This window comes from Salvelinus fontinalis, unplaced genomic scaffold, assembly GCF_029448725.1.
Source record: "Salvelinus fontinalis isolate EN_2023a unplaced genomic scaffold, ASM2944872v1 scaffold_0477, whole genome shotgun sequence".
Taxonomy (NCBI): Eukaryota; Metazoa; Chordata; class Actinopteri; order Salmoniformes; family Salmonidae; genus Salvelinus; species Salvelinus fontinalis.
Window position 1 is genome coordinate 27,642 of NW_026600686.1, and position 122,428 is coordinate 150,069.

Sequence of the window (122,428 nt, forward strand, 5' to 3'; positions counted from 1 at the left end):
ATCAGAAAACATTCATAGTGAAAGTTAGAAAAGAACAAGCCACAGAAAGCAAGAGCAAGTGACACAATTCTGTCGGATAAAATTAGTAGGCTTCTCTCAGGTATGTATGTGATCAATAATTGGACATTGACAGTTACGGTAACTGTAGGCTGTTTTATGAGCATTCTCCTTTCTGTTTGAATGAAAAGTTAACCTCTTCAGAGTTTTAACAGCAGATTTATTTGCTTATCTGGCAGTTCTTTCTTATTGATCATAATTTGATTGTTTCCAAATATGTTTCAGTTAATCAAAATAGAAACATGTCAGATAACATACTGTATGTTTGTGACTATTACTACCATTTCTTAGTAATGTTATAGTTTATAATAGGTGTGTCGGTATCATGTCCTGTCTCTTAGTAATGTTATAGTTTATAATAGGTGTGTCTGTATCATGTCTCTTAGTAATGTTATAGTGTATAATAGGTGTGTCTGTATCATGTCTCTTAGTAATGTTATTGTTTATAATAGGTGTGTCTGTATCATGTCTCTTAGTAATGTTATAGTGTATAATAGGTGTGTCTGTATCATGTCTCTTAGTAATGTTATAGTGTTAAATAGGTGTGTCTGTATCATGTCTCTTAGTAATGGTATAGTGTATAATAGGTGTGTCTGTATCATGTCTCTTAGTAATGTTATAGTGTATAATAGGTGTGTCTGTATCGTGTCTCTTAGTAATGTTATAGTGTATAATAGGTGTGTCTGTATCATGTCTCTTAGTAATGTTATAGTGTATAATAGGTGTGTCGGTATCATGTCCTGTCTCTTAGTAATGTTATAGTGTATAATAGGTGTGTCTGTATCATGTCTCTTAGTAATGTTATAGTGTATAATAGGTGTGTCTGTATCATGTCTCTTAGTAATGTTATAGTTTATAATAGGTGTGTCGGTATCATGTCCTGTCTCTTAGTAATGTTATAGTTTATAATAGGTGTGTCTGTATCCTGTCTCTTAGTAATGTTATAGTTTATAATAGGTGTGTCTGTATCATGTCTCTTAGTAATGTTATAGTGTATAATAGGTGTGTCTGTATCATGTCTCTTAGTAATGTTATAGTTTATAATAGGTGTGTCTGTATCATGTCTCTTAGTAATGTTATAGTTTATAATAGGTGTGTCTGTATCATGTCTCTTAGTAATGTTATAGTTTATAATTGGTGTGTCTGTATCATGTCTCTTAGTAATGTTATAGTTTATAATAGGTGTGTCTGTATCATGTCTCTTAGTAATGTTATAGTTTATAATAGGTGTGTCTGTATCCTGTCTCTTAGTAATGTTATAGTGTATAATAGGTGTGTCGGTATCATGTCCTGTCTCTTAGTAATGTTATAGTGTATAATAGGTGTGTCTGTATCATGTTTCTTAGTAATGTTATAGTGTATAATAGATGTGTCTGTATCATGTCCTGTCTCTTAGTAATGTTATAGTGTATAATAGGTGTGTCTGTATCATGTCTCTTAGTAATGTTATAGTGTATAATAGGTGTGTCTGTATCATGTCCTAGGAGGCTGGTGCTGCAGTGACTCAATCTTTGTTCTTGCTCTGGTGTTATCTACATTCACAGGGTCTAAAGGTTTCACATTGTTATATGGTCTATGGCAGTTACAAATAATTGTATTATTATGCAGTCAATTTCTTCAAATTGGTCCCAATAGCCCATTCTCAAATCTACATTCAGTTAGATGTATTGAAGAAGGGTTTTATTTATCTATTATCTACTTATTCTTTAGTCTGTGTATATTTGTTCACCTTTCAACCCTTATGGTGGGTCACAACTCAACAGACACCTCAGTTGGTGGGTCACAACTCAACAGACACCTCAGTTGGTGGGTCACAACTCAACAGACACCTCAATTGGTGGGTCACAACTCAACAGACACCTCAGTTGGTGGGTCACGACTCAACAGACACCTCAGTTGGTGGGTCACAACTCAACAGACACCTCAGTTGGTGGGTCACAACTCAACAGACACCTCAGTTGGTGGGTCACGACTCAACAGACACCTCAGTTGGTGGGTCACAACTCAACAGACACCTCAGTTGGTGGGTCACAACTCAACAGACACCTCAGTTGGTGGGTCACAACTCAACAGACACCTCAGTTGGTGGGTCACAACTCAACAGACACCTCAGTTGGTGGGTCGCGACTCAACAGACACCTCAGTTGGTGGGTCACAACTCAACAGACACCTCAGTTGGTGGGTCGCGACTCAACAGACACCTCAGTTGGTGGGTCGCGACTCAACAGACACCTCAGCTGGTGGGTCGCGACTCAACAGACACCTCAGCTGGTGGGTCACGACTCAACAGACACCTCAGCTGGTGGGTCGCGACTCAACAGACACCTCAGTTGGTGGGTCACAACTCAACAGACACCTCAGCTGGTGGGTCACAACTCAACAGACACCTCAGCTGGTGGGTCGCGACTCAACAGACATCTCAGCTGGTGGGTCACAACTCAACAGACACCTCAGCTGGTGGGTCGCGACTCAACAGACACCTCAGTTGGTGGGTCGCGACTCAACAGACACCTTAGTTGGTGGGTCGCGACTCAACAGACACCTTAGTTGGTGGGTCGCAACTCAACAGACACCTCAGTTGGTGGACCATATAGACCACATAACAATCTGAAACCTTTAGGTGGTTCATTACGCATCTTTTACTGTCTCTCTGTATTGTTATAGGACTATAATACGTGTCAGTGTACTGTCTCTCTGTATTGTTATACAACTATAATACGTGTCAGTGTACTGTCTCTCTGTATTGTTATACAACTATAATACGTGTCTGTGTACTGTCTCTGTATTGTTATAGGACTATAATACGTGTCTGTGTACTGTCTCTGTATTGTTATAGGACTATAATACGTGTCTGTGTAATGTCTCTCTGTATTGTTATAGGACTATAATACGTGTCTGTGTACTGTCTCTCTGTATTGTTATACAACTATAATACGTGTCTGTGTACTGTCTCTCTGTATTGTTATAGGACTATAATACGTGTCTGTGTACTGTCTCTCTGTATTGTTATAGGACTATAATACGTGTCTGTGTACTGTCTCTCTGTATTGTTATACAACTATAATACGTGTCTGTGTACTGTCTCTGTATTGTTATAGGACTATAATACGTGTCTGTGTACTGTCTCTCTGTATTGTTATAGGACTATAATACGTGTCTGTGTAATGTCTCTCTGTATTGTTATAGGACTATAATACGTGTCTGTGTAATGTCTCTCTGTATTGTTATAGGACTATAATACGTGTCTGTGTACTGTCTCTCTGTATTGTTATACAACTATAATACGTGTCTGTGTACTGTCTCTCTGTATTGTTATAGGACTATAATACGTGTCTGTGTACTGTCTCTCTGTATTGTTATAGGACTATAATACGTGTCTGTGTACTGTCTCTCTGTATTGTTATAGGACTATAATACGTGTCTGTGTACTGTCTCTCTGTATTGTTATAGGACTATAATACGTGTCAGTGTACTGTCTCTCTGTATTGTTATAGGACTATAATACGTGTCTGTGTACTGTCTCTCTGTATTGTTATACAACTATAATACGTGTCTGTGTACTGTCTCTGTATTGTTATAGGACTATAATACGTGTCTGTGTACTGTCTCTCTGTATTGTTATAGGACTATAATACGTGTCTGTGTAATGTCTCTCTGTATTGTTATAGGACTATAATACGTGTCTGTGTACTGTCTCTCTGTATTGTTATACAACTATAATACGTGTCTGTGTACTGTCTCTCTGTATTGTTATAGGACTATAATACGTGTCTGTGTACTGTCTCTCTGTATTGTTATAGGACTATAATACGTGTCTGTGTACTGTCTCTCTGTATTGTTATACAACTATAATACGTGTCTGTGTACTGTCTCTCTGTATTGTTATAGGACTATAATACGTGTCTGTGTACTGTCTCTCTGTATTGTTATACAACTATAATACGTGTCTGTGTACTGTCTCTCTGTATTGTTATACAACTATAATACGTGTCAGTGTACTGTCTCTCTGTATTGTTATACAACTATAATACGTGTCTGTGTACTGTCTCTCTGTATTGTTATACAACTATAATACGTGTCAGTGTACTGTCTCTGTATTGTTATACAACTATAATACGTGTCAGTGTACTGTCTCTGTATTGTTATACAACTATAATACGTGTCAGTGTACTGTCTCTCTGTATTGTTATACAACTATAATACGTGTCTGTGTACTGTCTCTCTGTATTGTTATACAACTATAATACGTGTCTGTGTACTGTCTCTCTGTATTGTTATAGGACTATAATACGTGTCTGTGTACTGTCTCTCTGTATTGTTATAGGACTATAATACGTGTCTGTGTACTGTCTCTCTGTATTGTTATAGGACTATAATACGTGTCAGTGTACTGTCTCTGTATTGTTATACAACTATAATACGTGTCAGTGTACTGTCTCTGTATTGTTATACAACTATAATACGTGTCTGTGTACTGTCTCTCTGTATTGTTATAGGACTATAATACGTGTCAGTGTACTGTCTCTCTGTATTGTTATAGGACTATAATACGTGTCTGTGTACTGTCTCTCTGTATTGTTATACAACTATAATACGTGTCTGTGTACTGTCTCTCTGTATTGTTATAGGACTATAATACGTGTCTGTGTACTGTCTCTGTATTGTTATAGGACTATAATACGTGTCTGTGTACTGTCTCTCTGTAGTGTTATACAACTATAATACGCGTCTCTGTCATGTACTTGCAGGCTGATTTTTAAATTAATTTAACTAGGTATGTCAGTTAAGAACAAATTCTTATTTACAGTGATGCATCTCTGATGCTGAGAGTTTCTCTCTTCTGGTTTTCTGTTCCCTCCAGTTGTATGTCAGTAACATCAATGAAAAGTGACCGTTCAATGGATTCCCTTCGTTATTTCAAAGAGAGGGAAAAGGTCTCTCAGCCAAAAGCAGGGTAAGATCCTCTATTCTACCTTCTAAAACAGAGAACCTCCAAGGATGCTACTGCTTTACCAGTCTATAATAAACTATGAAAGGATGCTACTGCTTTACCTCATCATAATAAACTATTAAAGGATGCTACTGCTTTACCTCCATATGATAAACTATTAAAGGATGCTAATGCTTTACCTCACGATATAATAAACTATTAAAGGATGCTACTGCTTTACCTCATCATAATAAACTATTAAAGAATGCTACTGCTTTACCTCATCATAATAAAATATTAAAGGATGCTACTGCTTTACCAGTCTATAATAAACTATTAAAGGATGCTACTGCTTTACCTCCATATAATAAAATATTAAAGGATGCTACTGCTTTACCTCCATATAATAAACTATTAAAGGATGCTACTGCTTTACCTCCATATAATAAAATATTAAAGGATGCTACTGCTTTACCTCCATATAATAAAATGTTAAAGGATGCTACTGCTTTACCTCCATATAATAAAATATTAAAGGATGCTACTGCTTTACCTCCATATAATAAAATATTAAAGGATGCTACTGCTTTACAACCATATAATAAACTATTAAAGGATGCTACTGCTTTACCTCCATATAATAAAATATTAAAGGATGCTACTGCTTTACCTCCATATAATAAACTATTAAAGGATGCTACTGCTTTACCTCCATATAATAAAATATTAAAGGATGCTACTGCTTTACCTCCATATAATAAAATATTAAAGGATGCTACTGCTTTACCAGTCTATAATAAACTATTAAAGGATGCTACTGCTTTACCTCCATATAATAAAATATTAAAGGATGCTACTGCTTTACCTCCATATAATGAAATATTAAAGGATGCTACTGCTTTACCTCATCATAATAAAATATTAAAGGATGCTACTGCTTTACCTCATCATAATAAAATTTTAAAGGATGCTACTGCTTTACCTCATTATAATAAAATATTAAAGGATGCTACTGCTTTACCTCATTATAATGAAATATTAAAGGATGCTACTGCTTTACCTCATCATAATAAAATATTAAAGGATGCTACTGCTTTACCTCCATATAATAAAATATTAAAGGATGCTACTGCTCTACCTCCATATAATAAAATATTAAAGGATGCTACTGCTTTACCTCATTATAATAAAATATTAAAGGATGCTACTGCTTTACCTCATTATAATGAAATATTAAAGGATGCTACTGCTTTACCTCATTATAATGACATATTAAATGATGCTACTGCTTTACCTCATCATAATAAAATATTAAAGGATGCTACTGCTTTACCTCATTATAATACAATATTAAAGGATGCTACTGCTTTACCTCATGATATAATAAAATATTAAAGGATGCTACTGCTTTACCTCATTATAATACAATATTAAAGGATGCTACTGCTTTACCAGCCTATAATACAATATTAAAGGATGCTACTGCTTTACCAGCCTATAATACAATATTAAAGGATGCTACTGCTTTACCTCCATTTAATAAAATATTAAAGGATGCTACTGCTTTACCTCATTATAATAAAATATTAAATGAGCATTGAAGTCTTGCATCGTCTCAATGGACGATTTTGGGTGGACCACTTTTGTCAAGTCTTTCAAAGTGTTTTCCGTTCTGGGGATAAAAATTGTCTGACTAAATGTTGAATGCATGAACTTTAGAAAAAAATCATGTGATCAAAGGTCATGAAGTGTCGACTGCAAGTTTCTGCAGTTTCTCTTCACCAACTTCATCCTGCAGCATCAGCTGCATTGTGGGAGGATCATGTATTTGGTAGAATGTGTAGTAAATCTAACATATGTTTTATTGATCCATGTATGTGATTAGTAGGTCATTCCTCTTTTCTTTTCCCGATCAATAACCAGACCAGGAGAACCATGTGACATCTGCTCCGAGCGCAAAGCCATGAAGCTTTGTCTGACCTGCTCTGTCTACTACTGTGAGAAACACGTTAGGAAGCACTATATAATACAAGCACTGAGGAGACACGTCATGGTGGATGTCACTGAAGAAGTCGTACTACAGAGAAACACCTTGGAGAAGAAGAGGAGAGAGGAGCAGGAGGAAGAGGGAAGGAGACAGGGACAGGAGGAGGGGCTGAGGTGGCAGACGAGGAAGGAGGACATTAGAGAAGAGGAGAGGGGGCACCAGGAAGAGGGAAGGAGACAGGGACAGGAGGAGGGGCTGAGGTGGCAGACGAGGAAGGAGGACATTAGAGAAGAGGAGAGGGGGCACCAGGAAGAGGGAAGGAGACAGGGACAGGAGGAGGGGCTGAGGTGGCAGACGAGGAAGGAGGACATTAGGGAAGAGGAGAGGGGGCACCAGGAAGAGGGAAGGAGACAGGGACAGGAGGAGGGGCTGAGGTGGCAGACGAGGAAGGAGGACATTAGAGAAGAGGAGAGGGGGCACCAGGAAGAGGGAAGGAGACAGGGACAGGAGGAGGGGCTGAGGTGGCAGACGAGGAAGGAGGACATTAGGGAAGAGGAGAGAGGGCACCAGGAGGCTGCGGAACAACAATGCAGAGAGAAGGAGAGGGAGAGAGAGAGGGAGAAGCAGCAGCAATCGATGGGGGACTCCTATGGCTATACCGGCAAGGTCCAGCCCGAGACATCCATGGCAGACAGGGAAGAGTCCAAATCCATTCCTGAGCTGGACCATGTGGAGAAACCAGAGATCAAAGTGACTAGCAGTGACGGGCTGGGTGAGGCATCGTGGATAAAGGGCCAGCGGAACCTGCCCAAGGCGCAGCTGGAGAAGGAGCAGAACCTGCCCAAGGCGCAGCTGGAGAAGCAGCAGAACCTGCCCAAAGCGCAGCTGGAGAAGCAGCAGATCCTGCCTAAGGCGCAGCTGGAGAAGCAGCAGACCCTGCCCAAGGCGCAGCTGGAGAAGCAGCAGGACCTGCCCAAGGCGCAGCTGGAGAAGCAGCAGAACCTGCCCAAGGCGCAGCTAGAGAAGCAGCAGATCCTGCCCAAGGCGCAGCTGGAGAAGCAGCAGGTCCTGCCCAAGGCGCAGCTGGAGAAGCTGCAGATCCTGCCCAAGGCGCAGCTGGAGAAGCAGCAGACCCTGCCCAAGGCGCAGCTGGAGAAGCAGCAGGACCTGCCCAAGGCGCAGCTGGAGAAGCAGCAGACCCTGCCCAAGGCGCAGCTGGAGAAGCAGCAGATCCTGCCCAAGGCGCAGCTGGAGAAGAAGCAGGTCCTGCCCAAGGCGCAGCTGGAGAAGCAGCAGATCCTGCCCAAGGCGCAGCTGGAGAAGCAGCAGAACCTCCCCAAAGCGCAGCTGGAGAAGCAGCAGATCCTGCCCAAGGCGCAGCTGGAGAAGCAGCAGATCCTGCCCAAGGCGCAGCTGGAGAAGCAGCAGATCCCGCAGGGGATGAAAAAAAAAGTCAGACTACGCAACGACAACAGCTGGATCCGCCAGTGCTCCAGCAGCAAGCACCCTGCCGCCGGACCCATCAGGAAAGGCAAGTCTCTCGACAACCTGGACATCTGCTCTTCCTGGCGCTCGTCGTGGACACCGGAAAGCACCTCCTCCATTCTCAACTACAGTTGGCCTCACTCTGCCCTCAACACCTACATCGGCGGGGTCGGAGGTTATTCCGGCTCAGCCACGATGTCCTCTCTCTCCATGAGCTCCCTCAGAGGAGCCGGGGTTGGAAGCAACCAGTCTTCATGGTCCCAGCGCTCTCCCTCCCCCTCCTCCTCCTCCCCCTCCCCTGGCCCCAAGTCCCAGTCACTCCTATCCGGGCAGGAAAGCAGCAGGACAGTGAGTGGCAAGAAAATCTGTACGTTCTGTGACACGGCACTCGTCAAGGGAGACGCCATGGTCATCGAGTCCCTGGGGCTCGTTTATCATTTGACCTGTTTCAAGTGCATCATCTGTAAGTCCGAGCTGCTGGGCGCATCGGAGGTCGGAGCTGAGGTCAGAATACGGAACCGACAGCTCTTCTGTGACTCCTGCTACGTCAACCTCCGTATGGTCAACCTCCGGACGGTCAACCTCCGGACGGGAACCTCCGGACGGTCAACCTCCGGACGGGAACCTCCGGACGGTCAACCCCCGGACGGTCAACCCCCGGACGGTCAACCTCCGGACGGTCAACCTCCGGACGGTCAACCTCCGGACGGCCAACCTCCGGATGGACGGTCAACCTCCGGACGGTCAACCTCCGGACGGACGGTCAACCTCCGGACGGTCAACCTCCGGACGGTCAACCCCCGGACGGTCAACCTCCGTGAGAAATCAGTCAAAAGATTTTTATAAGTAAAGCAAGATACACCAGCAGTGTTGTTTCCAAAGGGATCAAATGAAACATTGTGGGCAGAGCAAGGAGTTTCAAGTTAAGTTTTATTGTCACATGCACAGGATGATGCAGGTCTAAAACAGTACAGTGAAACGTTAACTTGTGAGCTCTTTCCCAACAATGCACAATGAAGCAAGTGAGATAGAAATAAAACAGGACATGAGAGGGAAGAAACATGAGGATGCTGTTAAATACAGGTCTGATATACAGGTCTGATATACAGGTGTAATATACAGGTCTGATATACAGGTGTAATATACAGGTCTGATATACAGGTGTAATATACAGGTCTGATATACAGGTGTAATATACAGGTCTGATATACAGGTGTAATATACAGGTGTAATATACAGGTCTGATATACAGGTCTGATATACAGGTGTAATATACAGGTGTAATATACAGGTGTAATATACAGGTCTGATATACAGGTCTGATATACAGGTGTAATATACAGGTGTAATATACAGGTGTAATATACAGGTCTGATATACAGGTCTGATATACAGGTGTAATATACAGGTGTAATATACAGGTGTAATATACAGGTCTGATATACAGGTCTGATATACAGGTGTAATATACAGGTGTAATATACAGGTCTGATATACAGGTGTAATATACAGGTCTGATATACAGGTCTGATATACAGGTGTAATATACAGGTGTAATATACAGGTCTGATATACAGGTGTAATATACAGGTCTGATATACAGGTCTGATATACAGGTGTAATATACAGGTGTAATATACAGGTCTGATATACAGGTGTAATATACAGGTCTGATATACAGGTCTGATATACCGGTCTGATATACAGGTCTGATATACAGGTCTGATATACAGGTGTAATATACAGGTCTGATATACAGGTGTAATATACAGGTCTGATATACCGGTCTGATATACAGGTCTGATATACAGGTGTAATATACAGGTCTGATATACAGGTGTAATATACAGGTCTGATATACAGGTCTGATATACCGGTCTGATATACAGGTCTGATATACAGGTGTAATATACAGGTGTAATATACAGGTGTAATATACAGGTCTGATATACAGGTCTGATATACAGGTGTAATATACAGGTGTAATATACAGGTGTAATATACAGGTCTGATATACAGGTCTGATATACAGGTGTAATATACAGGTGTAATATACAGGTGTAATATACAGGTCTGATATACAGGCGTAATATACAGGTCTGATATACAGGTGTAATATACAGGTGTAATATACAGGTCTGATATACAGGTCTAATATACAGGTGTAATATACAGGTGTGATATACAGGTCTGATATACAGGTGTAATATACAGGTCTGATATACAGGTGTAATATACAGGTCTGATATACAGGTGTAATATACAGGTGTAATATACAGGTGTAATATACAGGTCTGATATACAGGTGTAATATACAGGTCTGATATACAGGTGTAATATACAGGTCTGATATACAGGTGTAATATACAGGTGTAATATACAGGTCTGATATACAGGTGTAATATACAGGTCTGATATACAGGTGTAATATACAGGTGTAATATACAGGTCTGATATACAGGTCTGATATACAGGTCTGATATACAGGTCTGATATACAGGTCTGATATACAGGTGTAATATACAGGTGTAATATACAGGTCTGATATACAGGTCTGATATACAGGTCTAATATAAAGGTGTAATATACAGGTGTAATATACAGGTCTGATATACAGGTCTGATATACAGGTCTAATATACAGGTGTAATATACAGGTGTGATATACAGGTCTGATATACAGGTGTAATATACAGGTCTGATATACAGGTGTAATATACAGGTCTGATATACAGGTCTGATATACAGGTGTGATATACAGGTCTGATATACAGGTCTGATATACAGGTGTAATATACAGGTGTAATATACAGGTGTGATATACAGGTCTGATATACAGGTCTGATATACAGGTCTAATATACAGGTGTAATATACAGGTGTGATATACAGGTCTGATATACAGGTGTAATATACAGGTCTGATATACAGGTGTAATATACAGGTGTAATATACAGGTCTGATATACAGGTCTGATATACAGGTGTAATATACAGGTGTAATATACAGGTGTAATATACAGGTCTGATATACAGGTGTAATATACAGGTGTAATATACAGGTGTAATATACAGGTCTGATATACAGGTGTAATATACAGGTGTAATATACAGGTGTAATATACAGGTCTGATATACAGGTGTAATATACAGGTGTAATATACAGGTGTAATATACAGGTCTGATATACAGGTGTAATATACAGGTCTGATATACAGGTGTAATATACAGGTCTGATATACAGGTCTGATATACAGTTCTGATATACAGGTCTGATATACAGGTGTAATATACAGGTCTGATATACAGGTCTGATATACAGGTGTAATATACAGGTGTAATATACAGGTCTGATATACAGGTGTAATATACAGGTGTAATATACAGGTCTGATATACAGTTCTGATATACAGGTCTGATATACAGGTGTAATATACAGGTCTGATATACAGGTGTAATATACAGGTGTAATATACAGGTGTAATATACAGGTCTGATATTCAGGTCTGATATACAGGTGTAATATACAGGTGTAATATACAGGTCTGATATACAGGTCTGATATACAGTTCTGATATACAGGTCTGATATACAGGTGTAATATACAGGTCTGATATACAGGTGTAATATACAGGTGTAATATACAGGTCTGATATACAGGTGTAATATACAGGTCTGATATACAGGTGTAATATACAGGTGTAATATACAGGTGTAATATACAGGTCTGATATACAGGTCTGATATACAGTTCTGATATACAGGTCTGATATACAGGTGTAATATACAGGTCTGATATACAGGTCTGATATACAGGTCTGATATACAGGTGTAATATACAGGTCTGATATACAGGTGTAATATACAGGTGTAATATACAGGTCTGATATACAGGTCTGATATACAGGTCTGATATACAGGTCTGATATACAGGTGTAATATACAGGTCTGATATACAGGTCTGATATACAGGTCTGATATACAGGTGTAATATACAGGTGTAATATACAGGTGTAATATACAGGTGTAATATACAAGTCTGATATTCAGGTGTAATATACAGGTCTGATATACAGGTGTAATATACAGGTCTGATATACAGTTCTGATATACAGGTGTAATATACAGGTGTAATATACAGGTGTAATATACAGGTCTGATATACAGGTCTGATATACAGGTCTGATATACAGGTCTGATATACAGGTGTAATATACAGGTCTGATATACAGGTCTGATATACAGTTCTGATATACAGGTGTAATATACAGGTGTAATATACAGGTGTAATATACAGGTCTGATATACAGGTCTGATATACAGGTCTGATATACAGGTCTGATATACAGGTGTAATATACAGGTCTGATATACAGGTCTGATATACAGGTCTTATATACAGGTGTAATATACAGATCTGATATACAGGTGTAATATACAGGTGTAATATACAAGTCTGATATACAGGTGTAATATACAGGTCTGATATACAGGTGTAATATACAGGTCTGATACACAGTTCTGATATACAGGTGTAATATACAGGTGTAATATACAGGTGTAATATACAGGTCTGATATACAGGTCTGATATACAGGTCTGATATACAGGTCTGATATACAGGTGTAATATACAGGTCTGATATACAGGTCTGATATACAGGTCTGATATACAGTTCTGATATACAGGTCTGATATACAGGTGTAATATACAGGTGTAATATACAGGTCTGATATACAGGTCTGATATACAGGTCTAATATACAGGTGTAATATACAGGTGTAATATACAGGTCTGATATACAGGTGTAATATACAGGTGTAATATACAGGTGTAATATACAGGTCTGATATACAGGTGTAATATACAGGTCTGATATACAGGTGTAATATACAGGTGTAATATACAGGTCTGATATACAGGTGTAATATACAGGTCTGATATACAGGTGTAATATACAGGTCTGATATACAGGTGTAATATACAGGTGTAATATACAGGTCTGATATACAGGTGTAATATACAGGTGTAATATACAGGTGTAATATACAGGTCTGATATACAGGTGTAATATACAGGTGTAATATACAGGTCTGATATACAGGTGTAATATACAGGTCTGATATACAGGTGTAATATACAGGTCTGATATACAGGTCTGATATACAGGTGTAATATACAGGTCTGATATATAGGTGTAATATACAGGTCTGATATACAGGTGTAATATACAGGTCTGATATACAGGTCTGATATACAGGTGTAATATACAGGTGTAATATACAGGTCTGATATACAGGTGTAATATACAGGTGTAATATACAGGTCTGATATACAGGTCTGATATACAGGTCTGATATACATGTCTGATATACAGGTCTGATATACAGGTGTAATATACAGGTGTAATATACAGGTGTAATATACAAGTCTGATATACAGGTGTAATATACAGGTGTAATATACAGGTCTGATATACAGGTGTGATATACAGGTGTAATATACAGGTGTAATATACAGGTCTGATATACAGGTGTAATATACAGGTGTAATATACAGGTCTGATATACAGGTGTAATATACAGGTGTAATATACAGGTCTGATATACAGGTGTAATATACAGGTCTGATATACAGGTGTAATATACAGGTGTAATATACAGGTGTAATATACAGGTCTGATATACAGGTGTAATTTACAGGTGTAATATACAAGTCTGATATACAGGTGTAATATACAGGTCTGATATACAGGTGTAATATACAGGTGTAATATACAGGTCTGATATACAGGTGTGATATACAGGTCTGATATACAGGTCTGATATACAGGTGTAATATACAGGTGTAATATACAGGTCTGATATACAGGTGTAATATACAGGTCTGATATACAGGTGTAATATACAGGTCTGATATACAGGTCTGATATACAGGTCTGATATACAGGTGTAATATACAGGTCTGATATACAGGTCTGATATACAGGTGTAATATACAGGTCTGATATACAGGTCTGATATACAGGTCTGATATACAGGTGTAATATACAGGTCTGATATACAGGTGTAATATACAGGTGTAATATACAGGTCTGATATACAGGTGTAATATACAGGTCTGATATACAGGTCTGATATACAGGTGTAATATACAGGTGTAATATACAGGTCAGATATACAGGTGTAATATACAGGTCTGATATACAGGTCTGATATACAGGTCTGATATACAGGTGTAATATACAGGTCTGATATACAGGTCTGATATACAGGTGTAATATACAGGTCTGATATACAGGTGTAATATACAGGTCTGATATACAGGTCTGATATACAGGTCTGATATACAGGTGTAATATACAGGTCTGATATACAGGTCTGATATACAGGTGTAATATACAGGTCTGATATACAGGTCTGATATACAGGTCTGTTATACAGGTCTGATATACAGGTGTAATATACAGGTGTAATATACAGCTCAGATATACAGGTCAGATATACAGGTCTGATATACAGGTCTGATATACAGGTGTAATATACAGGTGTAATATACAGGTCTGATATACAGGTGTAATATACAGGTCTGATATACAGGTCTGATATACAGGTCTGATATACAGGTCTGATATACAGGTGTAATATACAGGTCTGATATACAGGTCTGATATACAGGTCTGATATACAGGTCTGATATACAGGTCTGATATACAGGTCTGATATACAGGTCTGATATACAGGTGTAATATACAGGTCTGATATACAGGTCTGATATACAGGTCTGATATACAGGTCTGATATACAGGTCTGATATACAGGTGTAATATACAGGTGTAATATACAGGTCTGATATACAGGTCTGATATACAGGTCTGATATACAGGTCTGATATACAGGTGTAATATACAGGTCTGATATACAGGTCTGATATACAGGTCTGATATACAGGTCTGATATACAGGTCTGATATACAGGTGTAATATACAGGTGTAATATACAGGTCTGATATACAGGTCTGATATACAGGTCTGATATACAGGTCTGATATACAGGTCTGATATACAGGTGTAATATACAGGTGTAATATACAGGTCTGATATACAGGTCTGATATACAGGTCTGATATACAGGTGTAATATACAGGTGTAATATACAGGTCTGATATACAGGTCTGATATACAGGTGTAATATACAGGTCTGATATACAGGTGTAATATACAGGTGTAAAATACAGGTGTAATATACATCAAAATCTTATTTTCCTGAGCCGTGTTCAACATTAAACAGCAATACACCTACTGCCGTGAGCTCAGGAAACACATGGCAATGGAGGAGACCTTGATCCATGTGGACTTTTCAGACAACTATGTCTGCAGATACACATGGGAGATCCAAGCTGTTGACTTTGGGGCCCCACACCAGCAGCCCACTCTACATACTGAGGTACTGTACGTTGACCAACAGGAGCCGATACGCTTCACAACCATCTCCCCCTCTAGGCACAAAGGCCCTCCTGCTATATGGAAACACCTCCATCCAGTGCTGGACTCCCTTGGTGAGCTGATGTCTCGTGATGTCAACTGTTTTTGTTCAACACGTGGTCCCGTGTGGCTCAGTTGGTAGAGCATGGCGCTTGCAACGCCAGGGTTGTGGGTTCATTCCCCACGGGGGAACCAGGATGAATATGTATGAACTTTCCAATTTGTAAGTCGCTCTGGATAAGAGCGTCTGCTAAATGACTTAAATGTAAATGTAACAAATAAGGAGCTAAACTGTACATTCTTTAACACACAGCGCTTCAGTTTCAGGCAGAAGGTCCTGACTGCTCCAGAACAGCCAATGAGGAAAATCCACAAGCTGTGGACGAAATTCAGTGGGTAAATCCAGGTCTTCTTGGTCAGTGGTGTGTAGTGGAATATGATCACCTTTATCCAGGCATCATCCTCGACACGGATGAAATGAGTGTACAAGTGAAATGTATGCATCGTGTAGGACCAAACTGATTCTTTCTGGCCTTCTCGAGACGACACCCACTGGTCTCAGTTTGATGAAGTCCTTGAGATGATTCCACACCCCCACAGTGTGTGACAACCCGCCACGTAGAGGTTGAGAGAGATGTGTGGGCCAGACTCTCAGGAAGAAAACCACTAATGAATGAATGAATATGGTGCTCCTGAGAAGAAGGATCGTCATGCCGACACTGGTGCTGTAGCTACAGCTGTTCTAACATTCTAAATGCCCTTGGAACATGTTCCTACAGTTTGAGGACACGCTCAACTTTTCTGATTAAACCTGTTGAATGTTATTAACTACCCTGATGCCTGATGTGTTTTTATTTGTTTCCATATTTACTGCAGTTTGGTTCATAAAACCCAGATTATTCTAAATATATGTCCTTATTACATGGTTGCATACAACGAAATGTAATGTTTTGGGGTAACTCTTGGAGGGATTTTGATAGTAAACTAAACTAGATTATATGGAAACCGAGGTCTCTTCAACCCCGTAACAGTATTCAACCCTGTCGCGCTAGTCTCAACCCCGTCACATGACAATATTTGTTAAATAACATTGCAAAGATGAACAAATATGAATTGAATGTTTTCTGAGCTCAGACTGAAATGTTAAGGACAAACCCAAGAAGATTAGATTTATGTTAAAATGATTAATTGAAACTTGTTTTTAATTTAAATGATGAACCCGCTGATACATAATGTGTCTATCTCAGGGTTTAATAAAGCAACATTCAGAGATTTTACATTTTAAATTTATAATAATTGAATTGGTTTGGGGGACACATGAGCATTAGGTAAATGTATATTTTTATCACAAATATCTTTTATAATCATATTCAGACAACGTCCATATGTCTGTGACGGGGTTGAAGATAAATGGTCCATATCAGACAAAAATGGATAATAATAAAAAGGGTTTTAATGCCTGAGGTGGGAGAATATGTTTCCTTGAAGGTTTAATATGTACTTAATGTTGTGAGCTGTTCAGATTTTTTTTTATTCTAGAAAAAGAAATTATATCTAATTTTCAAATATTACCGCAGCCCAAGAATGACCCAAGTACTGTAGTATAAATATGTTGATTTACACTGCTCTCCTGTGGTCAATATGAGTTAAATCCAGGACTATTATCACCCAGACTAACAGTATCTATTGTAGTATGTAGTATTAAACTCAAGCATAATGGCATGTCTTGTCTAGTTTGCCATAGTTACAGTATATTTGTAACATACGTTTTTGTTGCAGATAAATGAAGTACTTCATAATGGAGCCAGTGATTATCCACTCACTGACAGACCATCATCATCATCAACCATCCCTTGTTGCAACACAAATCTTTGCAGTTTTACCATCTCACCACCAGGGAGCGCTGCAGCACCTTCAGCACCAGTTCTTCCCACAGCGATGCCTGGAGGCCAAGGATGATCTCTTCTTCACAGGCTTTAGGAGGTTAACTTGTAGCAATCACACACACCGACACTCACACACACACACTCACACACACACACCGACACACACACACACACAAATGCACAGTTTATGGCCTTGTTTACAGTTGGTCCACAGCAATCTAGTTGGGTGGCCATGCCATGATCATGGCACATTCCTGTAGGATGTGTCAGCTGTCAGAGCTTGGGGAGGAAGTGGTGGTCATTGGTGGCCATCTATTTTTAATGTGTTGAAATGGGCAGGAAGGGACAGGGTAAAGCTCAGAGGTCAAGAGTTACGGAAACGTACGTCTGTCCTGTGATTGGCTGACTGGCAGACAGGGGTGGCAGACAGGGGTGGGGTTGGGTTGGGTGTACGTCTATGTGAAACACGAGAGGGGAGACAGGCCCATTCATTCACCCCCAAGACTTTCCAGAGCAGATAGAACACAGTGAATGAGAAGGAATATGATAGAGGTAGAGGGGGAGAGGGGGAGAGGGGATATGGGTAGAGGGAGAGATTGGGAGATGGGTAGAGGGGGAGAGGGGTAGAGGGAGAGGGGATATGGGGAGAGGGGGATATGGGGAGATATGGGGAGAGGGGGAGATGGAGAGAGATGGGTAGAGGGAGATGGGTAGAGGGATAGAGGGGGAGATGGGAGATGGAGAGAGGGGGAGATGGGGTAGAGGGGAAAAAAAGGGGAGATGGGTAGAGGGAGAGATGGGGAGAGGGAGAGGGGATATGGGGAGAAGGGGATATGGGGAGATGGGTAGAGGGTGAGATGGGTAGAGGGAGAGATGCGGAGAGGGGTAGAGGGAGATGGATAGAGGGGTAGAGGGTGAGATGGGTAGAAGGGGAGAGGGATTGATAAGACTATAGTGACAGACACCTCATTAGACCTGTCATCAGTTTGACCTTACAGGTAGAGTGCTGGGTACCTTCCTCAAGTTTCAAAGGGTCAGTTAACCGATTACCTCATACACAACATAAATGGCCCATTCCCATTTTAGTTCCCAGGCAGGACAGTCTAGCACACAGTAAACAGTTTTATTTTGAATACATGGCAGCTAAAAGCTGAATTGTGAATATAAGTACAAACATTAAACGTCAACAAATCAATAAAATATGAAATTGAACTGGAAGCATGATGTATGATCAGGGAAGCAGATCTGATGGCACTTTTGCAAAGGATGAGATCGATGTCACTTTGCAGTTCCACCACACCTTGCTACTATATAGGGCAGGTAATCAAGGAGGTGATGGAGTCCAGGTGAGTGTGATAATGCAATGATACGCATAAGAAACCCATCGAGCCAACTAAGGCATGGGAATCCGACTAACCGGCTGAGGCCTCCCAGGTAGCTTCAGTTCTGATACATCACCTCCAACACGAAAACAAAAAACTGTCACATCTGCTCCTGCTACGCCCTCTTGTGTTCATCCAGTGTCTTCTTGATCTGCACTTACTCCCCCAGTACACTCTCTCTCTTTCTCTGATTGTTTGGTTGGAGACAGGTGTGCTGGAGTCAAAGCAGATCTCTACCAGCTGCAACTCGTTCCATAATCAAGACCTCTACAAATACTCAGTCCTGCCACTTCCACTCTGCCAGATCGTAATCTCTGCTCATATACCGCTCTGTCTCTGGCTCCTGTCTCCTGTTCCACATCTCACCACCCTACTACGCTGTTCTGGATTTGGCTCACCACCACTACCTTGGATTCCCCTCCGGACCTGTTTACCCAGTTCTACCCAGCTCACTCCAACCTTAGTCTCCACATCTGGTTTTCTGCAACTCATCCAAGCTTCCCCGGATCTGCACTCCATATCTCCCTGTGTTACAATAAATATCTTGCTTCATTCATCCCTGTTTCCTCATCTGAGTCTGCTCTTGGGTTCCCCTGTGTAACTCCACCTAACAAAAACTCCCTGATGCTTCCCTTTGGTGAGGTGTCATTCTGTAACATTCTGCTGTGAGTTGGGAAGCAAGTTCAGGGAGTGAATCATTTAATAAATACATGAAAACATAATACAAAACAAGAAACTCGAAGATTGCAGGAAACAATGACGCCTGGGGAAGGAACCAAAGGGAGTGGCATATATAGGGCAGGTAATCAAGGAGGTGATGGAGTCCAGGTGAGTGTCATTATGCACTGATGCGCGTAACGATGGTGACATGTGTTCCACAATGAGCAGCCTGGTGACCTAAAGGCCTGAGAAGGGAGCACACGTGACAGTGCCTGTTACTATCATATTGTCCGTTGTAGTAACTGACCAGCCTGCCTTCCTCACACCCCCCTCCACAATGCTTCAAACGTCTGTGTAGAAAATAAACTCAGGGTTTTCCAACGGATGACCCCTAATAAACCCATCAGAGAGCTAATCCAAAACCAACTCACAACAGTGGTGTTCAAGTCATGTGGTATCTGAAGGAAGCATCAGAGTATCTGGATTACATGGTGTGCCACGTTGTATGATGATGTTGGGAGCCGCCGCTACTTTAGTAGCGTCTATAGCTTCCTTGATGATGGGATATTGTTTTGAGTAACGTGGGGAAACACCTGTCAAGCACACTGGTTCCATATACAAAGTTCCATACCATTTTCTCTTCGTTTTCTAAATAACAAGGTTCTGAACTGTAGATCCCTGCAGTTGTCTAATTTGCCACGTCACCTTCCCTTCAGAAATGTTCAATGTAGAGTCAAGTTGCATAATAACATCAAGGCCTAAAATAGGTTGTTCAAATGAGCCTATCCACACCCCTGCATCAATCTTCATCAATCATCATGTATTGATTGCAATAGCTGATGAGTGATTGCCCCATTGTTGGAGGAATATTCTTGCAATGACACTCTTGGCATTCTCTCAACCAGGTTCACCTGGAATGCTTTTCCAACAGTCTTGAAGGAGTTCCCACATATGCTGAGCACTTGTTGGCTTTTTATCCTTTGCTTTGTGTTCCAACTCATCCCAAACATCTCAATTGGGTTGAGGTCGGGTGATTGTGGGGGCCAGGTCATCTGATGCAGCACTCCATCACTATGCTTCTTTGTCAAATAGTCCTTACACAGCCTGGAGGTCTATTTTGTTCATTGTCCTGTTGAAAAACAAATGATAGTCCCACTAACGCAAACCAGATGGGATGGCGTCTTGCTGCAGAATGCTGTGTTAGCCGTGCTGGTTAAGTGTGCCTTGAATTCTAAATAAATCACAGACAATGTCACCAACAAAGCACCCCCACACCATCACACCTCCTCATCCATGCTTCACGGTGGGAACCACGCATGCAGAGATCATCAGTTCACCTACAGTACTCTGCGTCTCACAAAGACACGGCGGTTGGAACCAAAAATCGTATATTTGGACAGATTTCAGGACAGACCAAATGACAGATTACCACTGGTCTGATGTCCATTGCTCGTGTTTCTTGGCCCAAGAAAGTCTCTTGTTTTTATTGGTGTCATTTAGTAGTGGTTTCTTTGCAGCAATTCAACCATGAAGACCTGATTCACGCAGTCTCCTCTGAACATTTGATGTTGAGATGTGTCTGTTACTTGAACTCTGTGAAGCATTTATTTGGGCTGCAATTTCTGAGGCTGGCAACTCTAATGAACTTATCCTCTGCAGCAGAGGTAAGTCTGGGTCTTCCTTTCCTGTGGCGGTCCTCATGAGAGCCAGTTTCATCATAGCTGGTTTTCGCGACTGAACTTGAAGAAACTTTCAGAGTTCTTGACTGACCTTCATATGTCTTAAAGTAATGATGGAGTGTCGTTTCTCTTTGCTTATTTGAGCTGTTCTTGCCATAATATGGACTTGTTCTTTACCAAATAGGGCTACCTTCTGTACACCACCCCTACCTTGTCACAACACAACTGATTGGCTCAAATGCATTAAGAAGGAAAGAAATTCCACAAATGAACTTTTAACAAGACACACCAGTTAATTGAAATGCATTCCAGGTGACTACCTAATGAAGCTGGTTGAGATAATGCCAAGAGTGTTCAAAGCTGTCATCAAGCCAAAGGGTGGCTACTTTGAACAATCTCAAATATACAACATATTTTGATTTGTTTAACACCTTTTTGGTTACTACATGATTCCATATGTGTTATTTCATAGTTTTGATGTCTTCACTATTATTCTACACCGTAGAAAATAGTAAAACTAAAGAAAAACCCTGGAATGGGTAGGCGTGTCCAAACTTTTGACTGGTACTGTATGTAGGGTGCGGAGATGAGGTAGTCATTCCAAAATCTTGTTAAACAGCATTATTGCACAGGGAGTGAGTCTATGCAACTTATTATGTGACTTGTTATGCACATTTTTACTCATTAACTTCTTTAGGCTTACCATAAGAAAGGGGTTTAATACTTATTGACTCAAAACATTTCGGCTTTTCATTATTTCTTAGTTAGTAAACATTTCTAACGATGTAGTTCCATGTTGACATTATGGTGTGGAGGCCAGTGCCACAAAATCAAAATGTTATGCATTTTACATTTAGGCTGTAACACAACAAAATATGGAATAATCAAGGGGTATGAATACTTTCTAATGGCACTGTATATAGACTTAATAGATACTTTGATTTAGAAAAGACACAAATCTATACTGACCACACAACACTCATATCTTCCCTGGTCCCCCAACCTAAATTAGCCTTTGTCCAGGCCTTAAAACCCTTTCAGTGGAGATGTTCCATTAAGAATAAAGACTCAAGGACTGGGCTGAATCAAGGACTAGGCTTAATCAAGGACTAGGCTTAATCAAGGACTAGGCTTAATCAAGGACTAGGCTTAATCAAGGACTAGGCTTAATCAAGGACTAGGCTTAATCAAGGACTGGGCTTAATCAAGGACTAGGCTTAATCAAGGACTAGCCTTAATCAAGGACTGGGATTAATCAAGGACTAGGCTTAATCAAGGACTGGGCTTAATCAAGGACTAGGCTTAATCAGGGACTAGGCTTAATCAAGGACTAGCCTTAATCAAGGACTAGGCTTAATCAAGGACTGGGCTTAATCAAGGACTGGGCTTAATCAAGGACTGGGCTTAATCTGGGTCTGGGAAAACAGCACAAAAATATAGGCAGGATCTTATGTCCAGTTCTAAATGATTGCATGTTCCCGAAACAAGCACCCTGTCTGTGGTGAATTCCTCTCGTATGCTGTATTTTACCACAGTATCATTCCATCTCCATACACCGTCCACCTGTCAGTCACAACCTTATCTGTCAGTCACACCCTTACCTGTCAGTCACACCCTTATCTAAACTCAGCAAAAAAAAGAAACATCCCTTTTTCAGGACCCTGTCTTTCAAAGATAATTGGTAAAAATCCAAATAACTTCCCAGATCTTCATTGTAAAGGGTATGAACACTGTTTTCCATGCTTGTTCAATGAACCATAAACAATTAATGAACAAGCACCTGTGGAACGGTCGTTAAGACACTAACAGCTTACAGACGGTAGGCAATTAAGGTCACAGTTATGAAAACTTAGAACACTAAAGATGCCTTTCTACTGACTCTGAAAAACAACAAAAGAAAGATGCCCAGGGTCCCTAATAATCTGCGTGAATGTGCCTCCTTGCCTTGCAAGGAGGCATGAGGACTGCAGATGTGGCTAGGGCAATAAATTGCAATGTCCGTACTGTGAGACGCCTAAGACAGGGAGACAGGATGGACAGCTGATCGTCCTTGCAGTGGCAGACCACATGTAAGAACAGCTGCACAGGATTGGTACATCAGAACATCACACCTGCGGGACAGGTACAGGATGGCAACAACAACTGCCCGAGTTACACCAGGAATGCACAATCCCTCCATCAGTGCTCAGACTGTCCGCAAAAGGCTGAGAGAGGCTAGACTGAGGGCTTGTAGGCCTGTTGTAAGGCAGGTCCTCATCAGACATCACCGGCAACAACGTCGCCTATGGGCACAAACCCACCGTGGCTGGACCAGATAGGACTGGCAAAAAGTGCTCTTCACTGACGAGTCACGGTTTTGTCTCACCAGGGGTTATGGTCGGATTCTCTTCTTTTCATTCGAAAGAATGAGCGTTACACCGAGGCCTGTCCTCTGGAGCGGGATCGATTTTGAGGTGGAGGGTACGTCATGGTCTGGGGCGGTGTGTCACAGCATCATTGGACTGAGCTAGTTGTCATTGCAGGCAATCTCAACACTGTGCGTTACAGGAAAGACATCCTCCTCCCTCATGTGGTACCCCTTATGAGAGCCCATGAGCTGATGTTGCGCAACATTTCTATACGCAATGCAATTGCGCGAGAAAACAGAATGATGGCCTCTACTAAAAAGAGGAGGGTCCCATCAGCTTTCTGTAGACTAGGCCTACTATATTTACTTCTCAACTATCCTAATATTAAGAACATTGCTTCTCTCTGCAACAGGAGTATAGCCTACCTGGCTGGCATGAAAATTAACCACTGGAAAAGCATCCTCCATTCGCTATTTAAGTGCATAGATGACATGTATATTTTTTCCCACTGCCTCTGTTTCTAGACAGCTGCATGATAATGGTCCATTCTAAATCCAAACAAATTTCACACATATAGTATTTATTATATGTAAAGACAAGATTAAATCAAGAATAGTCTGATGGGTGACAATATTAGCCTTTCACTTGTGAATGTTTATGTTTATTTATGTAACCTTTATGTAGGCAAGTCAGTTATGAACAAATTCTTATTTACAACGATGGCCTCCCCCGGCCAAACCCAGACAACGCTGGGCCAATTGTGGGACTCCCAATCACGGACGGATGTGATACAGCCTGGATTCGAACCAGGTACTGTAGTGACGCCTCTTGCACTGAGATGCAGTGTTATGTTTCCATGTGAAATGTTGCAGAGCATGTTATGTTGGCAAACAACTGATTGTAAAGCATTTAATTGAATCAACAATACCTGTTCCAGTAAACGCTGTCAAAATACCTTTTCCCGTAACAATGTCAATAGACTGACATGATTGACATCGCTTACCCGAAAATGTATTTTTACACCACACTGGAACAGGTTCTTCCTTGTGCATCCAAGAATAGAAACTGTTGTGAATTATTGCGGTAAAGCGTGTCATGTTGGCTATGAGCCGATCTAATCGGAAAAGGACTTTTCGGTGACAGAATCACTCATATGTCTGGAATTTGTAGACCTACCTGGGTCGAGTTCATCAGGACAAAGCATTATAACTAAAATATAGGACCACAATGAATACAGGTGTTTTTTATATAATTGTACACATTTAGTACGCCATGATATTAAGAAAGGGACCTTTAGTGATGAAGCTCTCCACCATTTCATTGAGCTTTTGGAGGTCCAGTTCCTGAACAACCTGATCTTATGCGGTTTGTTTCATATCTGTCTTCCCCCCCACTCCTGTTGCTCTCATCTTCTTGCCCGTGTACTGAGGACATATCTGTCTTCCCCCCACTCCTGTTGCTCTCCTCTTCTTGCCCGTGTACTGAGGACATATCTGTCTTCCCCCCACTCCTGTTGCTCTCCTCTTCTTGCCCATGTACTGAGGACATATCTGTCTTCCCCCCAATCCTGTTGCTCTCCTCTTCTTGCCCGTGTACTGAGGACATATCTGTCTTCCCCCCACTCCTGTTGCTCTCCTCTTCTTGCCTGTGTACTGAGGACATATCTGTCTTCCCCCCACTCCTGTTGCTCTCCTCTTCTTGCCCGTGTACTGAGGACATATCTGTCTTCCCCCCACTCCTGTTGCTCTCCTCTTCTTGCCCATGTACTGAGGACATATCTGTCTTCCCCCCACTCCTGTTGCTCTCCTCTTCTTGCCCGTGTACTGAGGACATATCTGTCTTCCCCCCACTCCTGTTGCTCTCCTCTTCTTGCCCATGTACTGAGGACATATCTGTCTTCCCCCCCACTCCTGTTGCTCTCCTCTTCTTGCCCATGTACTGAGGACATATCTGTCTTCCCCCCACTCCTGTTGCTCTCCTCTTCTTGCCCATGTACTGAGGACATATCTGTCTTCCCCCCACTCCTGTTGCTCTCCTCTTCTTGCCCGTGTACTGAGGACATATCTGTCTTCCCCCCACTCCTGTTGCTCTCCTCTTCTTGCCCATGTACTGAGGACATATCTGTCTTCCCCCCCACTCCTGTTGCTCTCCTCTTCTTGCCCATGTACTGAGGACATATCTGTCTTCCCCCCACTCCTGTTGCTCTCCTCTTCTTGCCCGTGTACTGAGGACATATCTGTCTCCCCCCACTCCTGTTGTTCTCATCTTCTTGCCCATGTACTGAGGACATATCTGTCTTCCCCCCACTCCTGTTGCTCTCCTCTTCTTGCCCGTGTACTGAGGACATATCTGTCTTCCCCCCCACTCCTGTTGCTCTCCTCTTCTTGCCCATGTACTGAGGACATATCTGTCTTCCCCCCACTCCTGTTGTTCTCATCTTCTTGCCCATGTACTGAGGACATATCTGTCTTCCCCCCACTCCTGTTGCTCTCCTCTTCTTGCCCGTGTACTGAGGACATATCTGTCTTCCCCCCCACTCCTGTTGCTCTCCTCTTCTTGCCCATGTACTGAGGACATATCTGTCTTCCCCCCAATCCTGTTGCTCTCCTCTTCTTGCCCATGTACTGAGGACATATCTGTCTTCCCCCCACTCCTGTTGCTCTCATCTTCTTGCCCATGTACTGAGGACATATCTGTCTTCCCCCCACTCCTGTTGCTCTCATCTTCTTGCCCGTGTACTGAGGACATATCTGTCTTCCCCCCACTCCTGTTGCTCTCCTCTTCTTGCCCGTGTACTGAGGACATATCTGTCTTCCCCCCACTCCTGTTGCTCTCATCTTCTTGCCCGTGTACTGAGTACATATCTGTCTCCCCCCACTCCTGTTGCTCTCATCTTCTTGCCCGTGTACTGAGGACATATCTGTCTTCCCCCCCACTCCTGTTGCTCTCCTCTTCTTGCCCGTGTACTGAGGACATATCTGTCTTCCCCCCACTCCTGTTGCTCTCCTCTTCTTGCCCGTGTACTGAGGACATATCTGTCTTCCCCCCACTCCTGTTGTTCTCATCTTCTTGCCCATGTACTGAGGACATATCTGTCTTCCCCCCACTCCTGTTGCTCTCCTCTTCTTGCCCGTGTACTGAGGACATATCTGTCTTCCCCCCACTCCTGTTGTTCTCATCTTCTTGCCCATGTACTGAGGACATATCTGTCTTCCCCCCACTCCTGTTGCTCTCATCTTCTTGCCCATGTACTGAGGAAATATATATTTTGCAAATTTACAAACTTATTTTACAAAATGATTTACAAACTTATTTTGATTTACTGGCAGTTTTGTCCTTCGTTTGAGCCCAACGTGTTTTTTAAATCAACAATACAGTTTTCCTGTTTCAAAACCTGTTCATTGTTAATAAAACATCAGTCATTCAGCTTCTGTAGTAACATCATTAGTTATTTTCTCTTGTGTAGTACTGTCTGGTGATGGGGCAGTTTCCGTTGAACAACCCAAAACATCTCTGTAATAATATGTTGTTCACTCTTCCTCTACTCTCTCTGTCCCCCTCTCTCTCTGTTGCTCTCTCGCTCTGTTCCTCTCTCGCTCTGTCCCCCTCTCTCTCTGTCCCCCTCTCTCTCTGTCCCCCTCTCTCTCTGTCCCTCTCTCTCTGTCCCCTCTCTCTGTTCCTCTCTCTCGCTCTGTCCCCCTCTCTCTCTGTCCCTCTCTCGCTCTGTCCCTCTCTCTCTGTCTCTCTCTCTCTCTGTCCCCCTCTCTCTCTGTCCCTCTCTCGCTCTGTCCCCCTCTCTCTCTGTCCCCCTCTCTCTCTGTCCCCCTCTCTCTCTGTCCTTCTCTCTCTCTGTCCCCCTCTCTCTCTGTTCCTCTCTCTCGCTCTGTCCCCCTCTCTCTCTGTCCCTCTCTCGCTCTGTCCCTCTCTCTCTGTCCCTCTCTCTCTCTGTCCCCCTCTCTCTCTGTCCCTCTCTCTCGCTCTGTCCCCCTCTCTCTCTGTCCCTCTCGCTCTGTCCCTCTCTCTCTCACTCTGTCCCTCTCACTCTGTCCCTCTCTCTCTCTGTCCCTCTCTCTCTCTGTCCCTCTCTCTCTCTCTGTTCCTCTCTCTCACTCTGTCCCTCTCTCTCTCTGTCCCTCTCTCTCTCTGTCCCCTTCTCTCTCTGTTTCTCTCTTTCTCTCTCTCTCTCTCTCTCTCTTTCTGTCTCTCTCTTTCTGTCTGGCTCTCTTTCTCTCTCTCCCTCTCTCTCTCTCTCTCTCTCTCTCTCTCTCTCTCTTTCTGTCTCTCTCTCTTCTCTTTCTGTCTCTCTCTCTCCAATAGCCATCACAATACAGACAGTACAATATTATTTATTATTATTTAACAGGTTATTCATTCCTGAACCGTGTTTCATTTGGGGATTTACCTAGCGCAGTTATTAATGTAGTCTTCTTCCCCATTCAATCTCCACCTTGCAGCTCCTGTAATATGGAAGATGAAATCACAACAGACATCAATACTTTGCCAACATCCCTTCCAGCATCACAGTTTCCTAGTCTTCTAGACCAAAAAAACAACACCATGCAAAAACGTTGCTTTCTACAATTATAAATGGCAGAGGAAAAAGACACGGTAAGAAGATGATGATTAAGATAACGGGACAAACATTTCAACCAGTACAAAGACAATACGTTTCTAATGAATATCAACTCATTATTCAGTGCTTCATTGATCAATAATTCAATAGGGGGAAGTTAGGAATCTAGATGATTTTTGGTTATTCATTGACATGTAAGGATGCTGACACGTGTTGGGTTGTTCTGTCACGCTGCTTGGTCCGGTTGTGTTGGGTTGTTCTGTCACGCTGCTTGGTCCGGTTGTGGTGGGTTGTTCTGTCACGCTGCTTGGTCCGGTTGTGGTGGGTTGTTCTGTCACGCTGCTTGGTCCGGTTGTGGTGGGTTGTTCTGTCACGCTGCTTGGTCCGGTTGTGGTGGGTTGTTCTGTCACGCTGCTTGGTCCGGTTGTGGTGGGTTGTTCTGTCACGCTGCTTGGTCCGGTTGTGGTGGGTTGTTCTGTCACGCTACTTGGTCCGGTTGTGGTGGGTTGTTCTGTCACGCTGCTTGGTCCGGTTGTGGTGGGTTGTTCTGTCACGCTGCTTGGTCTGGTTGTGGTGGGTTGTTCTGTCACGCTGCTTGGTCCGGTTGTGGTGGGTTGTTCTGTCACGCTGCTTGGTCCGGTTGTGGTGGGTTGTTCTGTCACGCTGCTTGGTCCGGTTGTGGTGGGTTGTTCTGTCACGCTGCTTGGTCCGGTTGTGGTGGGTTGTTCTGTCACGCTGCTTGGTCCGGTTGTGGTGGGTTGTTCTGTCACGCTGCTTGGTCCGGTTGTGGTGGGTTGTTCTGTCACGCTGCTTGGTCCGGTTGTGGTGGGTTGTTCTGTCACGCTGCTTGGTCCGGTTGTGGTGGGTTGTTCTGTCACGCTGCTTGGTCCGGTTGTGGTGGGTTGTTCTGTCACGCTACTTGGTCCGGTTGTGGTGGGTTGTTCTGTCACGCTGCTTGGTCCGGTTGTGGTGGGTTGTTCTGTCACGCTGCTTGGTCCGGTTGTGGTGGGTTGTTCTGTCACGCTGCTTGGTCCGGTTGTGGTGGGTTGTTCTGTCACGCTGCTTGGTCTGGTTGTGGTGGGTTGTTCTGTCACGCTGCTTGGTCCGGTTGTGGTGGGTTGTTCTGTCACGCTGCTTGGTCCGGTTGTGTTGGGTTGTTCTGTCACGCTGCTTGGTCCGGTTGTGGTGGGTTGTTCTGTCACGCTACTTGGTCCGGTTGTGGTGGGTTGTTCTGTCACGCTGCTTGGTCCGGTTGTGGTGGGTTGTTCTGTCACGCTGCTTGGTCCGGTTGTAGTGGGTTGTTCTGTCACGCTGCTTGGTCCGGTTGTGGTGGGTTGTTCTGTCACGCTGCTTGGTCCGGTTGTGGTGGGTTGTTCTGTCACGCTGCTTGGTCCGGTTGTGGTGGGTTGTTCTGTCACGCTGCTTGGTCTGGTTGTGGTGGGTTGTTCTGTCACGCTGCTTGGTCCGGTTGTGGTGGGTTGTTCTGTCACGCTGCTTGGTCCGGTTGTGGTGGGTTGTTCTGTCACGCTGCTTGGTCCGGTTGTGGTGGGTTGTTCTGTCACGCTGCTTGGTCCGGTTGTGGTGGTCCGTTCCCCCCCACAGACACAATAACCCAAACCAAACACATAATCATAACCTACTCATGAATCAATAAACTCACCATTATCTACAGTGGTAACAACACTAGTTGTGAAATACATGTCACTGAAATGAACCAACATTCTGGTGTGAAATACTTGTATTAACCTTAATCTTTCTTAATCTTGATTATTTAGTCTCATCATTTATTTTAAATACCTTTCATGTGTCATAAGTGCATAGTACTGGTGAAAATGCTTACTAGCCGACCAGGTGAACAATCTGTCGATGTGCCCTTGAGCAAGGCACTTAACCCTAATTGCTCCTGTAAATCTCTCTGGATTAGAGCGTCTGCTAAATGACTAACATGTAAGTCTCTCTGGATAAGAGTGTCTGCTAAATGACTAACATGTAAGTCTCTCTTGATCAGAGCGTCTGCTAAATGACTAACATGTAAATAGAAAATGTAAATCATGCCAATGTAAGAGATTAGCAGAGAAAAGTTCCAGATATGCAGAATTACTATAACACACAACTTTATTTCCCCTTTAGTTTCAGGTTATTATGAAAAGGTATTTTAAACTTTGTTTCCCAGTTCATTAAAACCAGTTACACCTGTCATGAAGAGTGACATTCCTCCTGAATGGATGGTGTGTCTGAGAAGGTATAAAGGTTTGGAGGTTGGATGCTGTGGGTTAGATCAGTAGAGAGTAATCCTCCAGAGAGAACCAGGCATCATGTCCTCCTCCACACCGGTGTTGCTGCATCTGCTGCTACTGGTCTCCCTGGCTTCAGCGGGACACTTCTATGGAGGCTCCATGTCTTTCACCCCCAAAGGGAGGAACGCTGACGGAACATTAAAGGTGAGAGATATTCAGGGGATCATTGGCTGCGTTTACACAGGCAGCCCAATTCTGATCTTTTGCCCAATTATTGACTCTAACCAACCACTCATTGGACTCTAACCAACCACTCATTGGACTCTAACCAACCACTCACTGGACTCTAACCACACACTCACTGGACTCTAACCACACACTCACTGGACTCTAACCACACACTCACTGGACTCTAACCACACACTCACTGGACTCTAACCACACACTCACTGGACTCTAACCACACACTCACACATACTACACTGACACACACACACACACACACACACACACACACACACACACACACACACACACACACACACACACACACACACACACACACACACACACACACACACACACACACACACACACACACACACACACACACACACACACACACACACACACACACACACACATACCGGTTCTCCATGTATATAGCCTCATTATTACCTGGACTACCCCGTACCGCTGCACATTGACTCAGTACCGGTTCTCCATGTACAGTGGGGAGAACAAGTATTTGATACACTGCCGATTTTGCAGGTTTTCCTACTTACAAAGCATGTAGAGGTCTGTAATTTTTATCATAGGTACACTTCAACTATGAGAGACGGAATCTAAAACAAAAATCCAGAAAATCACATTGTATGATTTTTAAATAATTAATTTGCATTTTATTGCATGACATAAGTATTTGATACATCAGAAAAGCAGAACTTAATATTTGGTACAGAAACCTTTGTTTGCAATTACAGAGATCATACGTTTCCTGTAGTTCTTGACTAGGTTTGCACACACTGCAGCAGGGATTTTGGCCCACTCCTCCCTACAGATCTTCTCCAGATCCTTCAGGTTTCGGGGCTGTCGCTGGGCAATACGGACTTTCAGCTCCCTCCAAAGATTTTCTATTGGGTTCAGGTCTGGAGACTGGCTAGGCCACTCCAGGACCTTGAGATGCTTCTTACGGAGCCACTCCTTAGTTGCCATGGCTGTGTGCTTCGTGTCGTTGTCATGCTGGAAGACCCAGCCACGACCCATCTTCAATGCTCTTACTGAGGGAAGGAGGTTGTTGGCCAAGATCTCGCGATACATGGCCCCATCCATCCTCCCCTCAATACGGTGCAGTCGTCCTGTCCCCTTTGCAGAAAAGCATCCCCAAAGAATGATGTTTCCACCTCCATGCTTCACGGTTGGGATGGTGTTCTTGGGGTTGTACTCATACTTCTTCTTCCTCCAAACATGGCGAGTGGAGTTAGACCAAAAAGCTCTATTTTTGTCTCATCAGACCACATGACCTTCTCCCATTCCTCCTCTGGATCATCCAGATGGTCATTGGCAAACTTCAGACAGGCCTGGACATGCACTGGCTTAAGCAGGGGGACCTTGCGTGCGCTGCAGGATTTTAATCCATGACGGCGTAGTGTGTTACTAATGGTTTTCTTTGAGACTGTGGTCCCAGCTCTCTTCAGGTTATTGACCAGGTCCTGCCGTGTAGTTCTGGGCTGATCCCTCACCTTCCTCATGATCATTGATGCCCCACGAGGTGAAATCTTGCATGGAGCCCCAGACCGAGGGTGATTGACTGTCATCTTGAACTTCTTCCATTTTCTAATAATTGTGCCAACAGTTGTTGCCTTCTCACCAAGCTGCTTGCCTATTGTCCTGTAGCCCATCCCAGCCTTGTGCAGGTCTACAATTTTATCCCTGATGTCCTTACACAGCTCTCTGGTCTTGGCCATTGTGGAGAGGTTGGAATCTGTTTGATTGAGTGTGTGGACAGGTGTCTTTTATACAGGTAACGAGATCAAACAGGTGCAGTTAATACAGGTAATGAGTGGAGAACAGGAGGGCTTCTTAAAGAAAAACTAACAGGTCTGTGAGAGCCGGAATTCTTACTGGTTGGTAGGTGATCAAATACTTATGTCATGCAATAAAATGCAAATTAATTATTTAAAAATCATACAATGTGATTTTCTGGATTTTTGTTTTAGATTCCGTCTCTCACAGTTGAAGTGTACCTATGATAAAAATTACAGACCTCTACATGCTTTGTAAGTAGGAAAACCTGCAAAATCGGCAGTGTATCAAATACTTGTTCTCCCCACTGTATATAGCCTCATTATTACCTGGACTACCCCGTACCGCTGCACATTGACTCAGTACCGGTTCTCCATGTATATAGCCTCATTATTACCTGGACTACCCCGTACCGCTGCACATTGACTCAGTACCGGTTCTCCATGTATATAGCCTCATTATTACCTGGACTACCCCGTACCGCTGCACATTGACTCAGTACCGGTTCTCCATGTATATAGCCTCATTATTACCTGGACTACCCCGTACTGCTGCACATTGACTCAGTACCGGTTCTCCATGTATATAGCCTCATTATTACCTGGACTACCCCGTACTGCTGCACATTGACTCAGTACCGGTTCTCCATGTATATAGCCTCATTATTACCTGGACTACCTCGTACCGCTGCACATTGACTCAGTACCGGTTCTCCATGTATATAGCCTCATTATTACCTGGACTACCCCGTACCGCTGCACATTGACTCAGTACCGGTTCTCCATGTATATAGCCTCGTTATTACCTGGACTACCCCGTACCGCTGCACATTGACTCAGTACCGGTTCTCCATGTATATAGCCTTGGTATTACCTGGACTACCCCATACCGCTGCACATTGACTCAGTACCGGTTCTCCATGTATATAGCCTCATTATTACCTGGACTACCCCGTACCGCTGCACATTGACTCAGTACCGGTTCTCCATGTATATAGCCTCATTATTACCTGGACTACCCCGTACCGCTGCACATTGACTCAGTACCGGTTCTCCATGTATATAGCCTCATTATTACCTGGACTACCCCGTACCGCTGCACATTGACTCAGTACCGGTTCTCCATGTATATAGCCTCATTATTACCTGGACTACCCCGTACCGCTGCACATTGACTCAGTACCGGTTCTCCATGTATATAGCCTCGTTATTACCTGGACTACACCGTACCGCTGCACATTGACTCAGTACCGGTTCTCCATGTATATAGCCTCATTATTACCTGGACTACCCCGTACCGCTGCACATTGACTCAGTACCGGTTCTCCATGTATATAGCCTCATTATTACCTGGACTACCCCGTACCGCTGCACATTGACTCAGTACCGGTTCTCCATGTATATAGCCTCATTATTACCTGGACTACCCCGTACCGCTGCACATTGACTCAGTACCGGTTCTCCATGTATATAGCCTCATTATTACCTGGACTACCCCGTACCGCTGCACATTGACTCAGTACCGGTTCTCCATGTATATAGCCTCATTATTACCTGGACTACCCCGTACCGCTGCACATTGACTCAGTACCGGTTCTCCATGTATATAGGCTTGGTATTGTTCTTTTACTGGGTTACTATTTTTCCTTTAGTTAATTTAGCAAATTGTTCTTACTTGTTTAAAACTCTGCGTTGTTGGTTAAGGGCTCGTCAGACAGCATTTCACAGTAAGGACTACTACACCTGTTGCATTCGGCGCACTTGACAAATGTTAAATAACATCACGTCTATTCCAATACAATTCATTGTAATGCGGTATATTAATAAGAGTGATTGCAATAATTGTGACTTTAGATCAATTCTATTCAATCATCATTTATTGTTTTATTTAGCATATGACTATTTATGTTTTAATTAATGGAATGCAAAGTTAAGTTCCTATCAAATTATTGAGACATAAGAGGCTATAGAATAAATACATTTGAGATTTATTAAGCTTTTGCATCAATGCAAAATGAGCACCTGGTATATTTCTTAATGTGTTTGTTTTTCCATTAGTTGTGTTTTATTCAGTCTGAAAATAACAGGTGAACATGTTTCACTGGTCTAAACACTTAACACATATGGTGCATGTGAAGGACAGAGAAAGGAACCGCTGTGCACAGATTCTGTCATTGCAGTAAGTTAGTGGATTTCTGGCGCTCTGTCCATACAGCCACTCAGATCATTTTAGACATGGAATTAGAACAATCTCCAATCCGTTACCTCCTTAATTACATGCCAAATGCTTCGCTTGACTCAGACAAGCTAAGGTTGCTGCTGATAACAATTTCCTACTTTGCAAATAAATGAATTCTTGTATTTTGGGGAAAAAATGACAAACCACCCACTTTTCAATTAAAACAGGTTTAAACAGGTTGCAGACGTTTTGCCATTAGATAAATGAACAGTGGCTTCATACAACCGTGGATCCAAATTTGTGAAGGTTTGGTCCCCCCTGTTGTTCTTTACTGAGACAAACTCTTAAACATTACATTTATTTGTATCCTCAATTGTACACAAGGTCCAACTGAAGAAGTCCCAGCGAGTACTTTTCTTTCACCCGCGTATAATGTTGTCTATGAAAATATATATAATTACATGCCAAGCACTTGGCTGTAAAAACAACCCCACTTCATCCAATATGTAGCTGCTGTTTGGTTTGTGTGAGTCTTTTCTATATAGAGTATGTATTACCCATTCCTATTTTCCTGTTTGTCTTTATCATTAATATCAGAATATTAAAAATGCTAAACATTTATATGGCGCAAAACTCGAACTGCAGTGAGTGAGTGCTAATCTGTTATCTGTCAGTCATCACAGATCAAATGCTGTCACAGTCTCTGTGTTACGGCTGATTTCGTGTAGGGATCGGACCAAGACGCAGAGTGGAAAGTGTCCATGTTTTATTAACAATAAACTGAACACTAAACGAAACAAAATAACAAAAGAGAATCTAACCGACAAACAGTCCCGTGTGGCACAACTACTGACACGGAAAACAAACACCCACAAAACACACGTGAACCCCGGCTGCCTAAGTATGATTCTCAATCAGGGACAACGATTGACAGCTGCCTCTGATTGAGAATCACCAGGCCGAACACACAAAACCCCAACATAGAAAACAACACATAGACAACCCACCCAACTCACGCCCTGACCATACTAAATAAATACAAAACAAGAGAAAACAGGTCAGGAACGTGACACTCTGTTGGAAATATTGACATGATTCTTGGTGAGATTGAAACAATTGTTCTGCCAAAGCTGTTTCAAAACATCAGTTTAATTAGGCTTCATCAGTCTAATGATGTTTTATTGCCCCATTACAATGTGACTTTCCGTTCCCCAGGTGGATTTCCGCTACAAGAATACCCATGATAGGTGTGATTACGAGGGCTGGTATTGTCCCTCAGGGAACTGCGGCTCTTCTGTCAAAGATGTCAGAGGCCCAATTGACAGCAGCAGCAGAGGACGGAGTGGTTACAACAACCAGTGGTGTGAAACTGAAACTGTCGAGACCAGAGATATCCCCAGTGATAAACCTTTTCAATTGGTGTAAGTTTGTTATGAAATACATTCAATTTATTGAACACACATTGTGCACGATGACTCATGTTAAACTCACATCTGGTATAATGGTTTTAGCTATACTGTTAAAACCTACTTCTACAAGGTAGACTCCACTCTGAGTTGTTTTTCAAAGACCGTGACAAAGACACTCGGTAAAGGACATTGCTATGGTGGGTTTGATAACATTCCAGCCCAAGTGACCACTTATCTAAAGATGTTTTGTTGTTGTAACAGACAGAACAGCTGCTGTTGGATCCCCACAGTAAACGGTCTTGGATCTTGGAGCCTGGAAACACAAGTGGATCTGGGATCAAGATCTGATACTGGTGAACCCAACAGATCTCCAGTCACAGCCATTCTTCCTTTCATACGGTAACAACTTTCTGACTCCCTATACATTACCTCTTTGAACCGATCAGTTTTTTATATATACAATATAGGTTATTGAAATCCTAATTAGACATATTCCTAAATGTTTGGTGGTAAGGAGGAGCACGTATCAAACTCAAGTTAGTTGGTAATTTCGTTCTATAAAAAATAGCACAATAGCATTTCCAGCCCTGACGTCAGCAATTGACCTGTTTAACTTCAGCTCATTTGTGTTAAAGTGGGCGGGGTGACATATTTGAGGCGTGTCCAGGGGCAGGCCCCACACCGGTCCGTTCTTATTTTCTCCAGGCCCCGATCATTAGCCAGATATTATCATGTTGCGCAACAACAACAAACCCTCTGGGCTATTTATTATGGAGGCTGTAACTGTATTTAGACATTTAGCCTATTTTTAAACAGGTTGTTGTTTAGTTTTGATTAGAATTTGATTAGAATTATACACTGTCTTTTCAGGCCTTATCAATAGCCTAGTGAAATTGATCTTGCTCACTGACTGCGTTTGACATGTCCATCTTCAGACTGCAATTTACAGTAGGCCTTGCCCCTATGTCAATGCACATGCTATAGCCTATATTCATTTCCATACTGAAGCAATACAATTATAACAATGTGGACTGTAACATGTTCAACATACTGTTTTCTGTAAACATGGATCAGCCTATTTAACTAACTAGGCTGTAACGGACTAACATTCTAACTGGAGTTGATGACATCACAATAAATATATCAAATACCGTAAATACACAACTTGAAGCAACCACATGTTTAGCCATGGAACACATTCTGATTGGCCAGTGAGGGGTCAAGCCTCGACACACCCACAACTGGTTTATTCATCGACTTGCCTAGTTAAATAAAGGTTAAATAAGATACATAAATACAAATCAAGGCCCAGCCCCTTTTGCACCACTGTCAGCAACTGCGGCAAAAATTGTGGTGGTGAAAATATCAAAAATATTTCTGACGTGCCTCCGATCCTGTAGCTCTACTGCCAGCTCTTAAACTGACCGTTGTGTTAGGTTTGTTAAAATAGAGCCCTTAGAGTTTACTCATTTCATATGTCCTATTTCTGACTCCTGTCATTGTAGTGTTCCCCAGAACTGTCCGAGATCCTACAACCTCATGGCCTTTGACCCTGACGGTGATCGTGTCAGATGCAGATACGGATTGGTCAGACCTGAGTGCGATAGGTGTGACCAGCCTTCAGGTTTCCAGCTGGATCAGGTTGGTGTGGGCAGTTATTTTCAACACCTTGAATCTGATGTGATTGTTGATACACACCATGATGTGCTGTCACGTTGAGACCAAAACATTACAACATAAACCACAACTCATTTGTATTCAATCTATATGTGATTACATGATATTGCACATTGTCTTTGGTCTTAACCAGCTATTCCATTTGTGTTCTAACCTCTTCACTGTTAGGGCTCTTGCTCCTTACAATACGGCTACACTTCAACGAGTGGCGTCTACGGGTTTGAGCTAGTTGTAGAGGACTTTCCTAACCAACACATCACCCTGTCCTACACCGATGGCTCTAGTTCCTCCAGGGCACCGCTTCATGCAGGGAGACGCCGACGCTCCAGCTCCCAAACAACCGTCTCCTATCCCACTACCACCACCCCCTGGTCCACTACCACCACCAGGCCCACCAGAACCACCAGGCCCAGGTTCACTACAACCACCAGGCCCACCAGAACCACCAGGCCCAGGTTCACTACAACCACCAGGCCCACCAGAACCACCAGGCCCAGGTTCACTACAACCACCAGGCCCACCAGAACCACCAGGCCCACTACCACCACCACCAGGCCCACTACCACTACCACCGCCCCCACTACAACCACCACCACCTGGCCCACCACCACCACCGTCGCCCCCACCACCACCACCGTCGCCCCCACCACCACCACCGTCGCCCCCACCACCACCACCGTCGCCCCCACCACCACCACCGCCGACCTCACCACCACCACCGTCGCCCCCACCACCACCACCGTCGTCCCCACCACCACCACCGCCGCCCCCATCACCACCACCGCCGCCCCCATCACCACCGCCGCCGCCCCCATCACCACCGCCGTCGTCCCCATCACCACCGCCGCCGCCCCCACCACCACCGCCGCCGCCCCCACCACCACCGCCGCCGCCACCACCACCACCGCCGCCGCCACCACCACCACCGCCGCCCCCATCACCACCACCGCCGCCCCCATCACCACCGCCGCCGCCCCCATCACCACCGCCGCCGCCCCCACCACCACCGCCGCCGCCCCCACCACTACCGCCGCCGCCCCCACCACCACCACCGCCGCCCCCACCACCACCACCGTCGCCCCCACCACCACCACCGCCGCCCCCACCACCACCACCGCCGCCCCCACCACCACCACCGTCGCCCCCACCACCACCACCGTCGCCCCCACCACCACCACCGCCGCCCCCATCACCACCGCCGTCGCCCCCACCACCACCGCCGTCGCCCCCACCACCACCGCCGTCGCCCCCACCACCACCGCCGCCGCCCCCACCACCACCGCCGTCGCCCCCACCACCACCGCCGTCGCCCCCACCAATACCGCCGCCGCCCCCACCACCACCGCCGTCGCCCCCACCACCGCCGCCGCCCCCATCACCACCACCGCCGCCCCCATCACCACCACCGCCGCCCCCATCACCACCACCGTCGCCCCCATCACCACCGTCGCCCCCACCACCACCACCGTCGCCCCCACCACCACCACCGTCGCCCCCACCACCACCACCGCCGCCCCCATAACCACCACCGCCGCCCCCACCACCACCACCGTCGACCCCATCACCACCACCGCCGACCTCACCACCACCACCGCCGCCCCCATCACCTCCACCGCCGCCCCCATCACCTCCACCGCCGCCCCCATCACCTCCACCGCCGCCCCCACCACCACCACCGCCGCCCCCATCACCACCACCGCCGCCCCCACCACCACCGTCGACCCCATCACCACCACCGCCGACCTCACCACCTCCACCGCCGCCCCCACCACCACCACCACCACCACCACCCCCTGGCCCACTACCACCTCCCCTTGGCCCACTACTACCACCACCACCACCACCACCCCCTGGCCCACTACCACCTCCCCTTGGCCCACTACTACCACCACCACCACCCTCCTCTGGCCCACCACCACCACAGGAAGTCTTTATCCCTCCACTGCTCCCCTCAGCAAACTCCCTCTGCATTTCTCTCTTCTGGGTGAGAGACTCCTCTTCTGATGGTTAACAATGCATTGGATTGTTTTATTTATTGAACCTTTATCTAACTAGGCAAATCAGTTAAGAACAAATTCTTATTTAAAAAGACGGCCTACCGGGGAACAGTGGGTTAACTATCTTGTTCAGATGCAGAAAGACAAATGTTTACCTTGTCAGCTCGGGGATTAAACCCAGCAACCTTTTGGTTACTAGCCCAACACTCTAACCACTAGGCTACCTGCTGCCCCCTGGATGGAGGGTTGGACATATTTATTCTTTAAACAACATCAAACATGGCATTTATTTGTGAAGTATTGGCCTTTACTTGTGTACGTTTGTGTTCCTTTCCACTTCAGTGGACTCTGTTGTTCCGTCCTGTGATGAGGGTATGTACCTGCCCAGGTTCGTGCAGCCGACACCACACAACGGAGAACATCTCCACGCCGAGGTCAACAAAGAGCTGGAGTTCAGGGTCAAGGCCGAGGCTACACACTCAACGTAAGAGACAACATCCATGATAGTCTATGATACAGTATTGTACCCAGGATTATATTTCTAGTGTCCTCCTGGTTGTAACAGGTCATCCTGTCTGTAACAGGTCATCCTGTCTGTAACAGGTCATCCTGTCTGTAACAGGTCATGCTGTCTGTAACAGGTCATGCTGTCTGTAACAGTCTGTCCTGTCTGTAACAGTGCAGTCCTGTCTGTAACAGTGCAGTCCTGTCTGTAACAGTGCAGTCCTGTCTGTAACAGTGCAGTCCTGTCTGTAACAGGTCAGTCCTGTATGTAACAGTGCAATCCTGTCTGTAACAGTGCAGTCCTGTCTGTGACAGGTCAGTCCTGTCTGTAACAGTGCAATCCTGTCTGTAACAGTGCAGTCCTGTCTGTAACAGTGCAGTCCTGTCTGTAACAGTGCAGTCCTGTCTGTAACAGTGCAGTCCTGTCTGTAACAGTGCAGTCCTGTCTGTAACAGGTCATCATGTCTGTGACAGTGCAATCCTGTCTGTAACAGTGCGGTCCTGTCTGTAACAGTGCGGTCCTGTCTGTAACAGTGCAGTCCTGGCTAAAACCTTTATCACCTGTGGTACTTTGTAACTATTTCAGTGATGACAAATATTTTCTTCCACAATCAGTGATTTGGCTTAAAGCAGCCTAGTGTATAAATCCACCGTCTAAGAAAACCAAAGGTTTTCCAATTAAGAGTACATTTATTTTCTGTGATTGATTTGGATTGGTGAGGTTGTCTCTCTGCTAAGTGGGAATGCTTGTGACGTCCGACTCTGAGTCACCCCACACAAGTTGCGATTTAAAATGGTTAAGGTAAGGGTTGTGGTTTAAGTTAGGGTAGGGGTTAAGGTTAGGATTCAGGTTTGGGTCGTCCAAGGATCCAACCTAGCATTTACCTTGTACGTTTTGCCTCCTTTCTAGGGTTAATGATGTCATCGTCAGTGGACCTCTGAACATCACCAATCACATGACTACCCAGGGGGAGTTTGTCATCCGGTGGACACCCATCCGGGACAATCTGGGGGAGTATTTCCCCATTTGCTTCATCACTGAGGGGATTTCTGGGTAGGTCTTATGTTTTATAATGCTAGAAACATCACCAGAACTGCTCTTCTACTTCCTGTACGCTCTGCTACTTCCTGTACGTTCTGCTACTTCCTGTACGTTCTACTACTTCCTGTACGTTCTACTACTTCCCTCTGGAGTTTCCTCTTTTTATGATATTTGATTTCCCAACGCACATGAGAGAGAGAGAGACTAATACTACATGTAATGATATTGTGCCGTTGTTCACCCTGATCTTCTCTAATACTTTCAGATCTAGTGTGTATCAGTCTGAGATGAGATGTGTTGTGGTGGAGGTCGGACGCAGAAAGGGTTTGTACATTCTTCCACCATTAATATGCTGTGGTGTGTGATTGGACAATACGCTGTGGTGTGTGATTGGACAATATGCTGTGGTGTGTGATTGGACTATGTGCTGTGGTGTGTGATTGGACAATATGCTGTGGCGTGTGATTGGACAATATGCTGTGGCGTGTGATTGGACAATATACTGTGGCGTTTGATTGGACAATATGGTGTGGCGTGTGATTGTACACTGCTCAAAAAAATAAAGGGAACACTTAAACAACACAATGTAACTCCAAGTCAATCACACTTCTGTGAAATCAAACTGTCCACTTAGGAAGCAACACTGATTGACAATAAATTTCACATGCTGTTGTGCAAATGGATCAGACAAAAGGTGGAAATTATAGGCAATTAGCAAGACACCCCCCAAAACAGGAGTGATTCTGCAGGTGGTGACCACAGACCACTTCTCAGTTCCTATGCTTCCTGGCTGATGTTTTGGTCACTTTTGAATGCTGGCGGTGCTCTCACTCTAGTGGTAGCATGAGACGGAGTCTACAACCCACACAAGTGGCTCAGGTAGTGCAGTTCATCCAGGATGGCACATCAATGCGAACTGTGGCAAAAAGGTTTGCTGTGTCTGTCAGCGTAGTGTCCAGAGCATGCAGGCGCTACCAGGAGACAGGCCAGTACATCAGGAGACGTGGAGGAGGCCGTAGGAGGGCAACAACCCAGCAGCAGGACCGCTACCTCCGCCTTTGTGCAAGGAGGTGCACTGCCAGCGCCCTGCAAAATGACCTCCAGCAGGCCACAAATGTGCATGTGTCTGCTCAAACGGTCAGAAACAGACTCCATGAGGGTGGTATGAGGGCCCGACGTCCACAGGTGGGGGTTGTGCTTACAGCCCAACACCGTGCAGGACGTTTGGCATTTGCCAGAGAACACCAAGATTGGCAAATTCACCACTGGCGCCCTGTGCTCTTCACAGATGAAAGCAGGTTCCCACTGAGCACATGAGCACATGTGACAGAGTCTGGAGACGCCGTGGAGAATGTTCTGCTGCCTGCAACATCCTCCAGCATGACCGGTTTGGCGATGGGTCAGTCATGGTGTGGGGTGGCATTTCTTTGTGAGGCCGCACAGCCCTCCATGTGCTCGCCAGAGGTAGCCTGACTGCCATTAGGTACCAAGATGAGATCCTCAGACCCCTTGTGAGACCATATGCTGACACATGCACATTTGTGGCCTGCTGGAGGTCATTTTGCAGGGCTCTGGCAGTGCACCTCCTTGCACTAAGGCGGAGGTACCGGTCCTGCTGCTGGGTTGTTGCCCTCCTACGGCCTCCTCCACGTCTCCTGATGTACTGGCCTGTCTCCTGGTAGGTCCTCCATGCTCTGGACACTACGCTGACAGACACAGCAAACCTTTTTGCCACAGTTCGCATTGATGTGCCATCCTGGATGAACTGCACTACCTGAGCCACTTGTGTGGGTTGTAGACTCCGTCTCATGCTACCACTAGAGTGAGAGCACCGCCAGCATTCAAAAGTGACCAAAACATCAGCCAGGAAGCATAGGAACTGAGAAGTGGTCTGTGGTCACCACCTGCAGAATCACTCCTGTTTTGGGGGGTGTCTTGCTAATTGCCTATAATTTCCACCTTTTGTCTATTCCATTTGCACAACAGCATGTGAAATTTATTGTCAATTAGTGTTGCTTCCTAAGTTGACAGTTTGATTTCACAGAAGTGTGATTGACTTGGAGTTACATTGTGTTGTTTAAGTGTTCCCTTTATTTTTTTGAGCAGTGTATAATTGTGCTCTTTGATAACAGGTGAAGCTGTGAATACTGTATGATACATACTATACCTAGACAACACATCTGAAATCACCAAACATGAAGGAAAGATAAAAATGAAACTCGAAATGACCCCAACCAACTCAAATCATGGTTCAGTCGGATTGTTTTGATTAAGACATGTCTGCAAAAGATATGAAGAAATACAACAATAACAACATTTCTCCCGTGACAGTCAAAGCCAAGGTGGTGTGTGACGAGACCAAGATGACGGTAGAAGTGGAGAAGTCCTCTGTTACTGAAATTCACGAGGACCACCTCCGCCTCAACGATCCCAGTAACTGTGCCTGCGACCTGCAACGCCTCTCTAACAGCACCCACATCATTGGAGTCATCCCCCTCAATGCCTGTGGCACTCAGATAGAGGTGAGGCCTCCGAGATGTCAAATATTACAGTGGGATGACACATGTACAGTATTCCTCTTTGTGTGACTCCTGGGTGTGTGTCTGCGTTCTCTATATTGAACCTGGTTCGAGGGGATATTCACCCCAAGGCACCAGCTAGGCTGACAGATCTTGAATTGGTTTCCTCAGAGAGACGGTCAAGATGGAGTATTTTGGTGAGGGGGTGGCTTTATGCCGCCTGTGGGAAGATCTGTCCTCAGAACAGTTTTGCATCAAAAGAGAAACCAACATATTCACTCATAACCCCAAGAGGTTCACAGCAATATCAGAACTGAAACGATTGATCTTGGTGATGTGTGTAAAGTTCAGTGCCCACAAATGTAACTGTCTAGATGATTTTCCTCTCCATCTCTCTCAATCCAGGAGGACGACGACAACCTCATCTTCAAGAACCAAATCAGCACATTCGACAACCCCAACGACATCATCACCAGGCAGCACCAGGTGGAGATCCAGTTCTACTGCCAGTACGCCAAACGTGGCAACGTGTCCCTGGGCTTCAGTGCACACAGGGACAACATCACGGTGGTGGAGAAAGGCTTCGGCACGTTCACCTACCAGTTTGAGTTCTACCAGACCAGCCAGTTCAGCGACATGGTGGATCCCCGTGACTACCCGTTAGACGTGGTGGTGAAGCAGATGATCTACATGGACATCGAGGCCGTGTCCACTGTGAACAGCGCTGAGCTCTTTGTGGAGTCCTGCAGAGCGGCGCCGTACGACAACCCCAACTACCACCCCACCTACCCCATCATAGAAAACGGGTGAGACTGATGATTCAGATCAGCTTTATTAGCACGAGTGGCAAGGCTACTGTTGGTAAAGCAGAGTGAGATAAAGACATCAACAATAACATTCAAATAATACTAATAGTAATGGTGATTAGAGAAAGGACACACACATATATATGTTAAAATATAAACACTGAGGCATTCATCAACCTCATGGTGGACACTTGTCAGTAATGTGAGATGACAATAGAAACGACAGGTTCGAGACATTTGTATAAACGCTGGGGAAAATTCTAGACTAAAAGATTGTTTTACTAAACTTACTGTATGTACTTTACATATTTACTGTACTCTAGGTTTTACCTGTCTGTTTTTTTACCAGGTGCATTGTGGACGAGACGGTTCAAATCTTCTCCCCCCGTCACCAGAGGCATTTCCAGTTCGGAATGGAAGCTTTCAAATTCATCGGAATGCATGACCAGGTAAATGGGGACAGATTGCTGGATCATTCAAGGGTGATATCTTCTCAGTTCAGTGACCTTTGAACCCTCTGGATAAAGGTGTACATCAGCTGTTCAGTGACCTTTAAACCCTCTGGCTATAGGTGTACATCAGCTGTTCGGTGACCTTTAAACCCTCTGGCTATAGGTGTACATCAGCTGTTCGGTGACCTTTAAACCCTCTGGCTATAGGTGTACATCAGCTGTTCGGTGACCTTTAAACCCTCTGGCTATAGGTGTACATCAGCTGTTCAGTGACCTTTAAACCCTCTGGCTATAGGTGTACATCAGCTGTTCAGTGACCTTTGAACCCTCTTGCTATAGGTGTACATCAGCTGTTCAGTGACCTTTGAACCCTCTGGCTATAGGTGTACATCAGCTGTTCAGTGATCCTGTGTGAGGCTGGGAACCCCAACACCCGGTGTGCCCAGGGCTGCGTCAACTCCCCCTCCCCCCAGCCTGCTGGTCACCACCACCACAAGAGAGAGGCCGCCATGCAAACGGCCAAACACCACATTTCCCAGGGTCCTTTGCGTCTGAGAAAGAGTTCAGAGAGCTCAGGTAAGCTAACCCTGAGGGAAACGGCTGTAGCTTTAGATAAGATACAAATCAAATGTTGTACTTTGTGTTATTGACGATACAGCATATTGCAGAAGTGGCAAGGCTACATGGTCCTCAGTAGCTCAGTTGGTAAAGTGTGACACTTGTAATGCCAGGGTTGTGGATTCAAATCCCACAGGGGACCATTAAGAAAATACATGAGGATGTATGCACTCACTACTGTAAGTTGCTCTGGATAAGAGAGTGTCTGTTAAATGACTACACATTTAGGAAGGATCTCTACAGTGGATTCTTTCAACAGGAAATAGCATCTCTGCATAAACAGGTGTTTTTCGTTTCACCAAGAGTTTTTGTGTTAAAGGTGTTTTCTTGTCTTTCCAGTGACCAACATGAACATGGGGTTGCTGGTTGGGTGTATCGTAGCAGCCGTTGCCATGCTGTGTGGAGTGATGCTCTACAAGGCCAAAACATCAGCCGTTAAATACCAGCCCCTGACAACATTTGAGACTTAGTCCGATGGCAGCCATCATTTCACATGTAGCCTGCATTATAGAAAGAAGGATGGTGGGAAATATAGAACATTTGAAAAAGTGGTCTCTGACTTTAACGATGAAATGTCTCTTGGGACCAATACAAGAATATGCATTAATCCGTAAACGTACTTAGCGGTAACTCCAATTATACAATGTGTCTTGGCTGACCAGGTCAACATTTCTTAATAGCCACTCGAGCACCAGTAGGATTGCAAGTGTTTATATATCACAGGAAGCTGCTGAGTGGAGCACAGCTCATAATGTCTGGAATGAAGGGAATTGATCTAATGGTTTTTGATACCATTCTACTCATTTCCCTCCAGCCATTACCATGGTCCCGTGGTCCCCAATTAAGGTGCCACCAGCCTCCTGTGAGATATATATGTATTTACTGTAGCCTAGCCTATATGCATGTGACCCATATAGTGCCCTCTAGTGTATAAATGATGTGTAATATACAATGACAGAACAGCTATAAACCACACAACAACCGTTGAGGTTTGGCCAAAATGTCTCATACAACATGTCTGACCAGTTGAACTCCTGCTTCTTATTATGATCTATATTGGAATGTGGGGACAGTCATGTAATACTGGGATGTACTCTGAAATACTGTTGTCACGTTCTGGAAAGCTTTCTATATAGGCCAGGGTCTGTTGAACCAGGGATCAATTACATTTATTTGTTGTGATTGTGTTACATCAAAATGGGACCCTGGTTAAAATAAATGTTTAGTCTATATGATGTAGTGAATTACTGGAAAATTGTCCTTTCAAATAAATGAATGTATTTGTATTAATTTAGCCATTACGTCTTGCACATTAAATATTAAAATACAATGTAAATGGCATCTTTGTGTATCTAAAATAGTGTGTATGATTCTTCCTGGATCCACTGCAAACGAAAGCCGCTTGTGCCTCCTCACATGATCCAACATGGCTGCCCTGTTACATGAGGCCATCAGTGGAGCAGAAGTGCTTTGATTAACATTCTGCATGATCCAACATGGCTGCCCTGTTACATGTGGCCATCAGTGGAGCAGGAGTGTTTTGATTAACATTCTGCATGATCCAAAATGGCTGCCCAGTTACATGTGGCCATCAGTGGAGCAGAAGTGCTTTGATTCACATTCCGTTGAGGAAATGTAGACCTATAGGCCTAATGCAAAGACATTATGTATAGATTTATTTTAAATGAGTGAATTCCTTGTTGTTTACACAATTCATCTTGAAGCTGCCATGTTTACTGGAATAAAACTCAACTCTAAATAAGTTGACACCAGTGGAGGCTGCTGAGGGAAGGACGGCTCATAATAATGGCTGGAACGGAGCGAATGGAATGGCATCAAAGTCAAAGAAACCATGGAAACCATGTGTTTGATGTCACCAATCTCCTGTGGTTGACACAGTTCAGTGTTGAATAAAAGTGGGTTTTTCTTGGGCTGGGTAATATTTCAGTCCCTCTGACTTTTTATAGTATATTTCAAGTATTTTGTCACCGAAATGAAATGTTAAAAGATTTAGTATATACATTGAAATGTCCAGTATAATGAATTGAAATAATATAGCATTAATTTAATATTTCTTATTAAAAAATCTTATTTTTAACTGACATTAAGAATTGTCTGCCAGGCGTTTCATGTCATTTCTACTTGGGAAATTATTATAAAAATGTGCTGGGATGAAAAATCATTTCAAAAGTGATAACAGGGAAGATTGTCAGAAAAGATCAATGACAGAGATTTGCAGAGTGTGCCCTATGCTTTTCAAACAAACGCTGGAGACATCTGGAGAGGCAATGCCTACGTACCTTTGAAAGGAAACACACTAACCGGCACACCGACGCGTTCCAGAGAAAGAAGAAGTCATTATTATTGAGAGATGATGTGAGCCGGATCACATCTGGGAGGAAACAAACTATCACAGTGCAGGAAGTCAAGATGCAGAAAAGGTTCCTGGAGGACACCATGAAAAACCTGCACAGAAGATTTTCATCAGAGAACCCTGAGAATCTCTCTTCTGCTCTGTTTTGTCACCGGATACCTTATTGGGCTGTTCACCCTTCTATGTCTGACCGAGACACGTGCTTATGTAAGCTCCATCTGACCAAACTCCACGTAAAGGTTGAGAGAGATGTGTGGGCCAGACTCTCAGGAAGAAAACCACTAATGAATGAATGAATATGGTGCTCCTGAGAAGAAGGATCGTCATGCCGACACTGGTGCTGTAGCTACAGCTGTTCTAACATTCTAAATGCCCTTGGAACATGTTCCTACAGTTTGAGGACACGCTCAACTTTTCTGATTAAACCTGTTGAATGTTATTAACTACCCTAATGCCTGATGTGTTTTTATTTGTTTCCATATTTACTGCAGTTTGGTTCATAAAACCCAGATTATTCTAAATATATGTCCTTATTACATGGTTGCATACAATGAAATGTAATGTTTTGGGGTAAATCTTGGAGGGATTTCGATAGTAAACTAAACTAGCTTACATGGAAACCGAGGTCTCTTCAACCCCGTAACAGTATTCAACCCTGTCACGCTAGTCTCAACACCGTCACATGACAATATTTGTTAAATAACATTGCAAAGATGAACAAATATGAATTGAATGTTTTCTGAGCTCAGACTGAAATGTTAAGGACAAACCCAAGAAGATTAGATTTATGTTAAAATGATGAATTGAAACTTGTTTTTTATTTAAATGATGAACCCGCTGACACAGAATGTGTCTATCTCAGGGTTTAATAAAGCAACATTCAGAGATTTTACATTTTATATTTATAATAATTGAATTGGTTTAGGGGACACATGAGCATTAGGTAAATGTTTTTTTATTTATTTTATTTCACCTTTATTTAACCAGGTAGGCTAGTTGAGAACAAGTTCTCATTTGCAACTGCGACCTGACCAAGATAAAGATAATATAATGTAAGATATAATGTAAGATAATGTATATTTTTATAACAAATATCTTTTATAATCATATTCAGACAACGTCCATATGTCTGTGACGGGGTTGAAGATAAATGGTCCATATCAGACAAAAATGGACAATAATAAAAAGGGTTTTAATGCCTGAGGTGGGAGAATATGTTTTCTTGAAGGTTTAATAGGTACTTGATGTTCTGGGCTGTTCAGAAAATGCATTTATTCTAGTAAAACAATTATATATATAATCTTCAAATATTACCGCAGCCCAAGAATGACCCAAGTACTGTAGTAGAAGTATGTTGATTTACACTGCTCTCCTGTGGTCAAATATGAGTTAAATCCAGGACTATTATCACCCAGACTAACAGTATCTATTGTAGTATGTAGTATTAAACTCAAGCATAATGGCATGTCTTGTCTAGTTTGCCATAGGTACAGTATATTTGTAACATACGTTTTTGTTGCAGATAAATGAAGTACTTCATAATGGAGCCAATGATAATCCACTCACTGACAGACCATCATCATCATCAACCATCCCTTGTTGCAACACAAATCTTTGCAGTTTTACCATCTCACCACCAGGGAGCGCTGCAGCACCTTCAGCACCAGTACTTCCCACAGCGATGCCTGGAGGTCAATGAGGATCTCTTCTTCACAGGCTTTCGGAGGTTAACTTGTAGCAATCACACACACCGACACACACACACACACACACACACACACACGCACACACGCACACACACACACACACACACACACACACACACACACACACACGCACACACACACACACACACACACACACACACACACACACACACACACACACACACACACACACACACACACACACACACACACACACACACACACACAAATGCACAGTTTATGGCCTTGTTTAGAGTTGGTCCACAGCAATGTAGTTGGGTGGCCATGCCATGATCATGGCACATTCCTGTAGGGTGTGTCAGCTGTCAGAGCTTGGGGAGGAAGTGGTGGTCATTGGTGGCCATCTATTTTTAATGTGTTGAAATGGGCAAGAAGGGACAGGGTAAAGCTCAGAGGTCAAGAGTTACGGAAACGCACGGCTGTCCTGTGATTCGCTGACTGGCAGACAGGGGTGGGGTTGGGTTGGGGTGTAGGTCTATGTGAAACACGAGAGGGGAAACAGGCCCATTAATTCACCCCCAAGACTTTCCAGGGGGGGAGATTGGTAGAGGGAGAGATGGGGAGAGGGGGGGAGGGGATGGGGAGATGGGTAGAGGGAGATGGATAGAGGGGTAGAGGGTGAGATGGGTAGAAGGGCAGAGGGATTGATAAGACTATAGTGACAGACACCTCATTAGAACTGTCATCAGTTTGACTTTAGAGGTAGAGTGCTGGGTACCTTCCTCAAGTTTTAAAGGGTCGGTTAACCAGTTACCTCATACACAACATAAATGGCCCATTCCCATTTTAGTTCACAGGCAGGACAGTCTAGCACACAGTAAACAGTTTTATTTTGCATACATGGCAGCTAAAAGCTGAATTGTGAATATAAGTACAAACATAAAACATCAACAAATCAATAAAATATGAAATTGAACTGGAAACATGATGGATGATCAGGGAAGCAGATCTGATGGCACTTTTGCAAAGGATGAGATCGATGTCACTTTGCAGTTCCACCACACCTTGCTACTATATAGGGCAGGTAATCAAGGAGGTGATGGAGTCCAGGTGAGTGTGATAATGCAATGATACGCATAACGAATGTGACAGGTATGCGCCATTTTGAGCAGCCTGGTGACCTAGAGGCCGGAGAGGGAGCGCACTTGACAGTACCCCCTCCCCGACGCTTGGCTCCAGCCGCAGGACGCCGACCAAAATGACAATCCCGGGGATCAGGAGCGGACTGGTCACTTCTGCTAAGGCGCAGGAACCTGTCAATCCGGCTGAGGTGCAGGAGCATGGCGATCTAGAGCGCCAGAGAGAGAGAGCATACGTGACATTACCCCCTCCGCGGCGCCGGGCTCCTGCCACAGGGCGCCAATAACAGGGACGATCCCGGAGATCAGGAGAGGACCGGTCGCCGCCACTGAGGCGCTGAAACCTGGCGAACCGGCTGAGGAGTGAGATCCTGATGAGCCGGCTGAGACCTCCCTGGTTGCCTCGGTCGAGGCACGGAACCTGTTCACCCAGCTGAGTCATGGGAGCCTATCAATCCCCCTGAGGTATGGAAACCCATTGAGCCAACTAAGGCAGGGGAACCCGTCGAACCTGCCGAGGCATGGGAATCCGACTAACCGGCTGAGGCCTCCCAGGTAGCTTCAGTTCTGATACATCGCTATTTAAGTGCATAGATGACATGTATATTTTTCCCGCTGCCTCTGTTTCTAGACAGGTGCATGATAATGGTCCATTCTAAATCCCCCAAATTTCACACATATAGTATTTATTATATATAAAGACAAGATTAAATCAAGAATAGTTTGATGGGTAACAATATTAGCCTATCACTTGTGAATAATATATTATCACTTGTGAATTTGTTGTATTTCACCTTTTATGTAGGCAATTCAGTTTCCAGTTTGGGGAAGATCATTTTCAAAATAAAAATGCACCTTTATAATAAAAACATTACATGGATAATAGCATTTGCAGTCACTTTTGATAATGGTGTTTTCCTGCTAATGGCACATTCGCGCCTATAGACTACTGCCGTGTGTGCATTGATGCGCTTATAATGTGAAAAAATAGACTAGTCCTTTATCAACATTTTCAGCTCAACGTTCTGATCTGTTGAGTCAGACACTTTGCATATTTCTTATTTTTTATGCTAGTTGTTGTATTAATTTGGGATCTATTGCAACCCACAACTGTCCCAGACTATGTTTGAAATATTGATTTCTTGCACAGAATAGAATAGGTTGACTTTTGTGCTATGGAGGATAGTAGATTGACATAGGCTAGTGCTTTTGCTGTTCGTTAGGCCTGCTCATCTTGTTGGCTGACGAAAAGTACATTTGGATGTTCCCAAGATCTGCATCAGTGGGGGGAAGACAGAGATGCTAAATGTGTTTATGTTCATTAATGGTCAATTATCAGACATTATCAGACCGACAGTTATTTGTCTTGAGTAAATGTCTTGAGTAAATAAGTATTCAAGCCCTTTGTTATGGCCTAAGTACGTTCAGGAGTAAAGATGTGCTGATCAAGTTACATAATACGTTTCATGGTCTCACTCTGTGTACAATAATAGTGTTTAACATGATTTGTGAATGACTACCTCATCTCTGTACCCCACACATACAATTATCTGTAAGGTCCCTCAGTCGAGCAGTGCATTTCAGACACAGATTTAACCACAAAGACCAGGAAGGTTTTCCAATGCCTCACAGAGAAGAAAAAACCATGGCAAGATTTGAAAATAGCTGTCTGGCAATGATCAGCAACCAACTTGACAGAGCTTGTAAAATAATGTAAAATAATAATGTGCCCATATTGTACAATCCAGGTGTGCAAAGCTCTCAAAGACTCACCCAGAAAGACTCCCAGCTGTAATCGCTGCCAAAGGTGCTTCTACAACATATTGACTCAGGGGTGTATACTTACTGTATGTAAATTAGATATTTCTGTATTTAACTTTCAATAGATTTGCAAACAATTCTAAAAACATGTTTTCACTTTGTCATTATGGGGTACTCTGTGTAGATGGGTGAGAGAAATAATATTTTTGTAATCCATTTTGAATTCAGGCTGTAACACAACAAAATGGTGAATAAGTCAAGGAGTATGAATGGTTTCTGAAGGCACTGTAGTATAGTGGCGACTGTCTCATGCTACTGTATCATACACAGGCATTCATATCAGGCTTTACCTGTGTGCTTAGTCACTGTTTGGAGACAGAACACTGTGGAGTGGAGGCTAGAACTCTAGAACTCAACTCTGGACCTCCAAACCACTTCCACTGCATGTTGTCATTGTTCCCCTCTAATCAGGGACTGATGTAGACCTGGGACACCAGGTGGGTGCAATTCATTTTCAGGTAGAACAGAATACCAGTAGGCTCTGGACCTCGTAGGGTAAGAGTTGAGTACCTCTGCTCTATAATATATATATATATACAGTATAATATAATATAGACTATTCTCTGCATTCTTCAGGTGGTCATGTTGACAAGACGTTCTCTATACTGTATATGTCAAAAATACGTTTTGATTTAGGTCTTGACATGCTGCATACAGGCAGCCTATATTCTGTCAAAAATAATGATTATGTGTGTTGTATTTATCTAGGATGTGTGAATTATCAAAGTTGAATTATTTCCCTTTCAATGTGATGCCAAGACCGTGCATTATCAGTCACAAAACTAAAACTTGATCATCAGCAAAACTCAAGAGGGACAGTCTGTCATGGGATTGAAACTCAAAGGCATTGTGTCACGCCCTGACCTTAGAGATCCTTTATGTCTCTATTTAAGTTTGGTCAGGGCGTGAGTTGGGGTGGGCATTCTATGTATTGTGTTCTATGTTTTCTTTTCTGTGTGCAGCTGTCTATCGTTCTCTCTGACTGAGAACCATACTTAGGTAGCCTTTTTCCACCTGTGTGTTGTGGGTAGTTGTTTTCTGTTTTTTCTGTCTGCACCAGACAGAACTATTTCGATCGTTCTCTTTGTTGTTTTTTTGTATTTCAGTGTTCAGTTTTTATTTAATAAATGATGAACACTTACCACGCTGCGCTTTGGTCACCTTCTTCTTCAGACGGCCGTTACACATTGTCAGGTGGAATCCAACCCAAGTCACCATACAGCCATTAGATACTGACGTACTCCGTAGAGATCGACAGCATTGACAGTGTCACGCCCTGGCAATACTTAGTATTATTTGTTTTCTTTATTATTTTAGTTAGGTCAGGGTGTGACATGGGGAATGTTTGTGTTTTATAGGTTTTGGGTGGTTATATGGTAAAGGGGGTGTTGGGTGTAGTGTATGGGTTTGTGTTGAGTGCATGTGTCTAGTTGTGTCTATGTTGGTGTAGTTGTCTAGGAGAGTCTATGGTTACCTGAATGGGATCCCAATTAGAGACAGCTGATTTCTGTTGTCTCTGATTGGGAGCCATATTTAGGGTGGCCATGGGCTTTCATTTGATGTGGGTAATTGTCTATGTTATACGTTTGTAGCCTGTATGTGCACTTCGTTCATAGCTTCACGATCGTTTTCTTGTTTTGTTAGTGTGTAAGTGTTTTTGTTTCGTTTTTTCCTTCGTATTCATTAAAAGGAATATGGCTTATTTTCCTACTGCTGCGTTTTGGTCCGTCAATCCTCCACACGATCGTGACAGAATTACCCACCAATATAGGACCAAGCGGCATGTAAAGCGGCAACAGGACCCAACTACACAGGATTCTTGGACATGGGAGGAGATACTGGATGGTAAGGGGCCGTGGGCACAACCGGGAGAATATCGCCTTCCTCGTGAAGAGCTGGAGGCAGCTAATGCCGAGAGGAGGCGATATGAGGAGGCAGCACGGAGACAAGGCTGGAAGCCCGTGAGTACAACCCAAAAATTTCTTGGGGGGGGCCTTAAAGGGAGTGTGGCGAAGTCAGGTAGGAAACCTGCGCCTACTCCCTGTACTTACTGTGGAGAGCGAGAGTACGGGCAGACACCGTGTTACGCAGTAGAGCGCACGGTGTCTCCTGTACGTGTGCATAGCCCGGTTCGGTACATTTCAGCTCCACGTATCGGCCGGGCTAGACTGAGCGTTGAGCCTTATGTCATGAAGCCGGCCCAACGCATCTGGTCACCAGTGCGTCTCCTCGGGCCGGCGTACATGGCACCAGCCTTACGCATGGTGTCCCCGGTTCGCCTACATAGGCCGGTGCGGGTTATTCCACCTCCCCGCACTGGTCAGGCGACGGGGAGCATACAACCAGGTAAGGTTGGGCAGGCTCGGCGCTCAAGGGAGCCAGTACGCCTGCACGGTCCGGTATTTCCGGCGCCACCTCCCCGCCCCTACCCAGTACCACCAGTGCCTCCTCCACGCACTAGCCCTATGGTGCGTGTCTCCAGCCCTTTACCACCAGTGCATAAACCACGCACCAAGCCTCCTGTGTGTCCCCAGAGTCCTGTGCGTCCTGTTGCTGCCCCCCGCACTAGCACTGAGATGCGTGTCCCCAGTCCGGTACCACCAGTTCCGGCACCACGCACTAGGCCTAATGTGCACTCCCAGGGTCCAGTATGCCCTGTTCCTGCTCCCCGCACTAGCCCTGAGATGCGTGTCCCCAGCCCGGTACCACCAGTCCCGGCACCACGCACCAGGCCTACAGTGTGCCTCAGCCGGCAAGAGTCTGCCGTCTGCACAGCGATGCCTGAACTGCTCGTCTACCCAGCGCCATCTGAGCCATCCGTCTACCCAGCGCCATCTGAGCCATCCGTCTACCCAGCGCCATCTGAGCCATCCGTCTGCCCCGAGCCATTAGAGCCGCCCGTCTGTCCCGAGCCGTCAGAGCCGTTCGTCAGTCAGGAGCCGCTAGAGCCATTCGTCAGACAGGATCTGCCAGAGCCGCCAACCAGACAGGATCTGCCAGAGCCGCCAACCAGACAGGATCTGCCAGAGCCGCCAACCAGACAGGATCTGCCAGAGCCGCCAACCAGACAGGATCTGCCAGAGCCGCCAACCAGCCATGAGCAGCCAGATCCGTCAGCCAGCCATGAGCAGCCAGATCCGTCAGCCAGCCATGAGCAGCCAGATCCGTCAGCCAGCCATGAGCAGCCAGATCCGTCAGCCAGCCATGAGCAGCCAGATCCGTCAGCCAGCCATGAGCAGCCAGATCCGTCAGCCAGCCATGAGCAGCCAGATCCGTCAGCCAGCCATGAGCAGCCAGATCCGTCAGCCAGCCATGAGCAGCCAGATCCGTCAGCCAGCCATGAGCAGCCAGATCCGTCAGCCAGCCATGAGCAGCCAGATCCGTCAGCCAGCCATGAGCAGCCAGATCCGTCAGCCAGCCATGAGCAGCCAGATCTGTCAGCCAGCCATGGGCCGTCCCGCAGTCCGGAGCTGCAGTCCCTCAGTCCGGAGCTGCCGTTCCTCAGTCCGGAGCTGCCCCTTATCCTGGTGCTGCCCCTTATCCTGGTGCTCTCCCTTATCCTGGTGCTCTCCCTTATCCTGGTGCTGCCCCTTACCCTGGTACTGCCCCTTAGTCCGGAGCTGCCCCTTAGTCCGGAGCTGCCCCTTAGTCCGGAGCTGCCCCTTAGTCCGGAACTGCCCCTTAATTCAGTGGGGTTAATGTGGAGGGGGGTCATTTGGAGGAAGCTAAGGAGGCGGTTAGTGACTATGGTGGGGTGGGGACCACGACCAGTGCCGGAGCCGCCACCGTGGAAGGAAGCCCACCCAGACCCTCCCCTAGACTGTGTAATGGTGCGCCCGGAGTTCGCACCTTAAGGGGGGGGGTTATGTCACGCCCTGGCCTTAGTATTATTTGTTTTCTTCATTATTTTAGTTAGGTCAGGGTGTGACATGGGGAATGTTTGTGTTTTATAGGTTTTGGGTGGTTATATGGTAAAGGGGGTGTTGGGTGTAGTGTATGGGTTTGTGTTGAGTGCATGTGTCTAGTTGTGTCTATGTTGGTGTAGTTGTCTAGGAGAGTCTATGGTTACCTGAATGGGTTCCCAATTAGAGACAGCTGATTTCTGTTGTCTCTGATTGGGAGCCATATTTAGGGTGGCCATGGGCTTTCATTTGATGTGGGTAATTGTCTATGTTATACGTTTGTAGCCTGTATGTGCACTTCGTTCATAGCTTCACGATCGTTTTCTTGTTTTGTTAGTGTGTAAGTGTTTTTGTTTCGTTTTTTCCTTCGTATTCATTAAAAGGAATATGGCTTATTTTCCTACTGCTGCGTTTTGGTCCGTCAATCCTCCACACGATCGTGACAGAATTACCCACCAATATAGGACCAAGCGGCATGTAAAGCGGCAACAGGACCCAACTACACAGGATTCTTGGACATGGGAGGAGATACTGGATGGTAAGGGGCCGTGGGCACAACCGGGAGAATATCGCCTTCCTCGTGAAGAGCTGGAGGCAGCTAATGCCGAGAGGAGGCGATATGAGGAGGCAGCACGGAGACAAGGCTGGAAGCCCGTGAGTACAACCCAAAAATTTCTTGGGGGGGGCCTTAAAGGGAGTGTGGCGAAGTCAGGTAGGAAACCTGCGCCTACTCCCTGTACTTACTGTGGAGAGCGAGAGTACGGGCAGACACCGTGTTACGCAGTAGAGCGCACGGTGTCTCCTGTACGTGTGCATAGCCCGGTTCGGTACATTTCAGCTCCACGTATCGGCCGGGCTAGACTGAGCGTTGAGCCTTATGTCATGAAGCCGGCCCAACGCATCTGGTCACCAGTGCGTCTCCTCGGGCCGGCGTACATGGCACCAGCCTTACGCATGGTGTCCCCGGTTCGCCTACATAGGCCGGTGCGGGTTATTCCACCTCCCCGCACTGGTCAGGCGACGGGGAGCATACAACCAGGTAAGGTTGGGCAGGCTCGGCGCTCAAGGGAGCCAGTACGCCTGCACGGTCCGGTATTTCCGGCGCCACCTCCCCGCCCCTACCCAGTACCACCAGTGCCTCCTCCACGCACTAGCCCTATGGTGCGTGTCTCCAGCCCTTTACCACCAGTGCATAAACCACGCACCAAGCCTCCTGTGTGTCCCCAGAGTCCTGTGCGTCCTGTTGCTGCCCCCCGCACTAGCACTGAGATGCGTGTCCCCAGTCCGGTACCACCAGTTCCGGCACCACGCACTAGGCCTAATGTGCACTCCCAGGGTCCAGTATGCCCTGTTCCTGCTCCCCGCACTAGCCCTGAGATGCGTGTCCCCAGCCCGGTACCACCAGTCCCGGCACCACGCACCAGGCCTACAGTGCGCCTCAGCCGGCAAGAGTCTGCCGTCTGCACAGCGATGCCTGAACTGCTCGTCTACCCAGCGCCATCTGAGCCATCCGTCTACCCAGCGCCATCTGAGCCATCCGTCTACCCAGCGCCATCTGAGCCATCCGTCTGCCCCGAGCCATTAGAGCCGCCCGTCTGTCCCGAGCCGTCAGAGCCGTTCGTCAGTCAGGAGCCGCTAGAGCCATTCGTCAGACAGGATCTGCCAGAGCCGCCAACCAGACAGGATCTGCCAGAGCCGCCAACCAGACAGGATCTGCCAGAGCCGCCAACCAGACAGGATCTGCCAGAGCCGCCAACCAGACAGGATCTGCCAGAGCCGCCAACCAGCCATGAGCAGCCAGATCCGTCAGCCAGCCATGAGCAGCCAGATCCGTCAGCCAGCCATGAGCAGCCAGATCCGTCAGCCAGCCATGAGCAGCCAGATCCGTCAGCCAGCCATGAGCAGCCAGATCCGTCAGCCAGCCATGAGCAGCCAGATCCGTCAGCCAGCCATGAGCAGCCAGATCCGTCAGCCAGCCATGAGCAGCCAGATCCGTCAGCCAGCCATGAGCAGCCAGATCCGTCAGCCAGCCATGAGCAGCCAGATCCGTCAGCCAGCCATGAGCAGCCAGATCCGTCAGCCAGCCATGAGCAGCCAGATCCGTCAGCCAGCCATGAGCAGCCAGATCTGTCAGCCAGCCATGGGCCGTCCCGCAGTCCGGAGCTGCAGTCCCTCAGTCCGGAGCTGCCGTTCCTCAGTCCGGAGCTGCCCCTTATCCTGGTGCTGCCCCTTATCCTGGTGCTCTCCCTTATCCTGGTGCTCTCCCTTATCCTGGTGCTGCCCCTTACCCTGGTACTGCCCCTTAGTCCGGAGCTGCCCCTTAGTCCGGAGCTGCCCCTTAGTCCGGAGCTGCCCCTTAGTCCGGAACTGCCCCTTAATTCAGTGGGGTTAATGTGGAGGGGGGTCATTTGGAGGAAGCTAAGGAGGCGGTTAGTGACTATGGTGGGGTGGGGACCACGACCAGTGCCGGAGCCGCCACCGTGGAAGGAAGCCCACCCAGACCCTCCCCTAGACTGTGTAATGGTGCGCCCGGAGTTCGCACCTTAAGGGGGGGGGTTATGTCACGCCCTGGCCTTAGTATTATTTGTTTTCTTCATTATTTTAGTTAGGTCAGGGTGTGACATGGGGAATGTTTGTGTTTTATAGGTTTTGGGTGGTTATATGGTAAAGGGGGTGTTGGGTGTAGTGTATGGGTTTGTGTTGAGTGCATGTGTCTAGTTGTGTCTATGTTGGTGTAGTTGTCTAGGAGAGTCTATGGTTACCTGAATGGGTTCCCAATTAGAGACAGCTGATTTCTGTTGTCTCTGATTGGGAGCCATATTTAGGGTGGCCATGGGCTTTCATTTGATGTGGGTAATTGTCTATGTTATACGTTTGTAGCCTGTATGTGCACTTCGTTCATAGCTTCACGATCGTTTTCTTGTTTTGTTAGTGTGTAAGTGTTTTTGTTTCGTTTTTTCCTTCGTATTCATTAAAAGGAATATGGCTTATTTTCCTACTGCTGCGTTTTGGTCCGTCAATCCTCCACACGATCGTGACAGACAGGAAAGTATTTGGGCAGCCCTGCTGTTGTTTCAGTACCTCTGTACTGGGATTTGGGTCGAGTTCGTTAGGACAAAGCATTATAACTAAAATATAGGACCACAATGAATGCAGGTGTTTTTTATATAATTGTACACATTTAGTACACCATGATATTAAGATAGGGACCTTTAGTGATGAAGCTCTCCACCATTTCATTTAGCTTGTGGAGGTCCAGCTCCTGAACAACCTGATCTCAGGGAAATGCATATGATTTGGGAGGGTTTTCTGTAGCCCCCATTTAGTGTGATATGTAACGATTAGTTACGTTATCATGCAGACACAATCCACTCTCTTTTAATTGGTCATCCATTAATTTTTTTCTCTTTCAGAATCAGTGGTAAAATCCTATGTCCATGTGGGTTGTGTTATGTAGGTAAAACTTCTCGCTGTCTCAAAAAGAGAATTAGTGAACATAAACGTTTTTATCAGGAGAAATGACCAAAATCATGACATTTCCACATTTTAGATTTTGTGGCAAAGAGAAAGTCAAGATATCAGACAGGGGAGGTGAATGTTTTGGGATTTTCACCCTCCAGACATTATTCCCTAAAGGTCTTAATGATGAAATGCAACAAATGATTTATGAAAACAAACTTGATATGTCGATGTCCTCATTGTGGTTATACAGACGTGTTTAATACGTTTTACGTACACACTTTATCAGAGTACTCATGAAATACACATTGATATATTTGGTAACATATGCATATTTTCCCTCAAGCAATTTCTACATCTGTTTTTCATTTTCACCCAATCTCAAAAGCCATAATGAAAACCTTGAGGCAAATACAAAAATCTTAATAGAGAGCGGTGGTACTAGAGAGCGGTGGTACTAGAGAGCGGTGGTACTAGAGAGCGGTGATACTAGAGAGCAATGATACTAGAGAGCAGTGATACTAGAGAGCGGTGAAACTAGAGTGTAATGATACTAGGGAGTAGTGATACTAGGGAGTAGTGATACTAGGGAGTAGTGTTACTAGTGACACTAGAGATTAGTGATACTAGAGAGTAGTGACAGAAGAGAGTAGTGATACTAGAGAGTAGTGACAGTAGAGAGTAGTGATAGTAGAGAGTAGTGATAGTAGAGAGTAGTGACATAAGAGAGTAGTGATACTAGAGAGTAGTGATACTAGAGAGTAGTGATACTAGAGAGTAGTGATACTAGAGAGTAGTGATACTAGAGAGTAGTGATACTAGGGAGTAGTGATACTAGGGAGTAGTGATACTAGTGATACTAGAGAGTAGTGATACTAGGGAGTAGTGATACTAGGGAGTAGTGATACTAGGGAGTAGTGATACTAGTGACACTAGAGATTAGTGATACTAGAGAGTAGTGACAGAAGAGAGTAGTGATACTAGAGAGTAGTGATACTAGAGAGTAGTGACAGTAGAGAGTAGTGATAGTAGAGAGTAGTGATAGTAGAGAGTAGTGATAGTAGAGAGTAGTGATACTAGAGAGTAGTGATACTAGAGAGTAGTGATACTAGAGAGTGGTGATAATAGAGTGGTGATACTAGAGTAGTGATACTAGAGAGTAGTGATACTAGAGAGTAGTGATACTAGGGAGTAGTGATAATAGAGAGTGGTGATAATAGAGTAGTGATACTAGAGAGTAGTGATACTAGAGAGTAGTGATACTAGAGAGTAGTGATACTAGACAATAGTGATACTAGAGAGTAGTGACACTAGAGAGCATTGATACTAGAGAGCGGTGATACTAGACAATACTGATACTAGAGAGTAGTTATAGAGAGCAGTGAACTAGAGAGTAGTGATAATAGAGAGCAGTAATAATAGAGAGCAATGATACTAGACAATACTGATACTAGAGAGTAGTTATAGAGAGCAGTGAACTAGAGAGTAGTGATAATAGAGAGTAGTGATAATAGAGAGCAGTGAAACTAGAGTGTAATGATACTAGAGAGCGGTGATACTAGACAATAGTGATACTAGAGAGTAGTGAACTAGAGAGCAGTGAACTAGAGAGTAGTGATACTAGAGAGTAGTGATAATAGTGAAAGCATTGATACCAGAGAGAAGTGATAATAGTGAAAGCAGTGACACCAGAGTGGTGATAATAGTGAAAGCAGTGTTACTTGAGAGTAGTGATACTAGAGAGAAGTGATACCAGAGAGTAGAGATAATAGTGAAAGCAGTGATACTAGAGAGAAGTGATAATAGTGAAAGCAGGGTTACTAGAGAGCAGTGATACTAGAGAGTAGTGATACCAGAGAGTAGTGATAATAGTGAAAGCAGTGATAATAGATAATAGTGATACTAGAGAGCAGTGAATCTAGGGATTAGTGATTCTCGAGACTACTAATACTAGAGTGTAGTGATACTAGAGAATGGTGATACTTGATAGCAGTGATACTAGAGAGTAGTGATAATAGCAAGAGCAGTGAAACAGAGTGGTGATAACAGAGGGTAGCGATACTAGAGAGTAGTGATAAAAGAGAGTACTAATACTAAAGAGCAGTTATAATAGTGATACTAGAGATGCTAGAGAGTAGTGATATTTGAGAGCATTGGTACTAGAGATGCTAGAGAGTAGTGATATTTGAGAGCATTGGTACTAGAGTAGTGATACTAGATACTGGTTTATGAAAACTAACTGGATATATCTATGTCCTCATTGTGGTTATACAGGTGTAATATACAGGTGTAATATACAGGTCTGATATACAGGTCTGATATACAGGTGTAATATACAGGTCTGATATACAGGTGTAATATACAGGTGTAATATACAGGTGTAATATACAGGTCTGATATACAGGTGTAATATACAGGTCTGATATACAGGTGTAAAATACAGGTGTAATATACAGGTCTGATATACAGGTGTAATATACAGGTGTAATATACAGGTCTGATATACAGGTCTGATATACAGGTGTAATATACAGGTGTAATATACAGGTGTAATATACAGGTCTGATATACAGGTGTAACATACAGGTGTAATATACAGGTCTGATATACAGGTCTGATATACAGGTGTAATATACAGGTGTAATATACAGGTCTGCTATACAGGTGTAATATACAGGTGTAATATACAGGTCTGCTATACAGGTGTAATATACAGGTGTAATATACAGGTCTGATATACAGGTGTAATATACAGGTCTGATATACAGGTGTAATATACAGGTCTGATATACAGGTGTAATATACAGGTGTAATATACAGGTCTGATATATAGGTCTGATATACAGGTCTGATATACAGGTGTAATATACAGGTCTGATATACAGGTGTAATATACAGGTCTGATATACAGGTGTAATATACAGGTCTGATATACAGGTCTGATATACAGGTGTAATATACAGGTCTGATATACAGGTGTAATATACAGGTGTAATATACAGGTCTGATATACAGGTGTAATATACAGGTGTAATATACAGGTGTAATATACAGGTCTGATATACAGGTGTAATATACAGGTCTGATATACAGGTCTGATATACAGGTGTAATATACAGGTCTGATATACAGGTGTAATATACAGGTCTGATATACAGGTGTAATATACAGGTCTGATATACAGGTGTAATATACAGGTCTGATATACAGGTCTGATATACAGGTGTAATATACAGGTCTGATATACAGGTCTGATATACAGGTGTAATATACAGGTCTGATATACAGGTGTAATATACAGGTCTGATATACAGGTGTAATATACAGGTCTGATATACAGGTGTAATATACAGGTCTGATATACAGGTGTAATATACAGGTGTAATATACAGGTCTGATATACAGGTCTGATATACAGGTCTGATATACAGGTGTAATATACAGGTGTAATATACAGGTCTGATATACAGGTCTGATATACAGGTCTGATATACAGGTCTGATATACAGGTGTGATATACAGGTCTGATATACAGGTCTGATATACAGGTGTAATATACAGGTCTGATATACAGGTGTAATATACAGGTCTGATATACAGGTGTAATATACAGGTGTAATATACAGGTCTGATATACAGGTGTAATATACAGGTCTGATATACAGGTCTGATATACAGGTCTGATATACAGGTCTGATATACAGGTGTAATATACAGGTCTGATATACAGGTCTGATATACAGGTGTAATATACAGGTGTAATATACAGGTCTGATATACAGGTGTAATATACAGGTCTGATATACAGGTGTAATATACAGGTCTGATATACAGGTCTGATATACAGGTGTAATATACAGGTCTGATATACAGGTCTGATATACAGGTCTGATATACAGGTCTGATATACAGGTGTAATATACAGGTGTGATATACAGGTGTGATATACAGGTGTAATATACAGGTGTAATATACAGGTCTGATATACAGGTGTAATATACAGGTCTGATATACAGGTGTAATATACAGGTGTAATATACAGGTGTAATATACAGGTCTGATATACAGGTCTGATATACAGGTGTAATATACAGGTGTAATATACAGGTCTGATATACAGGTGTAATATACAGGTCTGATATACAGGTGTAATATACAGGTCTGATATACAGGTCTGATATACAGGTCTGATATACAGGTCTGATATACAGGTGTAATATACAGGTCTGATATACAGGTCTGATATACAGGTCTGATATACAGGTCTGATATACAGGTGTAATATACAGGTGTGATATACAGGTGTGATATACAGGTGTAATATACAGGTGTAATATACAGGTCTGATATACAGGTGTAATATACAGGTCTGATATACAGGTGTAATATACAGGTGTAATATACAGGTGTAATATACAGGTCTGATATACAGGTGTAATATGCAGGTGTAATATACAGGTCTGATATACAGGTGTAATATACAGGTCTGATATACAGCTGTAATATACAGGTGTGATATACAGGTGTAATATACAGGTGTGATATACAGGTGTGATATACAGGTGTAATATACAGGTGTAATATACAGGTGTAATATACAGGTCTGATATACAGGTCTGATATACAGGTGTAATATACAGGTCTGATATACAGGTGTAATATACAGGTCTGATATACAGGTGTAATATACAGGTGTAATATACAGGTCTGATATACAGGTGTAATATACAGGTCTGATATACAGGTCTGATATACAGGTGTAATATACAGGTCTGATATACAGGTGTAATATACAGGTGTAATATACAGGTCTGATATACAGGTGTAATATACAGGTCTGATATACAGGTCTGATATACAGGTCTGATATACAGGTGTAATATACAGGTCTGATATACAGGTGTAATATACAGGTCTGATATACAGGTGTAATATACAGGTCTGATATACAGGTGTAATATACAGGTGTAATATACAGGTCTGATATACAGGTGTAATATACAGGTCTGATATACAGGTCTGATATACAGGTGTAATATACAGGTCTGATATACAGGTGTAATATACAGGTCTGATATACAGGTGTAATATACAGGTCTGATATACAGGTGTAATATACAGGTCTGATATACAGGTCTGATATACAGGTCTGATATACAGGTGTAATATACAGGTCTGATATACAGGTGTAATATACAGGTCTGATATACAGGTCTGATATACAGGTCTGATATACAGGTGTAATATACAGGTCTGATATACAGGTCTGATATGACCTGAGAATAGGCATAGAGTCAGTGCAGGTAGTCAGTGGTAGAGAGGAAGGGCATTGGTAGTTATCTATTCAACTGTTTTATGCTCTCCAACAGTCTTAGGGGAAAGAAGCTACAATGAACAAAAATATAAACGCTACATGCAAAATGTTTCATGAGCTGAAATAAAAGATCCCAGAAATGTTCCACACCATATGCACAAAAAGCTTACTTCTCTCAAATTTGTTTACATCCATGTTAGTGAGCATTTCTCCTTTGCCAAGACAATCCATCCACCTGACAGGTGTGACCTATCAAGAAGCTGATTAAACAGCATGATCATTACATCATTGTGCTGGGGACAATAAAAGGCCACTCTAAAATGTGCAGTTTTGTCACACAACACAATGCCACAGATGTCTCAAGTTGAGGGAGCGTGCAATTGGCATGCTGACTGCAGGGATGTCCACCAGAGCTATTGGCAGAGAGTTTCACGTTCATTTCTCTTCCATAAACTGCCTCCAAAGTCGTTTTGCAGTACGTCCAACCGGCCTCACATCCGCAGACCACGTGTATGGCGTCGTGTGGGAGAGCGGTTTGCTGATGTCAACATTGTGAACAGTGCCCCATGGTGGCGGTGGGGTTATGGTATGGGCAAGCAGACACTACAAACCACGAACACAATTGCATTTTATCGATTGGCAATTTGAATGTTCAAAAATACTGCGACGAGATCCTGAGGCCCATTTTTATCATTAAAAAAAAGTTATCTGTGAGCAACAGATGCATATATGTATTCCCAGTCGTGTGAAATCCATAGATTAGAGCCATATTAATTTATTTAAATTGACCGATTTCCTCATATGAGCTGTAAGTCGGTAAAATGGTTGGAATTGTTGCCTGTTGGTCCACGACTCGATGCTCCGGTACCGCCTGCCGTACAGGAGCAGATAGAACAGTCCTTGGCAGTTTTTCGGGTATAAATGTCTTGGATGGCCGTCTGCACCACCCTCTGTAGGTCCTTGCGGTTGCAGACGAAGTAGTTGCCATACCAGGCGATACAACCAGTCAGGATGCTCTCGACGGTACACCTTTTTTTTTCTTTTCTCAATGGTACACCTGTAAAAGTTCCTGAGGATCTGAGGAATCATGCCAAATCTCTTCAGTCTCCGAAGGGGAAAGAGGCACTGTCACTGTTTTATTGTCATGCAATAAAATGCTAAATAATTACTTAAAAATCATACAATGTGATTTTCTGGATTTTTGTTTTAGATTCCGTCTCTCACAGTTGAAGTGTACCTATGATAAAAATTACAGACCTCTACATGCTTTGTAAGTAGGAAAACCTGCAAAATCGGCAGTGTATCAAATACTTGTTCTCCCCACTGTATATCTACAATGGCCAAAACATTGTAATGTACATCAGAATTGACTATGAATGAATTCAGGGTTGGTGTTTGATGGGATCTAAAGTAGACTCAGTTTAAAACAATACTTGTCTAAGGATTTTAAAAACAGACAGTAATTGTTTGCTTTACTAACCATTTAGAGAAAGAAGAGGGGGACACCTGTATAACTGAAATGTGTCTTCCGGACAATGATACCGGTTAATTTTTTTTATTGCACAGTTCTTTTATATACATACTGCAACAGATACAAACCTGGACACTGGACACATTTTAAAAAGGAACAATAGCTATTCCATGTTAAGTGTTAATATACATTACACTGCATCTTGAAAATCAAATTACATTTGAATAATAAATAAAGACCAGTCACACGAGAACAGGCTCGTTATTATGTGAAATCATGTCAACTTGTCTTTTACAATTGAAGCACCATGCAATGGCTCAGACATTCTTCCTGCTAGGTTTGGAACAGAACTGAAGGTGTCATGAATTGTTCAGTAGGAAGGTTAAGCCCAAACACTAACTACAGGTGTCAAACTGGTACAAAGAACTGAAGAGGAAAAATGATTTTATTTTCCACCATTAAACAATGCAGTTGTTTAATAGAGCAATTCATTTGAAACTCTGTGGATGAAGTTAGACTATTTTAAGCTGTACTGAACAAAATGTTATGACCACACAACTTGCCACTAGATGTACTTTTTAACCGCAGAAAGAGATCTTGATGACAGCTCATTGCAGTTATAAATGATCATCGGTCACTCGTTACTTTCATGTTCACTGGGAAACTCACGAGGGCTTTGAGAAGCGGGCTGCAAACATATGGCTCAAAAATCTACATTTCCTTGACAAATATAATTTCCCCCCAAAAAGTTGACAATGCTGAATCCAAAGCATTGCAAGCGCCAGCTGAGCAACCAGGGGTGTAAAATCCCAGTAACTTTCCTCAAACTCCCAGAAATAAACAAGAAATCCAGAATCCTCCAACCATGATTTCTGGAAAACATGGTACATTTAAGGAAAATTACCAGAATATTTCAACCCTGTGAGCCACAAATGACAATGTTTCTGTATTCTCTTCCTCTTCGTGTGTAATCAAAGTTAGCATTCCCCTCATCAGGACATACAGTGGAGTACAACTACAAGCCCCAACCGAGTCACTGGAAGATGTTTCTAGTCTCAACACCTGCTTTTTAACATGACTGTAAAGGCAAGAGATGCATTAAAAACACAAAGACTTAAGCTTTTTATTGGCAGTGGAAAATAAGTTTCAGTATTTTATTGAAAGTAATCCATAAATAATACTGTGATAAAATAGTTAAGTACTCAGACTGTACATCATTTTGTTACCAGAGCAGGAGAATACAAATAGGGAAAACTGGAGATAAAAAATAAAATAATAATCAGCATTTGCATTGTGCATTATAAAATGACTAAATCACAAAGGGAATAACACAACTAATGTAGGGTGGAAAGGAAGTCTTCGCTTCCGTGACATTATCTGTCTTGAAAAAGTATTGCCACAGCAACCTGTGTTAAAACACTCAGAAACAGCTTGAAAAAATGGCAACTTCTAAAAATCAAACGGAGAAAGCAACAAACACGACGGGGGTGACGAATAAATAAGACAGCCAGCGAAAGGAGGTAAGAAAAACCCCCATCAGGCTTGATTAGAAGTCTCCGTAGTATAAAGAACCCCCATCAGGTTTGATTAGAAGTCTCCGTAGTATAAAGTGTTGGTTAAAGGGTTTGTGGGTGGATCGCTCCGCCTCGGGTGAGTAGCTAGTCGCTGGGATCAGTTTAGGCCACAGTGGACTTGGTCCGTCGATAGTAGAGCCGCCACGCTTTCGGCTCAGGTACACGCGAGTTGATCTTCACACGCGTCTGGCTCACGTTAGCGCGCTCCAGGGGAAGGCAGGGAAAAGAGAGGGATGAGGAGAAGGAGGGAAAGAGGAATGGAGAGTTTGGGCTTGCGAGGTTGACTGGAGAATTGGAGATCCTACACAGTGGAACGGTCTCTTACCAAGCGATGCATCTGAAAACAGCCCTGGTCTTCACTACTGTTTATGGCTTTTGTTTCAGTCTTTCTACAGGTTTGGTTTCACAGGTAAGAACAAAGAGAAAGAGAGTTGTTTCACGTGTCACCTGTCGTCACAGTTACCTAGGGCCTTGTGGCTACGGTCCGCCCGGTGCTTTGCGACCACAGCGTTGTAGCAGTTTGTGAAACAATGTCAGTCAGAACTCCAGCAATATTTCTGATATTCACATATCCTCATTGTCCTAAAAGAGCTGAATTTACAAATAATCACCATGGATACGCTTGAAGATAACAAGAGGCTGGTGGAGAAGGGAAATGGGGTCCAATTCAGTTAGAAAGTCACTTCTTAAAGTCACTTGATCATCAGTTCAATGATTAAAAACAACAGAGGACAGAGAAATAAAAACATACATCTTGTCAATACAAGATCAGGAATATATATATATATATATATATAAAATGATTAGATAATGTCTGTCAATATACAAACTCCAGACCGTGTAAAAACATTCAGTTACATCTGAGAGTTAACCTTGATAAGGACACCGTTGGAACAGTTTTAGAAAAGAGGGATATTTCCATTTAGGTGGGAGAGAGGGCTGAAGTAACAGATAGATACATAACAAACCTAAAACCATTGAAATGTCCCACCAGCTTGCTAACATAAATAGAACAATAAAGATTGATACATCTAGGACATGGGCCCTCTAGTACTGAGATTGGTGACGTGGTTGCTAGTTATTTTATCTCTGCGATAACAATAAAACTCTGTGCGAAGTGTCCTTGCAGAGTCAGCAGCTGCTCCTGATGGGGGGAAACTCACACCCCTCATCCTCCAACCAGCAGTCACCTATAGAAATAATGAGGATCAACTAAGAGAAGAGGAGAGAGAGAGAGAGGTAGAGAGAGGCAGACAGACAGATAGGTAGAGAGAGGCAGACAGAGAGAGAGAGACAGAGAGGCAGACAGAGACAGACAGAAAGAGAGAGAGACAGAGAGAGAGAGACAGAGAAGCAGCAGATGAAGATGACAGAATAGAGGAGGAGAGAAAGAGGAGAGGAGGAGCGTAGACATGCGTTAATATAGCCAAGAAAGCAGAGGCACAAGACGCTGCTTGAACAGAAGAGATCCACTGTGAAGTGTGTGTGTGTGTGTGTGTCAACTTACTGTGTTGTGTTAGCAGGAGTATGTCCTGACTGTGGCAGTGTCCAGCCTCTGTATTGCAGACTGACTCCCTGCATCCCCACAGCAAAACCACATGCAGAAACATGCTGTTAGTCACTCACAATCTCCAGCATAACACACCCACACACACTAAAGCAGGGAAAACACTCAACCATTGTTGAAAGCATATTGTGTAAGGTCTCCTTGACAAGACAGAGATAAAGCCGCAGCAATGCCATGCCTAATAACACACAGACCACTATGAGCCCTCATTCCCCATGGACCCAACCCCTTCTCCTACCGTCCATGGGGCTCCTTTTTGGCTGCATGGAGGGGGACGCTGCGTTGCTATTGGTCAGTCTGAAGTTGGCGGGCAGGGTGTCGGCTGAGCCCGGGGACGTCCCCCGTGCGTCTTTGGGCCGGAACTTCTTCCTCCAGGAGGGGGCGCGCCGGAAGTTGTTATCATCCTCCTGGAAGAGATTCAGAGAGACGAGGAAGCAGGAAGGAGATAAGGATGTGGATATACATGGAGGAGTGCTTTAGAAAGTGTGTGTGAGTGTGAACGCTTTAGAAAGTGTGTGTGAGTGTGAACGCTTTAGAAAGTGTGTGTGAGTGTGAACGCTTTAGAAAGTGTGTGTGAGTGTGAACGCTTTAGAAAGTGTGTGTGAGTGTGAACGCTTTAGAAAGTGTGTGTGAGTGTGAACGCTTTAGAAAGTGTCTGTGTGAGTGTGAACGCTTTAGAAAGTGTCTGTGTGAGTGTGAACGCTTTAGAAAGTGTGTGTGAGCGTGAACGCTTTAGAAAGTGTGTGTGAGCGTGAACGCTTTAGAAAGTGTGTGTGAGCGTGAACGCTTTAGAAAGTGTGTGTGAGCGTGAACGCTTTAGAAAGTGTGTGTGAGCGTGAACGCTTTAGAAAGTGTGTGTGAGTGTGAACGCTTTAGAAAGTGTGTGTGAGTGTGAACGCTTTAGAAAGTGTCTGTGTGAGTGTGAACGCTTTAGAAAGTGTCTGTGTGAGTGTGAACGCTTTAGAAAGTGTCTGTGTGAGTGTGCGTGTGAGTGAGTGAGCTTTAGAAAGTGTGTGTGTGGTCCATCATATGTGTGTGTCTCACCTCATCCAGTCTCCTCTCTGTACCGATGGCCAGTAGACTGTTATACTCACTCTCCAGAGCTGCTCTCGCCTACAACACAGGAAGGAGGGAGAGACAGACAGTAGACGAATGAGTGTGTCTCCTCTCTCTTCAGAGCGGAGGAGACAAGAGCTGACTTGTCAGCTGGGAGCGCTGTTTGACTGCCAGGGTGGTTCACAGCCACCCACCAATGCTGGTAGTGTGTGTGTACCTGTGTGTTCTGGTTGGGGATCTGCAGCAGCAGGGCCAGGGCGTTGTGGTCGAAGGTTTCATCCAGGGCCAGCAGGGCTCCGTGCACGCCGCTCTCCAGCAGGTTGTTACTGTACTCCTTCAGCCCCATGGCCTGTACCCAGCTGATCACACGCTCGTTGCTCCACACCAGCACGTCTGCTCAGGGTACACACATGGTAACCAGTTGGTACAGAAACGTTTGGAGAATGATCAGGGAACACAGAAACGTTTGGGGAATGATCAGGGTACACAAATGGTAACCAGTTGGGACAGAAACGTTTGGGGAATGATCAGGGTACACAAATGGTAACCAGTTGGTACAGAAACGTTTGGGGAATGATCAGGGAACACATCCAAAGAGACAGTCAAAATAATTCCTCTGTGAAAAATAAAGTCAGTAAGGACTGAAATGAAGTTGACATTTTGTTAGCCTGACCCCTCTGTCCCCCAGTGTAGTAGAGCTGGGAATTATTCCTCTATGTATTAGAAAAACGTTGATATGATCAGGAAATAAATCCGGAGGAAAAGTCCAAAGAAATCCACTGTACAAACGAACCTATATTTCTAAATGTGTATATGGACGCAATAGAAGGATAAATACTGCACACTTCAGATTCTCCCATAGCGTTATTAGCTTAGCGTTGCTGACACTTCAGATTCTCCCATAGTGTTATTAGCTTAGCGTTGCTGACACCAGATTCTCCCATAGCGTTATTAGCTTAGCGTTGTTGACACTTCAGATTCTCCCATAGCGTTATTAGCTTAGCGTTGTTGACACTTCAGATTCTCCCATAGCGTTATTAGCTTAGCGTTGCTGACACTTCAGATTCTCCCATAGCGTTATTAGCTTAGCTAACTAAATGATGAGTGAATCTGAACAGTGTGGTCATTTCTCCCTTCGGTTGACTGTCATTTTCTCTCACCGTTATCCCAGCTGTTACCTTGCAGCTCCAGCTGGGTCTCGTCACGCCTTCTCTCCAGCTCCTTCCTGTCGTAATTCAGTCTCCTCAGACACATCACCCCACACTGGAAACTGTTCCTGTTACACAGACACATTGACTGGTTAAACATTTAGACAGAAACAAAATGAACGTCCCTAGTTGTCCATGGCACCATTTTGGCCCTTAATAGTGGAAACTGTCCAACATTTATTTCAGCCCTTACCTATAGAAACTGTAAACCATTTTGGTTCCTAATACCTGTGGAAACGATCCACCATTTTGAGCTTTTTACCTGTGGAAGCTGTCCACCATTTTCAGCCTTTTACCTGTGGAAGCTGTCCACCATTTTGCCTTTTTAGCTGTGGAAACTGTCCACCATTGAGCTTTTTACCTGTGGAAACTGTCCACCATTTTAAGGCTTTTACCTGTGGAAACTGTCCACCATTTTAAGTTGTCCCCTCATGTCCTTCTTGGTGAGGTGGTCCAGCATGCGTGCATCTACCAGGGACTCCATAAAGTAGGACCGGTACTGGGGCAGACCCAGGCTGGGCAGCCACTCGTTACCAATCCACTCATGGTTCATGTCTCCATACGCCAGCGTCTGTGGAGGGAGGGACAGGGGCTAGGTCAGACTGTGTTTGGAGTCTATAGAAGAGTCAAAAGTTAGTGGGGGATGGCTACCATCGCTATGAAAGGCCATCAGGCCATTACAACAAGAAAAAGGCTAGGTGGGAAAGTGATGGAAATCACCACATTAAAATGTTGAGTGCATGTGTCTGTACGTTCATGTTTGTGTGCAAGTTACAGCAGGTTTAAGAGCAGCTACAACCACAGATCAGAACTAGGGCCAATGAGAGAACTAAACTGATTGGTGTTCTGATTGGAGGGAGGTCAGAGAACTAAACTGATGTGTTCTGATAGGTGGGATGTCAGAACTAGAATGATTGGTGTTTTGATAGGTGGGATGTCAGAACTAGATTGATTGGTGTTCTGATTGGTAGGAGGTGAGGATTTGTGTTTTGATAGGAAGTAGCCCAACTGTAAACAACTTCTAAACAGCAGAGGCTTCTAATAAATCTCTCCTGTATTGACTGTGGCTTCTAAAAGGTCAATGTCTGTCTGCCACCACAAGAGTTTGATGGAGAAGCCATATCCTCAGACACAGGATAGCTGCAACATCCTCCGTCTCCGATACCTCCAGATTTGCATTTAGGTTAAATGTGCATCTGACTAAAGTAACGGAGACCAAGAGCCATACTGTTATCAGAGCATCCGTGCAAGGAAACAAAAAAACTATCTGTCCAACTGAAACCATTTAGAAATAGTCAAACTGAAACAACCATCTGTCCAACTGAAACCATTTAGAAATAGTCCAACTGAAACAACCATCTGTCCAACTGAAACCATTTAGAAATAGTCCAACTGAAACAACCATCTGTCCTACTGAAACCATTTAGAAATAGTCCAACTGAAACAACCATCTGTCCTACTGAAACCATTTAGAAATAGTCCAACTGAAACAACCATCTGTCCTACTGAAACCATTTAGAAATAGTCCAACTGAAACAACCATCTGTCCTACTGAAACCATTTAGAAATAGTCCAACTGAAACAACCATCTGTCCTACTGAAACCATTTAGAAATAGTCCAACTGAAACAACCATCTGTCCAACTGAAACCATTTAGAAATAGTCCAACTGAAACAACCATCTGTCCTACTGAAACCATTTAGAAATAGTCCAACTGAAACAACCATCTGTCCTACTGAAACCATTTAGAAATAGTCCAACTGAAACAACCATCTGTCCTACTGAAACCATTTAGAAATAGTCCAACTGAAACAACCATCTGTCCTACTGAAACCATTTAGAAATAGTCAAACAACCATCTGTCCAACTGAAACCATTTAGAAATAGTCAAACAACCATCTGTCCTACTGAAACCATTTAGAAATAGTCAAACAACCATCTGTCCAACTGAAACCATTTAGAAATAGTCAAACAACCATCTGTCCTACTGAAACCATTTAGAAATAGTCAAACAACCATCTGTCCTACTGAAACCATTTAGAAATAGTCAAACAAACATCTGTCCAACTGAAACCATTTAGAAATAGTCAAACAACCATCTGTCCAACTGAAACCATTTAGAAATAGTCAAACAACCATCTGTCCAACTGAAACCATTTAGAAATAGTCAAACAATCATCTGTCCAACGTAAGAGCTAAACTGTCCAACTGAAATAAGGTGACATGTCCTCGTCGTCTACCACAGCCAGAGAAAAGAGACAGACAGGGGTGTGCAAACCTGGGCCCAGCTGCCCTCGTCATCCTCCTGTTGTTAGCATGGTTAGCATGGTGAGAGAAGAGAAGCAGGTTAGAGTTAGTGACTGTGGGGTCGGCAGCTCAACATCAACATGCTACTTAACCAGTGTTAATGTTAAGGCAACTCAACTAGAAACTGGACATGCAACCAACAGCTCATGCTTTAGGCTACATTAGCATCCTGTTCTCAATGAACCTGGGATTGATCTAGAATTCATTTTAATATCTAATACCGCTATTTGACCTGTTGAAGCATCCATTGTACCACATGTATTTGTAAATCCCAGGTTGAAACAGGACTGTAAATATAGCATTGAGCAAAAGTGTTTAAATGAAATACAGTTTTATAACTTGACGTACAGTGGCTTGCGAAAATATTCACCCCTTTGGCATTTTTCCTACTTTGTTGCCTTACAACCTGGAATTAAAATTGATTTTTTGGGGGTTTATATCATTTGATTTACATAACATGCACACCACTTTGAAGATGCAAAATATTTTTTCTTGTGAAACAAACAAGAAATAAGACAAAAAAAAAACCTGAAAACTTGAGCGTGCATAACTATTCACCACCCCAAAGTCAACACTTTGTAGAGCCATCTTTTGCAGCAATTACAGCTGCAAGTCTCATGGGGTATGTCTCTATAAGCTTGGCACATCTAGCCACTGGGATTTTTGCCCATTGTTCAAGGCAAAACTGCTTCATCTCCTTCAAGTTGGATGGGTTCCGCTGGTGTACAGCAATCTTTAAGTCATACAGATCCTCAATTGGATTGAGGTCTGGGCTTTGACTAGGCCATTCCAAGACATTTAAATGTTTCCCCTTAAACCACTTGAGTGTTGCTTTAGCAGTATGCTTAGGGTCATTGTCCTGCTGGAAGGTGAACCTCTGTTCCAGGCTGAAATCTCTGGAAGACAAACAGGTTTCCCTCAAGAATTTCCCTGTATTTAGCGCCATCAATCATTCCTTCCATTCTGACCAGTTTCCCAGTCCCTGCTGATGAAAAACATCCCCACAGCATGCTGCCACCACCATGCTTCACTGTGGGGATGGTGCTCTCGGGGTGATGAGGTGTAGGGTTTGCGCCAGACAGCATTTTCCTTGATGGCCAAAAGGCTAAATTTTAGTCTCATCTGACCAGAGTACCTTCTTCCATATGTTTTGGGAGTCTGCCACTTTTGGCGAACACCAAACATGTTTGCTTATTTTATTCTTTAAGCAATAGCTTTTTTCTGGCCACTCCTCCGTAAAGCCCAGCTCTGTGCAGTGTACGGCTTAAAGTGGTGCTATGGACAGCTACTCCAATCTCCGCTGTGGAGCTTTGCAGCTCCTTCAGGGTTATCTTTGGTCTCTTTGTTGCCTCTCTGATTAATGCCCTCCTTGCCTGGCCTGTGAGTTTTGGTGGGCGGCCCTCTCTTGGCAGGTTTGTTGTGGTGCCATATCCTTTCCATTTTTTTTAATAATGGATTTAATGGTGCTCCGTGGGATGTTCAAAGTTTCTGATATTTTTTTATAGCCGAACCCTGATCTGTACTTCTCCACAACTTTGTCCCTGACCTGTTTGGAGAGCTCCTTGCACCACCGTTTAATTAAACAGAAAAAAAATTGAAACATGTTATTTTTTTCATTTCACTTCACCAATTTGGACTATTTTGTTTATGTCCATTACATGAAAGCCAAATAAAAATCTATTTAAATTACAGGTTGAAATGCAACAAATTTGGAAAAACGCCAAGGGGGATGAATACTTTTGCAAGGCACTGTACATAAAGACAAGACAAATCTAATGTTAACCAGTCATTTCTGTTCAAAAGCTAAGTATGTGCTGAACTTAGCCTTCAACCAAACTGACAGACACACAAAAAACACAAGTACTGACACCAAAAGCCCAAACCAAGATACAGACATGGACAAACAGGACCGTGAGAAAAGTAGACACAGGGAGTAACACCCAACTACCAACCAGATCACTACCAGTCGCCTGCGCCAGTGACTGCCCAATGGCTTGGGGAGACTAACCGTGGAGGGCGTGGCCGCAAGGCACTCCAACTCTTCGTGTGTGACCCACACGTTCCCCGTGGACTGATCATGTGACAACCCCAAGAGTCACCAGTGATGCAAGCGTGTGAGAGAAAAAGTAGGAGGGAGAGGAGAGGGAGGAGGAGGATGAAGAGAGGGAGGAGAAGGGAGAGGGTGTGAGGATTTGTTTATATTAAGAACAGAGGGAGGAGGAGAGTGAAGAGAGGGAGGAGAAGGGAGAGGAGAGGGAGGGAGAGGAAAGGGAGGAGAAGGGAGAGGAGAGGGAGGAGGAGAGTGAAGAGAGGGAGGAGAGGGTGTGAGGATTTGTTTATATTAAGAACAGAGGGAGGAGGAGGGAGAGGAGAGGAGTGAAGAGAGGGAGGAGGGAGAGGAGAGGAGTGAAGAGAGGGAGGAGGGAGGAGGAGAGTGAAGAGAGGCAGGAGGGAGAGGAGAGGGAGGAGGAGAGTGAAGAGAGAGAGGAGAGTGAAGAGAGGGTGTGAGGAAATGTTTATTTTAAGAAGAGGGAGGAGGAGGGGGAGGAGGAGGGAGAGGAGAGGGAGGAGGGAAAATAAGAAGACCAAACAGCATTGTTATTATCACATGATTCAGAGAGAGAGAAAGAGACAGAGAGAGACAGAGAGAGAGAGAGAGAAAGAGACAGAGAGACAGAGACAGAGACAGAGACAGAGACAGAGACAGAGACAGAGAGAGAGAGAGAGAGAGAGAGAGAGAGAGAGAGAGAGAGAGAGAGAGGCCCCAATCAGGGCAGTCCTTGTGAGTGAGTGATGCTCCGTGAACTCTGATTGGTGGAAAGGTTACAGTGAGAAACACTATTAGCTGGTTAGAGGAGTGACAGTAGCATGCTCCAATCAGGTGGTGAAGAGAGGAAGAAGAGGGCAGGGTCCTCCAGGGTCCACGGCTGCACTGGACTTCTTTGGACGGTCTTCATTTTGGAGCTACCAGTATCTTTGGTGTGTGTACGCGTCACGTGTGTTAGTGTGTGTTGTCGTGTGTGTGTGTGTGTGTGTGTGTGTGTGTGTGTGTGTGTGTCTCTCTCTTACGGTTCTGGAGGTCGGGGGGGCAGAGGGGGAGGTGAGAGACATGATCTCCTGGATGGCCAGTCTCAGTTTGAGGCGGTGGAGGGGGTTACTGATGCCAATCTCCCTCTGAATCTCTGTGTCCGACAGGGCAGACATGATGGCACCGCTCTTCACATTGGCACGACACGCCGCCACGTACCAGGCTGGCATACCCACCCACAGCTACAGAGGTGGCAGAGAGAGGACAGAGAGGGAACAGAGGTGGCAGAGAGAGGACAGAGAGGGAACAGAGGTGGCAGAGAGAGGACAGAGAGGGAACAGGGGTGGCAGAGAGAGGACAGAGAGGGAACAGGGGTGGCAGAGAGAGGACAGAGAGGGAACAGAGGTGGCAGAGAGAGGACAGAGAGGGAACAGAGGTGGCAGAGAGAGGACAGAGAGGGAACAGAGGTGGCAGAGAGAGGACAGAGAGGGAACAGAGGTGGTAGAGAGAGGACAGAGAGGGAACAGAGGTGGCAGAGAGAGGACAGAGAGGGAACAGAGGTGGCAGGGGAGGGGACAGAGGATGGCAGGGGAGGGGACAGAGGATGGCAGGGGAGGGGACAGAGGATGGCAGGGGAGGGGACAGAGGATGTCAGGGGGGGGGACAGAGGATGGCAGGGGGGGGGGGGACAGAGGATGGCAGGGGAGGGGACAGAGGATGGCAGGGGAGGGGACAGAGGATGGCAGGGGAGGGGACAGAGGATGGCAGGGGAGGGGACAGAGGATGGCAGGGGAGGGGACAGAGGATGGCAGGGGAGGGGACAGAGGATGGCAGGGAAGGGGACAGAGGATGGCAGGGGAGGGGACAGAGGATGGCAGGGGAGGGGACAGAGGATGGCAGGGGGGGGGACAGAGGATGGCAGGGGAGGGGACAGAGGATGGCAGGGGAGGGGACAGAGGATGGCAGGGGAGGGGACAGAGGATGGCAGGGGAGGGGACAGAGGATGGCAGGGGAGGGGACAGAGGATGGCAGGGGAGGGGACAGAGGATGGCAGGGGAGGGGACAGAGGATGGCAGGGGAGGGGACAGAGGATGGCAGGGGAGGGGACAGAGGATGGCAGGGGAGGGGACAGAGGATGGCAGGGGAGGGGACAGAGGATGGCAGGGGAGGGGACAGAGGATGGCAGGGGAGGGGACAGAGGATGGCAGGGGAGGGGACAGAGGATGGCAGGGGAGGGGACAAAGGTGGCAGAGGATGGCAGGGGAGGGGACAAAGGTGTCAGAGGATGGCAGGGGAGGGGACAGAGGATGGCAGGGGAGGGGACAGAGGATGGCAGAGGATGGCAGGGGAGGGGACAGAGGATGGCAGGGGAGGGGACAGAGGATGGCAGGGGAGGGGACAGAGGATGGCAGGGGAGGGGACAGAGGATGGCAGAGGAGGGGACAAAGGATGGCAGGGGAGGGGACAGAGGATGGCAGGGGAGGGGACAGAGGATGGCAGGGGAGGGGACAGAGAGAGGACAGAGGATGGCAGGGGAGGGGACAGAGGATGGCAGGGGAGGGGACAGAGGATGGCAGGGGAGGGGACAGAGAGAGGACAGAGGATGGCAGGGGAGGGGACAGAGGATGGCAGGGGAGGGGACAGAGGATGGCAGGGGAGGGGACAGAGGATGGCAGGGGAGGGGACAGAGGATGGCAGGGGAGGGGACAGAGGATGGCAGGGGAGGGGACAGAGGATGGCAGGGGAGGGGACAGAGGATGGCAGGGGAGGGGACAGAGGATGGCAGGGGAGGGGACAGAGGATGGCAGGGGAGGGGACAGAGAGAGGACAGAGGATGGCAGGGGAGGGGACAGAGGTGGCAGCGGAGGGCAGAGAGGGGACAGGAGAAAGAGGACAGGATTGGGTTATTTTTGTGTTTTGAATGTATGTGCACATGATTGTTTTTGTTGTGTGTGTGTGTGTACATATGAGAGTGTGTGAGGGTGTCTCACCTCCAGCCAGACCACTACAGTAGGGCCATCCCACTGGGCGAAGGGAAGACTCTGCCTGCGAGCCTCCTCCAGCAACTCATGCCTAAAACAACACACATGGTTAGAGAGAGAGACACACAGAGAGAGAGCCCGTTTCACCATATACACACACACCCCAACCAGCACACCATGAAAACACAGTACCTCTCACACACACACTGTTGTATACATGCCGAGGTAAAACAGAGAGAAAGCTGAGGATTTTAACCCTGCGGCAGGTCAGACCTAGAGAGAGCGAGGGAGAGGGAGAGAGAAAGAGCAACCCCAGATAATTTCCAGAACATTCTGGCCAGGTAAACAGGACAGAAGTTTAAAGGCTGGTGACCACTTCAAAGCTTGGCAGGAGTCCCATTTAAATTAAGACATTTGGTGGAAGACTCCTGTTCCTTGAGTCAAGAAGGAGACCACCTTTATGCCAAGCCACTGTTACATAACCAGTATCTTTGTGGCCAACAGACTAAGGGCATCATGGGAAATGGAGTTCTCACAACGGTTCAATACTAGGGGAAAACGTGTGTTAGTTAGAATGCATCCATAAGACAACAGTCAGTAGAGGACAGAATACATGCAACAAAATATATGGAAAAAACCTTCAGATAGTATGTTGGTCTATTTTTTGGTGTAATATTTTGTTCCACAAGATGGCGCCCTCCACTATTTCATTCTAATAGCAGCATTGCAATAACCTGTTAGCAGTGGAAAGATCCCACTAGTATCTGACCAGAAACCTGGCAAGACTGACTCAGTGTCTTAGTGGTAACTTCCAGGGTTGTTAGTCTACACCTGTTAGTCTCATGTTTACGAAACACGTGACAAAAAAAAATTTGAATTCAGGAAGTACACTGAAATTCCAATTCTCTACCATGCTTTCAAATTAGGACATTTTGGAATTGAGTTTACTTTCTGAATTGACACCAACCCTGATAAGTTCAGGGTTACTTTAGTTAACACCGGAAGAGGCTCAGAGAAAGCTTTGTAAAAACGGCAGGTAGACACATTCCTGTTAGTTGAGATGGTACTGTAGGTATAGCAGTGAGGAAAACACATCAGATCTGAGGAGAGCTGGGGAGGGCAGCATGAAGCCAATTGTTTGGAGGAAAAGAGGGCAAAGCAACAAGCAACATGAGGGAGATGACTCACCCTGTCTTTGGACTACAGATGGAATGAGAGAGGGATGAAATAAGAGTCAGAATCAACTAAATAAAAAGAACTGAAGCCAATTACAAATAACAAACTAGGCATAGGAGAGCTCCTGGTGGCGATGGCCAATGAGAACCAAGCTTGGACTCCTGGTGGCGATGGCCAATGAGAACCAAGCTTGGACTCCTGGTGGCGATGGCCAATGAGAACCAAGCTTGGACTCCTGGTGGCGATGGCCAATGAGAACCAAGCTTGGACTCCTGGTGGCGATGGCCAGTGAGAACCAAGCTTGGACTCCTGGTGGCGATGGCCAATAAGAACCAAGCTTGGACTCCTGGTGGCGATGGCCATTGAGAACCAAGCTTGGACTCCTGGTGGCGATGGCCAATGAGAACCAAGCTTTGACTGTATCAAACTAACGTAGATCGATCAAAAGTGTCATTAAATGATCGCTTAAAAACACAAAACTAATTCAACCGCCTTTATATATTATTTGAAAGTTATACAGCTATGATCAAGTCACTCCTTGATTACTTAAAGAAAAAAGGGGGACATTAGTTCAGAAAAATGAATGAATGTGAAATGGAAGCCTGGCTGACACACTGCATCATATCAACCTGAACTAGAAGCATGAAGCTGTACAAACGCATAGGGCTGGTTTCCCGGACACAGATAGAGTCTACCCCTGGACTAACAAGCATTCATTAATAGGAGTCTGGGAAACTGGCCCTTGGAAAATCACATCCTGGCAGTGTGGCTGAGGAGTTGCAGTGAATTGTATGATGGGAGATCGAGTTTGTGTGGACGGGACGGGCGGGGGCGGGGACTAGATGGAACCAGTCTATCTACTGTTAACTAGACGGAACAAGTCTAGCTACCACTAGTACTATCTACTGTTAACTAGATGGAACCAGTCTAGCTACCACTAGTACTATCTACTGTTAACTTCTCTAGGGTAGGGGGCAGCATTCGGAATTTTGGATGAAAAGCATGCCCAAATTAAACTGCCTGCTACTCGGGCCCAGAAGATATGATATGCATATAACTGGTAGATTTGGATAGAAAACACTCTAAAGTTTCCAAAACTGTTAAAATAGTGTCTGTGAGTATAACAGCGTAGACCTGAGAAAAATCCATTCAGGAAGTAGTTATTTTTGTTGGTTTTGTAGTTTTCTATTCAATGCCATTACAGTATCCATTGACTTAGGACTCAAATTGCAGTTCATATGCCTTCCACTAGATGTCAACAGTCTTTAGAAATTGTTTCAGGCTTGTATTCTGAAAAATGAGGAAGTAAGAGCAGTCTGAATGAGTGGGCCCTAAAGTGTCACAGAGCTTTTTCATGCGCACGACCGAGAGAGTGCCTTTCTTGTTTACCTTTTATATTGACGACGTTATTGTCCGGTTGAAATATTATCGATTATTTAGGCTAAAAACAACCTGAGGATTGAATATAAACATCGTTTGACATGTTTCTATGAACTTTATGGATATAATTTAGATTTTTTACCTGCCTGTTTTGACTGCGTTTGAACCTGTGGAATACTGAAGAAAATGCGCGAACAAAACGGAGGTTTTTGGATATAAAGAGACTTTATCGAACAAAAGGAACATTTATTGAGTAAATGAATGTCTGCGGAGTGCAACCATATGAAGATCATCAAAGGTAAGGGATTAATTCTATCTCTATTTCTGACTTGTGTAACTCTTCTACTTGGCTGGTTACTGTTTGTAATGATTTGTCTGCTGGGCTATGTTCTCAAATAATCGTAAGGTATGCTTTCGCTGTAAAGCATTTTTTAAATCTGACACCGTGGTTGGATTCAAAAGAAGTTAATATTTAAACCAATATAAAATATGTTTTGTTTTCTGAATTGTTATAATGAGTATTTCTGTATTTGAATTTGGCGCCCTGCAGTTTCACTGGCTGTTGAAGAGGTGGAATGCTTCCGTCTCATGTACCCTAGAGAAGATAACTAGATGGAACCAGTCTAGCTACCACTAGTACTATCTACTGTTAACTAGATGGAACCAGTCTAGCTACCACTAGTACTATCTACTGTTAACTAGATGGAACCAGTCTAGCTACCACTAGTACTATCTACTGTTAAGATGGAACCAGTCTAGCTACCACTAGTACTATCTACTGTTAACTAGATGGAACCAGTCTAGCTACCACTAGTACTATCTACTGTTAACTAGATGGAACCAGTCTAGCTACCACTAGTACTGTTAACTAGATGGAACCAGTCTAGCTACCACTAGTACTATCTACTGTTAACTAGATGGAACCAGTCTAGCTACCACTAGTACTATCTACTGTTAAGATGGAACCAGTCTAGCTACCACTAGTACTATCTACTGTTAACTAGATGGAACCAGTCTAGCTACCACTAGTACTATCTACTGTTAACTAGATGGAACCAGTCTAGCTACCACTAGTACTATCTACTGTTAAGATGGAACCAGTCTAGCTACCACTAGTACTATCTACTGTTAACTAGATGGAACCAGTCTAGCTACCACTAGTACTATCTACTGTTAACTAGATGGAACCAGTCTAGCTACCACTAGTACTATCTACTGTTAACTAGATGGAACCAGTCTAGCTGCTACTAGTACTATCTACTGTTAACTAGATGGAACCAGTCTAGCTACCACTAGTACTATCTACTGTTAACTAGATGGAACCAGTCTAGCTGCTACTAGTACTATCTACTGTTAACTAGATCTAACCAGTCTAGCTACCACTAGTACTATCTACTGTTAACTAGATGGAACCAGTCTAGCTACCACTAGTACTGTTAACTAGATGGAACCAGTCTAGCTACCACTAGTACTATGTACTGTTAACTAGATGGAACCAGTCTAGCTACCACTAGTACTATGTACTGTTAACTAGATGGAACCAGTCTAGCTACCACTAGTACTATCTACTGTTAACTAGATGGAACCAGTCTAGCTGCCACTAGTACTATCTACTGTTAACTAGATGGAACCAGTCTAGCTACCACTAGTACTATCTACTGTTAACTAGATGGAACCAGTCTAGCTGCCACTAGTACTATCTACTGTTAACTAGATGGAACCAGTCTAGCTACCACTAGTACAGTTAACTAGATGGGACCAGTCTAGCTACCACTAGTACTATCTACTGTTAACTAGATGGAACCAGTCTAGCTACCACTAGTACTATCTACTGTTAACTAGATGGAACCAGTCTAGCTACCACTAGTACTATCTACTGTTAACTAGATGGAACCAGTCTAGCTACCACTAGTACTATCTACTGTTAACTAGATGGAACCAGTCTAGCTACCACTAGTACTATCTACTGTTAACTAGATGGAACCAGTCTAGCTACCACTAGTACTATCTACTGTTAACTAGATGGAACCAGTCTAGCTACCACTAGTCCTATCTACTGTTAACTAGATGGAACCAGTCTAGCTACCACTAGTACTATCTACTGTTAACTAGATGGAACCAGTCTAGCTACCACTAGTACTGTTAACTAGATGGGACCAGTCTAGCTACCACTAGTACTATCTACTGTTAACTAGATGGAACCAGTCTAGCTGCCACTAGTACTATCTACTGTTAACTAGATGGAACCAGTCTAGCTACCACTCCATTAATATCTACTGTTAACTAGATGGAACCAGTCTAGCTACCACTAGTACTATCCACTGTTAACTAGATGGAACCAGTCTAGCTACCACTAGTACTATCTACTGTTAACTAGATGGAACCAGTCTAGCTAACACTAGTACTATCTACTGTTAACTAGATGGAACCAGTCTAGCTACCACTAGTACTATCAACTGTTAACTAGATGGAACCAGTCTAGCTACTAGTACTATCTACTGTTAACTAGATGGAACCAGTCTAGCTACCACTAGTACTATCTACGGTTAACTAGATGGAACCAGTCTATCTACTGTTAACTAGATGGAACCAGTCTAGCTACCACTAGTACTATCTACTGTTAACTAGATGGAACCAGTCTAGCTACCACTAGTACTATCTACTGTTAACTAGATGGAACCAGTCTAGCTGCCACTAGTACTATCTACTGTTAACTAGATGGAACCAGTCTAGCTACCACTCCATTAATATCTACTGTTAACTAGATGGAACCAGTCTAGCTACCACTAGTACTATCTACTGTTAACTAGATGGAACCAGTCTAGCTGCCACTAGTACTATCTACTGTTAACTAGATGGAACCAGTCTAGCTACCACTCCATTAATATCTACTGTTAACTAGATGGAACCAGTCTAGCTACCACTAGTACTGTTAACTAGATGGGACCAGTCTAGCTACCACTAGTACTATCTACTGTTAACTAGATGGAACCAGTCTAGCTACCACTAGTACTGTTAACTAGATGGAACCAGTCTAGCTGCCACTAGTACTATCTACTGTTAACTAGATGGAACCAGTCTAGCTACCACTAGTACTATCTACTGTTAACTAGATGGAACCAGTCTAGCTACCACTAGTACTATCTACTGTTAACTAGATGGAACCAGTCTAGCTGCCACTAGTACTGTCTACTGTTAACTAGATGGAACCAGTCTAGCTACCACTAGTACTATCTACTGTTAACTAGATGGGACCAGTCTAGCTGCCACTAGTACAATCTACTGTTAACTAGATGGAACCAGTCTAGCTACCACTAGTACTATCTACTGTTAACTAGATGGAACCAGTCTAGCTACCACTCCATTAATATCTACTGTTAACTAGATGGAACCAGTCTAGCTGCCACTAGTACTATCTACTGTTAACTAGATGGAACCAGTCTAGCTACCACTAGTACTATCTACTGTTAACTAGATGGAACCAGTCTAGCTACCACTAGTACTATCTACTGTTTACTAGATGGAACCAGTCTAGCTGCCACTCCATTAATATCTACTGTTAACTAGATGGAACCAGTCTAGCTGCCACTAGTACTATCTACTGTTAACTAGATGGAACCAGTCTAGCTACCACTAGTACTATCTACTGTTAACTAGATGGAACCAGTCTAGCTACCACTCCATTAATATCTACTGTTAACTAGATGGAACCAGTCTAGCTACCACTAGTACTATCTACTGTTAACTAGATGGAACCAGTCTAGCTACCACTAGTACTATCTACTGTTAACTAGATGGAACCAGTCTAGCTGCCACTAGTACTATCTACTGTTAACTAGATGGAACCAGTCTAGCTACCACTAGTACTATCTACTGTTAACTAGATGGAACCAGTCTAGCTACCACTAGTAATGTTAACTAGATGGAACCAGTCTAGCTACCACTAGTACTATGTACTGTTAACTAGATGGAACCAGTCTAGCTACCACTAGTACTATGTACTGTTAACTAGATGGAACCAGTCTAGCTACCACTAGTACTATCTACTGTTAACTAGATGGAACCAGTCTAGCTGCCAGTAGTACTATCTACTGTTAACTAGATGGAACCAGTCTAGCTACCACTAGTACTATCTACTGTTAACTAGATGGAACCAGTCTAGCTGCCACTAGTACTATCTACTGTTAACTAGATGGAACCAGTCTAGCTACCACTAGTACAGTTAACTAGATGGGACCAGTCTAGCTACCACTAGTACTATCTACTGTTAACTAGATGGAACCAGTCTAGCTACCACTAGTACTATCTACTGTTAACTAGATGGAACCAGTCTAGCTACCACTAGTACTATCTACTGTTAACTAGATGGAACCAGTCTAGCTACCACTAGTACTATCTACTGTTAACTAGATGGAACCAGTCTAGCTACCACTAGTACTATCTACTGTTAACTAGATGGAACCAGTCTAGCTACCACTAGTACTATCTACTGTTAACTAGATGGAACCAGTCTAGCTACCACTAGTACTATCTACTGTTAACTAGATGGAACCAGTCTAGCTACCACTAGTACTATCTACTGTTAACTAGATGGAACCAGTCTAGCTACCACTAGTACTATCTACTGTTAACTAGATGGAACCAGTCTAGCTACCACTAGTACTGTTAACTAGATGGGACCAGTCTAGCTACCACTAGTACTATCTACTGTTAACTAGATGGAACCAGTCTAGCTGCCACTAGTACTATCTACTGTTAACTAGATGGAACCAGTCTAGCTACCACTCCATTAATATCTACTGTTAACTAGATGGAACCAGTCTAGCTACCACTAGTACTATCTACTGTTAACTAGATGGAACCAGTCTAGCTGCCACTAGTACTATCTACTGTTAACTAGATGGAACCAGTCTAGCTACCACTCCATTAATATCTACTGTTAACTAGATGGAACCAGTCTAGCTACCACTAGTACTATCTACTGTTAACTAGATGGAACCAGTCTAGCTACCACTAGTACTATCTACTGTTAACTAGATGGAACCAGTCTAGCTGCCACTAGTACTATCTACTGTTAACTAGATGGAACCAGTCTAGCTGCCACTAGTACTATCTACTGTTAACTAGATGGAACCAGTCTAGCTACCACTAGTACTGTTAACTAGATGGAACCAGTGTAGCTACCACTAGTACTATCTACTGTTAACTAGATGGAACCAGTGTAGCTACCACTAGTACTATCTACTGTTAACTAGATGGAACCAGTCTAGCTACCACTAGTACTATCTACTGTTAACTAGATGGAACCAGTCTAGCTACCACTAGTACTATCTACTGTTAACTAGATGGAACCAGTCTAGCTACCACTAGTACTATCTACTGTTAACTAGATGGAACCAGTCTAGCTACCACTAGTACTATCTACTGTTAACTAGATGGAACCAGTCTAGCTACCACTAGTACTATCTACTGTTAACTAGATGGAACCAGTCTAGCTGCCACTAGTACTATCTACTGTTAACTAGATGGAACCAGTCTAGCTACCACTAGTACTATCTACTGTTAACTAGATGGAACCAGTCTAGCTACCACTAGTACTATCTACTGTTAACTAGATGGAACCAGTCTAGCTACCACTAGTACTGTTAACTAGATGGGACCAGTCTAGCTACCACTAGTACTATCTACTGTTAACTAGATGGAACCAGTCTAGCTACCACTAGTACTATCTACTGTTAACTAGATGGAACCAGTCTAGCTGCCACTAGTACTATCTACTGTTAACTAGATGGAACCAGTCTAGCTACCACTAGTACTATCTACTGTTAACTAGATGGAACCAGTCTAGCTGCCACTAGTACTGTCTACTGTTAACTAGATGGAACCAGTCTAGCTACCACTAGTACTATCTACTGTTAACTAGATGGGACCAGTCTAGCTGCCACTAGTACTATCTACTGTTAACTAGATGGAACCAGTCTAGCTACCACTAGTACTATCTACTGTTAACTAGATGGAACCAGTCTAGCTACCACTCCATTAATATCTACTGTTAACTAGATGGAACCAGTCTAGCTGCCACTAGTACTATCTACTGTTAACTAGATGGAACCAGTCTAGCTGCCACTCCATTAATATCTACTGTTAACTAGATGGAACCAGTCTAGCTGCCACTAGTACTATCTACTGTTAACTAGATGGAACCAGTCTAGCTGCCACTCCATTAATATCTACTGTTAACTAGATGGAACCAGTCTAGCTGCCACTAGTACTATCTACTGTTAACTAGATGGAACCAGTCTAGCTACCACTAGTACTGTCTACTGTTAACTAGATGGAACCAGTCTAGCTGCCACTCCATTAATATCTACTGTTAACTAGATGGAACCAGTCTAGCTGCCACTAGTACTATCTACTGTTAACTAGATGGAACCAGTCTAGCTACCACTAGTACTGTCTACTGTTAACTAGATGGAACCAGTCTAGCTGCCACTAGTACTATCTACTGTTAACTAGATGGAACCAGTCTAGCTGCCACTCCATTAATATCTACTGTTAACTAGATGGAACCAGTCTAGCTGCCACTAGTACTATCTACTGTTAACTAGATGGAACCAGTCTAGCTACCACTAGTACTATCTACTGTTAACTAGATGGAACCAGTCTAGCTACCACTAGTACTATCTACTGTTTACTAGATGGAACCAGTCTAGCTGCCACTCCATTAATATCTACTGTTAACTAGATGGAACCAGTCTAGCTGCCACTAGTACTATCTACTGTTAACTAGATGGAACCAGTCTAGCTGCCACTCCATTAATATCTACTGTTAACTAGATGGAACCAGTCTAGCTGCCACTAGTACTATCTACTGTTAACTAGATGGAACCAGTCTAGCTACCAGTAGTACTATCTACTGTTAACTAGATGGAACCAGTCTAGCTACCACTAGTACTATCTACTGTTAACTAGATGGAACCAGTCTAGCTACCACTAGTACTATCTACTGTTAACTAGATGGAACCAGTCTAGCTACCACTAGTACTGTTAACTAGATGGAACCAGTCTAGCTACCACTAGTACTATCTACTGTTAACTAGATGGAACCAGTCTAGCTGCCACTAGTACTATCTACTGTTAACTAGATGGAACCAGTCTAGCTGCCACTAGTACTATCTACTGTTAACTAGATGGAACCAGTGTAGCTACCACTAGTACTATCTACTGTTAACTAGATGGAACCAGTCTAGCTACCACTAGTACTATCTACTGTTAACTAGATGGAACCAGTCTAGCTGCCACTAGTACTATCTACTGTTAACTAGATGGAACCAGTCTAGCTACCACTAGTACTATCTACTGTTAACTAGATGGAACCAGTCTAGCTACCACTAGTACTATCTACTGTTAACTAGATGGAACCAGTCTAGCTACCACTAGTACTATCTACTGTTAACTAGATGGAACCAGTCTAGCTACCACTAGTACTATCTACTGTTAACTAGATGGAACCAGTCTAGCTGCCACTCCATTAATATCTTCTGTTAACTAGATGGAACCAGACTAGCTACCACTAGTACTATCTACTGTTAACTAGATGGAACCAGTCTAGCTGCCACTAGTACTGTCTACTGTTAACTAGATGGAACCAGTCTAGCTACCACTAGTACTATCTACTGTTAACTAGATGGAACCAGTCTAGCTACCACTAGTACTATCTACTGTTAACTAGATGGAACCAGTCTAGCTACCACTATTACTATCTACTGTTAACTAGATGGAACCAGTCTAGCTACCACTAGTACTATCTACTGTTAACTAGATGGAACCAGTCTAGCTGCCACTCCATTAATATCTTCTGGTAACTAGATGGAACCAGACTAGCTACCACTAGTACTATCTACTGTTAACTAGATGGAACCAGTCTAGCTGCCACTAGTACTGTCTACTGTTAACTAGATGGAACCAGTCTAGCTACCACTAGTACTATCTACTGTTAACTAGATGGGACCAGTCTAGCTGCCACTAGTACAATCTACTGTTAACTAGATGGAACCAGTCTAGCTACCACTAGTACTATCTACTGTTAACTAGATGGAACCAGTCTAGCTACCACACCATTAATATATACTGTTAACTAGTTGGAACCAGTCTAGCTACCACTAGTACTATCTACTGTTAACTAGATGGAACCAGTCTAGCTGCCACTAGTACTATCTACTGTTAACTAGATGGAACCAGTCTAGCTACCACTAGTACTATCTACTGTTTACTAGATGGAACCAGTCTAGCTGCCACTCCATTAATATCTACTGTTAACTAGATGGAACCAGTCTAGCTGCCACTAGTACTATCTACTGTTAACTAGATGGAACCAGTCTAGCTACCACTAGTACTATCTACTGTTTACTAGATGGAACCAGTCTAGCTGCCACTCCATTAATATCTACTGTTAACTAGATGGAACCAGTCTAGCTGCCACTAGTACTATCTACTGTTAACTAGATGGAACCAGTCTAGCTGCCACTCCATTAATATCTACTGTTAACTAGATGGAACCAGTCTAGCTGCCACTAGTACTATCTACTGTTAACTAGATGGAACCAGTCTAGCTACCACTAGTACTATCTACTGTTAACTAGATGGAACCAGTCTAGCTACCACTAGTACTATCTACTGTTAACTAGATGGAACCAGTCTAGCTACCACTAGTACTATCTACTGTTAACTAGATGGAACCAGTCTAGCTACCACTAGTACTATCTACTGTTAACTAGATGGAATCAGTCTAGCTACCACTAGTACTATCTACTGTTAACTAGATGGAACCAGTCTAGCTGCCACTAGTACTATCTACTGTTAACTAGATGGAACCAGTCTAGCTACCACTAGTACTATCTACTGTTAACTAGATGGGACCAGTCTAGCTGCCACTAGTACAATCTACTGTTAACTAGATGGAACCAGTCTAGCTACCACTAGTACTATCTACTGTTAACTAGATGGAACCAGTCTAGCTACCACTAGTACTATCTACTGTTAACTAGATGGAACCAGTCTAGCTGCCACTAGTACTGTCTACTGTTAACTAGATGGAACCAGTCTAGCTACCACTAGTACTATCTACTGTTAACTAGATGGGACCAGTCTAGCTGCCACTAGTACAATCTACTGTTAACTAGATGGAACCAGTCTAGCTACCACTAGTACTATCTACTGTTAACTAGATGGAACCAGTCTAGCTACCACTCCATTAATATCTACTGTTAACTAGATGGAACCAGTCTAGCTGCCACTAGTACTATCTACTGTCAACTAGATGGAACCAGTCTAGCTGCCACTAGTACTATCTACTGTTAACTAGATGGAACCAGTCTAGCTACCACTAGTACTATCTACTGTTAACTAGATGGAACCAGTCTAGCTGCCACTAGTACTATCTACTGTTAACTAGATGGAACCAGTCTAGCTACCACTAGTACTATCTACTGTTAACTAGATGGAACCAGTCTAGCTACCACTAGTACTATCTACTGTTAACTAGATGGAACCAGTCTAGCTACCACTAGTACTATCTACTGTTTACTAGATGGAACCAGTCTGCCACTCCATTAATATCTACTGTTAACTAGATGGAACCAGTCTAGCTGCCACTAGTACTATCTACTGTTAACTAGATGGAACCAGTCTAGCTGCCACTCCATTAATATCTACTGTTAACTAGATGGAACCAGTCGAGCTGCCACTAGTACTATCTACTGTTAACTAGATGGAACCAGTCTAGCTACCAGTAGTACTATCTACTGTTAACTAGATGGAACCAGTCTAGCTACCACTAGTACTATCTACTGTTAACTAGATGGAACCAGTCTAGCTACCACTAGTACTATCTACTGTTAACTAGATGGAACCAGTCTAGCTACCACTAGTACTGTTAACTAGATGGAACCAGTCTAGCTACCACTAGTACTATCTACTGTTAACTAGATGGAACCAGTCTAGCTGCAACTAGTACTATCTACTGTTAACTAGATGGAACCAGTCTAGCTGCCACTAGTACTATCTACTGTTAACTAGATGGAACCAGTGTAGCTACCACTAGTACTATCTACTGTTAACTAGATGGAACCAGTCTAGCTACCACTAGTACTATCTACTGTTAACTAGATGGAACCAGTCTAGCTACCACTAGTACTATCTACTGTTAACTAGATGGAACCAGTCTAGCTACCAGTAGTACTATCTACTGTTAACTAGATGGAACCAGTCTAGCTACCACTAGTACTATCTACTGTTAACTAGATGGAACCAGTCTAGCTACCACAGGTACTATCTACTGTTAACTAGATGGAACCAGTCTAGCTACCACTAGTACTATCTACTGTTAACTAGATGGAACCAGTCTAGCTACCACACCATTAATATATACTGTTAACTAGTTGGAACCAGTCTAGCTACCACTAGTACTATCTACTGTTAACTAGATGGAACCAGTCTAGCTGCCACTAGTACTATCTACTGTTAACTAGATGGAACCAGTCTAGCTACCACTAGTACTATCTACTGTTAACTAGATGGAACCAGTCTAGCTACCACTAGTACTATCTACTGTTAACTAGATGGAACCAGTCTAGCTACCACTAGTACTATCTACTGTTAACTAGATGGAACCAGTCTAGCTACCACTAGTACTATCTACTGTTAACTAGATGGAACCAGTCTAGCTGCCACTCCATTAATATCTTCTGGTAACTAGATGGAACCAGACTAGCTACCACTAGTACTATCTACTGTTAACTAGATGGAACCAGTCTAGCTGCCACTAGTACTGTCTACTGTTAACTAGATGGAACCAGTCTAGCTACCACTAGTACTATCTACTGTTAACTAGATGGGACCAGTCTAGCTGCCACTAGTACAATCTACTGTTAACTAGATGGAACCAGTCTAGCTACCACTAGTACTATCTACTGTTAACTAGATGGAACCAGTCTAGCTACCACACCATTAATATATACTGTTAACTAGTTGGAACCAGTCTAGCTACCACTAGTACTATCTACTGTTAACTAGATGGAACCAGTCTAGCTGCCACTAGTACTATCTACTGTTAACTAGATGGAACCAGTCTAGCTACCACTAGTACTATCTACTGTTTACTAGATGGAACCAGTCTAGCTGCCACTCCATTAATATCTACTGTTAACTAGATGGAACCAGTCTAGCTGCCACTAGTACTATCTACTGTTAACTAGATGGAACCAGTCTAGCTACCACTAGTACTATCTACTGTTAACTAGATGGAACCAGTCTAGCTACCACTAGTACTATCTACTGTTTACTAGATGGAACCAGTCTAGCTGCCACTCCATTAATATCTACTGTTAACTAGATGGAACCAGTCTAGCTGCCACTAGTACTATCTACTGTTAACTAGATGGAACCAGTCTAGCTGCCACTCCATTAATATCTACTGTTAACTAGATGGAACCAGTCTAGCTGCCACTAGTACTATCTACTGTTAACTAGATGGAACCAGTCTAGCTACCACTAGTACTATCTACTGTTAACTAGATGGAACCAGTCTAGCTACCACTAGTACTATCTACTGTTTACTAGATGGAACCAGTCTAGCTGCCACTCCATTAATATCTACTGTTAACTAGATGGAACCAGTCTAGCTGCCACTAGTACTATCTACTGTTAACTAGATGGAACCAGTCTAGCTGCCACTCCATTAATATCTACTGTTAACTAGATGGAACCAGTCTAGCTGCCACTAGTACTATCTACTGTTAACTAGATGGAACCAGTCTAGCTACCAGTAGTACTATCTACTGTTAACTAGATGGAACCAGTCTAGCTACCACTAGTACTATCTACTGTTAACTAGATGGAACCAGTCTAGCTACCACTAGTACTATCTACTGTTAACTAGATGGAACCAGTCTAGCTACCACTAGTACTATCTACTGTTAACTAGATGGAACCAGTCTAGCTAACACTAGTACTATCTACTGTTAACTAGATGGAACCAGTCTAGCTACCACTAGTACTGTTAACTAGATGGAACCAGTCTAGCTACCACTAGTACTGTTAACTAAATGGAACCAGTCTAGCTACCACTAGTACTATCTACTGTTAAGATGGAACCAGTCTAGCTACCACTAGTACTATCTACTGTTAACTAGATGGAACCAGTCTAGCTACCACTAGTACTATCTACTGTTAACTAGATGGAACCAGTCTAGCTACTACTAGTACTATCTACTGTTAACTAGATGGAACCAGTCTAGCTACCACTAGTACTATCTACTGTTAACTAGATGGAACCAGTCTAGCTACCACTAGTACTATCTACTGTTAACTAGATGGAACCAGTCTAGCTACCACTAGTACTATCTACTGTTAACTAGATGGAACCAGTCTAGCTACCACTAGTACTATCTACTGTTAACTAGATGGAACCAGTCTAGCTACCACTAGTACTATCTACGGTTAACTAGATGGAACCAGTCTAGCTACCACTAGTACTATCTACTGTTAACTAGATGGAACCAGTCTAGCTACCACTAGTACTATCTACTGTTAACTAGATGGAACCAGTCTAGCTACCACTAGTACTATCTACTGTTAACTAGATGGAACCAGTCTAGCTACCACTAGTACTATCTACTGTTAACTAGATGGAACCAGTCTAGCTACCACTAGTACTATCTACTGTTAAGATGGAACCAGTCTAGCTACCACTAGTACTATCTACTGTTAACTAGATGGAACCAGTCTAGCTACCACTCCATTAATATCGACTGTTAACTAGATGGAACCAGTCTAGCTACCACTAGTACTATCTACTGTTAACTAGATGGAACCAGTCTAGCTACCACTAGTACTGTTAACTAGATGGAACCAGTCTAGCTACCACTAGTACTATCTACGGTTAACTAGATGGAACCAGTCTAGCTACCACTAGTACTATCTACTGTTAACTAGATGGAACCAGTCTAGCTACCACTAGTACTGTCTACTGTTAACTAGATGGAACCAGTCTAGCTACCACTAGTACTATCTACTGTTAACTAGATGGAACCAGTATAGCTACCACTAGTACTATCTACTGTTAACTAGATGGAACCAGTCTAGCTACCACTAGTACTATCTACTGTTAACTAGATGGAACCAGTCTAGCTACCACTAGTACTATCTACTGTTAACTAGATGGAACCAGTCTAGCTACCACTAGTACTATCTACTGTTAACTAGATGGAACCAGTCTAGCTACCACTAGTACTATCTACTGTTAACTAGATGGAACCAGTCTAGCTACCACTAGTACTATCTACTGTTAACTAGATGGAACCAGTCTAGCTACCACTAGTACTGTTAACTAGATGGAACCAGTCTAGCTACCACTAGTACTGTTAACTAGATGGAACCAGTCTAGCTACCACTAGTACTGTTAACTAGATGGAACCAGTCTAGCTACCACTAGTACTGTTAACTAGATGGAACCAGTCTAGCTACCACTAGTACTGTTAACTAGATGGAACCAGTCTAGCTACCACTAGTACTATCTACTGTTAAGATGGAACCAGTCTAGCTACCACTAGTACTATCTACTGTTAACTAGATGGAACCAGTCTAGCTACCACTAGTACTATCTACTGTTAACTAGATGGAACCAGTCTAGCTACCACTAGTACTATCTACTGTTAACTAGATGGAACCAGTCTAGCTACCACTCCATTAATATCTACTGTTAACTAGATGGAACCAGTCTAGCTACCACTCCATTAATATCTACTGTTAACTAGATGGAACCAGTCTAGCTACCACTAGTACTATCTACTGTTAACTAGATGGAACCAGTCTAGCTACCACTAGTACTGTTAACTAGATGGAACCAGTCTAGCTACCACTAGTACTGTTAACTAGATGGAACCAGTCTAGCTACCACTAGTACTGTTAACTAGATGGAACCAGTCTAGCTACCACTAGTACTATCTACTGTTAAGATGGAACCAGTCTAGCTACCACTAGTACTATCTACTGTTAACTAGATGGAACCAGTCTAGCTACCACTCCATTAATATCGACTGTTAACTAGATGGAACCAGTCTAGCTACCACTAGTACTATCTACTGTTAACTAGATGGAACCAGTCTAGCTACCACTAGTACTGTTAACTAGATGGAACCAGTCTAGCTACCACTAGTACTGTTAACTAGATGGAACCAGTCTAGCTACCACTAGTACTGTTAACTAGATGGAACCAGTCTAGCTACCACTAGTACTGTTAACTAGATGGAACCAGTCTAGCTACCACTAGTACTGTTAACTAGATGGAACCAGTCTAGCTACCACTAGTACTATCTACTGTTAACTAGATGGAACCAGTCTAGCTACCACTAGTACTATCTACTGTTAACTAGATGGAACCAGTCTAGCTACCACTAGTACTATCTACTGTTAACTAGATGGAACCAGTCTAGCTACCACTAGTACTATCTACTGTTAACTAGATGGAACCAGTCTAGCTACCACTAGTACTATCTACTGTTAACTAGATGGAACCAGTCTAGCTACCACTAGTACTATCTACTGTTAACTAGATGGAACCAGTCTAGCTACCACTAGTACTGTTAACTAGATGGAACCAGTCTAGCTACCACTAGTACTGTTAACTAGATGGAACCAGTCTAGCTACCACTAGTACTGTTAACTAGATGGAACCAGTCTAGCTACCACTAGTACTATCTACTGTTAACTAGATGGAACCAGTCTAGCTACCACTAGTACTATCTACTGTTAACTAGATGGAACCAGTCTAGCTACCACTAGTACTATCTACTGTTAACTAGATGGAACCAGTCTAGCTACCACTAGTACTATCTACTGTTAACTAGATGGAACCAGTCTAGCTACCACTAGTACTATCTACTGTTAACTAGATGGAACCAGTCTAGCTACCACTAGTACTATCTACTGTTAACTAGATGGAACCAGTCTAGCTACCACTAGTACTATCTACGGTTAACTAGATGGAACCAGTCTAGCTACCACTAGTACTATCTACTGTTAACTAGATGGAACCAGTCTAGCTACCACTAGTACTGTTAACTAGATGGAACCAGTCTAGCTGCCACTAGTACTATCTACTGTTAACTAGATGGAACCAGTCTAGCTACCACTAGTACTATCTACTGTTAAGATGGAACCAGTCTAGCTACCACTAGTACTATCTACTGTTAACTAGATGGAACCAGTCTAGCTACCACTCCATTAATATCTACTGTTAACTAGATGGAACCAGTCTAGCTACCACTAGTACTATCTACTGTTAACTAGATGGAACCAGTCTAGCTACCACTAGTACTATCTACTGTCAACTAGATGGAACCAGTCTAGCTGCCACTCCATTAATATCTACTGACGTATCTACGTTGCGTCACTAACAGAAGCAGTGACAGGAAGTGGAAACACCTACTTCTTCTGCAGTTTCCTGTTCTTCTCAGCGGGTCCGCCTAGTTTGCCCAGCCCCAGCGCATCCTGGGGAGAAGTCTCTGCCTCGGGGGTACCAGCTGTGAGGAGAGATGGAGGGTCAGACGTTAAAGTCAGTGCAGGAAGTCCCTTCATGTTTCAGCTTGTTTTCTTCTGTTTGCTGCCTAATGAACATGACCCAGCAGGCATGTTTTAGGGATAGGAACACTGACCTTGGCTGCCAGGGGACTGACCTTGGCTGCCAGGGGACTGACCTTGGCTGCCAGGGGACTGACCTTGGCTGCCAGGGGACTGACCTTGGCTGCCAGGGGACTGACCTTGGCTGCCAGGGGACTGACCTTGGCTGCCAGGGGACTGACCTTGGCTGCCAGGGGACTCCTTGCTCCCTGGGGGGCCTGGCCGACCCTTCTCCTTCTTGCCGAAGAGGCGCCCGATGGAGGACTTGATGCTCTTCTTCTTGGCTGCCTTGTTCAGGGAGTCCTGACTGCTGTTACTGCTGCTGGGGTTACTACCCTGTCCGTCCTGTAGGGTGGTCATACTGACACAGAGAGAGGAAGAGCGAGATGGGGAGAGAGAGAGAGAGAGAAGGGGAGCGAGAGAGAGAGAGAGAGAAGGGGAGCGAGAGAGAGAGAGAAGGGGAGCGAGAGAGAGAGACAAGGGGAGCGAGAGAGAGAGACAAGGGGAGCGAGAGAGAGAGACAAGGGGAGCGAGAGAGAGAGACAAGGGGAGCGAGAGAGAGAGACAAGGGGAGCGAGAGAGAGAGACAAAGGGAGCGAGAGAGAGAGAAGGGGAGCGAGAGAGAGAGAAGGGGAGCGAGAGAGAGAGAAGGAGAGCGAGAGAGAGAGAAGGAGAGCGAGAGAGAGGGAAGGGGAGCGAGAGAGAAAGAAGGGGAGCGAGAGAGAGAGAGAGAGAAGGGGAGCGAGAGAGAGAGGGGGAGCGAGAGAGAGAAGGGGAGCGAGAGAGAGAAGGGGAGCGAGAGAGAAGGGGAGCGAAAGAGAGAGAGAGAAGGGGAGCGAGAGAGAGAGAGAGAGGGGGAGCGAGAGAGAGAGAGAGAGGGGGAGCGAGAGAGAGAGAGAGGGGGAGCGAGAGAGAGAGAGAGAGGGGGAGCGAGAGAGAGAGAGAGAGGGGGAGCGAGAGAGAGAGAGAGAGGGGGAGCGAGAGAGAGAGAGGGGGAGCGAGAGAGAGAGAGGGGGAGCGAGAGAGAGAGAAGGGGAGCGAGAGAGAGAGAAGGGGAGCGAGAGAGAGAGAAGGGGGGCGAGAGAGAGAAGGGGGGCGAGAGAGAGAGAAGGGGGGCGAGAGAGAGAGAAGGGGAGCGAGAGAGAGAAGGGGAGAGAGAGAGAGAAGGGGAGAGAGAGAGAGAAGGGGAGCGAGAGAGAGAGGGGGAGCGAGAGAGAGAAGGGGAGAGAGAGAGAGAAGGGGAGAGAGAGAGAGAGAAGGGGAGAGAGAGAGAGAGAGAAGGGGAGAGAGAGAGAGAGAGAAGGGGAGAGAGAGAGAGAGAAGGGGAGCGAGAGAGAGAGAAGGGGAGCGAGAGAGAGAGAAGGGGAGCGAGAGAGAGAGAAGGGGAGCGAGAGAGAGAGAAGGGGAGCGAGAGAGAGAGAAGGGGAGCGAGAGAGAGAGAAGGGGAGCGAGAGAGAGAAGGGGAGCGAGAGAGAGAAGGGGAGCGAGAGAGAGAGGGGGAGCGAGAGAGAGAGAAGGGGGCGAGAGAGAGAGAAGGGGGCGAGAGAGAGAGAAGGGGAGCGAGAGAGAGAAGGGGAGAGAGAGAGAGAAGGGGAGCGAGAGAGAGAGATGGGGAGCGAGAGAGAGAGAAGGGGAGCGAGAGAGAGAGAAGGGGAGCGAGAGAGAGAGAAGGGGAGCGAGAGAGAGAAGGGGAGCGAGAGAGAGAAGGGGAGCGAGAGAGAGAAGGGGAGCGAGAGAGAGAAGGGGAGCGAGAGAGAGAAGGGGAGCGAGAGAGAGAAGGGGAGCGAGAGAGAGAAGGGGAGCGAGAGAGAGAAGGGGAGAGAGAGAGAGAAGGGGAGCGAGAGAGAGAAGGGGAGCGAGAGAGAGGGGGAGCGAGAGAGAGAAGGGGTTCGAGAGAGAGAAGGGGAGCGAGAGAGAGAAGGGGAGCGAGAGAGAGAAGGGGAGCGAGAGAGAGAAGGGGAGCGAGAGAGAGAAGGAGAGCGAGAGAGAAAAGGGGAGCGAGAGAGAGAAGGGGAGCGAGAGAGAAGGGGAGCGAGAGAGAGAAGGGGAGAGAGAGAGAGAAGGGGAGAGAGAGAGAGAGGGGGAGCGAGAGAGAAGGGGTGCGAGAGAGAGAGAGAAGGGGAGCGAGCGAGAGAGAGAAGGGGAGCGAGAGAGAGAGAGAAGGGGAGCGAGAGAGAGAGAGAAGGGGAGCGAGAGAGAGAGAGAAGGGGAGCGAGAGAGAGAGAGAGAGAGAAGGGGAGCGAGAGAGAGAAGGGGAGCGAGAGAGAGAAGGGGAGCGAGAGAGAGAAGGGGAGCGAGAGAGAGAGGGAAGGGGAGCAAGAGAGAGAGAGAGAAGGGGAGCGAGAGAGAGAAGGGGAGCGAGAGAGAGAGGGAAGGGGAGCGAGAGAGAGAGAGAGAAGGGGAGCGAGAGAGAGAGAGAAGGGGAGAGAGAGAGAGAGAGAGAAGGGGAGAGAGAGAGAGAAGGGGAGCGAGAGAGAGAAGGGGAGCGAGAGAGAGAGGGGGAGCGAGAGAGAGAAGGGGTTCGAGAGAGAGAAGGGGAGCGAGAGAGAGAAGGGGAGCGAGAGAGAGAAGGGGAGCGAGAGAGAGAAGGAGAGCGAGAGAGAGAAGGAGAGCGAGAGAGAAAAGGGGAGAGAGAGAGAGAAGGGGAGAGAGAGAGAGAAGGGGAGAGAGAGAGAGAAGGGGTGCGAGAGAGAGAAGGGGAGCGAGAGAGAGAAGGGGAGCGAGAGAGAGAAGGGGAGCGAGAGAGAGAGAGAGAGAAGGGGAGCGAGAGAGAGAGAGAGAGAAGGGGAGCGAGAGAGAGAGAGAAGGGGAGCGAGAGAGAGAGAGAAGGGGAGCGAGAGAGAGAGAGAAGGGGAGAGAGAGAGAGAAGGGGAGCGAGAGAGAGAAGGGGAGAGAGAGAGAGAAGGGGAGCGAGAGAGAGAAGGGGAGCGAGAGAGAGAAGGGGAGCGAGAGAGAGAAGGGGAGCGAGAGAGAGAGGGGGAGCGAGAGAGAGAGAGAAGGGGAGCGAGAGAGAGAAGGGGAGCGAGAGAGAGAGAAGGGGAGAGAGAGGGGGGGAGCGAGATGAGCATGAATGCATAAAGAGATATACAGAGAGATATGTGGATAGATAGATTGAAAGATCAGAAACAGGGATGAAGGGATGAATGAACGAACAGATAAGAGAAGGACAGAAGGAGAGAGAGAAACATGGCTGTTGTAGAAAACAGACATATATTGGTGAGGCAGAAAGGTGCTTCCTACCTGCGGATGTCTCTGATGTCCTCATGGCTGGCAGTGTGGCTGGCCCCCTTGTGCAGGCGCATGGAGCGCGGGGTGGTGGGAGGAGACGTCTCACACTGGATTGTGGTCTTGTCGTCCTGGGCAGACTAGACATAACATGGGGACACTCAGTCAGTCACTGTCTTCTAATGGGAAAAGGGGGTAGAGGAGGAGAGCTTTTAAAAAGCGTCTCTTCCTTCTCTTTATGGAGACGATGGGGAGGACGGAGGAGAAGACAGACTAGTTCTTCAACCTAGAAAGAAGAAAATAACATGTCGCTTTGTGACATGTTCATTTCAGGATGTTCAAGACACTCAGTGATTGGGAGGTGTAGAGGTGAGACATGTTGAGGGAGGGGGGGACCGAAGGAAAGGGTCCAGGTTAGAGGAAGTTGGGGAGTGTGGGGTTGGAAAGTCACATTTTAGGGGGGTGTAGAGTCTAGACTACAGATTATGGTTGGGAAGGTGCAGACAGACCGGCAGGCAGGCAGGCAGGTTAAAGGTCAGAGAGAGAGAGCAGTGGTCTCTAGATTACCTTCCTGCGATGCTTGCGCAGGTCACTAGGCTGAAGCATGGCAGCAGAGGAGGAGAGAAGAGAGGACATTAGATACACACACTACCAGCAGAACAGAAAGCCCAGCACAGGCACACACACTACACAAGGTGTGTGTGGAGGAAGAGTGTCTTCCAAAGAGACACACAAACACACAGAGAGACAGACACACTCACACACAGAGAGACAGACACACTCACACACAGAGACAGACACACTCACACACAGAGACAGACACACTCACACACAGAGACAGACACACTCACACACAGAGACAGACACACTCACACACAGAGACAGACACACTCACACACAGAGACAGACACACTCACACACAGAGACAGACACACTCACACACAGAGACAGACACACTCACACACAGAGACAGACACACTCACACACAGAGACAGACACACTCACACACAGAGACAGACACACTCACACACAGAGACAGACACACTCACACACAGAGACAGACACACTCACACACAGAGACAGACACACTCACACACAGAGACAGACACACTCACACACAGAGACAGACACACTCACACACAGAGACAGACACACTCACACACAGAGACAGACACACTCACACACAGAGACAGACACACTCACACACAGAGACAGACACACTCACACACACAGAGACAGACACACACACACACAGAGACAGACACACTCACACACAGAGACAGACACACTCACACACAGAGACAGACACACTCACACACAGAGACAGACACACTCACACACAGAGACAGACACACTCACACACAGAGACAGACACACTCACACACAGAGACAGACACACTCACACACAGAGACAGACACACTCACACACAGAGACAGACACACTCACACACAGAGACAGACACACTCACACACAGAGACAGACACACAGACCAGTGAAAAAGTAGAGTCCAACATTCAGTTTGAGGACAAAACTGTGAAAATCAGGTCGACCATGTTACACACACAGACCTCCCCCCTACCACCACCCTGCATTACTACATCACTCTACTGTCTCCCCCCTACCACCACCCTGCATTACTACATCACTCTACTGTCTCCCCCCTACCACCACCCTGCATTACTACATCACTCTACTGTCTCCCCCCTACCACCACCCTGCATTACTACATCACTCTACTGTCTCCCCCCTACCACCATCCTGCATTACTACATCACTCTACTGTCTCCCCCCTACCACCACCCTGCATTACTACATCACTCTACTGTCTCCCCCTACCACCACCCTGCATTACTACATCACTCTACTGTCTCCCCCCTACCACCACCCTGCATTACTACATCACTCTACTGTCTCCCCCCCTACCACCACCCTGCATTACTACATCACTCTACTGTCTGTCTCCCCCTACCACCACCCTGCATTACTACATCACTCTACTGTCTGTCTCCCCCCTACCACCACCCTGCATTACTACATCACTCTACTGTCTGTCTCCCCCTACCACCACCCTGCATTACTACATCACTCTACTGTCTCCCCCCTACCACCATCCTGCATTACTACATCACTCTACTGTCTGTCTCCCCCTACCACCACCCTGCATTACTACATCACTCTACTGTCTCCCCCCTACCACCATCCTGCATTACTACATCACTCTACTGTCTGTCTCCCCCTACCACCACCCTGCATTACTACATCACTCTACTGTCTCCCCCCTACCACCACCCTGCATTACTACATCACTCTACTGTCTCCCCCCTACCACCACCCTGCATTACTACATCACTCTACTGTCTCCCCCCTACCACCACCCTGCATTACTACATCACTCTACTGTCTCCCCCTACCACCACCCTGCATTACTACATCACTCTACTGTCTCCCCCTACCACCACCCTGCATTACTACATCACTCTACTGTCTCCCCCCTACCACCACCCAGCATTACTACATCACTCTACTGTCTGTCTCCCCCCTACCACCACCCTGCATTACTACATCACTCTACTGTCTCCCCCCTACCACCACCCTGCATTACTATATCACTCTCCTGTCTGTCTCCCCCCTACCACCACCCTGCATTACTACATCACTCTACTGTCTGTCTCCCCCTACCACCACCCTGCATTACTACATCACTCTACTGTCTCCCCCCTACCACCACCCTGCATTACTACATCACTCTACTGTCTCCCCCTACCACCACCCTGCATTACTACATCACTCTACTGTCTCCCCCCTACCACCATCCTGCATTACTACATCACTCTACTGTCTGTCTCCCCCTACCACCACCCTGCATTACTACATCACTCTACTGTCTGTCTCCCCCCTACCACCACCCTGCATTACTACATCACTCTACTGTCTGTCTCCCCCCTATCACCACCCTGCATTACTACATCCCTCTACTGTCTCCCCCCTACCACCACCCTGCATTACTACATCACTCTACTGTCTCCCCCCTACCACCACCCTGCATTACTACATCACTCTACTGTCTGTCTCCCCCCTATCACCACCCTGCATTACTACATCACTCTACTGTCTCCCCCCCTACCACCACCCTGCATTACTACATCACTCTACTGTCTGTCTCCCCCCTACCACCACCCTGCATTACTACATCACTCTACTGTCTCCCCCCTACCACCACCCTGCATTACTACATCACTCTACTGTCTGTCTCCCCCTACCACCACCCTGCATTACTACATCACTCTACTGTCTCCCCCCTACCACCACCCTGCATTACTACATCACTCTACTGTCTCCCCCCTAACACCACCCAGCATTACTACATCACTCTACTGTCTCCCCCCTACCACCACCCTGCATTACTACATCACTCTACTGTCTCCCCCCTACCACCACCCTGCATTACTACATCACTCTACTGTCTCCCCCCTACCACCACCCTGCATTACTACATCACTCTACTGTCTCCCCCCTACCACCACCCTGCATTACTACATCACTCTACTGTCTCCCCCCTACCACCACCCTGCATTACTACATCACTCTACTGTCTCCCCCCTACCACCACCCTGCATTACTACATCACTCTACTGTCTCCCCCCTACCACCACCCTGCATTACTACATCACTCTACTGTCTCCCCCCTACCACCACCCTGCATTACTACATCACTCTACTGTCTGTCTCCCCCCTACCACCACCCTGCATTACTACATCACTCTACTGTCTGTCTCCCCCTACCACCACCCTGCATTACTACATCACTCTACTGTCTGTCTCCCCCTACCACCACCCTGCATTACTACATCACTCTACTGTCTCCCCCCTACCACCACCCTGCATTACTACATCACTCTACTGTCTCCCCCCTACCACCACCCTGCATTACTACATCACTCTACTGTCTCCCCCCTACCACCACCCTGCATTACTACATCACTCTACTGTCTCCCCCCTACCACCACCCTGCATTACTACATCACTCTACTGTCTGTCTCCCCCCTACCACCACCCTGCATTACTACATCACTCTACTGTCTGTCTCTACCACCACCCTGCATTACTACATCACTCTACTGTCTGTCTCCCCCTACCACCACCCTGCATTACTACATCACTCTACTGTCTCCCCCCTACCACCACCCTGCATTACTACATCACTCTACTGTCTCCCCCCTACCACCACCCTGCATTACTACATCACTCTACTGTCTCCCCCCTACCACCACCCTGCATTACTACATCACTCTACTGTCTCCCCCCTACCACCACCCTGCATTACTACATCACTCTACTGTCTCCCCCCTACCACCACCCTGCATTACTACATCACTCTACTGTCTGTCTCCCCCTACCACCACCCTGCATTACTACATCACTCTACTGTCTCCCCCCTACCACCACCCTGCATTACTACATCACTCTACTGTCTCCCCCCTACCACCACCCTGCATTACTACATCACTCTACTGTCTCCCCCCTACCACCACCCTGCATTACTACATCACTCTACTGTCTGTCTCCCCCTACCACCACCCTGCATTACTACATCACTCTACTGTCTCCCCCCTACCACCACCCTGCATTACTACATCACTCTACTGTCTCCCCCCTACCACCACCCTGCATTACTACATCACTCTACTGTCTCCCCCCTACCACCACCCTGCATTACTACATCACTCTACTGTCTCCCCCCTACCACCACCCTGCATTACTACATCACTCTACTGTCTCCCCCCCTACCACCACCCTGCATTACTACATCACTCTACTGTCTGTCTCCCCCTACCACCACCCTGCATTACTACATCACTCTACTGTCTCCCCCTACCACCACCCTGCATTACTACATCACTCTACTGTCTGTCTCCCCCTACCACCACCCTGCATTACTACATCACTCTACTGTCTCCCCCCTACCACCACCCTGCATTACTACATCACTCTACTGTCTGTCTCCCCCTACCACCACCCTGCATTACTACATCACTCTACTGTCTCCCCCCTACCACCACCCTGCATTACTACATCACTCTACTGTCTGTCTCCCCCTACCACCACCCTGCATTACTACATCACTCTACTGTCTCCCCCCTACCACCACCCTGCATTACTACATCACTCTACTGTCTGTCTCCCCCTACCACCACCCTGCATTACTACATCACTCTACTGTCTCCCCCCTACCACCACCCTGCATTACTACATCACTCTACTGTCTGTCTCCCCCTACCACCACCCTGCATTACTACATCACTCTACTGTCTCCCCCCTACCACCACCCTGCATTACTACATCACTCTACTGTCTCCCCCCTACCACCACCCTGCATTACTACATCACTCTACTGTCTCCCCCCTACCACCACCCTGCATTACTACATCACTCTACTGTCTCCCCCCTACCACCACCCTGCATTACTACATCACTCTACTGTCTCCCCCCTACCACCACCCTGCATTACTACATCACTCTACTGTCTGTCTCCCCCTACCACCACCCTGCATTACTACATCACTCTACTGTCTGTCTCCCCCTACCACCACCCTGCATTACTACATCACTCTACTGTCTCCCCCCTACCACCACCCTGCATTACTACATCACTCTACTGTCTCCCCCCTACCACCACCCTGCATTACTACATCACTCTACTGTCTCCCCCCTACCACCACCCTGCATTACTACATCACTCTACTGTCTGTCTCCCCCTACCACCACCCTGCATTACTACATCACTCTACTGTCTCCCCCCTACCACCACCCTGCATTACTACATCACTCTACTGTCTGTCTCCCCCTACCACCACCCTGCATTACTACATCACTCTACTGTCTCTCCCCCTACCACCACCCTGCATTACTACATCACTCTACTGTCTCCCCCCTACCACCACCCTGCATTACTACATCACTCTACTGTCTCCCCCCTACCACCACCCTGCATTACTACATCACTCTACTGTCTCCCCCCTACCACCACCCTGCATTACTACATCACTCTACTGTCTGTCTCCCCCTACCACCACCCTGCATTACTACATCACTCTACTGTCTGTCTCCCCCTACCACCACCCTGCATTACTACATCACTCTACTGTCTCCCCCCTACCACCACCCTGCATTACTACATCACTCTACTGTCTCCCCCCTACCACCACCCTGCATTACTACATCACTCTACTGTCTCCCCCCTACCACCACCCTGCATTACTACATCACTCTACTGTCTGTCTCCCCCTACCACCACCCTGCATTACTACATCACTCTACTGTCTGTCTCCCCCTACCACCACCCTGCATTACTACATCACTCTACTGTCTCCCCCCTACCACCACCCTGCATTACTACATCACTCTACTGTCTGTCTCCCCCTACCACCACCCTGCATTACTACATCACTCTACTGTCTCCCCCCTACCACCACCCTGCATTACTACATCACTCTACTGTCTGTCTCCCCCTACCACCACCCTGCATTACTACATCACTCTACTGTCTCCCCCCTACCACCACCCTGCATTACTACATCACTCTACTGTCTCCCCCCTACCACCACCCTGCATTACTACATCACTCTACTGTCTCCCCCCTACCACCACCCTGCATTACTACATCACTCTACTGTCTCCCCCCTACCACCACCCTGCATTACTACATCACTCTACTGTCTGTCTCCCCCTACCACCACCCTGCATTACTACATCACTCTACTGTCTGTCTCCCCCTACCACCACCCTGCATTACTACATCACTCTACTGTCTCCCCCCTACCACCACCCTGCATTACTACATCACTCTACTGTCTCCCCCCTACCACCACCCTGCATTACTACATCACTCTACTGTCTCCCCCCTACCACCACCCTGCATTACTACATCACTCTACTGTCTCCCCCCTACCACCACCCTGCATTACTACATCACTCTACTGTCTGTCTCCCCCTACCACCACCCTGCATTACTACATCACTCTACTGTCTGTCTCCCCCTACCACCACCCTGCATTACTACATCACTCTACTGTCTCCCCCCTACCACCACCCTGCATTACTACATCACTCTACTGTCTCCCCCCTACCACCACCCTGCATTACTACATCACTCTACTGTCTCCCCCCTACCACCACCCTGCATTACTACATCACTCTACTGTCTCCCCCCTACCACCACCCTGCATTACTACATCACTCTACTGTCTCCCCCCTACCACCACCCTGCATTACTACATCACTCTACTGTCTCCCCCCTACCACCACCCTGCATTACTACATCACTCTACTGTCTGTCTCCCCCTACCACCACCCTGCATTACTACATCACTCTACTGTCTCCCCCCTACCACCACCCTGCATTACTACATCACTCTACTGTCTCCCCCCTACCACCACCCTGCATTACTACATCACTCTACTGTCTGTCTCCCCCTACCACCACCCTGCATTACTACATCACTCTACTGTCTCTCCCCCTACCACCACCCTGCATTACTACATCACTCTACTGTCTGTCTCCCCCTACCACCACCCTGCATTACTACATCACTCTACTGTCTGTCTCCCCCTACCACCACCCTGCATTACTACATCACTCTACTGTCTCCCCCCTACCACCACCCTGCATTACTACATCACTCTACTGTCTGTCTCCCCCTACCACCACCCTGCATTACTACATCACTCTACTGTCTCCCCCCTACCACCACCCTGCATTACTACATCACTCTACTGTCTCCCCCCTACCACCACCCTGCATTACTACATCACTCTACTGTCTCCCCCCTACCACCACCCTGCATTACTACATCACTCTACTGTCTCCCCCCTACCACCACCCTGCATTACTACATCACTCTACTGTCTGTCTCCCCCTACCACCACCCTGCATTACTACATCACTCTACTGTCTGTCTCCCCCTACCACCACCCTGCATTACTACATCACTCTACTGTCTCCCCCCTACCACCACCCTGCATTACTACATCACTCTACTGTCTGTCTCCCCCTACCACCACCCTGCATTACTACATCACTCTACTGTCTGTCTCCCCCTACCACCACCCTGCATTACTACATCACTCTACTGTCTCCCCCCTACCACCACCCTGCATTACTACATCACTCTACTGTCTGTCTCCCCCTACCACCACCCTGCATTACTACATCACTCTACTGTCTGTCTCCCCCTACCACCACCCTGCATTACTACATCACTCTACTGTCTCCCCCCTACCACCACCCTGCATTACTACATCACTCTACTGTCTGTCTCCCCCTACCACCACCCTGCATTACTACATCACTCTACTGTCTCCCCCCTACCACCACCCTGCATTACTACATCACTCTACTGTCTCCCCCCTACCACCACCCTGCATTACTACATCACTCTACTGTCTGTCTCCCCCCTACCACCACCCTGCATTACTACATCACTCTACTGTCTCCCCCCTACCACCACCCTGCATTACTACATCACTCTACTGTCTCCCCCCTACCACCACCCTGCATTACTACATCACTCTACTGTCTGTCTCCCCCTACCACCACCCTGCATTACTACATCACTCTACTGTCTCCCCCCTACCACCACCCTGCATTACTACATCACTCTACTGTCTCCCCCCTACCACCACCCTGCATTACTACATCACTCTACTGTCTGTCTCCCCCTACCACCACCCTGCATTACTACATCACTCTACTGTCTCCCCCCTACCACCACCCTGCATTACTACATCACTCTACTGTCTGTCTCCCCCTACCACCACCCTGCATTACTACATCACTCTACTGTCTCCCCCCTACCACCACCCTGCATTACTACATCACTCTACTGTCTCCCCCCTACCACCACCCTGCATTACTACATCACTCTACTGTCTCCCCCCTACCACCACCCTGCATTACTACATCACTCTACTGTCTCCCCCCTACCACCACCCTGCATTACTACATCACTCTACTGTCTCCCCCCTACCACCACCCTGCATTACTACATCACTCTACTGTCTGTCTCCCCCTACCACCACCCTGCATTACTACATCACTCTACTGTCTCCCCCCTACCACCACCCTGCATTACTACATCACTCTACTGTCTGTCTCCCCCTACCACCACCCTGCATTACTACATCACTCTACTGTCTCCCCCCTACCACCACCCTGCATTACTACATCACTCTACTGTCTGTCTCCCCCTACCACCACCCTGCATTACTACATCACTCTACTGTCTCCCCCCTACCACCACCCTGCATTACTACATCACTCTACTGTCTCCCCCCTACCACCACCCTGCATTACTACATCACTCTACTGTCTCCCCCCTACCACCACCCTGCATTACTACATCACTCTACTGTCTCCCCCCTACCACCACCCTGCATTACTACATCACTCTACTGTCTCCCCCCTACCACCACCCTGCATTACTACATCACTCTACTGTCTCCCCCCTACCACCACCCTGCATTACTACATCACTCTACTGTCTCCCCCCTACCACCACCCTGCATTACTACATCACTCTACTGTCTCCCCCCTACCACCACCCTGCATTACTACATCACTCTACTGTCTGTCTCCCCCTACCACCACCCTGCATTACTACATCACTCTACTGTCTCCCCCCTACCACCACCCTGCATTACTACATCACTCTACTGTCTGTCTCCCCCTACCACCACCCTGCATTACTACATCACTCTACTGTCTCCCCCCTACCACCACCCTGCATTACTACATCACTCTACTGTCTGTCTCCCCCTACCACCACCCTGCATTACTACATCACTCTACTGTCTGTCTCCCCCTACCACCACCCTGCATTACTACATCACTCTACTGTCTCCCCCCTACCACCACCCTGCATTACTACATCACTCTACTGTCTGTCTCCCCCTACCACCACCCTGCATTACTACATCACTCTACTGTCTCCCCCCTACCACCACCCTGCATTACTACATCACTCTACTGTCTCCCCCCTACCACCACCCTGCATTACTACATCACTCTACTGTCTCCCCCCTACCACCACCCTGCATTACTACATCACTCTACTGTCTCCCCCCTACCACCACCCTGCATTACTACATCACTCTACTGTCTCCCCCCTACCACCACCCTGCATTACTACATCACTCTACTGTCTCCCCCCTACCACCACCCTGCATTACTACATCACTCTACTGTCTGTCTCCCCCTACCACCACCCTGCATTACTACATCACTCTACTGTCTCCCCCCTACCACCACCCTGCATTACTACATCACTCTACTGTCTCCCCCCTACCACCACCCTGCATTACTACATCACTCTACTGTCTTCTCCCCCTACCACCACCCTGCATTACTACATCACTCTACTGTCTCCCCCCTACCACCACCCTGCATTACTACATCACTCTACTGTCTGTCTCCCCCTACCACCACCCTGCATTACTACATCACTCTACTGTCTCCCCCCTACCACCACCCTGCATTACTACATCACTCTACTGTCTCCCCCCTACCACCACCCTGCATTACTACATCACTCTACTGTCTCCCCCCTACCACCACCCTGCATTACTACATCACTCTACTGTCTGTCTCCCCCTACCACCACCCTGCATTACTACATCACTCTACTGTCTCCCCCCTACCACCACCCTGCATTACTACATCACTCTACTGTCTCCCCCCTACCACCACCCTGCATTACTACATCACTCTACTGTCTCCCCCCTACCACCACCCTGCATTACTACATCACTCTACTGTCTCCCCCCTACCACCACCCTGCATTACTACATCACTCTACTGTCTCCCCCCTACCACCACCCTGCATTACTACATCACTCTACTGTCTCCCCCCTACCACCACCCTGCATTACTACATCACTCTACTGTCTCCCCCCCTACCACCACCCTGCATTACTACATCACTCTACTGTCTCCCCCCTACCACCACCCTGCATTACTACATCACTCTACTGTCTCCCCCCTACCACCACCCTGCATTACTACATCACTCTACTGTCTCCCCCCTACCACCACCCTGCATTACTACATCACTCTACTGTCTCCCCCCTACCACCACCCTGCATTACTACATCACTCTACTGTCTCCCCCCTACCACCACCCTGCATTACTACATCACTCTACTGTCTCCCCCCTACCACCACCCTGCATTACTACATCACTCTACTGTCTCCCCCCTACCACCACCCTGCATTACTACATCACTCTACTGTCTCCCCCCTACCACCACCCTGCATTACTACATCACTCTACTGTCTCCCCCCTACCACCACCCTGCATTACTACATCACTCTACTGTCTGTCTCCCCCTACCACCACCCTGCATTACTACATCACTCTACTGTCTCCCCCCCTACCACCACCCTGCATTACTACATCACTCTACTGTCTCCCCCCTACCACCACCCTGCATTACTACATCACTCTACTGTCTCCCCCCTACCACCACCCTGCATTACTACATCACTCTACTGTCTCCCCCCTACCACCACCCTGCATTACTACATCACTCTACTGTCTCCCCCTACCACCACCCTGCATTACTACATCACTCTACTGTCTGTCCACGTTCAAACATACACAGTCTGTGAAATCTGGGGAAATCACACCGAGGTCAAAGATCAGAGGGAGCAGAGTGAAAACACTGCAAAACACACTCCGGGGGGGGGGGGGGGGGGGGGGGGGGGGGTTCAGTCTGCTAGTAGCTAATGGCTGAGCTACTGCTTTACGGGGTCGCTCTCACACAGCGGCCGCGCTCTCACACAGCGGCCGCGCTCTCACACAGCGGCCGCGCTCTCACACAGCGGCCGCGCTCTCACACAGCGACCGCGCTCTCACACAGCGACCGCGCTCTCACACAGCGACCGCGCTCTCACACAGCGACCGCGCTCTCACACAGCGACCGCGCTCTCACACAGCGACCGCGCTCTCACACAGCGACCGCGCTCTCACACAGCGACCGCGCTCTCACACAGCGACCGCGCTCTCACACAGCGACCGCGCTCTCACACAGCGACCGCGCTCTCACACAGCGACCGCGCTCTCACACAGCGACCGCGCTCTCACACAGCGACCGCGCTCTCACACAGCGACCGCGCTCTCGTTGACCTAAAGGGACAGGCCCGTTGACCTAAAGAGACAGGCCCGTTGACCTAAAGAGACAGGCCCGTTGACCTAAAGAGACAGGCCCGTTGACCTAAAGGAACAGGCCTGGGTAATGTCCAGGGGGCACAACACAAAGAAAACCAGCATCAACGTGTCCAATTCTGTTTTGAAATGTTTTGCCACGGTGTACCCTACTGAACACAGCCTAGGACTGTGGTAATAATATGTGACTCATGTAATGTGACAGGGGAGTGAGGCAGCCAGGAATATGGGACTCATGTCATGTGACAGGGGAGTGAGGCAGCCAGGATTATGGGACTCGTGTCAGGTGACAGGGGAGTGAGGCAGCCAGGGATATGGGACTCGTGTCATGTGACAGGGGAGTGAGGCAGCTAGGGTTGATGTGCCCCTGCATGCCTTTTCTCCAGCTTGGCATCTCTAGAGTAAATAAACAAATGGAGTAGCAGCACATATTTCCAGGAAAGGTTCTCCTAGTCCTGCTCTGAACACAGGAAGAGATAAGAGAACCAGGAAGAGAGGGGGGGGGGGGGCAGAACTCAAACGCAGAACTCAAGCTGAGGGGAAAATACCTCATTTAACTCTGTTGAGTCTGAAATGAAGTCTGAATTGAGCACGGTTCTACTTTAACTGATATCAAAATCAACAGCCATTCTGTCTGGCGCGTGATGAGCTAACAGCCATTCTGTCTGGCGCGTGATGAGCTAACAGCCATTCTGTCTGGCGCGTGATGAGCTAACAGCCATTCTGTCTGGCGCGTGATGAGCTAACAGCCATTCTGTCTGGCGCGTGATGAGCTAACAGCCATTCTGTCTGGCGCGTGATGAGCTAACAGCCATTCTGTCTGGCGCGTGATGAGCTAACAGCCATTCTGTCTGGCGCGTGATGAGCTAACAGCCATTCTGTCTGGCGCGTGATGAGCTAACAGCCATTCTGTCTGGCGCGTGATGAGCTAACAGCCATTCTGTCTGGCGCGTGATGAGCTAACAGCCATTCTGTCTGGCGCGTGATGAGCTAACAGCCAAACAGAGTTTTCACATTTGCTCTGCATCTTCATTGGTTAAGCTACCTGCCTGATCTTTTTCTGAAGTCCAATGGGGGCCCAGCATTCATGGACAACTTCAAAACCCTCCCATGAGAGGCTAGTGAACAGCTAGTGATTGCTGTGTGGCCCCACAGATGGAACGTGGGACAGGGGGCGGTGTGTGTGAGTGCGACCCCAGGCTGACTGAACCCTGCCTGGGGAAGAGAGGAGGAGGGTAGGGGGTGGTACCTGGAAGTAGCATGGAGAATAGCTACAGGCAGGGGGGGCAGGTAAGCTAATGCTAGCAGCAGGGTAGGGCAGGTAAGCTACCGTCTGCTGGTGGGACAGAGACCTCTGGATCACATAGGGGTTATAGAGGTAGTGCTGGGGGAACACAGGTACAGATTACACACACACACACACGTCACCTACCAAATACAAAACGCCAAACTAGTAGCTAGTTCCATGAACGTGTCAGAAACACTGAACAGATGAAAACTTTAGATTCTAATGGACACAGATCTGACAACACAGGAAACAGATGTCCTATGGACTAGTATGAACAGGGGATGGTATTACGATCCAATAATGACACATGACAGTTAGTGAAGCTAAAGGAATGGAGAGAGAGCGAGAGAGCGAGAGAGCGAGAGAGCGAGAGAGCGAGAGAGAGAGAGAGAGAGAGAGCGAGAGAGAGAGAGAGGAGGAGGAGGATGTCATTCTAGAGGAGGAGGATGCCATTCTAGAGGAGGAGGATGTCATTCTAGAGGAGGAGGATGCCATTCTAGAGGAGGAGGATGTCATTCTAGAGGAGGAGGGTGTCATTCTAGAGGAGGAGGATGTCATTCTAGAGGAGGAGGATGTCATTCTAGAGGAGGAGGATGTCATTCTAGAGGAGGAGGATGTCATTCTAGAGGAGGAGGATGTCATTCTAGAGGAGGAGGATGTCATTCTAGAGGAGGAGGATGTCATTCTAGAGGAGGAGGATGTCATTCTAGAGGAGGAGGATGTCATTCTAGAGGAGGAGGATGTCATTCTAGAGGAGGAGGGTGTCATTCTAGAGGAGGAGGGTGTCATTCTAGAGGAGGAGGGTGTCATTCTAGAGGAGGAGGGTGTCATTCTAGAGGAGTAGAGGAGGAGGGTGTCATTCTAGAGGAGTAGAGGAGGAGGGTGCCATTCTAGAGGAGGAGGGTGCCATTCTAGAGGAGGAGGGTGCCATTCTAGAGGAGGAGGATGCCATTCTAGAGGAGGAGGATGTCATTCTAGAGGAGGAGGATGTCATTCTAGAGGAGGAGGGTGCCATTCTAGAGGAGGAGGATGCCATTCTAGAGGAGGAGGATGTTATTCTAGAGGAGGAGGATGTCATTCTAGAGGAGGAGGATGTCATTCTAGAGGAGGAGGATGTCATTCTAGAGGAGGAGGGTGTCATTCTAGAGGAGGAGGGTGTCATTCTAGAGGAGGAGGGTGCCATTCTAGAGGAGGAGGATGCCATTCTAGAGGAGGAGGATGTTATTCTAGAGGAGGAGGATGTCATTCTAGAGGAGGAGGATGTCATTCTAGAGGAGGAGGATGTCATTCTAGAGGAGGATGATGTCATTCTAGAGGAGGAGGATGTCATTCTAGAGGAGGAGGATGTTATTCTAGAGGAGGAGGGTGTCATTCTAGAGGAGGAGGATGTCATTCTAGAGGAGGATGATGTCATTCTAGAGGAGGATGATGTCATTCTAGAGGAGGATGATGTCATTCTAGAGGAGGATGATGTCATTCTAGAGGAGGAGGATGTCATTCTAGAGGAGGATGATGTCATTCTAGAGGAGGATGATTGAAAGGCTGCTTGTTTCAGAGAGGAAGAAAGAGGACCTGGTTGATCGACATGGATGGACTGAAGCTGAATGAGTAAAAGGAGACTGATGATGGATGGAGTGTAGGGCCCAATCTCAAATCCCCCCCCTAAACCCTACGCCCTTGTGGAGAACTGAGAGGATTTAAGAAGCGTATGTAATTTGATGAGACCTCCACTTGTCCTCTGATAGGCTAGGTGGAACTTCCACCAATCAAATCCTCTCAGATCTCCACAAGGGCATAGGTCTCTCTCTCACCAGGGTCATGACTCCCATGCGGTCCACCTCTCGGTTGGGGCTGCGGTTGGGGATGCGTCGCGGGGTGGAGGAGCCTGAGCCGGGGGGCGACGAGCCCCCCATGGAGGAGGGGGGGATGGAGCTCATGGAGCGGAAGCGGCTGCCCCCCAGGCTGTCCCCACTGCCCACACGGCTCTCGATCTCCTCTGCCAGCATGGCTGTGTTCTCCTTCTCCTCTTGAATCATCCTGGAGGGGGGTGGGGTGAAAGAGAGCGAGAGGGGGGAGAGAGAGGAGAGCGAGAGGGGGGAGAGAGAGGAGAGCGAGACGGGGGAGAGAGAGGAGAGCGAAAGGGGGAGGGAGGGAGAGGAGCGAGGGGAGGGAGAGGAGCGAGGGGAGGGAAAGGAGCGAGGGGAGGGAAAGGAGCGAGGGGAGGGAAAGGAGCGAGGGGAGGGAAAGGAGCGAGGGGAGGGAAAGGAGGGGGAGGGAGCACGAGAGGGAGAGGAGGAGGAGGGAGAGGAGGAGGAGGGAGGGAGGGAGAGGAGGAGGCGGGAGGGAGAGGGAGTGCGAGGAGAGGGAGCGGGGCAAGAGAGATGTTAGTGTTAGCATCTCCTTGTTTTCTCTAAAATGAAAAAGGGAAAATGTTTCTCATCAGATTATTAGAATGACATCTCCAGAATGAAGTTGAAATACGTCCAACATCCTGATAGTAGGGATGTGTGTGTGTGTACCTGATCTCGTTGTTGATGGCGTCCAGCTGCTCCTGCAGCATGAGGGCCAGGGTCTGAGCGTCGGCCTGGCCAGCAGGGGACAGTGGGTCCACTGAGCTGAAGATGGTCTCGCGCTCATCGTCCTCCAGGTCTGACGTGTCCAGGTCAGACTCAAACGCCTGAGCAACGTTGGCCAGAACATTAGCCTGCTGCACACGCTCCCACTCCTGTTCATTCAGAGTCTGGACCTGGGAGGGGGGGGGGGGGGGGGGGGGGGAATAAGAGAATGTGGAAGGAAGAGAGAGGGTGGGTGGGGGGAGAGTGAGAGGGGAGAAGAACATTTGAGAGGGAGGGAGAGAAGGGAGGAGAATGTGGGAGGGAGGGAGAGGGGGGAGAGAATGTGGGTGAGGGGGAGAGAGGGAGGGAATGTGGGAGAGGGGGAGAGAGGGAGGGAGCGAGGGAGAGAGAGGGAGGGAGCGAGGGAGAGAGAGGGAGGAAGCGAGGGAGAGAGAGGGAGGGATGAGGGAGGGAGGGATGATGAGTGAGAGGAAGGAAAAGTTACAGAGAAAGTTAGTCACAGAATCGGACGGTCCAGAATACCTTTAAGCCATGTTCTGTAAAACACACTCCACAGCAACACTATCAAATCAACCTCTCATTATTATGGTTGTCTTTACTCTGACTTACATGTCTCTGTTGTCCAGAGAAGAAGCAGAGGGAGAGAGAGAGAATACCATCAGATACAGAACAAATGAGAGAGGGAGGGAGGGAGAGAGAGAATACCATCAGATACAGAACAAATGAGAGAGGGAGGGAGGGAGAGAGAGAATACCATCAGATACAGAACAAATGAGAGAGGGAGGGAGGGGAGAGAGAGAATACCATCAGATTCAGAACAAATGAGAGGGAGGGAGGGAGGGAGAATACCATCAGATACAGAACAAATGAGAGAGGGAGGGAGGGAGAGAGAGAGAGAAAACCATCAGATACAGAACAAATGAGAGAGGGAGGGAGGGAGAGGAGAGAGAGAAAACCATCAGATACAGAACAAATGAGAGAGGGAGGGAGGGAGAGAGAGAATACCATCAGATACAGAACAAGAGAGAGGGAGGGAGAGAGAGAATACCATCAGATACAGAACAAGAGAGAGGGAGGGAGAGAGAGAATACCATCAGATACAGAACAAATGAGAGAGGGAGGGAGGGAGAGAGAGAATACCATCAGATACAGAACAAATGAGAGAGGGAGGGAGGGAGAGAGAGAGAGAAAACCATCAGATACAGAACAAATGAGAGAGGGAGGGAGGGGAGAGAGAGAATACCATCAGATACAGAACAAAGGAGAGGGAGGGAGGGAGGGAAAATACCATCAGATACAGAACAAATGAGAGAGGGAGGGAGGGAGAGAGAGAGAGAAAACCATCAGATACAGAACAAATGAGAGAGGGAGGGAGGGAGAGAGAGAAAACCATCAGATACAGAACAAATGAGAGAAGGAGGGAGGGAGAGAGAGAATACCATCAGATACAGAACAAGAGAGGGAGGGAGAGAGAGAATACCATCAGATACAGAACAAGAGAGAGGGAGGGAGAGAGAGAATACCATCAGATACAGAACAAATGAGAGAGGGAGGGAGGGAGAGAGAGAATACCATCAGATACAGAACAAATGAGAGAGGGAGGGAGGGAGAGAATACCATCAGATACAGAACAAATGAGAGAGGGAGGGAGAGAGAATACCATCAGATACAGAACAAGAGAGAGGGAGGGAGAGAGAGAATACCATCAGATACAGAACAAATGAGAGAGGGAGGAAGAGAGAGAATACCATCAGATACAGAACAAATGAGAGGGGGAGGGGAGAGAGAATACCATCAGATACAGAACAAATGAGAGAGGGAGGGAGGGAGAGAATACCATCAGATACAGAACAAATGAGAGAGGGAGGGGAGAGAGAGAGAGAGAATACCATCAGATACAGAACAAATGAGAGAGGGAGGGGAGAGAGAGAGAATACCATCAGATACAGAACAAATGAGAGAGGGAGGGGAGAGAGAGAGAGAATACCATCAGATACAGAACAAATGAGAGAGGGAGGGAGGGAGAGAATACCATCAGATACAGAACAAATGAGAGGGAGGGAGGGAGAATACCATCAGATAAAGAACAAATGAGAGAGGGAGGGAGGGAGGGAGAGAGAATACCATCAGATACAGAACAAATGAGAGAGGGAGGGAGGGAGAGAATACCATCAGATACAGAACAAATGAGAGAGGGAGGGAGGGAGAGAATACCATCAGATACAGAACAAATGAGAGAGGGAGGGAGAGAGAGAATACCATCAGATACAGAACAAATGAGAGAGGGAGGGAGAGAGAGAATACCATCAGATACAGAACAAATGAGAGAGTGAGGGAGGGAGAGAGAATACCATCAGATACAGAACAAATGAGAGAGGGAGGGAGGGAGAATACCATCAGATACAGAACAAATGAGAGAGGGAGGGGAGAGAGAATACCATCAGATACAGAACAAAAGAGAGAGGTAGGGAGGGAGAAAATACCATCAGATACAGAACAAATGAGAGAGGGAGGGAGAGAGAGAATACCATCAGATACAGAACAAATGAGAGAGGGAGGGAGAGAGAGAATACCATCAGATACAGAACAAATGAGAGAGGGAGAGAGGGAGAATACCATCAGATACAGAACAAATGAGAGAGGGAGGGAGAGAGAGAATACCATCAGATACAGAACAAATGAGAGAGGGAGGGAGGGAGAGAATACCATCAGATACAGAACAAATGAGAGAGGGAGAGAGGGAGAGAATACCATCAGATACAGAACAAATGAGAGAGGGAAGGAGAGAGAATACCATCAGATACAGAACAAATGAGAGAGGGAGAGAGGGAGAATACCATCAGATACAGAACAAATGAGAGAGGGAGTGAGAGAGAGAATACCATCAGATACAGAACAAATGAGAGAGGGAGGGAGAGAACAGTTTGTGGGCCAGAGAGGACTTCAACACAGACAATGGATATCTGATCTGAATGAACTGAAACATCAGTATCTAGGTCCACCAGACAGACAGAGCCCAGCTGCCAATATTCCATTTAAACTGTCCCTCACTATGACACACAGGGCTGCAGGGGTTCACCTTGGAGGGTTCGTCCCGTAGCGCGGCGAGACGCCCCTTCTGGGGCCGCCTCAGCACCAGCGCGCTGCCGTAGTGGTCCGAGTGGCTGTCCATCATAGAGGAGGCCGACACCGGGTACCTGAAGTCTGGGGTGCTGCCTTGGTGAGACCGCCTGAGAGCGCACACACATCACACACACACACACACACACACACACACACACACAAACGCAAGGACAGACACACACACACAAAATAGATCAATCACAAAGAAAAGAGGTGGGCAGAGAGGCCAGAGCACTGGCCAATCATGTGTGAGCCAGAGTCCAGGACAGCCAATGAGAAAGTTGATTATTTTACCCATGGTGCAGCAGTGAGTTGCTCCTGTTCCTGCCTTGCTCGTTCTCCGCCCGCATCGTCTCAATCTGGATCAATAGCTGCTCCTGAAGGAGGGAGAGGGGAGGGGGGAGAGGAGGGGGTAGGAAGAGAGGAGGGGGTAGGAAGAGAGGGAAGGAGGGGGAGAGGGAAGGGGGTAGGAAGAGGGGAGGGGGTAGGAAGAGGGGAGGGGGAAGGAAGAGAGGGAAGGAGGGGGAGAGGGAAGGAGGGAGGGGTTAGGAAGAGATGGAAGGAGGGGGAGAGGGGAGGGGTTAGGAAGAGATGGAAGGAGGGGGAGAGGGGAGGGGGGAGGGGTTAGGAAGAGATGGAAGGAGGGGGAGAGGGAGTAAGAGGGAGAGGGGAGAGAGGAGTTGGTAGGAAGAGAGGGAAGGAGGGGGAGAGGGGAGACAGGAGGGGGTAGGAAGAGATGGAAGGAGGGGGAGAGGGAGAGGGTAGGAAGAGAGGGAAGGAGGGGGAGAGGGAGTGAGAGGGAAAGGGGAGAGAGGAGTTGGTAGGAAGAGAGGGAAGGAGGGGGAGAGGGAGGGGAGAAAGACAGACTTGAGGAGTGTCATTGGCAACGAGAATCCAAACACAGCGATGACAACTCTCTAGTTGTTCAGAGGAGACAGCAGCCAGAGTCACCAGTCCTTACCTTCTCATGGTGTGTTTCCTCAACCAGCTTCTTACTGAGCTCCAGATCTCTGATCAGGCCGTTCTGGTGGAGAAGAGACAGCACATGGAGAATCAGCACAGTATTGTCCCAGATTGGTTCATCTATAGATAATGAACACAGCATAGTCCCAGCTTGGTTCAGCTATAGATAATGACCACAGCATTGTCCCAGCTTGGTTCATCTATAGATAATGACCACAGCATTGTCCCAGATTGGTTCATCTATAGATAATGACCACAGCATTGTCCCAGATTGGTTCAGCTATAGATAATGACCACAGCATTGTCCCAGCTTGGTTCATCTATAGATAATGACCACAGCATTGTCCCAGCTTGGTTCAGCTATAGATAATGACCACAGCATTGTCCCAGCTTGGTTCATCTATAGATAATGACCACAGCATTGTCCCAGCTTGGTTCAGCTATAGATAATGACCACCGCATTGTCCCAGCTTGGTTCATCTATAGATAATGACCACAGCATTGTCCCAGCTTGGTTCATCTATAGATAATGACCACAGCATTGTCCCAGCTTGGTTCAGCTATAGATAATGACCACCGCATTGTCCCAGCTTGGTTCATCTATAGATAATGACCACAGTATTGTCCCAGCTTGGTTCAGCTATAGATAATGACCACAGCATTGTCCCAGCTTGGTTCAGCTATAGATAATGACCACAGCATTGTCCCAGCTTGGTTCATCTATAGATAATGACCACAGCATTGTCCCAGCTTGGTTCAGCTATAGATAATGACCACAGCATTGTCCCAGCTTGGTTCAGCTATAGATAATGACCACAGCATTGTCCCAGCTTGGTTCAGCTATAGATAATGACCACCGCATTGTCCCAGCTTGGTTCAGCTATAGATAATGACCACAGCATTGTCCCAGCTTGGTTCAGCTATAGATAATGACCACAGTATTGTCCCAGCTTGGTTCAGCTATAGATAATGACCACAGCATTGTCCCAGCTTGGTTC

General features: G+C 45.8%; 2 protein-coding genes across 14 annotated transcripts; one reads left to right on the top strand and one right to left on the bottom strand.

The window, feature by feature from the left end:
* The first annotated feature begins 30,763 nt into the window (after nt 1-30,763).
* Nucleotides 30,764-47,221, top strand: LOC129846203 (uncharacterized). The gene is made up of 14 exons (XM_055914194.1): nt 30,764-30,907; nt 36,122-36,327; nt 36,577-36,714; nt 37,821-37,956; nt 38,161-38,489; nt 39,948-39,976; nt 40,332-40,473; nt 41,404-41,547; nt 41,801-41,859; nt 43,867-44,057; nt 44,460-44,860; nt 45,210-45,309; nt 45,696-45,888; nt 46,270-47,221. Exons 1-14 carry the CDS (start codon nt 30,782-30,784, stop codon nt 46,398-46,400), a joined length of 2,325 nt encoding a protein of 774 aa, XP_055770169.1. The 5' UTR covers nt 30,764-30,781; the 3' UTR covers nt 46,401-47,221.
* A 20,965-nt stretch (nt 47,222-68,186) lies between these two features.
* Nucleotides 68,187-121,587, bottom strand: LOC129846204 (liprin-alpha-1-like). Of its 13 annotated transcripts, none has more exons than XM_055914196.1 (20): nt 121,429-121,587; nt 120,762-120,844; nt 120,424-120,574; nt 117,288-117,514; nt 116,580-116,805; nt 101,826-101,855; nt 101,274-101,398; nt 98,216-98,394; nt 97,843-97,936; nt 79,809-79,890; nt 77,859-78,059; nt 76,798-76,860; nt 74,761-74,787; nt 72,878-73,053; nt 72,435-72,550; nt 71,492-71,667; nt 71,263-71,331; nt 70,457-70,637; nt 70,159-70,226; nt 68,187-69,841 (listed from the first exon to the last, which is right to left on the bottom strand). In XM_055914196.1, exons 1-19 carry the CDS (start codon nt 121,570-121,572, stop codon nt 70,168-70,170), a joined length of 2,409 nt encoding a protein of 802 aa, XP_055770171.1. In that variant the 5' UTR covers nt 121,573-121,587; the 3' UTR covers nt 68,187-69,841; nt 70,159-70,167. The 13 variants fall into 13 exon arrangements, with proteins under 13 accessions (XP_055770171.1, XP_055770172.1, XP_055770178.1 ...); XM_055914201.1 differs by having other exon boundaries at nt 69,775-69,863; nt 70,457-70,625; nt 72,453-72,550; XM_055914199.1 differs by having other exon boundaries at nt 69,775-69,863; nt 72,453-72,550.
* Nucleotides 121,588-122,428: the final 841 nt, after the last annotated feature.

Bases quoted from the DNA above. Each gene is read 5' to 3' on its own strand.
- LOC129846203 (XM_055914194.1), top strand. From the start codon at position 30,782: ATGTCCTCCTCCACACCGGTGTTGCTGCATCTGCTGCTACTGGTCTCC. The intron at 30,908-36,121 runs GTGAGAGATATT...TCCGTTCCCCAG, and splicing joins ACGCTGACGGAACATTAAAG to GTGGATTTCCGCTACAAGAA. The intron at 39,977-40,331 runs GTGAGAGACTCC...TTTCCACTTCAG, and splicing joins TCTGCATTTCTCTCTTCTGG to TGGACTCTGTTGTTCCGTCC.
- LOC129846204 (XM_055914197.1), bottom strand. From the start codon at position 121,572: ATGCTGTGTTCATTATCTATAGATGAACCAATCTGGGACAATACTGTG. The intron at 101,856-116,579 runs GTGAGAGAGAGA...GCCATGCTTCAG, and splicing joins GCATGGGAGTCATGACCCTG to CCTAGTGACCTGCGCAAGCA. The intron at 71,668-72,434 runs GTGAGAGAAAAT...TACCCTGAGCAG, and splicing joins AGGTAACAGCTGGGATAACG to ACGTGCTGGTGTGGAGCAAC.